The 131,696-nt window shown below is 41.8% G+C and overlaps 4 protein-coding genes and 2 long non-coding RNA genes across 12 annotated transcripts in view; 2 read left to right on the top strand and 4 right to left on the bottom strand.

Annotated features, from left to right (window-relative positions):
- Window positions 1-10,172: 10,172 nt before the first annotated feature.
- LOC307220226 lies at window positions 10,173-85,439 on the top strand. The gene is made up of 2 exons (XR_013840779.1): window positions 10,173-10,253; window positions 84,044-85,439. It is a non-coding gene; the product is annotated as an uncharacterized lncRNA (long non-coding RNA).
- PDP1 (pyruvate dehydrogenase phosphatase catalytic subunit 1) lies at window positions 15,289-24,055 on the bottom strand. 4 transcript variants are annotated; one of them, XM_079984692.1, is made up of 3 exons: window positions 23,848-24,044; window positions 20,765-20,799; window positions 15,289-19,218 (listed from the first exon to the last, which is right to left on the bottom strand). In XM_079984692.1, exons 2-3 carry the CDS (start codon window positions 20,793-20,795, stop codon window positions 17,564-17,566), a joined length of 1,686 nt encoding a protein of 561 aa, XP_079840818.1. In that variant the 5' UTR covers window positions 20,796-20,799; window positions 23,848-24,044; the 3' UTR covers window positions 15,289-17,563. The 4 variants fall into 4 exon arrangements, with proteins under 4 accessions (XP_079840818.1, XP_079840815.1, XP_079840816.1 ...); XM_079984689.1 differs by lacking the exon at window positions 23,848-24,044 and adding an exon at window positions 23,314-23,461; XM_079984690.1 differs by lacking the exon at window positions 20,765-20,799 and having other exon boundaries at window positions 23,848-24,055.
- On the bottom strand, window positions 37,692-70,696 carry TMEM67 (transmembrane protein 67). Of its 3 annotated transcripts, none has more exons than XM_079983905.1 (28): window positions 70,669-70,696; window positions 67,974-68,062; window positions 67,766-67,859; window positions 67,082-67,181; window positions 65,135-65,204; window positions 64,362-64,436; window positions 63,205-63,267; window positions 62,747-62,901; window positions 62,517-62,625; window positions 61,068-61,154; window positions 60,204-60,269; window positions 58,545-58,704; window positions 57,002-57,125; window positions 56,172-56,277; window positions 54,269-54,325; window positions 54,061-54,159; window positions 52,138-52,236; window positions 51,663-51,749; window positions 49,925-50,024; window positions 48,880-49,019; window positions 47,604-47,744; window positions 46,115-46,195; window positions 45,224-45,340; window positions 44,488-44,604; window positions 42,723-42,827; window positions 42,080-42,182; window positions 40,389-40,531; window positions 37,692-37,907 (listed from the first exon to the last, which is right to left on the bottom strand). In XM_079983905.1, the coding sequence occupies exons 1-28, from the start codon at window positions 70,679-70,681 to the stop codon at window positions 37,827-37,829; spliced, it is 2,781 nt and encodes a 926-aa protein (XP_079840031.1). In that variant the 5' UTR covers window positions 70,682-70,696; the 3' UTR covers window positions 37,692-37,826. The 3 variants fall into 3 exon arrangements, with proteins under 3 accessions (XP_079840031.1, XP_079840030.1, XP_079840032.1); XM_079983904.1 differs by lacking the exon at window positions 70,669-70,696 and adding an exon at window positions 69,373-69,568; XM_079983906.1 differs by lacking the exons at window positions 37,692-37,907; window positions 70,669-70,696 and adding an exon at window positions 69,373-69,568 and having other exon boundaries at window positions 40,411-40,550.
- RBM12B (RNA binding motif protein 12B) lies at window positions 70,829-82,246 on the top strand. 2 transcript variants are annotated; one of them, XM_079983908.1, is made up of 5 exons: window positions 70,829-71,181; window positions 73,796-73,844; window positions 74,363-78,314; window positions 79,085-79,234; window positions 82,110-82,246. In XM_079983908.1, exon 3 carries the CDS (start codon window positions 74,391-74,393, stop codon window positions 76,641-76,643), a length of 2,253 nt encoding a protein of 750 aa, XP_079840034.1. In that variant the 5' UTR covers window positions 70,829-71,181; window positions 73,796-73,844; window positions 74,363-74,390; the 3' UTR covers window positions 76,644-78,314; window positions 79,085-79,234; window positions 82,110-82,246. The 2 variants fall into 2 exon arrangements, with proteins under 2 accessions (XP_079840034.1, XP_079840035.1); XM_079983909.1 differs by lacking the exon at window positions 70,829-71,181 and having other exon boundaries at window positions 71,205-73,844; window positions 74,363-75,301; window positions 75,341-78,314.
- CIBAR1 (CBY1 interacting BAR domain containing 1) lies at window positions 81,187-94,393 on the bottom strand. Its single transcript, XM_079983921.1, has 8 exons — window positions 94,249-94,393; window positions 92,456-92,690; window positions 90,781-90,849; window positions 89,100-89,201; window positions 85,631-85,735; window positions 83,697-83,810; window positions 82,096-82,215; window positions 81,187-81,400 (listed from the first exon to the last, which is right to left on the bottom strand). The coding sequence occupies exons 1-8, from the start codon at window positions 94,278-94,280 to the stop codon at window positions 81,326-81,328; spliced, it is 852 nt and encodes a 283-aa protein (XP_079840047.1). The 5' UTR covers window positions 94,281-94,393; the 3' UTR covers window positions 81,187-81,325.
- A 31,003-nt stretch (window positions 94,394-125,396) lies between these two features.
- The window catches only part of LOC307219779, a 22,157-nt gene continuing 15,857 nt past the window's right edge, over window positions 125,397-131,696 (bottom strand). Inside the window, exons 3-5 of the long non-coding RNA XR_013840549.1 lie at window positions 128,004-128,082; window positions 127,089-127,193; window positions 125,397-125,868 (exon numbers count right to left, since the gene is read on the bottom strand). This is a non-coding gene — a long non-coding RNA (uncharacterized lncRNA). The remainder of the gene's footprint in view (window positions 125,869-127,088; window positions 127,194-128,003; window positions 128,083-131,696) is intronic.

Here is a 131,696-nt window from a genome sequence, read left to right as displayed (position 1 = left end):
GTGGGGCCCTAAGCTATAGTTTGTTTAGCTTATACGTAAATCCGGCACTGGTCTCTTCCAACATGAGTGTGCACTCAGTTGTGATGATTTGTATAACGCCAGGTTTAGGATTTCAGTGTTCAGGGATGTAAGCTGAGAGGGGGAGTTCCCGGTGGGCTGTGGGTGGTGACATTGTCTGAAGGAAAAATTGTGGCATTTTAAAAACACAGTTTGGAAAGGGTGGGCATAACACCATTTTGGCACTGGCTGGAGGAGGCTGCCCCGAGAGATTGGGAGCCATGACTGACTGCTGCTTTGGCCCAAGTTTGCTGGAGCTATGGGAGGGGCAATGAGAGACACTATTGGGGTATAATGTTCTGCACCCCCTCCATTACAGACTTCCAGGTGTAAATATGCATTAATAAACCATATTTCTTAAAGACACTAGCCCCTGCTGTGACTTGATCTTCCCAATAGAAATAAGGTAAATATAAAGGGACCCCTGACCATTAGGTCCAGTCGTGACCGACTCTGGGGTTGCGGCGCTCATCTCGCTTTATTGGCCGAGGGAGCCGGCTTACAGCTTCTGGGTCATGTGGCCAGCATGACTAAGCCGTTTCTGGCGAACCAGAGCAGTGCACGGAAACACCGTTTACCTTCCTGCCAGAGCAGTACCTATTTATTTACTTGCACTTTGACGTGCTTTCGAACTGTTAGGTTGGCAGGAGCAGGGACTGAGCAACGGGAGCTCACCCCATTGCAGGGATTCGAACAGCCGACCTTCTGATCGGCAAGCCCTAGGCTCTGTGGTTTAACCCACAGCACCACCCGCGTCCCTTCCCCCAATGGAAATACAACCCTGGAAAATGCTTGGAACTCGCTGGAAGTTCGTGCATCGCTTGGTAGAGATTGGCGTGCAACCTTCATAACAGTATTGCTAGCTCTGCCATCCAGGATTTCAGACAAGCGTCTCTCCCAGTCGTACCCGGAGACGCTGCAGGATAGAACCTGGTGCCTTTTGCCTGCAAAGCAGGTGCTTTAGCACCGAGTCATGAAAGTGAAAGGCAAGAAGTTTAAGAGGTCATCCCCAAAGAAATATGAAACATCATGGCACAAAGGGGATAAATGGCGGCTCTGCTGCAGGCTGGGGGATGAGCTCTGTGTGCCTCATGAACAGGGAAGCAGCAGGAATGTTATGCTGGAGTGGAAACCTCTGGCAGGAAATACAGGCTTAAGCCACTTGCATAGTTGCAGCAAACATGGCGAACAAACTGGCTCTCTCAGTGCTTCCTCCACACAATTCTGGGAGGAATAGTGGAGACGAGAGACCACAAAGTGGTGGTCAGTATCTGTGTTTAAACTGGCCCTCGAACATTATGCTCTCATTTCCCCCTTGATACTCTTTCTCTAACCACTTTTTTTCCACCAGAGGGAGCCATATATGCAAAATGAATAAAAAAATCAGTATTGTTTTCAATGGTACCATCCTATTTAGGATGATCTGTGCACTGAGCATGCATCCTGATTTGTTTGCAAGGAGATTAGATGAGGTGGACTATTTAATGAGCATCCAGTCTGATTTGTTTTCGGAGAGGTTAGAATGCTAAATAATGTTGCATCAAAGGAAGCACCATCCCACCTTTTCCACTGCATCTCCCCGTCACTTTCCTTAGCACAAGAAGTCCAGCCTTTCAGGGAAGCAGGTTTCTTGTGCAAGGCCTCCCAATCACACGTAATCACGCAGCCTGAATTTGCCCATACCTGCCTGAATTCCACCTGAAAATAGTGACAGTTTGGAAGTGCTCTTAATTACAGCAAACACACATTTTCTAAGCGTGGATCCTTACATAGTAAGAATGCTGCTATCCATTCAAAGAAGGGAGGAGCCCTGTCCCCCCAAAAAAACTCGCAACAATTCAGTGAGAACTGCTCAGTCGTCCTGGAATGTGGACTTTTTTGAGGCAAGGAAGCATGGAAAAGCGGGCAGGGGGAGTGGAATGTAATGTAATGTAATGTAATGGCGTATCCTGGAAAAAGGTTTGGCTGGCTGGTTGGCTCAAACTATGAACACTGTGACAGTCTGTTGCAGATCCCACTCATATTTATCAGAATGCACATGAATAAATTGCCATTGTGCTGCCTGAGTTGTTGTTATTTTTAAACCAGCTAAATCCTTTGTTTTCTAAAGATGTGTTTCTTCCTTACATTATCTCAATTTTCTAATTATGTAGAGAACAGATGTTTTATGAGCAGAAATAAGCACAATGGAGAAGGGGGCATCAAAGCCGAACCAGCTTTTATCAAGAATCAAAATGAAATGAAGAAACCAGCAAATTAAGCAAGGCAATTATTATAATATTGCCTGCCTGGTCTTCGTCTTCAACTCAATTAACTGTTTTGCCTATCACATTTGCTGACATTGGCCAGAAATCAAGATGAAATTAGCTGTGTTTGGCTCTTCTTGTTGCTGCAGCATAAACACTGAAGGAGACCAGCAGAGATCAGTTAGAAAACCTTAAAAGTCTAACCGCCCTTTCCTCTGTGCAGTAGACCCTAGTATAAATACATCATAATACCTCTCCCTCTAAATTTCAATACTTGCTTTGCAGCCCTTCACACGCAGTTACCTGGAATTAAGTCCTGTTAAGCAAAGTGGGATTTACTTCCCAATAAACATACATAGCATTGCACTGCACAACTGCACTCTTAGGCATGCTCACTCAGGAGTAAACCCCATTGAATTTAGCAGGATTTGCTTCTGAGTAAATGTGCATAAGGCGCCATCTGCACTATGCATTTAAAGCAGCATGAAACCACTTTAAATAGTTGTGGCTTCCCCCAGAGAATCCTGGGAACTGTAGTTCCTTCAGGGCACTGAGAGTTGTTATGAGACCCCTTCTCCCCTCACAGAGCTACAATTTCCAGAGTAGTTTAAAAATCAGTCCCTCTTCTCAGGGAACTCTGGAGACTGTAGCTCTGTGAGGGGAAAAGGAGTCTCTTTAACAACTCTCAGAACCCTTAACAAATGCCCTGCAAGCAAATTGGGATGAATGCTCATCATCATCATCATAAAAGCAGAGTGAAAATTCTACAGGACGTGCACATATTGAAAACAAAGCAGTACATCCTCCCTAAAACATTTGCAGGTGCAAAACGTATTGCAAGCGATATCGTCAGGAGGGACCCATAGTTTTGTAGGCTTTGTAGGAGGAAAGCAGGATGAATGCTGAATAAACTGTTGACATTATTTATTTGGAAGAGTTTGTGCGAAAGTGCTGATAGTTCCGTATGGAACAGGACTCTATCAAGCTAGGTTACTTCCTCAGAGCAAAACTTCGGCAAGTAAGCAGCCACGACCATTGTCTCTGCCAGAGGGGTTTGCTTCAGGGTAACCTGGATAGATATATCAGCAGTAGATGACTACATTCACCAGTCTAGATTGATTTGCATTGTAAAAATGAAGGAAATATTTCCCCAGGAAGTAATTATCACTGGTGTTTTCCCAATAACACTGTGTAGCAAAGATTGTTTTTCCCACCAACATAGTGGACATTTCGTAATGAGCCCTGCAAACGTGCCAGCCAGCTAAGAGAAGTTTGGCCTTTTTTTTGTTTTGCTCCCTATACTGTTGTCACCTTGAGGGCTCACATTTGCTCCGCTCTGGTCACAAAACGGGTTTTGCTTCCTCTGAGGGGTTTGTTTTCTGCCACTGAACCCACTTGCCCTCTCTGGTATGTACTGCAATGTACAATTATTTTCCCCTCAGAGGGAGAGAAGCACTTTCTCCCAATCCCTGCTATTTTCAGAGCTTGTTAAGTTTTAGCTTTTTTTATTGCATTTCTAGAATACGTTTTTCTATGAAGAGCTGGAAGTGGGGACACATGGTTGCCCCCCACCTCATTCACCACCACCACCCCACAACATTCCTGTGAGGTAGGTTAGGTTGAGAGAACGTGGCTGGCCCAAGGTCAACCGGTGAGCTTCATGGCTGAGTGGGGATTTGAACCCATGGCCTCCCAGGTCTTAGTCCACCACTCTAACCCAGTGGTTCTCAAAGGGTGTGGCATGTCACACTGGTGTGGAAGGGGAGGATCACAAATAAGGTGAGAATATTCAAGGACAATCAAAGCAATATTTAAACCTTTCAGCATAGCATAGTATAGTATGAAAATAATTTATTTTGGATATACAACCAGAAACAGTACCCACACCTCTCTTCAAGAGCATTGGCTATTACAGTATTCTACAGTTCTCCACAACATTTCACCTCTGAGAAATATGAAAGGTCAGAAATGAGAAAGGCTTCTTTGTGTTGATGAGGAGATGAGAGTTTGACTCAGACCTAAAATAAATGAGATTACTTGACAAAAGTACGTGAGGCCCTCTGAGTTTGTATACAGTGGTACCTTGGGTTACATATGCTTCAGGTTACATACGCTTCAGGTTACACACTCCACTAAGCCAGAAATAGTGCTTCAGGTTAAGAACTTTGCTTCAGGATAAGAACAGAATTCGGGCTCCGGCAGCAGGAGGCCTCATTAGCTAAAGTGGTGCTTCAGGTTAAGAACAGTTTCAGGTTAAGAAGAGACCTCCAGAACAAATTAAGTACTTAACCCGAGGTATCACTGTACATACTTTAAGCTATACAGTTGTACGCTGGAAGTCAAACGGAATCCGTTCCAAAAGTCCGTTCGACTTCTGAAAACATTTGAAAACCAAGGCACTGCTTCCAATTCGCTGCAGAAAGTTCCTGCAGCTAATCAGAAGCTGTGTCGGACATTCGGGTTCCAAAGAATATTTGCAAATTGAAACACTCACTTCTGAGTTTGCGGCGTTCGGGAGCCAAAATGTTTGACTCGCAAGGTGTTTTACTTCCGAGGTATGACTGTATATGGAAGAGGCTTGTTTATCATTATATTATGATTCATGTTCGTATGTAGCTGCATTGTTTTATGCTTTCTGGGGGTCCCATGATTATATTACAAAAGCAGTTGTGTTCTGTGTTCTAACTCAAGCACTGCTAGGAGCTGCTGATTTTTTCTTTCCAATGTATTTCTTATCAATAAAACATTTCATGTGGCGTGAGCAAATTTTTATTCTGAAAGTGTGACCCAGAGGAAACAAGTTTCAGAACCATTGAGCTAACTACTACACCACACTGGTTCTCCATGAAAGGCGAAGGAGCCTTCTGCAGTCCTTTGCATCTGAACACCACACCCAGTGAAGTGCTGTATTCGAAGGGAGAGGTTCTGCCCTTTGAGCTTGCCAGCAGGCCCAGTATCAGCGCCCTGCCAACAGGGCTGTGCCAATGCCAAGGCCAATAGGACCCACTGGTCCTGACACCACTGGTTGGCATCCCCCTTTCCTTTTAAGCATCTCGATGAGGGCTGTGAAGAGCCAGTCAAGGCTACAACAGCTCACCACCTTCATTTCCTGTGCCATGGAAGCCAACCCCAACTGATTTATGCATGTATTATTTTTATACCCTGAATTCCTCCAAGGCGCTCTGGGCAGTGTGCATGGATCTCCATTTTACCCTTACAACAACCGTGTGAGAAAAGGTAGGCCTGAGAGATAGTAATTAGCCCAAATTGCTCAGTGAGCATCATGGCTTAGGAGGGCTTTAAATCTGAATTTCTCTGGTTCCAGCCTTAATGAATACACCACATCTAATCCCAGATTGCGAAATGGTTGAGCTCATTGATGGAAGAGCGCATTGTACATGCTCAGGGGAGCCCTTCTTTATACCGTATTTTTCGCTCCATAAGTCGCACTGGACCATAAGGCGTACCTAGTTTTTAGAAGGGGAAATCAAGGGGGGGGAGCCTGTCTGCTTCTCCCAGAGCTTCTCGGGGCTGCCGGGGGAAGCCCAGGTTTTCCCCCTCCCAGCCCCAAAAAGCAAAGAAGCCAAGACAGCCAGCGGGATCCATTCCACTGGGCACCCTTTAGGGAATGCACGGCTCCTGCGGGCTTTTCTAAGAGGAGGGAGAAGGGACTGACTGGCCGCGTCAGTCCCTTCTCCTTTCTGCGGAAAAGCCCGCAAGAGCCGCAAGGAGCTTGTGTGCGGCTCTTGGGGGCTTTCCCCACCTGCCTCCCCCTGCATTCGCTCCATAAGATGCACACACATTCCCCCTTACTTTTTAGGAGGGAAAAAGTGTGTCTTATGGAGCGAAAAATACGGGAATTACATCAATTATTTTTTGGACTGAGCACAGCCTATTCAATGCCAGGGGGTGTGGGGACAAGCTCCTCTTCCAGACAAGAACCCCGGCAGCAGTTCCTCCATTGCTAGACCCCTGGGGTGAGTTGACTGACAGGCAGTTTTCACATCCTTTGAGTGCCTTATTTTATTACCATCAGTCAAAATACATGAGCTCCCCAAGGGCTAACTTCTGTTTGTTGGTAACAGAGCTGGGGGGGGGGGACTTTGGAGCTGGAAGGAAGCAGATGGGCTCCCTTCCAAGCAACTGACAATGTCACACAACCGCCAAAGACAACAGGAAATGAGAAGAAACAAGCTTGTTTACTGCAGGGCAAATGAAATAGGTTTTTTTATTTGTTAATCAGGAGGGAAGGGGAATTTTTCCAGCAGCAGGAAATTAAAACTGAAACAGCATCACACTCCCTGAAATCCTGGCTAGCCAATCAGTGCAGACAAGACTAAGCTAGATAGACCAATGGTCAGGCTCAGTATATAAGGCATTTTACTGTGTTTCCCAGCACACTTTCTTAGCTCATGACATCAAAGCCAACATTTTATCTCTGTTTCTTATACTGTAGTTTTGTTTTTTTTAATGTTTTATACTGTTGTATACCACTTAGTAATGCTTAAAATATTGAGCAGTTTAGAAATACTTTTAAATAAATTTGGATAAAATATTTAGGGATGGGGATGTAAAATGTGACATATTTTGTTATTTCACTTTCAGAGCCAGAGCACTAACATGCAGGGCAAAATTTACCTCCTCCCCATGCAAAAAAACCCGAACTTGGCCCCTTCTTGGCTCCCAACTCCCACCCCAAATATTTATTCTGGTGCCACCACTGGATCACAGGCAGGATTTGGGCTGAGTCTTGGCAAAATGGTAAAATGACAGTTGTTTTGTGGTTTATGTCTCCTCAGCCATTTTAAATGCCTACAAAACTTATAAAAAAAATTATATGCACTAGATACGCCATCAGTTTTTGCATATATTCCTTATTTATGCTATTTCAAGGGCAGCTGCTTTGGGTACATGAGGTCTCCAGATACTTACACAATAGCCTTGCCTAACTTGTTAACCAGGACCATCTGGTTCACTTGCACTGTTAATCTACGCCATGTTCATCACAAACCTTGGCCTCCAATGACATCATCAGCGCAAGCAGAGGCTCCGTGCTCTGTGTCTCTGATGAACAAACATATATATTAATATGCCACACAGATCCAAAAGGAGACTCTCTCACATAATGAAAACTTGCCTGTGTCAGATAAGTGCCAGGATTAAATATTTGTTTGTGCCTCTGTGCTGGGAAAGAGAGGTCACCTTTTAATCTAATGACTAAAACTTAAATCAAAACTGATTTAGAGGGGAAACCTTAATTACACCAAATTGCTACTGACTGAAGAACACTAGCTCTAACCCTTTTGTTCTGGTCCTGTGCATAAATCTCAGATGTCTTAAACTGAAGTTACTGCAGGAGGAATAGGAAGAACAACTTTCAAGCAAAAAAAAAGCTTTTATGTGTAAGGGGGAAATGACTGAAAGGCATTATTGATGCAGCTGGGCTGTAGACACAGAAAATATACACACTCCATTCCTCAAATGCTGAAACACACTATAGAAGTTACCTGCATTTATAAAAACTTGCTTTTAGTAAAGCTGAGATACCCTAAATTCTATACCTGTTGTCCATTCTGCCAGATTCTGGAAACTTACTGCCCAGGAAAATTACTAGGACATGGTGCTTGTTTGCTATTCTGATTTTGTTGTTTGCTGAAAGATAACCATCTTGAATATCAAGCCTCCACCAGGTGAAAAGGTTATGCTTTTAAGGCTGAAATATGGAGCCTCCAGATGGTGGCTTAACACTGTCAGATGGGTCTCCAGATGGTGGCTTAACACTGTCAGATGGGTCTCTTAACACTGTCAGATGGGTCTCCAGATGGTGGCTTAACACTGTCAGATGGGTCTTTGGTAAAACAAAAAAACTTCTCAGATTTCCCCCAGAAAAGGTAAATCAAGATCAAATGATGTTGGTGCCCACAATATTGTGTGGATACTGTGGGGAAAAACCTGCATGCATGTAGAGCATCCATCCCACAATTAACACCCTTTGTATGTGTGTGAAATCAATCTGTAAAATATCTATCACCTTTTCTGTACCTGGCCTTTGAGGTTATACAGGAATGCTGGGACCTACCTTGCACTGAGATGGAGCATACCAACCTTTCCTAACCTGGTGCCCTTCACATGTTTTGGACTATCATCCTTGACCATTGGCCATGTTGGCTGAGGCTGATGAAAGCTGCTGTCCAACATATCTGGAGGACACCAGATTGGGGAAAGCTGGCCCAGTTCTCCTCCAGGGTTTCTGGCAGGAGTCTTTCTTCACTCTGCCTGGAGAGATGTCAGTGATTGAATTTAGGAGCTTTTGCATCTGGTCTATCACTGATATACATACAGTCTTCCCTTTTAAGAACACAGAAATCTGCCTTATACTGACTGAGATAGACCATTTGTCTACCTTGTGCATTATTGCCTCCAGAACATCGGGCAGGAGACTCTAGCAACCCTACTGGGACATGCCAGGAACTGAACCAGGGACCTTTGCATACAAAGCAGATGTTCTACCCCTGAGCTATGGCTCTTACCCTTAATGTCCCCCTTTCACATATCTACAGAGCATCCATAGAAGGTATGCCGTAGAAGTGCCATGCTTAGAGCTGCAGATTTGCATGCTGTTTACATCCTGAAAGATGCCACTTCTGGGAAGCCACCATCCAGTTTAACAAGCAGACTGTTTCTTCAGCAGCAGGAACTTTGCTAAGTGTTTTTGTCCCAAATGTGCATAGCCTTTCTTTGAACCTGGGCAGGGCCAGCCCAATACATTCTGGCACCTGAGGTGAACCATGAAATGGCTCTGCTGCCTCTGGGCTAGGGCAGAAGGGGTGAGTGAAGGTCTACATCACAAACAAGGGTGGGAGGAGACCAGCAGCGCCTTGTTTTTGCCAATAGGCTGCTTTAGAGGAGACACAGGGGAGGGGACTGCTGAGAAGATGGCAGATCCAGTCTCTAAGGAGCACAGCACAGATGTTTCTGCCACCACGACAGCAGCAGCAGGTGATGCATTCCTTAGAGGCTGGATTTGCAGCTCCTGTAGATCCTATGGTCACCTCAGCTTGCCTCATGGATGGGCCCGCCCTGAATCTGGCTTTATGTCAATATCTTTTTTAAAAAACCACCTTAAGACTAACACATTTTTTATGGTATGGTATGGTATGGTAAGATTTCATGGGATAGGTTCGCGGTTGGCGCTGTGGGTTAAACCACAGAGCCTAGGACTTGCCGATCAGAAGATCAGCGGTTCGAATCCCCACAATGGGGTGAGCTCCCGTTGCTTGGTTCCTTGCTCCTGCCAACCTAGCAGTTCGAAAGCATGTCAAAGTGCAAGTAGATATATAAGTACCGCTCCGGCAGGAAGGTAAACGCCGTTTCTGCGCGCTGCTCTGGTTTGCCAGAAGCGGCTTAGTCATGCTGGCCACATGACCCAGAAGCTGTACGCCGGCTCCCTCGGCCAATAAAGTGAGATGAGCGCTGCAACCCCAGTCGGCCACAATTGGACCTAATGGTCAGGGGTCCCTTTACCTTTACCTTAAGATTTCATGGACTATATCCTACTTCATCAGGCACACAAAGCGTTATCCTGAGTTGCAGAAAGATATACACATGGTTGGATGGGGGGGGGGGGGAATTGTAAAAAAAAAAAAGAGGTCACAGGGAATCAAAATACAGAAAAACACAGTGATAATTACGGTATTTTTCACTCTATAAGATGCACCAGACCACAAGACGCACCTAGTTTTTGGAGGAGGAAAACAATAATAAAAAAAAATTCTGAATCTCAGAAGCCAGAACAGCAAGAGGGGTCACTGCGCAGTGAAAGCAGCAATCCCTCCTGCTGTTCCGGCTTCTGGGATAGCTGTGCAGCCTGCATTCGCTCCATAAGAGACACACACATTTCCCCTTACTTTTTAGGAGGGAAAAAGTGAGTCTTATAGAGCAAAAAATACGGTATGTACTTAACAATGGTAACTCACAAACCCCTTCAGCATTTCATTTCACTCACTTTTTACAATCTCCCAAGCTGTATGCCTATGTGCAACTGAAGATAACACTTAGTGCATCAGCTGAAGTGGACTGCAGCCCATAAACATTTATGCCACCATAAATTTGCTGGTTTTTACAGTGTCACAAGACTCTGCTGTATTTGCTATAAAAGCTCTTCTTCTGGAAATACAAAGTGTCAGCTTTAATCTCTGGGTTTCATCTACTCATTAATAACTTGGTTCTTCACTGGAAAACTGTAGGCAGATTGCTTGTTACTGGTGATCTGTTCCACCAGAATCATCATATCATTGTAGATCAAAGGAGCCTTTATACATTCTAAGGCAACAGAGTTACCAAGCTGGGGGTGATGAGTTTATTCGTGTCCCAAATCCTTGTTTCCAGAAACAGCACATGATTATTATTTTTTTTTTTAAGAAGAGCAATTGAATAATTGGCAGTAACTGCCTACATCTGAACTGGCAAGGTTGTGCATGGACACGATTTTAAGACTGATGCAAATTTAATTCAGGGTTTGAATTAAATCATGAATGCTGTAGATGTGCAGGGAAAAAAAATACGAAGGCACAGACCACAAAAGACCAAACAACCGCCAGAGCAATTTTATGAATTGACTGGGATGAGCCTCTGACAATTCTGAGATGTTAAGAGTGAGGGAACTACAAAAAAAGGACAGTGTCAGTCAGCTCCTTGCCAGGATCCATGAAAAAGAAAACATCTGTCAACTGTGTGTCACTCACAGTGCCTGCTCCAGGGCCCTTGGACAAGGCATCTCTCAGCAAGCCTAGCTCCTTTACTGCCAGCATCACCCGCTGCTCCAATTTTGTCATACCATTGTTTGTAGTTGCTTTCCAGGCAACCAAGCAGGTTGTGATGGTAAGGCAAAGGGGCATGTACAGGGAGCGTTTGTCAGTGGGATGTGGGTTTAGATCTCAATTATTAAAGAGATGAGGCTATGCAGACAGTGGCAGGCAAACTCCTATCAATCCCAGCCGGCATGGCCAATGGCCAGGGAAGATGAGAGCTGTGATCCAGCAACATGGTTCCTCATCCCTGCTGCCTGGGGGAATGGAGGGCCCAGTCCCAGCATCTGAAAAAGTGGTTAGCACATATCATCCATCAACTGTCAGAACCTATCATCCCTTACCACTGTGTGAAGCCCACCTAGCTTAGGCTGAAGGTTTACGGGTCCACCATGTGGAAAATCTACTTCGAGCTGCAGGGTTCCATTCTGTCAAATTGCGGAGAGGGCGCTTTGAAAGACACAGCACTGGAGAACGCAGTCAGGAAATGCAGAAAGGTGAGCTGTACAACTTGTCACCAACTATCAGATTATGGGTTTGTACCCACCATAAACCACAGGGCAGTATGAACCAGCACCAGATAAGCAACTGCTTCTTCTGCATTAGCTGGAGGGGATATGGTGACTTTTTTTATGTACAGTGGTACCTCGGGTTACATACACTTCAGGTTACAGACTCCGCTAGCCCAGAAATAGTACCTCAGGTTAAGAACTTTGCTTCAGGATGAGAACAGAAATCGTGCTCCGGCGGCGCAGCAGCAGTGGGAGGCCCCATTAGCTAAAGTGGTGCTTCAGGTTAAGAACAGTTTCAGGTTAAAAACGGACCTCCGGAACGAATTAAGTACTTAACCCGAGGTACCACTGTACTAGGTTTTTTGTAAACAGTTGTAAACTGCAGTTATGCGCAATAACTGATGCAGCGGGGGGGTCCCAAGGGATCATTAACATGCCTGGAAATGTGAGAGTTCAGCTGAATGCAGACAAAAGAACTGGCAGCAACTAATCCATCACTTGAGTGGATCTCAAAACATACAGAAGTAACACAGGGATGCCAATACCAGATCCCCATCCAAGGCATAAATAGAGCTATTCAGAGAGTTTGGCACCGACACCAAACTTAGAAGCACTTCGTTGGCGAGCTACCAGTGTGCCCATCATCCTCTCGTTCTTGGCATTCAGTGAGCCAGCATGTCACATGACAATAAACAGAGCAAAACCAAATTAAGTGTGTTACTTAAATTGCAAAATGCCAAATACATTGTCAGTGCTAGGAAGTGTAGCTCTGCTTCTTTTAACTGCAACTGAAAAATGCAGCGGAAAGGACAAGAACTCCAGCCATCTAAAGCTGAGAAGTGTGGGCAAATCCATTTTTGTGTAGACTGCCTGAGTAGCCTTTGAGAAGCAAAGGTTGCTTATTGAGAAAGTAGGAAGGAAGATGGAGTATCTCTGAGATTCTGGAATCAACAGTTTTGCTTCTGCCAGATAGGGAATTTGCCAGGGAGCTGGCCACTCAGAAATAAAAAGCACAACAATGTGAGTGAGTGTTATGTATTTTATATATAGACACACACATGGGCAGAAGAGTATTGCTTGCCTTCTTAATGTATTCCTGCATTGCAGGGAACGGTTGGACTAGATGACCCCCCTTCCAACTCTACAATTCTATGATTAATTCTTCACACCCTCTAGTTAAGCTGCTATTTGGGAGCTGAAGCAATTCTCCCAAGGGGAAGATTTGGGGTTCTTTTAAGTTTAGGAAAGCAGCAAGCAAGGGGAACGTGGTAAGAGAAATATAAAATGATTGCATAGTGTGGATTCAGTAAATCTGCATGGGATATCCTGGGTAGACATAAGTACTTTTTCACCCAGCGGTGAGTCACCAACTTAGATTGCTCTAAAAGGAGATTAAATGAATTTGTGATGGAGGGTAAGGCTTTCAATGCCTTTCAATGCCTACTAGTCAGGATGGCTAAATATGCCTTCTTGAGAATCATCATGTCCTGAATGCCATTTGCTAGAGAAGAGCAGTGGGAGAGGGCTATTGCTCTCCTGCTTTTTGACTTCTCGTAGATATCTAGTTAAGACCTTCAGAAACAGGATGCTGGACTAAATAGGCCCTTGGTCTGATCCAACTTTCCAATGTGAGCCATGTCTGTTTTGAGTGGAACGTGGAAATTAAGACTGTGGTAAGCAGCTGAAACATTTCTGAGGGGCTAGAACAATCTTGCAGCACAGGCCTCCTCGCATACAGATATTAGAATTCCATTCTATAAATATGGTTATAAGTGGTTAGAAATTTAATTCAGAACTTTGCCCACATTTTTGAAATTATACTAGATCAAAGGATGGTGGGTATCTCTAGGGATCTACTGTGGGTAAATAAAAAGCAAACCTCCCCCCATGTTTTAATATGTAAAAAGAGTAAAATAATTTTATGTAAGCTAGTTCTTCTTAATACATAGAGCCGTGCACAGGAAAGTGTTTTCTGGCCAACAGTTATTTTGTTCTGAACATAATGTTCTTCCCATCAATATGGTACATTCAGACAGAAATACACCCAAAGGTGTTAAACCATTTTCTCCATAACTTTATTTTTTTAGCATTGCTTAGAGAGAACTAGCCTCTAGTAAAGTTTAGCTTATGTAAAACAGTAATTAAATTACTGGATGTTATAACAGATTGCAGTTAGTCAATAATGCTACACTAAGCCTTCGTGCCATCAGATGGACTTGCTGAAGGTTAGGAGAAAAGGGGGGAAAACCTCTGCATAAGTTATATTTAGTTGAGATATATAACTGAAGTGGATTATCCAAGGAATCATGACAGACCAGGCTATAGCAGCCGTGCAAACGTCATGTGGAGGAAGGAAAAATTCCTGAATACAACAGGCCTAATGTAAAAGCCAGTTTTCAGAAGGCAAGCAACCTTTAAAAGTATCTCTTGAAGAATAATGAGAAGTCAGGAAGCAAGGCAAAACGTCTTTAGCATTCACTATTTTACTTCAGCCAGAAACACAATGTATGGTCTTAAATTCCTGTTAGAAATCCTAAGAACATAATTGAAAAATATACCCAAAGTATTTTACCAATTAAGGATCCTAAGAACATTTACTAAGTAACCATGCTTATTATCAATGCACCTTACAACATATGTGTACTTTTTTATTGGAAATATCTAGGGAACGATTTGGAAATTTGTTCGATGAAGTAGGACAAGTTTAGCAGACATATAAAAAGCCATGAAATGGAGACTTCAGTAAAATAATGACTTCTGGCATTTATATGGGTACCCAGCAGCTTTCCAGCAAATTCACCAATGAATGGCTAATTTCACTATTCCCATTTCCCCTTTGGAAAGTCAATAGGGAAGTTAAACGGGTTTTAAACAGGGTTACTTAACATGTACCCTACATTAGAATCATTTAGCTCAAGGGAAGGCACCATTTACACACAGAATGCCCCCCCCCACATAAGATATGCCAGGCTTCCTCAACCTTGGCCCTCCAGATGTTTTGAGACTACAATTTCCATCATCCCTGACCTCTGGTCCTGCTAACTAGGGATCATGGGAGTTGTAGGCCAAAAACATCTGGAGGGCTGAGGTTGAGGAAGCCTGAGATATGCTATCAGAGCATAACTGAAATGAGACTTGTTTTCCTACTAAAGGGAATGACCAGAAAACAATCACATGGGAGGGAATAGCAGGGCTCTTAGTTTGTTTCACAAAGCTACACCTTGCTTGAGTTTTATTGTGAAACTACTGAAGTCCAATTTCTTTATTCACTACTATATATTTTTAAGTTTGCTTTTCCTTAAAGCCAGTATCTGAACAACATCGTGCCCCCATTGCCTCAGCTGTTTCCCAAAATGCAGCCCAAAGCCACATATTCCACCTACTGTGAATTTGGGGCAACAAAATAAAATGGAGGAAACTAAATCAGTGCACAAGGCAAAGGAAAAAAGCAAAACTAGTTCTATTCTAACTCATATACCAGCTATTTATTCCAATTGTAGGTTGTCTTGAGACAGGACAGCTTTATTGTGTGCATCTTCATAATACCACACATTAATTCTGCTATTTTAGATATAAATCCACTGATCAAATCTGACACTTTACACCATCTCAGAAAGGCAAACCAATAGTTCAATGAATCCTAATAACAACTCTAATGCATTGATATTCATATAATAATTTTATTGAAGTCTACTAAAAGATATTTGTTCTTAAGATCTTATCACGTGATGTTCAGAAAGCCACAATGCTGTTTCAGTTCATTGCATACATATTTTGGGAGTCTTCAGTTAAATCTTGTTCACCTTGCATTTTACAAAGTTGCCCCCACACCAAGTGCTAAACATACAGGATGAGGGTTCAATTTGTTAAGACTAGTACCAAACCAAAATAAGACATTTACACGTACTGTACATTTCACAAGTAACATAAGGAAGTCTGGATAATGTAACAGTTTAGAATTATTTTGTAGCCAACACATAAAATAAAAGAAATTGACCTAGCCAATGATATTTAGTCATATTGCATGTACAAAGGCAATGAAGATTATAAGCTGCTTGGTTTTGTCATTAGCACAATAAAAACATTCAGGTTAGGGTCTGGAAAAATAGGATAACTTAATTACTTTTTTTGCACACAAAGGGAGAACAACAATTTGTCAAAGCTATGGACAGGACTTCGAATGTGTAGGTTACTTCATAAGCATATGAAGTAAGAATATCTTCTGACACTTGCATTTTCAAACCTGTTACTTTATAAGCAAGTATGTCCTTCAGTACACAGAAAAAAGAAAAGGGAACATTACTGCTAAGGAACTTAAGTGCTGCAATAAAGTATTTTGTAACAGGAATACTCTGGAAGCACTATTCCTTGACTCTCTTTTTAAGCATCCACATGGTCAAGAACACCAACATTCTTCAGAATGTGTCAGCTCAATAGCTACGTGAAGAGGAAGATTTAAAATAGAATGCTTATTAGCTATTTAGAGAAGCACAAAGAATGTTAATTTTATCTACAAGTGCTTCATATTTAGGCAATAGCTAGTCAAAGTAATGTTTGCATAATGCTTTCTATCATAGCTATACTACAGTTTAATAATAGCAAAAAAAGCAATTTATTTTGTTTTTATATTGGGAGAAGTCTTAAATATTACACTGTGCTTCAGAACATAAAACTTGTGGTTGCCAAAAATGCTTTTTATCTGACAATTCATAAGCATTCTATGCGACAGTGGCACAAAGCTTTGTGATGAAACATGCACTTTTAGGAGTTTTTTGGATGCAATCAAATGTGCACAACTAACAATGATATTTTGAAAGGTGTTACAATTAATGTGGGAATGCCAGTAGGAGGAGCATGCAGCTGTTTCCCCATTACTTGACCTATTTACAAATCTTATCACAATGCTTTCTTCAAAAGCCGACGTGAGAACCATGTTATATGGATATGCTTTTGCGTCGTGATACTTAAAATATCCAAAACACCAACCAAACTGTCACTCAAACTACAACATATGTGACTACACTAGTTTACAAAGTCACTACTGATTGCCTAGGTTCAAACACAAGACCAGGGACTTATGACTGGAAATAGGTTTGGTACAAGTCAAGACTGTTGCTTGCCATGTTTTGCAAGACAGCCCTATTGAAAATTAGCTCAAGTTTCAGAAAACGTAGAATCATAGTTTCATAATGCAAAGTCAAAGTTGTTTTGCATGTCCCCCATAGTTAACCCATTTTCTCATCGTCATTTATTGCCCATTGAACTGTGCAAAATATAATCTTCTCAAAGTAAGTCATCTGGTGCAAAATTTTATTCCACTAGTATGTTTGGACAGGCTTAAGGTATTTATGGCTTAGACTTACTCTTTTTAACAGTGGTATTCTAGGCATGTGTTTCAAATGATATATCATTACTCAAGACCAAGAGGATAGCTTCTATCAAGACATTTGCCGACCAGTTAAAAAGTTCTCTTCCTTTCCTAAAGGGAAGACACCATAGCTACTTTGTAAATAAAAAAGTCATCAGCCCTATTTAAATTCAAATTTACAACCAAGTTACCCTCCAATGTACTGTATAGTTACTGGAGATACCTACCTATACAGATATTTACATGTGACAAAACACACAATATTTTTTTTTGCCTTGCAAGACATTGCACTGATGCATACAAAGACTTTACTTCTCCAAGAAATCCCAAATTACAAGCCACTGTTCAAGCAGATAGGCTGAATAGTGCAAAGTTGTCCCAAGTTGTTCTGCTCTCCTGTTAGCTTAATTTGAAAACCCTTTGACCATTGCTCGATTTGTGCAAATTATACTTGCTTCAACTGTAATTCTGATGGCCAGAGATTAATCAAATAAGTTTCATTATCATGTCATACAGTCAGTACTGGCCATTTTGTTCTGTGAAAACTTTGGTTCACACGTTTCAGTTTAAAATTTAAAACTCTTCATTTTGACATGCACCTATAACATGGGAATTAAATTGCACCACTATAATTGTGATATCATCCCGGTACATCCGAGCCAACTCTTCTGGAAGACTGAGCATCTTTGACAGCCGTTCATGATCAACGGTACCAAACTCATTATTTCCAACCGCATGGCGTATCAAGTGAGTTGCTGCATTTTGGTCTTCAAAGGCTGAAGAGACCCGTGCTCTCCTTTCTGTTAGAAGACCATGCATCTGTCCCAGAGTTACCTTATAACCTCCAACAGCTATTGGTTCTTCATGATGAACACCTGTCAGATACTCACCTACAATTCTAACCACATCCTGCCTGTGCATGGTTTCCCACAAGCCATCTGTTGCCAGTATCAGGAATTTGTCCTGAGGTCTTAATTTGTGATGTATTATCTCTGGCTCAGCTGTGAGGTATGGAGGAGTATGGTAGTTTGGTGGGATGAACTTTGTATATTCGTTATCATTGAGCTGATCTGGGCCCGTCTCTATCACTCTCTTCTGAAGGTCAATGCTCCATTTAAATTTGACATCTCCAAAAGCTCTGAAAGGCATCAGTAGGCCCAACAGTCTATCTTGTTTCACAACACTCTTTTCTTCAGACTTTGGGTGCTCCACTTTGAGTCGTGCAATCTCACTTTCGTTCTGTGCATTATGATCATAAGACAGAGCAACAGCAGACCAAGATCCATCCTCTTCTTGGACACCAAGCATGGCCCTGCTGTCACCAGTATTAGCAACATGTAAATCAACTCCATCAACATGCGCCACACAAGCAGTTGCACCAGAGAAGGCTACACGTAGTACCAAATAATTGAGAAAAGAATTTGGATCGCCTACTTGAGCTTCTAAAGAAATGTCATTGTCAAGCCTTTTAAAGGCATTAATTAAAGCCTCTTTTACATCAGTTGTCTCCCCAGTGTTAAGGTCTATGAGTTCCTGCCAGTAAGTTCGTAAGCTGTTAAAATACAATTTGGAGGCTTCTTTACTGAAATAATCATTGGGGTGCTTGTGCCACTGTAAGATGGGCAACAGGGCCCTACCACTCTCAACAGCATTTTCAATTTCAAGTAAAGTCTCATGGGGTAACAGAGAAACAGCTATGTAATAAAACAGTCTTTCACTGACAGCTTGTGCACAGGCACATCCTGCATGGCCATCAAACACACCAAGAAGCATTCCTCTTGTTTGCAAGCAAGTGGCTGCACTTCTTCTGTCTTCTATTGGTGCATTGGCAGGAAGCTGGTTGCTATCAAAGCCAAGCACAGAACTTAAGTTTTTGCCATCAAACTCTGGCACTTTGAAACTGTATTCATTTGCCTTCAGGATGCTGTTGACTTGCGGAGGTGTGAGGTAAAACCTCTGTGGTGTGGATACATAGTTTCTTGCATGAATAAACTGACTGAAATTCTCCTTCGGCCTACTGAGTGTTGCAAACTTCTTCGGAGGAACATACCTCAAATGATTGTGAGTTAAGTGAGGTGACAAGCAACACAGATGTTTATGATGACAGTAGCATGCGGTGTTGTATATCTTGCCAATCTCACAACTTCGAATTAATGGGAGCAATAGCTGAGTTGGTGCTGGCATGGCATCAGAGAACAATGGCAACCTGGGGTTTCTGACTGGAATTGCTGCGGGGGGGGGGGACACAAGCAATAAGTAAGCTTAGAAATAATTTTAAAGGAAACAATACACATCAACTACTTTATTCTAAATGACAATTTAATATGCACAATTAATTAACAACAATTAACTGACAAAAACAGCAACACATTTAATGAAAGTTTAATAGACTAATCTAAGGCTAAATTTCCTCAAGGAGAACATATCTCAGTTCACACTGTTATACTTGTGTAGAACTATAAACAGAGTGACCTATTTTTACAGCTGTACTAACTTAACCAGAACTTTATATTGGGAGTGTGAAAAGTCAACTAAAGGTTAAAGTATGAAGAACAGAGTAGACAGATTCAAGACTTCTTCTTGAAGACAGTCTCCATTTCTGAACTGGCAGTGAGGAGAAGTAAAGTTTATCCAGCCCAAGATTTTATTTATTTATATTGTTACTTATGTTAATTTTTCCAACACCTCCCTCAGTTTTTACAAATTTAAGGTCAAGTGTGTACAAACAATACATATATGTGCATTTGTTTAATCAAAAGGTAAGTCATACTTGGTTTAATGGGACTTAGTTCCAAACAAGCATAGCATTACAGTCTGAATATCCTATAATAAATTTGCTGCACCCCATCAGCTATCTTTTTGAAGTTTTATAACTACTAGATATTTAGGAGCTACAAAACTTCATTCAAGGCTTCTAAACCCTTGTTTGTTTGTTGCTTTAACAAATTTGATAAATAATAATAAATCTTTACTCTGACCTCAGTCAATTATTGCTGTGGATTGCATGCAATACCATCTTTTCTACTAAGCTATGCATTCATATAGAACACATATTCAAATGACACCCTACCTACCACTTCCAATCTAAGGCCAGCCCAAATTTATGAACCACAACTGGGGTTCAATGAGGAGGTGGTGAAGCTACCAACAGCCGCCTCTGAAAGAAACCACATATATTATCTACTAAGTATAATCAGGCTTAATAGTTTCCCTTTTCATCCAGAAGATATTTGCTCAATTGTGCATAGCTTACTATAGGACCTACTGTTTTGTTTTGTTTTTTAAAAAACTTTGTTTAAAGACTCACTAATTCAAGTGAGTTTATTTGTTTTGTATAAAGTTTAGATCCAGCCTTCCAATAGAAGCTTCTGAAAGCTGGTTTAAGAAAGTTATGGTGCACAATATTACTATTATTATAATATTTATTCATATACCTTCTTTCCCCCAGTCAGGGACTCATAGGTTATTATGCATAACATCCTGCTAATTTTTCACATTTGAACAAATCAACATTATGCACAAATGTGATACTTTTGTGAAGATGACACTATTTTTTCTCTCTGTACTGCTTCACATTCACAACCCTTATTTGTAAAGATTCAAATCCTAGGAGCATGAACTACTCAGCTTAGGAGGCAACACAAATTTAAAGTAACCTTCAAAGTACTATAACTTGCAATAACATATATTCATTATATAGTCTTCTAACCCCACTACCATCCCTCCAAATTCCTATTACAGTACTCAGAAAATAGGAGCACAAAAAATACATACCAATCCGCCTGGGCCCAGGACACACACACATTCTCCTGTCACAACAAGAAGCCGCCAACATCCACAAAGCAGTAGCCCAGGAAAAGCAAGGCAGAGAGTTTATTAAAGAAGGAGGAAGAGGTCTCCAACATTAAAGGGGGACAGAAAGACAAACAGTTTGTTTGTAGTGACAAGCATTAAGAAGCAGCAACTGCAGCACAGCCATCTCTCAGCAGCATTGTCTAATCCTACTGCAGCCCCAACTCACTGCTCGTCATCCCTCTTGCTGAACAACATAGCACTCAGTTCACGCATGATTCATCTGTCAGCCCAACCTAAAGAGCAACAAGCACACTCATCCTTTTAAAACAGGGCTGGAGAACTTTTTTTTTTTTTTTAAAAAAAAGCTAAGCACCAACTTTAGTTGATTAGAGCCACAATCAAAATTATAGGTACCAGCTCTGCATGGGACAATGTAAAATTCCTCCTTAGTTGCTACAAACTAAGGTGCTCAATATTATTCCAGCTCTGTTGGCCTAACAAACATTAGTAAACATATTAGACTCCTGCTCTGTGGAATTTAAAACCACACATATATGCCACATTAAATATGCTCATGGGTAATCTGAAAAAGGTGCACATCATTAACAGAGAGAGGGAAGGAGCCTCCCTCTACAAAGCAACTTATCCAATAGTGCCTTCCTTTTTTCCTCCTATAACCCTAACTTGTTGAGGGTTTTATATACATGTACATATTTATTAGGGAAAGCTTATCTGGGATATTGGCGGTGCTAAAACTATGCACAGATGATGTCTGCAACCCATATATACAGAGGGGTTCATTATAATGAATATTCAACTCAGCTACAAGGAATCAAACTGGTCCATAGCCAGTTCAAGTGGAAGACAGGCACAACTGCAAGACCACTAGTATCTCATCAGCTATTCTATCTGCAAGGATAACTTCTTACTCAGTATGGTGGTATCTTGACAACAAATTAAAAGAGCTTCTCATTTCCAGGAAGCCTGTGCATCCAATCATACACCACAAGGCCTGGGAACAATTGTTGTGCTGATGAGGTCTTATTCACTGCTTAGGTTTCAAGGCAGGAGGAAATATTATCAAAACTGCGATGATCAATTGGTTGGACTGATTTTTTTTAATCAGTTAATGTAATAGAAATGTCCCTGAACAGCTTCTTTTAAAATATAAATACATGCATATTTTAAATAGTACTTAATGTGAACTGAAGCAGTACTGTACTCTCTTCAAAATGCGGGAATGCCTCTTCTAAGATAATGGGAAGTATGCAATGCCCTTGTTCCACTGGCCCAAGGATTTATACTTGTGCAGTGGGACTTTCCTCTAGCAATCCCAAATTCTGCTCTGAAGGGTTGTGGGAACCCTCGGAACAGATTTAGAGGGTGCACAAGGGGAAGGAAAGGTGCAATGGTAAATATTTGTCCTAACAGAACAAGAGACTTAAGCTTTGGACTACTTTGGATACAAGCCAATGCCTGCTCTGATACCAATCTAAAGATAAACAATGTCTGCTTCTTACTTCCGAACTATAATTCTTTACATCTCAATTAAATTTGCATATGGGCCATCAGCCAGGATTTAGCAATGGCTCTAGTTGCAACATCTAGAAGCACATCAAGTGAGACCCTTTGCCTATCTTCCTCAATACAGCGAAAGAACAGCAACAGTCCTCCAAGGTTTCGGGAAAAAAGAAGCCTTCCCCAACCCTACCTGCAGACTAAGCCTTCCACATGTAAAGAATGTGCTCCATTGCTAAACCTCCCTCCCTTGTGTCTTGTGCGCAGATCACGATTTAAGAGACCACAGATGCTTCCATCAACAAGACGACCCCAGTGCAGCTTCTTTCTTCTTTAGCAATTTGAAAGGGACACACTGGTTGGGGAACATGCAGCTCTCTGGATGTTGCCAGGAATTCCCACTCCCGGCCAACCAAGGCCATGAGAAGAAGGCAGACAGGGATTTCAGCCTTGCAAGTATCTTGAGGGCCGCAGTTCCCCTGCCTTAGCTGAAAAGGGTGTACCTCGCCTCGTCTGCCCATTGCGCCTTTCTGGCCAGCCGGGAAGTGCAGCCTGGATTATACACGTGGGAAGGGAGATAACGGGTTAACTTCGGGTTGTTGTTTTTCAAAAACCTAGAGTTTGATTACATATTGGTGGGAAATTGGGCTGTCTCTCCCCGCCCCCCCCCAAAAAAAAATCAAAATAAACCTCAGCACCAGCAAGGAATCTCGGCCTCCCTCCCTCCCTCCCGGGCATCCTTTTCAGTATCTGGGCGGCACCTGCCACAAGAGCAGCCTCACAGCCACCACAAGCACCTCCTCCTCACCTCCACCTACTCGGCGGCCCCAGGCATCGCCTCAGGCAAGAGCTGACACCTAACCCTCCCCGGGTCTTTCCTTCATTCTCTCACACACCCACCGGCAGACAAACGCTCCGCTCCGCCCCAGGGCCTGTGTCAAGACCACAGTCAAGACAGACACACAGACACACACACACACACGCAACACACCCTCCTCAGAGAGACTGACCTGGTCAGCTTTAGGGTCGGGGCCCCGCTCGGGCAGCGGGAAATGGAGAGAGCGGGGAAGTTTGACACCCACCCCGCCGCTTGTCTGTCAGGCCCCCTCAGCGACGGCCGCGCGCCAGGTGGAACTCGCCGCCGCCGCCGCCCTTCCTCCACCCACCCCCTTTTTTTTCCTTTATCCCGCCGCCGGCAAGCGAGAGCGCGCCCCCGCGTGCGCGCGCCCCCCGCGTTCCCTCAGCAGCAGCAGCAACGGCGGCAGCGCCGAACGCCCAGCCCGCCGCGTGACAGCTTCCCTTGTGTCGTGGGCGGGTTTTTTCCCCCCTTTCTCCTTTTTTGTGACGAGCCGCGGCTTATAAAAGCCTCCGTTCGGCCGGGCTCCGAAGCTCCTATTGGCTGAAGGGCGACTCTCACGTGAGCCTCTCCCGTTCAGCTTCCCCCGCCCCGCCCCTCCTCGCCCCGCCCCCTCCTCTATCTTACAACCCCCCCCTCTTTTTTTTTTTCTCTCTCTCCTTTTTTCTTATATCAACGGTTTCCTTACCGGCGGAAGGATTTCACATTCTCGTCTTCTTCGGCCTGCTTTGTTCCATTGGTGGGTAAAGATCTTGCCGAAGCCGCCTCCGCGGATGAGTTCCTCCTCGTTCTTCTTAGCGCATTTCTCCTGGCTCTGTTAGACGCAAAGAGGCTGTGAGGAGAGAAAAAGGGCGGGCTCGCAAGAAGAGGCTGCGCTTTGCCGGAGGAGGGGGGGGGAGTTTCTCCGAGCCGGGCCCGCCTTTCCTTCCTCCTGGCCTATCGGAGCTCTTGGCGGAGGAAGGGCGTGGCCCGCATTCCTCCTGAGAAAGGGCGCGGGAGGGGGCTGTTAAAAAACCTCGCCTGGGCGAAATAAACGGTCGCATTTCCTTCTTCCGCCGCCTGTTTCCTAGCGCCAAGCAAGGTCACTTTCAAACCTTTCGTTCCCCGTTCTGTATACATACATTGGAAAAGGTGGTCATAAAGATGAGCGCCAACAGTGCCCGTATTCTAAAGTGCCTTTCCTTGGAAGAAATCATCACCGACTGCGGGTACAAATCCTCATTTCTTTTAGTTTTAAGGGTGCTAACTTGGAATAAAATATTCTGGGGGTGGGCAGGTAAGCCCCGTCCCGCATAATCGATCGCAAGACATGGCACATGTGCAGCATTGGAATGACAGTGCCCATCAACTTTTTTTGGGGGGGGGTCCTGACCCCCTCAAATATTTTATTGGGAGGGAGCGAAGGGACCTCGGCCCCTAGGAATTGACTCCTGTGTGTTAGTTTGTATGCTCATCTCCAGGGAAAGGAGGGGGCTGTGTGAGGGAACACGACCCCCCTCCCCACCTTTATCTTTACAACAACCCTGTGAGGTAGGTTAGGCTGAGAGAGAGAGTGTAAAATGGGTTATGGCAGGCCGCCACTGATGGGTGGGGATGGGGTTGGAAAAAGTTCTGCTGCCCCCTGGTCCTAGCCCAGTACTAGGCAAACAGAGACAGGTCTCTGCCCGCAAAGAGCTTACATTCTAGAATAATTGAAGAGGGGAAGAAGTAAGAGGTGAATGCAACTATCCTCTCTACCGTTAGCGAACTCAACCCCATGAGCATAAAAAAATGGCACTGTCCAGCAGAAAGGTGTCAACAGACAGGTTTGCAGGTGTCCGTACAAGCTGGAGGGACCCCCTAAGGGATGGACCCCAGAACAGAATAAGGAGGGCTGAGTGTGCTCCTTGGTCACAAAATGCTTTGAGGAAATGAAATGGGAGTCTCCTGAAAGCAGGCTTGGCTAGCGCTAGCAGGCTGGATCTCTTGATAGGAGCACTCTTCACAAGTTTTGTTTGTTGCAGGTCCCCACTTGTGTGTACTGTCTTCCATTTAAAACGAATGTAGCTGATGTGTAAAAAGGACTTTATAATCTGAACATGGAGACGATGTATGTACTTCTGTAACCCAAGAAAACCTTTAATAAAAACAATTAAATAATAATCACACACACAATGAATAGACATGTGCACTTGGTGATGCTGTTCCAGAATTCAAAGTAATGTGATCCTGCCTTGACCTCATTTTCCCTCGAGGATTACCTCATTTTCCCTCGACCTACCTATCCACTTATCAGGCAAGAGGCTTTGCACCTTTTAATAACTGCATCATAAAATCAAGACATGAGGATCGATAGCTCAGACTTCTCCCACTCTATGCTGCAAAAAGTTCCCCTTGTTTGATTTCTGCCTGTTACATGGTTGTTAGAGTAGCATTACATTTTTTAAAACATCAGTCTGATCTCCATGCAGAATCAAAGTGACACCAAATTAGAGAAACGGAGGGTGAGGTGAAGACGCAATATGATTGATAGTTCTATTTATTATCCACTCTTTCAAGCAGCTCAGTCAGGGTAACTTTGGTCGCCTGACCAGACACTGCTGCTCAGAAGCAGACTCCCTTCAATTAAATTTACTCCAACAAATTAAATTTGCATGCCTTGGGAGCGATCCCTGATGACCAGTGTTTGCACCATCTGTGCACCTGTGGTGTTTTGCAAGGAACATGTTCCTACCCCACTGGACTTAATCAAAATAGATGCAGAAACAACAGAGAAAGGGGGGGGATGGCAACATGTGGAGCAAAGAAACAAATGTGTGGTTATGAAAGTATAATTAAGATAAGGCTGTAACACTTGGATTCTAAAATCACATTGATATCAGTGAAGATAACTTTTCGAGTTACATCATACAACAGCCTTTATGAAAGTTTTAAAATGTGTTTTGCAACTGCAATGAGCATGTTTTAGTTAGCAGTCATTTAGAAGTCCAATCAAGACTCCTGCTGAGCCTAATTAGGATTGGAAGTTCTCGACCCCTGCTCTAGACCATTGATCTTCAACTGGGGGAGGGGGTCAAGACTCATACTGGGTTGGCATGACAGTCTGAGGTCAGTAACCACAGTGGCATTCCCACGAATTTATTATGTTTGTTTAAGAGGGGCAGGGTGTGTGTGATGAGGTAAAGGAGGATAGATCACTTGTATCTTTGATAGTTGTGTATAAAAGGGAAATTTCAGCGCTTGCAGCTTCTCACCATTTCACTGCATCTAGCAACATTCCGCCTACAATGCAACTCTGAAAGGTACAGAAGCCCTGCTCTTGCCTGTAGAAAAAGAAGGAAGGTAGATGTATATGATTAAGAAAAAACAAACAAAGTGGGTCTCATGTTGCAGGTTGTAGTTAAAAGTGGACCCTATATCTCAAACTATTGAATGCTGCTGCTTTAGAACAGTGGCTGGTGCTGTTTGTAATCTCCAATTTGTTCAGAGGGCAGAACTATTAATAGCATTAGCTACTGACTTGTGCTGCTGGTCTGCAAATAACTTGGTAAAATGAGGTGAGGGGGAGACTTTTTAAAAACAAAGTATTGTTCACCTGAGATAGCAGCCCTCTGCTTAATGTTGCCTCATTGAGTCACCATTTTTCTGTCATCCCTGAAAATTACAAGTGTCTTGACTGAGTGTAGTTTACCTTGATGTGACCTGATGGTCAGTTGGTTTGCGTTTAGTCTGCTCGTACTATGTTTAGAATGGCAGAATGCCTGTGAAAAAAAAAGCTGCGTAGGCCTTCAGTTTAGTCCACTGGGGAGTCAGCAAAATATTTTTGGTGGTTGTGGCATATTTAGGCTGCTGCTTTCAGCAATATAAAGTAGTACTGCTGCTCCTGAATTTATTTTGCAAAATTTACTTTCCCCGTGGTTGTAACTGGTCTCTGTTTGTGCTGCAGTGAAGCATTGCTATAGAATCCTTACTACACTGATATAATGGGAGCAGAAGCCGCCACCCCAACTCCCCTTGTATGACATCTAAAGGCTTTCTTGGAGGCAGGTTGAAACATGCACAAACAAGAAACAATCATTATTTCCTGGCAAAGATGGCAGACTTTGCCTTTTCCTGCATGCCCAGCGTTGGGTGAATTCATTCATTTCTCTTTGACACCTTCAAGGACAGATCCCTGTTTAATACCACTGTTACATAAATAACAAGTGCTGCAATTTGTGGCTTTGATCTTCAAGCTGCTAACCTCATCTGGAATAATTAACCCATCTAATGTGACTATTTTGGAGTAAGTCACTTAACATTGGCACAATGCTCTATATAGACCACCCTTTTTCAAAAGACCCTAGGATAGTTTACAAAAAGCAAGGCAATAAAAATACAACATCATTATATCCAATAAAACAGCAAAACATTAAACCCAACATTTCACACTTCATAGCAGCAACACAGTACTGTACCTGGTAAATCAATATAGATGGCATGGCACAAACATTAAGATATCCCAAAGACCTGGGTGAAGAAATGTGTCTTTAATTAATAACAGAAAATTCAAAGGGCTTAAGTTAATGTACTGGGGTCTCCCTCTCACTATTTTATTCTTACAACAGCCCTGTGAGGTAGGTTAGGCCGAGAGTGAGTGAGTGAGTGGCCCAAGGTCACTCAGCAAGCTTGTCCCCTCCAGATGCTGGACTGTGACTCCTAACATCCCTGGGACCTGGGACAGCTCAGTCAGTAAAGCATGGGATTTTTAATCTCAGGTTCATGGATTCAAACCCCACACTGGGCAAAGATTCCTGCATTGCACGGAAGTGGACTAGATGATTCTCATGGTTCCTTCCAACTCTATTATTCTATTATCATTTATGCTGGCTGGAGCTACTGGGAGGTAGAGTCCCACAATGTTTGGAAAACAACTAGTTCCTCACTCCTGCCTCATAAACTTACTTTCATAGTTATTAATATATCCTAAATTCAATTTTAGTAATAAAGGTAAAGGTAAAGAGACCCCTGACCATTAGGTCCAGTCGTGGCCGACTCTGGGGTTGCGGCGCTCATCTCGCTTTATTGGCCGAAGGAGCCGGTGTACAGCTTCCGGGTCATGTGGCCAACATGACTGAGCCGCTTCTGGCAAACCAGAGCAGCACACAGAAACGCTGTTTACCTTCCCGGAGTGGTACCTTTTTATCTACTTGCACTTTGACGTGCTTTCGAACTGCTAGGTTGGCAGGAGCTGGGACCAAACAACAGGAGCTCACCCCGTTGTGGGGATTTGAACCGCCAACATTCTGATCGACAAGTCCTAGGCTCTGTGGTTTAACCAACAGCACCACCTGCGTCCCTTAATATTAGTAATAGTAGCCAGTAATTAGATAATAAACCCCCTACCTACAGATTCATTATCTTAAAACAAAAAACCACTGAACAACAGCAACACAAAGCAACCTGTGGTTTTAGTAAGTAGGAAAAGCCTGTGTGCAGGGATTGGGGACCCATGGCTCTCCCAGGTGTTGTACTTCAACTGCCATCATCCCTGAACCCTGACCATTGGCTGTCAGGCTGGGTCTTCTGCAAGGTGGGCTCCAACAACAGGTTCCTCACCCCTGTCCTAGATTATGTGGAACTGAATTCGAGTTTGAGGGATTTAAACTGGCAAAGCTGCTTGGTGTCCCTAGAACTCAATGCACTCTCCATAGTTGCCTCGCTGAGTCTTTGGGGTTTCTTAATAATTGTTTGTGTGGTATAAACAGCCACCAGCTAGATCAGTGGAGCTGGCAGGGGCTGATGGGAGTTGAAGTCCAACAACATCCAGAGAACCACACAGACTCCTCTTTCCCGAGTTAAAGGCTGCCATTAAATTAAGTGAAACAACCCATAGGTCCTAATAGACAATTATTATTTTCTTTTTTGTGAATTACTAGTTCGGGCAGTCATAGGGTGGTTCGTGGGAGTTTTGCTGGGACATACTAATTTTACTTGGCCTCATTTTCTTCGGTTTGAGTTGATATTATATAATCAGAGTTATTTTAAAGCTTGCTCTCCCGAGATGCCCGGAGCTCAGTTGAGGCCACCTGTTCTAACTGTGTGCTCTGAGAACTGACTGAGCAACACGTCGATCACAGCTGCCGTTTGTCATTCTCCAGGCGCCAGAGCCATCTACGTTACTCAGTTTCAATCACACATGGGTTGGAAGCCATATAAGCAGCACTTTCTTCTACCTTTGCATTCATCTTTTTTTCTTTTTTCCCCCCTTTTTGCATAGCCTGCCTCACCTTTCAGTGCCCACAAGAGCCCACCTGAAACACAAGCACACAAGCTTGTGTGCTACAGAGGTCATGAAAATGTGTTATTTTCAAAACGTGGCCTGTTCTGGGTGCCTGCCAGGTTAGGATATATGAGACTAGCAGCAAAATATATTTGTGTTTAAGTTTTAGATGGGTTGGCACAGACCAAGGTATTCCTACTGACCTACAGCACCCAGCAGCAAGTACCTCATTAAAGGAAAAAAAAACCCCAAATGATTTACATAGAACTGATAAGCCAAAATAATTCACTGTAGATATAGTATAGTCTGTGGAAAGCTCTCCACTGGGAAGTTCATCTGGCGCCTTCATTATACACCTTTAGGCACCAGGTAAAAACGTTCTTTTTAAACAGGCCTTTGGTTGACCTAATCAACATCCCATACTCTTTTAAAATGTGGCTTTTTTGGGGGGAGGTATTATTGGGTTATTGCTTTTGTTTTTATTTTATATACTGTGATCTTTTTATGTGAGACCTCTGAGTATAGGGCGGTATATAAATTCTAATAATAATAATAATAATAATAATAATAATAATAATAATAATGGCAACTTGAACAATCGCATGTCAGTTTACCCAGAACAAAGTAGGCATTGGAGAATCTGTCAATTTTGGTTTCTCCTAGTCTCTCCCCCCCCCCCCATTTTAAGTTCAGATCTACACATTTCCACATCAGTTTGAAGTAGGTTTTTTTTTAAAAAAATTTTTTATTTAAATATGACTGTTTCAGTTCACATATTGTTTTGGAAAATACAAACTGAGTTTAATTTCTTCCTCATCCTTCCTCCTTGTGACTTGGGAAACCATGATTGTATTAACGCAGCCTAAAACCACACCAGCCTTTTCTGACGTTGCAACACACTGCTGACGAATATTTAGCTTCAGATCAACCACAGTCCTATTTTACCAATATAAGATGTAATAAGAAAAACATAATCAAGCAATGGTTAGAGAAGGAAGTTTCTGCAGATCAGCAGTGGGGACCCTGTGGCTCTCCACACAGAGGCAGCCATGCTGTGCACCCAGGGGGGGCAGGGCTAGTCCCCCACGGTGTGCCTTTTTGTCACCCCCCTCAGGGATGACACCCGGGGCGGACCGCCCTCACTGCCCCCCCTTCCTACACCCATCTCCATATATTGTTGGACTCTAATCCCTTTACAAAATGTTGTACTATTTTATTGTTGTTAGCTGCCCCGAGCCCGGCTTCGGCTGGGGAGGGCGGGATATAATTAAAATTTATTATTATTATTAGCCACAGCCAGCATGGGAAGGGTCAAACAGACTCTCTCATTTTGTTGAACTGTATCAAGTTTTTTTCTTAAAAATGAAACCAGTCAGCCCCCTATCTTTTTACATATTTGATGATAACCAACCACAGGGAAGACAATATACTTAAAATTCTGAATGCCTGGCATCTGCAAACAAGATCCCAAGCCTATTTCATGTTATCTTATTTACATTCCTGTGTCCAGACAACCCATGTTTGGGTTAGCAGGATATTGCATGCAGGATTTGAGATAGAGCTACGAGCAAAGGTTGCTTAATGTTCCTAACTATATTCTTGGCTCCAGGGCAGAAATCTTGGAAGGAAGAAACTGGAAGAAGATAAGAAGAAACTGGGTCATTGTGACTCTGTCCTGAATACAAAAAAGATAGCAAGCAGTGAAGCTACGCATTTATGTCATTAGACAAGATATGAGGCCTTTATTTTAGTACCGTTGAAATGTTAGTGTTCTTCCTCTGAACAGCAGAATGAATGCTCTGAACCTTTTCCTTCTTAAACATATTTTATATTTCCCATCAAATAATATAGAAAATATACAAAAAGTATTTCCAAGACAGGAAAACCTCTATATAAATAGAGGTTATTCGGTTGTTGTTGTTGTTTTATTTTGATTATGTACTTTGTGGTTTCATATTCTGATTTTATTCTGTGAGGCACCTGAGACCTGCAGATATAGGGCTGTATATAAATTCAATTAGTAATAATAATAAAACTTCAAATTATACATTCTCTTCCAAAATCCCACAAAAGGGGACATTTGGTCCAAGTCTTGGAGCATTGTCTGCCTTGTAAACATTGTAATCGAACACATTCTCAGCTCAGATCTCAGCCACCTTTTAAAGGAAAGAGTAGTAGGATGACATAATTTTTTTAATTGTCAACATTCTTGCTGTCATTGTTTGGTTTCAAAGTAACTCACAATGCTCTTGATACATTGAGTGGACAGTATTAAAAGAGGATATGAAGCTACCATTAGGCTTATTGTGTGCACAATTTTGCTTCTCCTTGGTAGGTGGTTCTCCAACACATGGGAAAATAAACACATTTTGAGTTTTAGATAAATTTCCTTGAGAGAAGAGGGCACGGATGGGCTCTTCCTTTATAAATACCTGCTTACTTACAAATGTACAGTCTGAGCCAGAACATAGATGCAAGCATACAAGTAGTCCCCTAAAGGCACAGCAACAAGAAGCAGGTTCAAAACTGCCTCCCAGATTTGCTACTTGATGCAGCTGTATCACATTGCCTGATGCTTAGAAAGCATCACTGCCCAAGCACCAGAAAGTCTTCATCCATTACATGTCCTTGAAGATAGTTCAGCACTTGCTGTCTTTATTTACTCAGCAAACAGCCTCTCCACTGATTTCAAAGCCAATGGGATGTTTGTTCTTTCTGTTAAAGATATATATTAGGGAAACAATTGTTTTGCAATACAGTGCTGTTTGAAAATGTATCTCAGCAGGTGAAGATTGTTAATGGTGGTTTCTACACTGTGTGGTGCCATTAAGTGTTCATGCCATGTGCTCTTCTGTTTGTGTACTAGAGACAATTTATTTGCATCCAGAGATTTAACTTCTAGAAAGAGAGCTGAATGCTGAAGAAGGAGGGTCGGAGCCAAACAATATAAATTGAAGGCATTTGCAGATGACTTAGTATTGACTTTACAAGAGCCAGACACTAGTACAAAAAGAGTCTTAGAATTAATTCAAGTTTTTGGTCAGGTGGCAGGATTTAAGTTGAATAAACAAAAAACCAAAGTTTTGGAAAAAAACTTAACAAATGTTGAAAGAGAGAGGTTTCAAAGTGAAACTGGGTTAATGGTGGCAAAGAAAGTAAAATATTTGGGGATTAATATGACATCTAAAAATGTGAATTTATTTAAAGACAATTATGACAAATGTTGGACAGAGGTAAAGAAAGACTTAGAAATATGGTCGAATTTGAAGCTTTCCTTGTTAGGCCAAATTGCAGTAATTAAAATGAATGTATTGCCAAGAATGTTATTTTTGTTTCAGACATTACAGATTGTGGATAAACTAGACTGTTTCAAGAAGTGGCAGAAAGATATATCTAAATTTGTCTGGCAGGGCAAAAAGCCCAGAATAAAATTTAAGATATTAACTGATGCGAAAGAAAGAGGGGGGTTTGCCCTGCCGGACTTAAGACTGTACTATGAATCGGCAGCTTTCTGCTGGTTGAAAGATTGGCTACTTCTTGAGAATACAGATATTTTGGACCTGGAAGGATTTGACAATAGATTTGGGTGGCATGCATATATATGGTATGAAAAGGTTAAAGTTCATAAAGGCTTTAAAAACCATATTGTTAGGAAAGCATTATACAATATTTGGATCCGATATAAGGATTTGTTGGAAAATAAAACCCCTAGGTGGTTATCACCAATGGAGGCTAAGGAGGTGAAGGAGCTTAATATGGAATCTAAATGGGCAAAATATTTTGAAATTTTAGAGCAAGAAAATGGCAAATTTAAATTACAGAGTTTTGAGAAAATAAAGTCCAAGGTACGAGATTGGCTCCATTATTATCAAATAATGGAGACATTCAAACAAGACAGGAAAATTGGCTTTCAGGTGGAGAAATCGAAATTAGAAACAGAATTGCTAGAACCCAATACTAAGAATTTATCAAGAATGTACAATTTGTTGCTGAAGTGGAATACAATAGATGAGACTGTCAAATCAGCTATGATTAAATGGGCACAGGACATAGGTCAAAATATTATGTTTGCTGACTGGGAACAGTTATGGACCACCGGTATTAAATTTACGGCATGCAATGCCTTAAGAGAAAATGTTATGAAAATGATTTACAGGTGGTACATGACCCCAGTCAAGCTTGCGAAGATTTATCATTTGCCCAATAACAAATGTTGGAAATGTAATGAGACTGAAGGGACCTTCTTTCACCTTTGGTGGACCTGCCCAAAGATTAAGGTCTTCTGGGAAATGATCTATAATGAAATTAAGAAGGTACTTAAATGTACTTTTCACAAGAAACCAGAGGCATTTCTCTTGGGCATGGTCGGCCAACTGGTGTCAAGGAGGGACAAGACTTTTTTTATGTACGCCACTACAGCAGCAAGAATTCTTCTAGCAAAGTATTGGAAGACACAAGAACTCCCCACACTGGAAGAATGGCAGACGAAAGTGATTGACTTTATGGGATTGGCAGAAATGACTGGCAGAATCCGTGACCAAGAGAAAGAGACGGTGGAGGAAGATTGGAAGAAGTTTAAATTATTTCTTAAGAACTGTTATAAAATTGAGGAGTGCTAAAATGTCAAGGGGAGGGAAGAGGCAGAATTACAGCTGAAATTGTTTGATGATTTAAGGTGAAATTGAGAAAGATAATAAGCTTAAATTTAATTGGTAAAAAGGATTGCTGAAAAAATGTAAAACAAGGATGCAAAAAGGGTGAGGTATGGGGAAGTCCGAGAAAGGAGGTTTATGAAAATGAGGTTAAGAAATTATATTTGTGTGTTTGTTTGTATTTGATGATGTTTGTGTGTTGTTGTTGTTTTAATTGGAAAATTAATAAAAAAATTATTATAAAAAAAAATGAATGCTGAAGAAGGAGAATGCCAGCACCTCACGCTAACAAAATACGGACATCTCCAAAAAACCAGTGGTTAAACCAGGAGTTAGGGACTGTTGGGCTTAATGCCTTTTGTCTAAATAGGGCATGGATTGGGGAGCCAGTGGCCCTACATGTGTTGTTGGACTCCAGCTCCCATTAGCCTTAATGGCCAATGGTTAGGGATGATGGGAGTTGTAGTCCAGGAACATCTGGAGGGGCATAGATTTCCCCATGTCTGGAACAGGGTGACCTGGTTGAAATCAAGGACAAGGCATAAAACCAAGGGTTGAAAACCCTTTGGGGCCCATGGGATAATTTCCAAACCAGAGAAAATGTTGAGGATACCTTGCACACATAAGCACACACCAACTGCAACAATGGAAGGTCACTTATCCCCCTCCTGGCAATGGCACAGGAAAGGGGGAGTGAGGTATAAACATGCAAGGAGAACAGCAGCAAGGAGAATAGCAACTAGCAGTGCTACACAGTAGATGGCTGGGTAGGGCTTGGAGGAAATTCGTGCTTGAAATCCTGGAGAGCTGCTGCCAGTGAGTGTGTACAATATTGAGTTAGGTGCACCAATGGTCTCAATCAGTATAGAGTTTCCTATGTTCCCATCATCTATCACCCTTTTTGATTACATTGTTTTAAAACGATACTATCTGACATCTGCATTGGTTTCCGTCACTTCGAGTCCAGTAGGTTCATCCTAAACCAGTTGCCATAGAAGAGAGCTAAAAGGCTTGCAAACCTTTTTTGTTGGTTCAGCCTCAAAATTAGACATAAAGAGGTGATGATGGTATCTCAAAATCGCCCTTATCCATTGCACTTGTTCCCCCCACCAGAACATGGATTTAACCGCTATGCCCTGTGCTCTTGTAAACCAGACTATTGCAATGTACTTTGATTGGGGTTGACCTTGAAGAGTGCTTGAAAGTACCAGCTGTTGCAGTATTTGGCAGCTAACTGCTAGATGGGCATGGGCTGCCAGACTTATTTAAGATTTATTTTTAAACTGCATTATTTCACTTCTGGACACTCTTCAAGAGGCTGGCTTTGACCTATAATGTTCTGGGACATGTAAATTGTAGGGAATTTCTCTTCCTGTGCAAACTGTCCTGAAACCTCTTTAGATTCACTGAGGAAGCTTTGCTTTGGGTTCACGTTTGCACCATCTCACATCTCTGAAACTTGTCAGTTTTGAGATTTTAATGAGTGAACATTTCAAGACAGGCATTTAGCGACCTGATTTGGTGGTTTCCCCCTATTATTATTTCATGGTATTGAAGCCTTCCTCACTTTGTTGCATTTTTAATTTTATGTAATTATAAGCTCAACTGATTTTATTTTAAGAAGGGCAAGCGGGGTGTGGGAGAGAAAGGAGCAGCGTTTTTTTGTTTTGTTTTCAGAGGATCTTGCTATAGTGGATTGGCACAGACAAGATCACTTACAGGTCATTTTCAAAACACTGATCCCAAGGCATAAATATACCACCCATTTCTTCTTTTTAAATAATGGTGAAAAAGTATTCAATATTTTCTAAACAATTTACAACTAAGTGTTCTTTATATGAACTTTTAAGCATATGTTGTAGTGGCATTTGCCAGAGAGATGTCCTTTTCCAAGGGCCCCAAGCCTAGTATGCATGGCATTCTGAATTTAATCTACTTGATGACTCATTGAAAGTACAAGGCACAGGCAGGAACTCTGCTGCAGTGGAAATGCTCATTTCCTCAATTACTCATAAGTAAAATATGTTGGGAGCACAGCCTAGTAAATGTATTAGGAATGTGAAGTTTACTCTGCCAGAATTATTTTAAAGAGGCACTGAACGTTTTATACTGAATGGGAAAAGGGAAAGAGCCAGTTGTTATAGTAAGCATGCACACAGAAGCAGTGTGAGGAATTGATTGAAATGCAGTCTGATGGAGGCTGCTTGCATGAAGTGCCTTTTGGTGTGCTTTCCAAAATTCTCACCTTGCTCTTGCAACGGCTTCAAGGCAGGGGGAGAAATTCAAGTGGCCATCTTCACAACTGCTAGCAAATAAAAAGCAACCCTAAATAATCTTTTTTTAAATATACAGCTTGTATAGACTAATGCATGCTCTCCTACATGACAAAAATTAAAATGGGCCGAACTCTTTGGAAACCCAATTCTGTAATCTGAACACACTGTTAATGGTGCACATGTAAATATTGCCACCATAAATTCAGTTCACCAGATTTCAATGAGTTTGCATTTTAGTGTGCATTGCTGCAGAAAGTCTGCAGAAAGTTCTGAGAGTCACTGGTTGTAATATTCTCTTTCTGTTAGGTCAGGCATGCCCTGTTTCTAGCCCTTGACTCCTGCAGTGGAGGCCTGTTTTGTTGCCCAAGCCACATCTATTGTTTAATTAGATCAGCACATTTTTATACTTGTCAGCATTTTTTCTTCTGTTGAAGGTGAAACCCTGTACTCCTTCACCTAATGGATCAGCAAAACTGTCAGCTAAAAAGCCAAAATTCCAGAATCCTTTTGCACATGAAGCCGATTGGGAAAATACACACAACATTCTTGTTTATACGAAATACAGGAACAGTAGCTAGTCAGTCATGGATATATGAACTGTGTTTTTCCACTTCAAAGCTGTTTTTAAGAGACCTCCTGATTTATTCCATCTGTGGTTCAAGCCCATACAGCAATAGCAATAAGAGAGAGAGAGTGATGAGGGCTGTCCCACACAGGATTAATTTCTTCTCTCATTAAATCCTGAAATCAGGAAGTGCTTCAAATGCTCCTCTTACAAACTGGGCAAGAGCAAGGCTTCTCTTGAACTTTATGAAATCACACCTACCTCTGAAACTCTGAAAGCACAGGAACTGTGTGTCTACATGCAGTTTGCTTCAGTGCCTCCTGTACTCAATCCAGAAAATTCATTGTACACAAGAACCTGAATCCTCTACCTTTTGATCATTTTCTCCATACACATGCAGCTCCTACCCACAAATCTTAAAACACTGCACAAGAGATGTACACATACAGTGGTACCTCGGGTTACATATGCTTCAGGTTACATACGCTTCAGGTTACAGACTCCGCTAACCCAGAAATATTACCTCGGGTTAAGAACTTTGCTTCAGGATGAGAACAGAAACCGTGCAGTGGTGGTGGTGCAGCAGCAGGAGGCCCCATTAGCTAAAGTGGTGCTTCAGGTTAAGAACAGTTTCAGGTTCAGAACAGACCTCTGGAACGAATTAAGTTCTTAACCCGAGGTAGCACTGTACACATAAAATATCTGCAAAACTAATTCATGGGTTCAGCTTTAATACTGACAGTGACATCTCTCTGTATCTTGGCATCCCTTTTAAGGCATGTGAATAATCACTATCCATTACAAGCACAAATTTATTTAATCCAAAACAGCAGTTTTCAAGTACACAATATGAAAGAAAAATTCTACACATGAATATTTACAAAGTACTGCAAGCAAATCCTTTGTGTATGTGTGTGTTCCCAGAAAGTCTTTTCATATAAGAAATCTTTCATCCACCAAAGTTTTAGATGCCAAATTCTTCTGTCCAACTGTATTACGAATGAACCTAAAAATCTGAAAAGATAAAACCAACTTCAGATGTTATGGCATAAATTGTACAAAATACTCCATGTGTAGCAGCAAATCCTTATTTGACAGGATGTTAAGCTAATGCTAGATGCTCTTTAATCTCATCTAAGGTTACTGTCTTAGATTTGTCAAGTATGATCAATCCAAGTTAAGCACCTCACATAATAAACAGTAACTGGAAAAAGCTGAAAATAAGACTTGTTGTTTGGTCACCCCAACAGTAACCTGAAAGCAAGCTGCTCTTCATAGTGAGGGAGCTGTTTACAATTTATTTCCAGACCACTCTTATAAAAAAGAAACCACAAATTTAGTATAACAGAGCTTGTTATCAATTTCAAAACTGTGCTGTCAACTTCAAACATCTTTATTACTGGAAGATCTTCATAATAATTGTCCAGTTAATGTTACAATAGAGATGTGCGACAAAAACCAACCAACCAGCCAACCAACCAACCAACCAACCAACCAACCAACCAACCAGTGTTTCTATGGTTTTATTGTTACTTTGGTGTTCGTTGTCAAGGGAGCCTAGAAGAGATGCATCAAAGTGGGGCTATTCTTTGGCCTGGTCTGAGGGTCCAGCTGGTGCAAAACATTGCGACTAGACTGTTGATGGGGACAGAATATGGTCAGTGCATAATTCCAGTTCTCAAAAGCTTGCACTTGTTGCCCATAAGCTAGTGGTTGAGTTCAAAGTTCGTGCATTAATTCACAAGGCCCTGAACAACTTGGGTCCAGAATACCTACTCCCTTATACAGTGGAACCTCTACTCACGACCACATTCCGTTCCAGAGGCCCATCCTTATGGCAAAACGGGTCGCTGGGAGAGGCGCCGATGTGCGCATGCACGGGCAGTGATTGCCCGTTCTTGCTCATGTGCGAATGGTGGCAAACCTGCTGGTTACTCCTGGGTTTGCCCTGGTCGCAACTTGGAACGTCTGCAAGTGGAGGTGGTTGAAAGTAGAGGTTCTACTATATCCATATTTAATCACAGAGGTCTTCAGGGGAGTCACTGTTAGTGGTTCCTCTACAGCTCAGATGCATGGTTCGTATTCAAGAGGAATGGTGTGTTCAGTATTGGTGGCCCAATTTTGTGGAACTCCCTTCTGGTTGAGGTCAGACAGCCCCCCCCCCATTGAACTTCTTAACGTTTCTGTTTTTAAATTCCAGTGGGCATTTTAATTGAAACCTGATTTTATAATTTTATTGATTTTTACATTTTCTGTATTGTATTGCTTATACACACCATTTAGAGGTTGTCATAGCTAAACAGTATAAATGAAGGGGGAAAAACCCCAGCTTTATGACTGACCATTGTGCAGTATGTACTGTATGCCCCAGTGGTAGATGATGGGGGCCTCAGCATGATCTCCTCACCAGAAATGAAGAGAAACAGCCCCCAATCGTAGCAAATGCTCCCTTTCATTTGAGTTTGCCTGCAGGCAGTATGCAAGAGGCCTGCCAAGGCTAGAACTGGTTGCAGTGCCAGCACTGAATTGTGTTCTCGTACTGAGATTCGGGCTCTGTTTTATAAACTGTTTTGTCTAGGTCAGGCTAATGGGCCTGATATCCTTTCGAAATTTGGAAACTAACAAGTTTAGGAATCAAAGTTTTGAAAATCCTAGAAGCCATGTGGTAAAGCATTTTAAGAGTCGGTAGGAACTACAGCAGTCGTGCACCTTTGTTGTTTGAACAATGCGGATTTTATTGGAAAGTGGGGCAGTACTAGACAGTTCTGCACTAATTGCCAGTTTGCACTAATTGACGAGCAGAGGGTGATGTTTGCAAAAGCCTAACTGAACTTACAATATCTGCTAGCACAGTACTTGAAGCAAGAAGTGGAATGATGAGATTCTAAAAATATCCTTCCTTGGGAGAGATAAATTAGCTGGGATGATAGGCCTGATACACACATACGTTCTATCTTGCATATATTAGTCTTCAATGGTAAAAGTCATTAAATTTTACCATAGATCCTTTTCCTATCTTTTCCAATGTATTTTGGGTTGGATGCAGGTTGGCAGTGAGTAGAGTTCTGTTTACATGAAATTCCACTGGAGGGGGAGAGATGATTTTTGCTCATTTCTCCTTTCCCCTATATACCCTGAAAAGCAGCTCTGGAGGGTTGGGAGATATTTGGGAGCAGCTTGGGAGGTGGTGCTGGTGTGTGTGTATGTGGGGGGGGGGGGACAGTAAAAAACATCTCTCCTACACTGCCTCCAGTAGAAACTTCCACAGCATTGGAGTCCTGTTTTGTTCCAACATGCAGTGTTTACTCTTAGGACTGCAAGTCTGCAGCACCTGTTTTGTTTTTTTAACAGTGCCTAGCAATCTTAGGAATAAATAAACAAACAATTATCTGTTATGCCTAATAATACATTTTGTAGATAACCGAGAATACAAACTACTATATGCTATCATTTAAAAAAAAACATTCTCTACTCCATTCCAATAAAGAGGTTTACCTCTTGTTGCAAATACGTCAGGACAGCTGCTAAAACAAAACTTTGGCTGGCCATATCTACGATGGTGAAAAACAGCATGTCGAAGATGAGAAGTGTGGCTTCATTGCCATAATACAGCACATCACTGAAAGAATGTCCTTCATCTGCAAATAAGGAAACAATCTGTTGAAAAACATGTATAATATCTGCATCAAAAAAGCTGTACAATGGGAGAAAAGCTTCTAGAGAATGGATAAAAACAACAAAAGTAAAACAAGTAAACTGAAACAAAAAGTTAGTCTATCTGCAATAGATACAGTTATTTCATTCCTTTACCGTGAGAGCTGTAACAACTTAATTTTATAAAATGGCTTTGTATTGTATGACATCCCGTTGTGCACAGATGTCCATTAAGTGCTTACTGTTTAAAAATCAGAAGCAGATTACCAAGACTCATTCTGAACAAGAGGCACATTCTTACTGATCTCTCTGAGTATATTTTATTATATAACTTAGAACAACAAAAAAACAACTCCACCTCAAAATCATATGTTTTAAAGATACCAAATCCAGCATGACTAAATCATGAGCTATGCACATAAATTTCAAAATTATAGGACTAAGAATTTAGCAACCAATAAATGCCATCTAAACTTTATGGTGTCATTATCAACTACTGTTATCTGGTAACCCTTAGTTATCTGGCCAGTGTAACTGTCTCAGGAACTTCTACCAGAACATTGCAGAGATTCAAGACCTTTCTGAAAATCAGTATCTATAAAAATACAGTTTGGAGCATCTGGTTTCCATTGCTTTGATAGACTTTATGGACAAAAGTATAGTAGTCCAACCACTCCGGACATCAGCTTTAGCTGCAGCAGAACAAGTACTGAAACTAATGGCTAACACTATGACAAGTGAAACTTCTTTTGTTATGCCTGTCAAGTGCAGTGTTGGAAGGACTACAAAGTTCAAGATGAAACAGGTTCTGTCTAATCAAACACTGTGGGATAAGTCACCTTTGACATCTAAGCGGAAATTTCAAGTCCTGACATCAAGTTGAGAGAGAAGGCTGGGAATGCTGTGGACATAGTGTATTTTGATCTCAGCCATCTTGATCTTGATCTCAGCCAAGGCTGTGACAAAGTCCTCCATTATATTCTTGCAGAAAAGCTAGTAAAATGTGGGCTGAGCGAGGTTACCGTTAGGTGGATTTGTAGCTGGTTGACTGATTGAGCCCAAAGAGTGCTTATTAATAGTTCCTCAAAAGTGACAAGTGGGCTGCTGCAGGATTCTGTCCTGGGCTCCTTGTTGTTCAATGTCTTTATAAATGACTTGGATGAAGGAATGAGGGGATGTGCATCAAATTTGCAGAGGACACCAAATTGGGACTAGATGAGCCACTGGCCTTATCCAGCAGACTCATATATTCTTAGTGAAGCTTTTCTTACATGGATGAATAACGATGTTTTTTCCTATTTCAGATATACCTTCGCTTCTCCTACTATTATGTGGTTCATTTATTTCATTTCTCCTAGGTACTGGAGAATTTAAACTCCATATCGCTTGCTGCATTCGTGGCATGCTTCAGTAGCATTCAAGTGCTTGGTCAAAAAATAAACCACAGAAATTGCTGGGACTCTTGTAGACACAAGCCATTAGGATTCATCTGCTCACCTAACATAAAAATTTAACATCTAGATTGATAATACCATTGTAAAAGATGCTCTTTTCCATTGGTTCCATGAACTCCATTCCAAGGATTTTCTCCAGCAGCAATTTGTCCTTTACAATGTAATCCATCTCCTTATGAACCTATAAGTGGAAAAAAAACCCCAACATTTCATTATAAAAGCACTTCTAAGACACAAACGAAGAAAAGCATTATTTTATTTATTTAGGGATTTATAACTCACCTTTGCACTTCAGAACAAAGAACTAAAGACGGCTAATGTAACAAATTTAAAGCAAACAACAAGAATATAGCAACTTTAGAAATACAACACACATCGAAAGCAGCGGAATAGAAAACTACAAAAAGAAAAAACATTTCAGGGAGAAAGTAAAAAAGAAAAATAAAATAAAAAGGATCAGGCAAAAGACTTTCCAAAAGCAAAGAAACAAAATTTATCAAAAGGCACTGGAAAATCAACAGAGAATAACTAAGGTGATCTTGTATCAACTTGTTTTACAAGTGATCAACTTCTGTGGTGTTGACTGCAGGGCAGTGTACCAGCATCTGCACAGCACAATCTCTACTCTACAGGACCACATGAAAACAGAGGCTAAATCACAACCCCTTAATATCAAAAACATTATTCAATCTTTTTATTAAATGTTAATTGTGATACTTACATGATCAATAAATGAGCCTAGAAATTTATTCATGGTATGATATGCTTTGGTACTCTGCTCAAATGTAGTCGCAGATGAATTCAAAAGTCTAACAGGACCCTGTTTCTGGGGAGAAAAAGAAATACAAATGATTTTAAAATGCACACAGGGTCTCATTTGACATAATGGATGTGTAAAATAGCTGGAAATATCCGACTGCATTCACGCTCAAAGACACTTATGGCTTGCAGCAAAATACTTGATTGAAAGATACCCTTAAGGTTATAGCCCTCTTCAGGTGCTTGATATTTGTGTTAATTTAAAACGCAAGACATACTAGTTCCAGTTGCCATCATGATCAGCCTGCACAAGTTTAAGGACAATCTTTGGAAGCAGTGAACTTCCTGTTCTTCTAGAGGTTTCCCATGTGTTTTGGAATCCTAGAAAATCCAGGCTCGAAAACTCACAGGAGGTCTCTGTGAATACAGGAGGCTCCCTGCTTCAGAAAATTGCCCTTAACATCATATAAGAGTGCACAAAATTCTAAACCATGCACTGTACCCAATAATCCACTGCACCAGAAGATGGTCCTAGTAGAAGAAATTCACAGAAACACACAGCTGAAAATACAGGAAGTACTATCAAAGTCCAGTTGTGATCTCATTTTTTAATGACTGGTGGTATGAATACTTGTTGACTGATTTAAAACATTTCTGTACAACGTTTCATCAAAACTGATTCCTTGATGGAATATAGATAATATTTTTTATAAAACCTAATAAAAGGTAAAGGTAAAGGGACCCCTGACCATTAGGACCAGTCGTGGCCGACTCTGGGGTTGCGGTGCTCATCTCGCTTTACTGGCCGAGGGAGCCGGCGTACAGCTTCCGGGTCATGTGGCCAGCAGGACTAAGCCGCTTCTGGTGAACCAGAGCAGCGCACGGAAACACCGTTTATCTTCCCACCAGAGCGGTACCTATTTATCTACTTGCACTTTGACGTGCTTTCAAACTTCTAGGTTGGCAGGAGTAGGGACCGAGCAATGGGAGCTCACCCCGTCGCGGGGATTCGAACCCGCCGACCTTCTGATCGGCAAGCCCTAGGCTCTGTGGTTTAACCCACAGTGCTACCCGCGTCCCTATAAAACCTAATACAATATAGTAAAACATTCACACTAGAAATTATAATAAAAGACAGCAGATACAATTATAATACAGACTAAGGGGTTGTACAAATTAAAATTCATGGGTAAATAAACTGTAGTTCTGAGGAGGACAACACTTAAGACCAGGAGCTTAGCCAAAAATGTTAAGACATAGGCAGGCTGGTATGTGAAGAGATGACCCCTAAGGTAGTTTGGGCACAAGTCAAGAAAGGCTTTAAAGGTATGTACTAGCACTAGAACAGCATTCTACACCATGTGTCATATCTTCAATTTCAGTTTTTGGTCATCAAGGTTCTGCCACACTTAAAGGACCCAAACACAAAACGATACTCATAGACAAAAGGCTCTGCTGTCCTGGGAGGCCACAGTTCACATGCAAGCATTCCACATACAGATGCACAATGTAAACTTCACTCATATCGTCTATTTTTGTCTGTGTGTGAATGATCCATATGCACAATGCATGGTCAGAAGAATGAAGATGCACTGGCAGTAAAGGATATATAAGATTAAGAAAAATAGATGTGGAAGATTCTATGTCTTCTTGAACTAGAATCCATCTGGACAAGGACATTTTAAACACAGAGGACAGCACAGCAAGTCTGCCAATAATATACATACCCTTGTTAATGTTTCGTGGATCCTGTCATACTGCTGCCTCATCTTGCTTGAAATGGAAATCTGAAAAGTCTGACCATCTGTGTTTGGTAACAAGCCTCTTTGACTACACAGATTTTCCTAAGGAGATGACATAAAGCAGAATTGCTGGAACAACTTGAACAAGGAATGAACTCAAGAATTTATTATCCATTCCGCTGAACCTGAGCAACATCTGCTTTTACCCTTTTGTACTGATAGTTAAGTTATAATAATAATTATTACTGCTGTTCTGCACTAGAAATGCTAATTACAAGCCAGAGAAAAAAGAGAAGAAAAAAGTGAAAAAAGACAAACTTAAAAAAATTAGGGCAAGGATACAAAGGACAAATAAGTTGGGTGTGTAAAAGGGTGGTTTCTATTTGTTTCTCTGAAACATCAATACCCCATTCTGGTGTGATAGATTGTTTATAAAATGAAGAGGAGTTTCAGATGCAGTTGTTGATAAAGCATGGGAGTCAGTTCAAAATTATAAGCAAGAAAAAAATATGAGGGTGTAAAAAGGATTCTAGAAAATGCAACCAATTTTATTGCTTGACCTACTTTTAAATCTCTCTCATCCCCGCCCCCCAAGAGTGGCAACAGTTAAGCACATATTGAAGTACTGTACAATGAAATACAAAATAACTAAAGTTATTGTGCATGGATTCCTGATATATAAGTGAGTTTTGGGATTCCCCTTCCTAGCTGTTTTACATACCGCTTCCCTCTTTAGGTTCATATTCATCTCTTCCATATTGGTATCTGAATGCCCATGCACAGACCGACCGTGAATATAATACCCAAAGCATCTGTGTGACAACAGAAAGACTGAAATCTACAAGGTAAGAAAAATAAAATTTAGCATCTTAAAAGATACAGATTCAAATAGTAATATAACTTTACAGTGTTTCTTTTCAATGGATATGAAGATTCTTTACACAAGAAAGCAAAATTCTGGACAACTAATCTATTTTGCAGTTACTGTTTATGAGTTACGTTCCACCATGATGCAGTTAGTGAGATAAAATATATTTTGAAACTGGGCATATCTTTATTCTAGGCATCTATAAACCCGTGTGTGTACATCTGTGAGAAAGAGGATGTGCTTGTAGATCGTTCACCGCCCCCATTCCTCACTTGACTGGTGGAGTGAGGATGAGAGGTCTGGGTTGATTCTCAAATAACTGTTTAGAATCTGTTGAGCCCTGAGTGTACTAAACTATATATAGTATTGTCTTCTCCTTGTTATACAAGTGAGGAAAACATCAAACCCTGTTGAGATTTCGGCAAAGAACTGGTGGAATAAAGAGCAGCAACTCTGGTTTATTTATTGCTATACTACAGAGGACAAGATGGTTAGACAGCGTTCTCAAAGCTACAAACATGAGTCTGACCAAACTGCGGGAGGCAGAGGAAGATAGGAGTGCCTGGCGTGCTCTGGTCCATGGAGTCACAAAGAGTCGGACATGACTAAATGACTAAACAACAACAACAAATACTATGCTAACTGTTAGAGCAAAACTAACTACATCTTTATAGCATTCTAAAGCGTTAACATACTTCACAGAGAAAGGCACTAATTGGAAGCATAAAATGATCGAATACTTACATTGCTCATACAGCACAAGTCAACAAACTGCCTTATCTTATCTTCTATAAATCTTTCATAGAAGACAGAAAAGTATATCACCTGTAATAAATCAGATTTACTAATGAGTTAAGGACATGCAACTTCAATTTTTCTGCTTTAGGAGCCAGTTTTAAACAGAGTCATAAGAGTACAGTGGTGCCCCGCAAGACGAATGCCTCGCAAGACGGAAAACTTGCTAGACGAAAGGGTTTTCCGTTTTGGAGGTGCTTCGCAAAACGAATTTCCTATGGGCTTGCTTCGCAAGACGAAAATGTCTTGCGAGTTCCTGCGGTTTTTTTTTCCTTCCCCCCCTTTTTCTAAGCTGCTAAGCCGCTTATCTGCTTATCCGATAAGCCGCTAATAGCGCTAATCCGCCAAGCCGTCAATGGGCTTGCTTCGCAAGACGAAAAAACTGCTAGACGAAGAGACTCGCGGAACGGATTAATTTCGTCTTGCGAGGCACCACTGTATAAGCCACGAGCTGCCTGTTATGCCACTGTTTTATAAAGTCCAAGGCATTCTGCCTCCTCCAAAGAAGATGGGGGTAATTTAGAAAAGAAGCAAAAGCTGGGATATAGTGGGTTGATCTCAAATTACTTCAGCCTGGGATGCTGGGCAGTTGTATATGTTTTGTCTGCCCCTATGTTGTTGACCAGGCATAGGCAAACTCGGCCCTCCAGATGTTTTGGGACTACAACTCCCATCATCCCTAGCTAAGAGGGTCAGTGGTCAGGGATGAGGGGAATTGTAGTATCAAAACATTTGGAGGGCAGAGTTTGCCTATGCCTGTTGTTGACTAATGACCTAGAGGTGACTTAGCAATTCTGTTTTTTTGTGCGTTTTTTCCTTTCTTGAGAAATCTGGAAGCTGCACTCTCAGTTGAGCATTCCTGCTGCTGCTCCTTGCCTCCTTTGTTTTTATTCTCTTTCAACTATGTGTGAAAACTGCAAGGAGAGGCCCATTCTTTGTTTTGTCTTCAATAATCTTCCCTTATCTGCAGATTCTGTATGAACTATTTCCAATAGCACATGTATTTCAAATTGCAATTAGATATTTTAAACCACTTTTTTCAAGTATCTTTTGAATTTTCCAACGTTCAAATCCACCAATAGAATTCCAGTGGAAAGTTGATTTTCCACTGTATGTTCATAGGTATGTCACACAGCATGTATGCTCTTTGTACACACACGTGTACAAACAAGTTTTGTTAGAGCAGATCACTAACACCAATTGAGATCTTTTATGCTAATAATTGATGGATGTCAACTTCCACGTTCTTCCCAATGAAAATAGATCTCCAAATAATCACCTCTAAAGAAAAATATAGAAACACACAAATACTTAGTTTGTGCCTTTCCAATGACATCCAATACAACCAGAATTATAATCTTTTAACAACAACAAAATCAACAAAAAATCTGTATAACTTGAAGACAGTTAAATATATAGTGGCAATGGAAAGGTCTACCTGTATTATGGCAATCACTAGCCAAAGGGCAGCAGACACGCCAAATCTCAGAATACGACTCCAAGGAGCTATGTAACTTTCTGGGCTCCTTTTAAGACTGGAAGAAGAATCCATTAAGGCCAGATTTGAAAACCCCACAACCTGAAAGCGTAATTTTGAAAATACCAAAAGATATCTCATTAGTAATCTGCATTAACAAAGATCTTCTAAATTGCTGGACTTACTGTGTTCTGTTATTTTAGTGTATATCTTTGACCATGAGGTATTATTTTATTGATCTATACTTTTATTCAAATAAAAATAATAATTCTACACTTATGGTACAGAAAGACTTGCAATGATGATGCAGATGTAGTGGATTATGCTGGATAAAACCGGAAGAGGATTCTATAAAATCAAAATATAACAATTTCATGAGCTGTACTTTCAGCTCCCTTCCAAAGCCAGCTGAGCCATTGTTAGTTAAGACTTAGCAAAAATTAAAACTAGAACAGGATAATTTTAGCTCCGGAACTTCAAGATTTGACCATTCCAATGAATGAACATTGATTGTAATTCTGCTTTATGATGTCAAGTATTTAGCTGAGCAGCTTGCTTCACTTCCTGCATCATAAATATCACTTGGCAGCCAAGAACCGAATCTACAAAGTATTGTTATGGAAAAGCGAGTCTAAAATGAAGGCAATACTAGTAATAGCTCTGCAGGTTGCACAGAAACAGCATTAACAGAGCTCGTCCTGTTCACGAATAATATATGCACAAGACAATTAGTCCTCACCTGCCTTCTCATTATGTGTGCAGGAGAAAGCATTTGCTAACCATTTAATTCAGCTGGAACAAGTATTTCAGCTGATGCTGCATGATGAATAGATTAAAACTGATGCCTAGTTGTGCCATGCTATTTGTTTTTAAGATACAACTTCTGTGGCTCACATATATACACTAAGTACATAGATAACAGAACTAAACCTGAACTATGGGAGCTCATAATAAAAACAGAAGAAGCACAACAGCACACAATATAACCATTGGGTTGTATCCAACCAAGTTGCCCTGTTAACACACATACTTCCTATAAATCTGCTTGGGAAAGGTTGGGGAACCCCCAGAACAGTTGGGGGATTGTACAGAAAGAGCAGAGGGGAAGTCCTGCTGTGCAGGCAGAAGTCCCTGCACAAATGGGATGACTTCATTGGTTACATCCCATCAGCTTACCCAACTGCTTTAGTTAGAAAGATCAAAAATCAAATGAATGATAATGAAATCTGAAAGTCACCTCTAAGAAGAAGAGAATAGCAAGCACTTGGAAGAGAGGATTTATTTTCCTGATGGTTTGAATTTCATTCCACTCATTTGCTATGAAATACGTTCTCCATATGCTGACAGGTGCAGAAATACTTCTTACGCCATTTTCTCCTGTGGAGAAGCATAGTTCAAACTGTAAAGATCTTAAATGTTATTTCTTTATATCCTGCTTTTCCAGCTTAAATAGCTTCCACATAGCAGCTTGCATCTATTAAAATACATTTTAACACAATATAATAAACAGTAATCTCAAAAGCAAGCTATAATATAAAAATAAATTAAGACAGGAAAACTTAAGGCAGAATAATTAAAAAATATCCCAATCCAAATAATGTAAAAGACCGAGAAAGAAACCGTAAAAAACTTCAAACCATTATCAGTAATTAAAAGCAGATAGGAATAAAAAGGTATTTAATGCCTGCTTGAAAGCAATTAAAAATAGAAGGCCAAACATATATCCCATGGGAGGGGGACACAATAGTGTGTCTGTGAGCAGGGCTTCTGGAGCCAATCTTAGGGCCCCAGCCAGTTTATATAGGTCGTAAATCATTTAGTGCTTTAAAAGGAAGTCATAAGCACAGGAACATGGCCAGTTATTATCGGCAGCACAAGGGGTGGTATCCAATGCAAAAGTTCTTTTAGCACAGGGACTTCAGACTCTGTAAGGAAACTCTCCATTTTCTCCATACACCCCCTAAATGTCTTCTGCAGAGGATGCCAGGGGCACAGGGGCACACTGGGAGAGGAGGCGGGGGGGGGGGGAGAGTTCTGTTGCACAGGTGGAAATCCTTGCGTCAACAGCGCTACTTCGTTAGATGTTGCCCACATTCAAATAAAACAGTATCTTAACTGACTACAGCTGGGACATGGAAATGTTCCTACTTTCTTGGGGCTATTCCACACATTCACGTAGAAAAGGGATGGTAAGCCTGTGGCTATCTGGATATTGCAACTCCCATCACCCCTGGCCACTAACAATGCTGGCTAGGGCTGACAGAAGTTGTAGGAACACATACCTTCAACTGCTTTAAGAACTTTTCCTTTAGGACGCTCCCAGTCAATGAAAAAGATATCTACTGTAAGTTGGGAAACAAGCAGATGCAAAAACTGCAGTGCCTGAGGAAACCATTTAATGAAACAAAAATAAACCTAAATTAGCATTTAGGACAGGAAGACAACTAATTAAAAACAGGAAGTCGGCATTCAGAATTGTACAATTTCTGTTGCAATCCAGAAAACCTGGCTGCAGAAATAGGATAAAAATTCATTCCTGATTAATATTTCCACTTCTTATATCCATCAACAGGAGCTGGCTGCATTAGGATTGGTGGGGGCAACTCAAGATCATGGGTAGTATATTAAAGTGTAGTTTCACTTGAAAAACCTGCTGCTAGTTTGGCAATTTAACTCATCCCTGCTCTGAAACTATCACAAGTTTGTAAACAGGGTCAGTTAAAAATTAGGAACGCTTAACTTCCAAAGGTTGCTGTGAAAGAACATGTGCTTACACCTGTCCCGCTGAAATCTATGGGACTGTCACTGTGCAAATCCTACTCACATGGAGATGCAAGTTCCACTGAGTTCCGTGGGACATAAGATCATTAGAAGACCACTACTGGATCTGACCAAAGGCCTCCTTAGTTCAACATCCCCTAGCTCCAAGGGGCTAACCTGATGCCCATAGTTTGCAGTATAGCTGTGGTTAGACAGTGGCAGTTCTCCCTCTGCAAAAACAGACTGGATATTGGGTTGCATCCAATGTTCTTCCTCTACTCTTCCTGTGCCCTTAAAACATCTGGAGCAGATTTTGAGAGAGCATGGGGTGCTGAAGGGAAGAGGAGAGGAGCCTTTTGTTGCCCAAGTGGAAATCTGCTGCATTAGTGGGACAGCAATGTTGGATACGAAACATTCTATTCCAACTCAAGTTTTATTTCATTTGGAAAAAACATTTTTGTTTAGCTTTAAAACACTGAAAGACAAATGTGCCCTGGCAGTGTCAATAACCCATTATTTCTATATTGTAAGGCAGCAGCTGGGGTGGGGGTATGAATGGGAGAGTGTGGCTTGCAACAGTCCTCCAATGTAGTCCATTGTAAATACTACAGTTTAGAGGCGGGGCTGAGTCTGGCTTGGATTTCTAGTCAAAATTCTGCATACAAGTCCCCTCTCAGGTTCTAGCAAAGGCCAGTCTACTTAATTTGTTTGTATCTGCTGTTAGGTCTCTCTTTTTTAAATCTTTTGCTATTGGAAGACAAATAAAAAAGTGATACCTTACCACTGAAACCATTTTTCTTTTTCCAGAAAACAGCAGAACTGGAGCTTGTGCTAAAAATGCTAACCCTGATATGATTTCTCATTTAGAAGACAAAACTAACCGCAGTATCAGATGGGCAACTTAATTATTAGGGCTCTGCACAAGGCTCCCCCTACCCTTGAGATTTGGGTGACCCTCCGAGGGATAACCTGAGAGACACTCACCCCACCATGGATCCAGTTCCAACATAGTTTGGGGGCAAGGCTTATGTTTAATTAGTTAAAAAAAACCTAATAAAACATTCCTCTTCCAACTGACGAGGGAAGGGATCTGCAGAGAATTTGCTTGCAAAAGAGTTCCCTTTATCAGGAAGTATTGGTACCTCTGCTTAACAGCAAGAGGCTTCTCTGTATCCGACTCATCTGATGCCTGAGTCCCTCTGAACAAGCCGGTTTCTGCTCAGGGCTCAGACAAATCCAGAGCATGGCCCTACTGCTTACCTTAAGAGCAAAAGCACATCCAATGTAAGAAACAAAATTGTCTTCTTGACTTGGTAATGGTAAGAGAACAGAGACATACTGCTGTGCCTGTGGAGTGAAGGGTCTTCATTAAATCAAATAAGCTGTAACTACATGTATGTTGAATCATATCATACAATTTCTACAACTGAATTTAAAATAATGGTTGCTTTTGCTGAAGTTACCAGAGCTTGATGAAAATTAGGATTTGGAGCATTTTTTTTTTTAAAAAAACTAGCTCTATTTACTACTGCATGCACATTTAAAGTTAGAGGAAAAGGTAAAGTATAAAGGACAAATACAGAGAATATTTTACAGGTACAACTTGCCTCAATGGTCTGGTGAGAAAAGCAAAAAAGGAAAACAAAACACACAAACATTTAGATGTCATATCTAACATTTATATGTGCACAATTGTTTATTCATCTTTAAAGAAACACAATACAATGAAACTTACTTTGAAAAATATAAGCCAATATATCCCTGTTCCCACTGAGATGATGAAGAAAACATTTGCAAGGTCGCCAGAGTAGAACAGCAAGAACTTCAGAACTGTCTACAACATCAGAGTACAAATGTGTTAGGTGCAATGACAGAAAGGTGTCCCAACAGAGACAGACAGAAATGCTATTCTTACACAGCGTCGCTACACCTGTATCTAGTAACTTTATGCAGTGATTCAGAAAATGGGGAGGCACTTGACTTTGGAACTGTGTTTAGACAACAGTTACCAACACTTTTTACTGGAGCTTTTGTGCAATGAGCCAATGTGATGCACAGTTATATACTGCTACACTGGCCATGTGGATTTCATCACCTGCAGTAATCCTTCAGTGAACTGAGTCACACCGGCAACTTGCAGGGACAGGCAGAGGTGCTGCTTCAAAAAAAGTTGTCCAGACATGTTCTTAGGTAACAGAACATGGTTATTAACAGAAGAGCTAACTTAAATTTGCTGTGCTCTATCAGTTGATAATTAATCTTCAATTGGAAAATGTTGTTAGCTATAGCCTTAAAAATGAAATAAAAAATCACTCCCTGAAAGACTCTGCATAGTCTCTTTTTATAAAAGCAACCACTATCAAATAAAAAGAGGAGCGGCTAAAGAATAATACAATTATTCTTCATTTGTTTTGAATTCCAAGGATGATCTGCAGCCATCACTTCATTGTTATAACAGTAAGACAAAGAAAGTCAGGATTTTCCATGTCATCCTGATATGTGTAAGCATCATGAACAAGTAGTATGGATCCAGTGCCCAACTATTTATTTCCATAAGCCACCAATATAGCAGATCTTCATTAGCAGAGGACTCAACCTTCCCTGACCCACCGGACCTACTTGGTTATCCCTGACTGAACCCTTCTACTATTACGATTATGATTTTAATTTATTACCTGCACGTCACCCTACAGATCCAGGGCAGATTACAACAATTTATAATACAACATTAAAAACAGTTTAGAACAGCTTACAATCACAAAAAGACTAGAAGGTAAAAGCTTGAAGGTCGGGTTCAGTGTTTTTGGCTCAGGCTCCCATTTTGTGCTTCTTAGCTTTTCTTTCCTCCTAGCCTACCTCTAGCCTGGGGGAGCTCCGGAAGTCAAACTGCATGCAGAAAGCCCCAGAATTTATTCCCTCCGGGTAAGACTGGGAAAGACTCTGGTCTCAAACCCTGGGAAGCTGCTGCCATTTAGAATAACAATATTGACCAAGAGGGACTGATTTGACAAAAGACAGATTTCTGTGGTCCATTACTCCCCACTTGTCAGTCTCTGCTTCCTTAGACTATCTGCAACTTTGGCTTCATTGATCTCTGGCTCTCCTTCATACAACTTACTATGATGTGACCATCTTTCTGGTTCACAACCCTGGCTTTTTCTGGCAATAAACTGTTTCCTAGTGGGTCTCCTTCCACATTTCACCAAAACCCTCCATGATCATGATCTGTAAAGATTCTCAGGGGTTCAAACCAGATACTCGGGCCGTATAACAGCCATATTCTCCCAACATCTCCCTAGATCTATTTACCCAAGTTAAACCCCAGTATCTACTCTGATGCTTTTCTCAACATGAGACATGAAAGGCACAGAAGAAGACCTACGATCGGAAACATATATCCAGCAACAGTTGATATGGTGTAGTATAGTGGTTAAGTGTGTGTACTACTTAAGTCCTCAGTCATTAACACCCTAGGATTTAATTAACCTTTGCCCTCCCCATCCACTATATAGGAATAATAATAATGACCAATTTACAAAAATTGTAAAGATTACTGGGGTTATGTACATGAAGAACTTTGGATACCTCCAAACTGATATAAAGCTGTAAATATTATGTGTAAAAAGTATTATCTGCTAGGATTCCCGATCGTTCATACCTGTAGGTCAATCATGGGGCTCCCTATACGCCTCTTCCAGCCAGCTGTCTTGAGAAGGGACCATAGAACTGCCAAGCCACCCAAAACACCTAGAGCTATCTGCAGGAAAAGATAAATAAATCAAGAGTTATGCTTCTGCTGCATTTTGTACAGAAATCGGCAAGCATACAATAAAGGAATTAACATTTGATGAGGAGAGAAAACTTACATCAGTCTGAATGCGAGCCTCCGACTGGTTCATTTCATAGTTGACTGAGAAGGAAACCTGAAGAGTGAAACAATTCCATTAACACTGCAATAAATCATTCTATCCTGAATGCCACATTTCATGCTGCATTAAATTACAATACATAAAAAATAAATAAGTAAAACAGAATGTTAAGTTAAGGGTCGCTAATTCAATGTGTTGAGCACTTTTAAAAGTTTTGGCACAAGAATTTGATGGCATAAAATCATGAAAAGAGGGAGAATTGCATTAAGAAAAGCTGTGGTTGCATAGCTTTTCCAGTAGAAACCATGAATTTTACTGAAGGGAATGAATAACACAGTCATCGACAACAGAGATACTAGCTTTGCATGAAAATTGCCTGCAATTGTATGAAATTCTTTTTAACCAAGGAATGAATATAGCGTTGGAAATACCTGCCAATATCTACGGTCTACATACAGAATTTTATCTGGGATCTGGAAGATACTACAACAGATCACTTATGCCAATACTCAGTAAGTGAACTTTGCAAAACCTGTAGCTAGTTTGGTTTGCGAATTATGGAGTTAATTTGCTTCCTAATGCCAACATTAACTGGCAGGTATTCACTTCAGGAGGCATTAAAAGTATGGATTTCAGGTAGTCTGACTTGCAGAGGGAATTAAGATTGAAGTGTATTTTCTTGATGTTTGGTTTGTTTGTGGATTGGGATATAAGAAACAGGGTAGCCTAGAGAGATAGAGAGGTGGCTCCCAGGAAGATCTGAAGAATTTCAAGCTCTCTACCAGAATTTTAGCCAGCAGGAAACCTATTAGATAAAATTAGCTTGATGTGTTCATCTTGTTTTAATTATCCTTTTGCTCTTTTGGGATTGATTTGTGTGCTTGCAACCATTCAGAAGATAATTTTTTTACCTAAGAATAATCTTCTTGTTAAGTAAGCTTTTAAATTTGGTTCATAAAGCCATGTGGTCTCTGTGTGTCTATGATGCCACGCTACCTAAAGATGATGTCGTCAAGACCCAGGAAAGCTTTGGGCTGTTTGGTAGAGGCAGCCACTGGTAGCAGTGAAACCAGGGTGTAGCTGGGGACATGTGACACCACTGCTCAAGTCTATCTAGCAATCACTGCTCCTGCAATGAGTAACTGCTGGTTGCAATTATATGGCTGAGCTTTTATTATTATTTTTGGCAGTTTTTAACCTATTTGGGGGGAAATAAAACAAAAAACAAAAATACACAACACTTCCGATATAGGCTGCCATACAACTGGGTTTCCCTGGACATTTCAAGTGATTTTCGAAAATTCCACCCAGATGCCATTTTTGAAGGGTGAATCCCAGCTATGTCCAGGAAATTCTGGATGCAGCCCTATTTAGGAACCAAGAAGTAAGAGGAGGAGAGGACATGCACATGAGAATGTAAGAAAAACCTCCTGAATCAGGCCAAATATAGTCATGCAGCCGGTCCTCACAGGCCAATCAGATGCCCATGGGAAGCCCAAATGCAGGACGTGAGTATAACAGCACTCTCCCAACCTGTGGTTCACAGCAAGTGGTATCCCGTCGCGGGGATTCGAACTGCCGACCTTCTGATTGGCAAGTCCTGGGCTCTGTGGTTTAACCCACAGCGCCACCCGCGTCCCTAGGGTACAAGAAGGAAGGGCTTATTTTTATTCAGTATATTCTTACACTTTTAAAAACATGCCCGATTTTGCTGTTAATTTAAAATGTGAAATCTGTACCGTTATGGCCCTTTTATTTTTGCTAGTTTGTAAATAGTGTTCATTATTCGATTCCTTGGCATTATGTACCTCACCTATACCATTTTTGATTGATTGACCGAGTTACTGTTGAATGATGCCAGGGAAATTCAAGTAATTGCTGGAGCTACATAGGAACTCACCACCACATTCTCAGCACCGGGATTCTGAACCAGAACATCACTGTACGCAATTGTAATCAGAGGGGGATAAATGGCTCCTCTCTGAGTGTTAGGCACAAGACGAATACTGCAGAAATATACACAACACAATGTTAACAAGGAAATAAAAGGAGATGAGAAATTAGACACTAAACAAAAACCCAGATCTCTGATCAATAAAACTTTATTTTAACAATGGTTATAATAATCAACTGTGATGTACATAGACAAAGTCAAAATTTAAATTAATTTTAGTCTGCCTTACTGTAAAAGAACTGTTGATTTTCTGCAATGAACCATATACAGTACAGTGGTACCTCAGGTTACATACGCTTCAGGATACATACGCTTCAGGTTACAGACTCTACTAATACAGAAATATTACCTCGGGTTAAGAACTTTGCTTCAGGATGAGAACAGAAATCGTGCTCTGGTGGCGCGGCAGCAGCAGGAGGCCCCATTAGTTAAAGTGGTGCTTCAGGTTAAGAACAGTTTCAGGTTAAGAACGGACCTTCAGAACGAATTAAGTATTTAACCCGAGGTACCACTGTACACAGAATGGGTTTTCTTTTAAATTGTCTTCCACTCCCAAAGCGGCAAGATGCCATTAAATTTTAAAAGTACATTAGTTCTGAGCCAACACATGCAGGATTGCATTGTTAGTATGCTAAGTGCCTTGCAAAATTTATTAAATCTTTTCTCACAACAAATAAGGTAAACAATGATAACAAGTAAATTATAAGTAAATCATGGTAATGTCAAATTTATAATTGGGACGCTATAGCTGGTAGTATTTTGTCATATGATCTCACCTTATTGTTATTTCACTAGCAATTCTGATTATTCTTGGCTGGTTTCCTAAGTCATTTTCTTGTCCACTTAAAGTATCCACCAGAAACATTCGACGTGTCAAAAGCCAATTGTTCATATTGCTACCTTTTTAAAAAACAACAACGTAAAATTAAATTTTCAAAGTAAAAAACTTAAATATAGAACAGTAGCAGTGTAATGAAGAAAAAATGAAACATGCTTTAAAAAATATTAACATGTGAAAATGATAAGTAGTAAAGAAACTAGGGCAAGTAAATTTTCAGAGAGAAATGAACATTTCTTTGTTTTCAGATGCAGGTTTACTATGTCATGCTTCTAACTCAACAGGGAAAGCTATAATAAGAATGATCTAAAATTCTGACTCTCATTTCAAAATCAACAACCTCTTCATATAAACTACATTTCAAATTCTCCTTGAAATCAATGAACTTGTTTGGACATAACACTAAACTATGGTGTAACATTATGTGAATGAGCCTTAGGATTGTGTGCCTCCCCCCATTCTTCCTCTGGTGAGGCCATGAGAAAATTAGACAAACTGTGGTTAGCTTTAACTATGGTTTACTGAAACTATCAATTTAAAGCAGTGGTTCATGAAGCTGGCTTCTTTAAAAAAGTAGTTTAGAGTTCACATGCAACAGTAAATTGCAGTTACCGTATTTTTCGCTCCATAAGACGCACTTTTTCCCTCCTAAAAAGTAAGGGGAAATGTGTGTGCGTCTTATGGAGCGAATGCAGGGGGGAGGCAGGCAGGAAAAGCCCCCAAGAGCCGCACACAAGTTCTGCGCGGCTCTTGCGGGCTTTTCCCCAGGAGGGAGAAGGGACTGACGCGGCCAGTCAGTCCCTTCTCCCTCCACGCAGCCAGCCAGTCCCTTCTCCCTACTCCTGCACAAGGCTTCTTTAGCCTTGCACAGCCTCTCCGTCTGGAGGGGTTGCACACGGCTAAAGAGGAAGCCAAGACAGCGAGTGGGATGGATCCGGGCTTCCCCTGGCAGCCCCGAGAAGCTCTGGGAGAATATTTTTTTTCTTGATTTCCCCCTCTAAAAACTAGGTGCGCCTTATGGTCCGGTGCACCTTATGGAGCGAAAAATACTGTAACTCAGAAGTGAAAGCTTATTTTTAGTGCTGCACTGGAAGAGAGGGGAACCTGAGGATTCTTCATGTAATACTAAAGTTAAGATTATTGCCACCCAGCACTCACTCTCTCTTTCGTTAGATCACCACCACCACACTTCCTTTTGTAAGATTATGGGGAGCAACAAAGAATGTTGCTTGGCTCTGGTATCACCAATTGTCAACATGCATTACAATGAACTGCAGTCCTCAGGAGAAAAAGGGTTTGTGACTTTGCCACATTATGTTCAAACAAGGTGACGGTTTACAAAAGAAGACTTGTGTGATATTACATCACAAATATAATTACAGACACAGTGAAACAATATGTTGCCAAAAAACTAGAATTATTGTATGTAACAGAATGTATATAATCTAAACTCACTGAAACTAGAGACTGAATGTTCTTACCTCGGTTCACAAACATTTCATTATACTGAAGATTTAAGTTTAACACTGGCACTGCCCAAAGGTACTGTTGTCCATCTTCTTCATCATAATATTCAAGGAACACATCATAAAATATAGGATTAGAATAATCCTTTAGAATTTTGGAAACCGATATTGTGCACTGTAGAAAAAGATCATAAAGGTAAAATGAACTAGAATAAAATATGTATCTTCACTGTTCCAATAAAATCCCTGAAAAACTCAGAAGCTGCAAATTGGTCCCCTGAAATTCTTAATAAAGTCTACCCTTTCACAGAATGAAAAGTATACATATGCAATTGCTTTCTAGTGACCGTACAGAGAAATGATTCAATCTGCATCAAAATTTATGTTTCAGAGCAGAGTATCAGACTTGAAAAGTAGCTGCATTTCTCCTCTTAAGAATGTAAGAAGAGCGCTGCTGGGTTAAACTGATGATTTAACTAGGGCAGTATATTGTTTCCCCACAGTGGCCAATAAGATTTCCATGAGGTGCCCACAAGCTGGGCTTGAGGGTAAATAGCCCTCTGTTGCTTTTATTCCCCAGCAACCAGTATTCACAGAAAAGCTGCCTCTGAGCCTGGAGGTATGATATGTCCATCCTAACTAGTAATCACTAAAAGCTTTCTTCTCAAAGAATTTGCCTAATCCCCTTTTAAAGTCTTCCAGGTTGGGAGCCATCACTACATCTCGCAGTAATGCATTTAATAGTTTAATAGTTTCACTGTTGCTGGAGGAGACTCTTGAGAGTCCCATGGACTGCAAGAAGAACAAACCTATCCATTCTTAAGGAAATCAGCCCTGAGTGCTCACTGGAAGGACAGATTGTGAAGCTGAGGCTCCAATACTTTGGCCACTTCATGAGAAGAGAGGACTCCCTAGAAAAGACCCTGATGTTGGGAAAGATGGAGGGCACAAGGAGAAGGGGACGACAGATGACGAGATGGTTGGATGGTGTTCTTGAAGCTATCAGCATGAGTTTGACCAAACTGCGGGTGGCAGTGGAAGACAGGAGTGCCTGGCATGCTCTGGTCCATGGGGTCACGAAGAGTCGGACACGACTAAACAACAACACAGTTTCACTATGGGCTCTGCGAAGTACTTTCTTTTTACCTGTCTGGAATTTCCCAACATTCAACTTCATTAGGTGACCCATGATTCTAGTATATGAGAGTAAGAGAAAAGCTTCTATCTACTTTCTCGATACAGTGCATTCTTTCATGAGCCTTGATCACGTTCCTCCTGCCCCTAACTGCATTGTTTTTCATTTAAAGCTCTAATGTTGTAACCTTCCCTTGCAGGGGAATGGCACCCGCCCCCAATCTTTTTGGTTGTCCTTTTCTGCACCTTCTCCAGTTTGCATGAACATACAGTGGTACCTCAGGTTAAGTACTTAATTCGTTCCGGAGGTCCGTTCTTAACCTGAAACTGTTCTTAACCTGAAGCACCACTTTAGCTAATGGGGCTTCCTGCTGCTGCCGTGCCGCCGGAGCCCGATTTCTGTTCTTATCCTGAAGCAAAGTTCTTAACCTGAAGCACTATTTCTGGGTTAGCAGAGTGTGTAACCTGAAGCATATGTAACCTGAAGCGTATGTAACCCAAGGTACCACTGTATTTAATATTGTTTTAAATTACTCTTACTTTTTGTTGATAAGTTGTCCCAAAAATGTAAGCAGCATTCAGTTTAGTTAGCGTATCTGGGCAAAGCTGCAGTTTTAAAAAAATATAATAATCAAGCATTTGACATAATTTAGTGCAGTCTTTACATACCTACTACCCCCTCGAAGAAACACAAAACACAAACTGCTGCATTTATAAATTTTTAATAAAAGGTAAACATAAGCTTTAAAAGTAACAGAATAAATATTGTGACAGTAGCTGGTCCTTTAAAACCCAACTTTGCTTCTTTCACATTCCACCAAAGCAAATTAAGCTTTCAAACATTTCAGAAATAATCTCTCAGGACAGGCAGGTCGAACTATGCCATATGTGGATGAGAAAAAAGAAATAGCCTTAGCCACCTCAGCTCCCTCTGCTAACTTAATATATAAATGATGAATAAAAGCAAACAAGTAGTGTAAAACATGAACAGAACACTTGCAGAGAATGAAAAAAATGATGATTAATAATCAAAGTGCCCTCTATTCAGTGTCTCTGGGCAGCACATGGGGCTCCAATGCATATTCAAAACTCTGTGTGAGCACGAACTGTCAAATTCACTTCAATAGCAGAGTCTATGTACACAAAGTTTCTCCAGACATTGAAGTAACAAGCCAGATCGAGCTTAGTTGGATCTCTGCATGTTCATTAGAACCATGCACACATTGGACTGAGCCATTTCCTCCCTCTTTGCTGACCAACATATTTACAAACTGTGAGGCCATAGAAAAAAGAGATATACTAAATACTAGATGCTCTGAAATGATGTGTCCATTCTTTCCCTCATTTGGTTCATGGCTCTAAATTTAATCCATGATGTATCATAAATAACAAACACAAGCTTACCTGCAAAACACCACCTTCTAAATACTGCCATTTAAGAAAATTTCCTCCTGCATCATATGAAGCAGCAATAAACTGCAATTTTATATTCTGTAAATGAAGATAAAAGTGCCTTTTAAAAACAGGTTTTATGTTTTAGACATTTCTTACACCACACATGAAACAAAATTAAAATATTATTAGCATTTCACTTCCTCTTCTACAATTTTGCCAAAGAAATTTAGATACCAAATGTAAATCTCCTGCTTTACCAGGTAGCTGCATAGCTGCATTATATAATACACACAATACTATGCAAATGTGAAAGGTTAGTTTGTTGTTCTCAAACTATTGTGGGGAACTAAGTCCATATTTTAACAAAAACTTATCAATGAAATGAAAGCTGAATTTTGTATAATAAACCAAACCCCCAAGATGTTCCTAAAGTGTATAATACAACTGCTTCTTGTTTGGTCTAGAAATTAACAATCATTTCAGAGTTACTTTATAGTTATATACAACATATAACCATCATTTGGTTATCAACCTGTCTGCAAGCCCTGCTTCCTGTTAACTACTAGCTGAGCAGCTGTGCATAAACTCAGTAATAAAGTGCTTGAAGAGAATTCAACTTATTTGGGTAAAGTAAAAGATCGGTTTGGCTGGGAAAAGAGTCAAGGAAATCAAACCTAGCAGGTATGCCAGTGTAACGTAGAATCAAACTCTCCAAAACATTAGAGCTGAAATTACATACATTTTGGTCACTTCATGTATATTGCCCTGACCCCCCAATCTTTCTGATTTTATGACTGATACTTAAAGTAGTTTATATTGCAAAAGTGCAATCATTTACATGTCTGCTCAGAATTAAGCCTCTCTGAACTAAATTGTACTTACTGCCAGATGAATGTAGCACGGGTGGGGAATGTCTCACCCATGAGCCAAATTGGGCCCACTAGGCCAGTCATTTGGGGCCATCCATGACCACCTATTGCTCACCTGATGCCATGTCCGAGTAGGTAAAGTTGTGGCTGCCAAGGAACAATCAGAAGCATACACATGTGCTTTTTACTGTTGCTTAGCAACTGGACTTGCATTTGCCACTGTTCAAATTTAGTGCTGAATGCTAGTCTCAGTGGAGCAGAACCAATCTTTGTGGGGCTTGCATTTGGCACCAAATGTATATTGTGCCAAACGCAAGTCCTTTTGCTAAGGAATGATCCAGTCATCTAGACCAATGTAGTTAATCACCCCTGGAGTAGAGCAGAGGTTGGGAATATTTTCTGGCCAGAGGCCCAGATCTTTCTTTGGTCTGCAGGTTACCCACCCTTGGAGTAGAAGACTGCAGCCTCAATTACAAGGAACGCATTAAAATTCGGAGGAAAACTGGCAACCTGTGCAATCCCATCATAACTGAATCACACGAAGAATAAACCCGACTCAAAGTATTTTTATTAAAAAATGGTAACTTACTTTGTTTGTTCCTTTAAAAGTGAAACTAGCAGGAAACTGGGTTGTGTCAAGAACCTGTGATGCTAATCCTGGCTGGTCACCATAGTATAGCCATGGAAGGTTCTGTCTCCTGCAAACAGTTATATGATGTTTGTTACAACTATTAATTTCTAGAATATCTATCTATCTATCTATCTATCTATCTATCTATCTATCTATCTATCTATAAATGAATAGCAAATGCCACATACCAAAATGATATGGAATGAACAGTACCAAGTCCAGCAGTATTTGCAAAAACATACTGAAAAAGACCACATGCATCTGTGCTGCCAGAGCTCAAACTATTCATGTTCATCACACACATATTTCCAAGTGTTTGGCAAGATGTAAGGTTGGAGTACAGCTGCAAGGAGATAAGCCAATGACAATTATTACAAGATTGTAAAGATACTTTAAAACTGAAAATATCATCTTAGAATACCATTTCTGGTATTTTTTTTTTAATGCTTTGAGAAGTTTTAAGTAACACTGGGAAGAGGCATTCTGCAGCACATTTTACACTTTTACACTGTTTCAAAGCACCAGGGAAAACTGCAACCAGGTTTCAATACACAGATTATCCATGGAATCCCAAAATAATAAACTATGTGTATTAGTAATACTTATCAATAATCCTGTTGAAAGAGGAAAAACCTTCAAAGCTTACCCAGCAAGCCGCTGCTGACGCTTGTAGGTTTTTTGAAAACCATGCTGATATCAAGGTGATGCCCTATAAATAAGACCAGAAAGTCAAACTGGTTACAGCAAATTGTTTTGGTTCAAGGTAGAAGAGCAGGTCCTCACCTCATAGTGGCTTGTGCTCTCTTTTTAATGCTACTGTTGTTGTGGGAGGATTGAACTGCCATGGATACCAGAAACTTTATTCTGCTTTTGGAGTAATATGCTGCTAGTGGGTAGTAAGTGCTTCTGTAAATATTTATAGGAGTTGTATTATTTATTTTATTGTATTTATATCCCATTGTTTTCTCCAAGGAGCTCAGTGTTGTACATGCTTCTCCCCAGTGCGTTTTTTTCTAGAAACATAAGTGCCGGTACTCACCATGAAGTTGTTACAGTAAGTGCTACACTTTTTAACACCCCCCAACACACACACCAGGTGCTGGTACAGCATACCCTTGAATACCCCCTGAAAAAAAGCACTGGTTCTCCCCCTCCTCACTTAATCCCACAGTAACCCTGTGTGGTAGGTTAGGCTGAGAGGCAGTGACTGGCCCAATGTCACCCAGTGAGCTTTAGAGAAAATGTGTGCATGGGAACCCTGGTCTTGCAGGTCCTACTCTGACATTCTAACCACTATACCACACTGGCTCTCATATATGTTTTGCAATACAAAACAGGTATCTGTTAGATAAGGAGCACAATAAAAGGGGGATAAACAATGAATAAAAAACAGCTATTTGCTTAATGCAATGAATTATATTGTTAGATTAGCCAATTTTTGGAATAATATATAAACTTGATTATTTGTTTATTTATTGCATTGCATATTGCTGTTTTGATATAAATTGTTTTATTGAATTGTTCTTTATACTAACATAGTGTGGATACATTTGGCATGCAGTAATGCTTCTGAATATCAGCTGGTGGACACCACAGGAGGGAGAATGCTCTTGTGCGCGACTCCTCCATGAGGGTTTAGTCTTATGCTCTTATATCTATGATGTACTTATATTTTTGCATTGATTGATTTATTTCTATTGTTGCTGGATGTATGTGCTCGTTTTAAGTGTAAATGTGTCACCTTGAATGTCTGCAAACGCTCTGTGACCGCATGCAAACAAAATGATTATTATTATGACTTACTAGCTTTCCAAAGCGTACTGTTGCAATTCCCTTTGGGGGGTAATTCCCAGTACTCCTGAAGCATAAACCTCCTGTCTGAAAAGATATTTTTTTAAAAAATCAAATTATGTAAATATCTACTTTTAAAGACAGAGGCTTAGAATTAGAATAGCTTTGTCACAAATGGAAAGAGGCATGAATCCAGTTAGGCAAGCAGAATCCCACTTGCACAATGGGCCTTTTCTGTGTCCTTCCCTTACTGCAGTACCATGACATAGCACCTTTTGAGGGTCAGGGGATCTGGGATGTGATGACAGGGAAGGTAGCTTACATGAGCAAACCCCCCACTGTGGGATATAACTCATACTGCTTCTCCTACATACTGTCCTATTATTTTGTTGGCATCTGTCTCAAGGAACAAGGCAGCACACCTCTGAGAGCAAAGTCAAATCACTGCAGAATCAAACCGCCCACTGTAGCTGCAGAGACTGGTAACTCTTGACTGCTGCCTCTTGCATGGTTTTTGCTGTGTTAGCAGCACCAGTGACCTCACCTGGGGTGCACGCCTGAGCAGTGAGGTGCTGGGCTGCCCAGAAAACAAGACTCCCGCTTGACCTCGTTTATGTGGTCCAAAGGAAAGCAGAGCAATGCATGTGGCACCAACCTGGCTGCAGGAGTTGCAGGAAGGAGGCATACAAGACACCATCCAACTGTCTTAGGGACCCCACTCCAGATTTGTGTAGGGGTTATTTCCTTAGCCTTTCCTTCTCCCAAAGATGTCCTATTATACTTACTAAAATATTGGGCTCAGAACAGCTACATGACTTGTTTACACTGATGAATGTTGGTTCACATCTTATACACCTAAAAAGATAAAAATAGAATGTGAAGGCATTCCTTGAAGGCATTTCATACCTTATAGTTTAGTAATCCTTTATAATGAAATAACATCACACAGGCAACACCAGAGAACAGACTTGCCGCATTTGTGAAAACCAGACTGTACCATTTGTTCTATCAGGTGGACATATCTAACAGTTCAGAGTATCCAACTCAGATATGCTTGTGAGAGATAAGTAGAGTTATGGAAGACAAAAATGCTGCAAAAAATGATATCACTGTGTCTTGTTCCTCCCATTATGAAACTCACTATGTGATGTAATAGGATCACACTATGGATTTTCTCATGCTAGCTTCATAAGCATTGGAGGCTGCTGCTGGGTAAACTAGCAGAATGATGTATTGATTTCCCTCAGTGAGTTTCACCTGATGCTACAGATGAGATGTGGCATAGATGTGGGAATGCTATTTTTGCCTGATACCTAGCATTTTCTATAATGTCTTGTTCTCCTCATAGAAATACCTTCAAGTGGCAGCTATAGGTTTACACATATTTTTCAGCACTGAAAAAGTAGCAAAAACATACTGAGGTTTTTTCAATAATGCACATGTTTAGGAGGATGTTGAGTTGAACTTTCTCTTCCACCTATACAGAAAAAACTACTGCCCTTATATTCCAGAATCAGCTTCCTTTTGCATGCTATCAGTAATTTCTTGAAAATGGATCTTTTTGGACATATCACTGCCAGCTTTCTAAACTACAATATAGAAAGCTAGGAACAAGTGTTGGGTTTGAGCCTCCTTGCTTCAGTTTTCCATTGGCTTCCTCTAGTGCTCCAGTTCTGGTATTTTCAAGCCAGTTCCCCATTATGGGACTTTCCCCCCTCTCCTCCCACTGTGCCCTCTGAAATTGGCTGGTTGGGGGTCCCTCAAGAGAACCCCTGAAATAGTGTACAGGTAAAATGCTTGTGCAGCTAGAACATTTGTCATATCACAACACTGAATTCTATCAGTTCACTAACCAAGTTTAAATCCTTTTTAGAAACCTGACATAAAACTGAGGTTCCCCATTTCAGCTGTAATGGGGAACTGTGCTTTAAAGCATTGGTCTTCAACCAATGAGTAAGAACCCACTACTGGATTGCAACCCAGCCTAAAGTGGGTAACACCAGCAGGGAAATATATGGTTAAAAAACTAATAAGCTGCTTGTGTTAAAGGCAGGTCCTAAATCTAAAAATATTGCAGGAAACTGCTATAAGGAGACAAAGACTGGAGCACCAAAGCCAACATATGTTAGAAGGAGGAAGAAGGGCAAACCACACAGACCTGACATTTAGTTAAACTATGACTTATAAAGCTGAATATGTATCCGATCTGATTCCATTTTTCTTTTAAACATGGGAGCGCTTCAGAAAGTTTGAAATTACAGGTTGTATGCAATGCTGTTCAGCTCACAGAGCAGCATTCTACTTGCACAATGGAACTTCCTCCTCCTCTCCCCTGCAGCCCCCTTCCAAGTCTGCTCCGAAAGAGTTGGTGGGCTCTGTGAAATGGATTTTGTGGTGCATGGGGAGATGAGGGTAAGACTGCATGCATGGAATGTTACTTGGGTAATATTGCATACAACCAGACTTTTTTTTCTGGGGGAATGCATTCCCCTAAACATTTTGTGAATCTAAGGTTGGCCTCATTGAGGGGCAGTATTTCAATATGAGTAGGAAAATGAGAGTACCCCTAAACATTTTTTTTAGAAAAAAAGCACTGCATACAATCGTATTCCTGCAACTTTTTGCAAATTTGTATCAATTGCACTTCCAGTTTTGTATATTTGTGCATGAATAAAAGAATAAATCAACAACCCCTTCTCCCAAAGCAAGTCTTCAATAAAAAGAATACTTACATGTTATTTAATGCATTTGAAGTAGCAAATGACTTCCCTTTCCCATCACATTGAACACATAATGCATCTGCCAACAATGCACCATTGGTGTCTCTTTCCACTAAGTAAAAAGAGAATATGAACACATATAGTAACATGGCACATAGGTTCATATAATATCTATATGTGATTTTAGTTAAGAAGCCCATAGTAGAATAGCTGCAAAAACTACCTTCAAATGCAGCATAGTATTTGATATTGGGTGGGTGAAAAGACTAATATATTTTTATTACTTTCTTAAGACAGAAATCAAACATATAGTATTGTATCCAATCTTTTCATCCCATGAATAGAAGGACCCTTTCTGAGGCTGTGTATGCATCATACATTTTAAGCATATGACTTTCCGCATCCTGAATCTTGAGAACTATAGTTTGTTAAGGGTGCTGAGAACTGTAACTTGGTGATGGGTAAACTACAGTTCCTATGATTCTTTTGGGGACATAATGTACTTTAAATGTATGGTGTGTACACAGCCTTGGTGTGCAACTCTCTTAAGTGCACAACTCTCTTTCCATGTATTGAAGCTCTTTCCATTCATGGACTTAAAATATTAGGTACAACCCACAAAAATATTCAGTACTGCTTCCTCTGCTGGAGAAATCAAATATTTTAACACAATGAACAGCTTCATAGAATTCTTACCCAATATCTCATTAACAGGGCATTTACATTTTCCTTCACTAGTTAAGCCTTTAGGACAAGTAATGCAGTCCCATCCATCTTGAGTAACTCCACTCTAAAAAAACACATATTAAAATATTTTAAATCTCACTGCATTATAACTATATAGTACATCCATACATTGTTTGCAGTAAAAACTGTTTAGATTTTATTGCAAGTATAACATTACCTTGCTTTCGGAACATTTTTCACAAGTTATAGAAGATCCACCATTATCAGAAACTAACTTGAATCCTGGTAGACAAGTGCATGATGTACCTGAAGCAAACACAATAACTTGTTATTTCAGTTGCTACAAACTGAAATCCAATTGCTCTATCAAGGTTACCTCTCTGAAATATATCCTAAAAGCCCGCATCTCCATTGGCACTTTTGTGTGGTTTGATGGCTAGTAATGGACTATGCTTGGGGAAACTTGCATTCAAAGCCTAGTCAGCTGTGAAACTTACTGACTGACCTTGGCCCTGTCACTCTTTCAACCTAATCATGCACACTGACAATGCTATACAGTGGTGCCTCGCAAGACGAAATTAATTCGTTCCGCGAGTTGCTTCGTCTTTCGATTTTTTCGTCTTGCGCAGCGCGGATTCCCCGGGTATTAACGGTTTTAAGAAAAAGGAAGCAAACTCACAAGACGTTTTCATCTTGTGAAGCAAGCCCATAGGGAAATTCGTCTTGCAAAGCACCTCAAAAAACGGAAAACCCTTTCGTCTAGTGAGTTTTTCGTCTTGCGAGGCATTCGTCTTGCAGGGCACCACTGTTTACCGTAAATAACAATATACCACGGAGTGACAGAAGCAGTCACACCTTACAGCATGGTGTCATATCAGGGTCTACTAGTAGATCACTTGGGGTTTTTTTGTACTCCCAATAGTTTTACAATAGCAACAACAAACTTTTTCTCCCCCCATCCTAATGGGACTGATGAAATGAATAAAGATTGGGGTCATGATGCGTGGATTTTTCTGTCAAAGGATAGAAAAATCAGCCGTGATTCTCAAAACAAATTCTAGAGCTCAGAGTTCTTTAGCTCTTGCGAAGATGGCAGGAAAGGCCCTCCTTACATGTCCAAAACCAAGACCAAATAGGCATTCATGAAAAAGCCTTCTCCGTAGAGAGGCATCACTTCTCTAAAATCAACTGCCCTGGAATAAATCCTATTACTTCTCACGTTGAGGAAAACCCCCATAGACCCACTTCATACACAGTTACGTTCTGTTTTAACTACATAAGATGTTTGGGTATTTTTGGGGATGGACCCTTGCGGTTTATTTCACTTGGCCTTTAACGATTTCTTCGTTGTGGCTGCATTTGAATTGAAACATTAGAGGGAGGGAGACATAGGGCAATACGCAACGTTAGCTGTACAGCAGCAGGCCCATTCAAATCAATGGGAACGCCATGGATTTCAATGGGTCGGCTGATGTACTCGGGAGTATGACTGAAGTGGAAAGAAATGAGGCTTTGATACAAGCGGGGGAAGGAGCCCTCCCGAGGCGCTGGCTCCTCGCCAGGCGGCCCTTCCCAGGGATTTCGCCTGTAAGCCGCGCTCGCCCAGCTCGCCTCACCCTGAGAACTTTTCCTCTGCGAGGCCCCGCACTGCCCGCAACTCAGGCTGGCGATGTCAAAGTACTGCGTCCCACCGCAGCCCTGGGGCCGGTGCAGCGGGAGGAAGAAGCCCTGGCCTCCCGACAGGAGCAAGAAGAAGGCCGCGCAAACCCAAGGCCTCACCGTCGCCATGGCTACCGAGGCCTCGGCCGCGGCAGCCTGCCCTCAGCGGCGCAGCCAATAGGCTCCCGCGTCTCGGAGGGGCCGCTACGGGACGCCAGACAGACCAAAAATATCAGAGTGCGCAAATCATAACCATTCCCCAGTAGGTACCCTATTGAATTCAACGGGGTTTGCTCCCATGGTACAGTAATTGGGGTTAGGATTACAGCTTTAGTTGACCGAATACTCGGATCTGTCTAAAATTTTCTCGACAAATATAAAGGGGGGAGATTGGCCTTTCGCAAGTCAGTTTTTTCCTGTTTTGTGGTCATCCTTACATCACGTCAACAAACGGGTTTTCTACGGGGAAAGACTAAGCATGTCTACGCAGAAGAAATCTGCCCCAAATTCAGTAGGGTTTTTTTCTCAGTTAAAGCGCAGGGTTGCAAATTTCAGATCAAGGAAGATGGGTGTTTCGTTCATACCGGGGAATAAGTGCATTTATTTGGTAGTGAAGTTGCTTTGAGATTACTGTGTAGGTGCCACATAAAGCACAGATTAATTATAAGGCTGCTGTTAGGAGCTACTGCCAATGGTGATGATAGAACCCGAAAAATTTAGACAAGCACCAATTTTTTTTTTGACAAACACTAAGAAACCGGAATAGCCAACCCCAGCTCCTATTTTCCATTCGATTTCAGACAGGAAAAAACTGCGCGAAGTTTATATCTTAGCTGCAGTTAAAAAAAAATTGGCAGGAGACAAAAAGGGCACACAGATTGATTTCTGAACTAGAGGTAGAATCATAGAATCATAGAGTTGGAAGAGACCACAAGGGCCATCGAGTCCAACCCCCTGCCAAGCAGGAAAAAACCTTCAGAGCACTCCTGCTTAAAGACCTCCAAAGAAGGAGACTCCACCACACTCCTTGGCAGCAAATTCCACTTTCGAACAGCTCTTACTGTCAGGAAGTTCTTCCTAATGTTTAGGTGGAATCTTCTTTCTTGTAGTTTGGATCCATTGCTCCGTGTCCACTTCTCTGGAGCAGCAGGTGGGAATGAAGACACGTAAAAAATCAGCTGCTGTATTTCCACACTCGAATTCCTTTTCATCGAAACAACACTGTGCGCAAGAACTTGGATTTCCCCACTTACTTCTTCTGCGCATGTGCCATACTAACAGGAAGCGATACGACGAGGCAAAATGATTGGTGAAGCCTCGAGTTTCCTGCACAGCAACAGACGCATGCGTACTGGTTGCCGGGTGGCTTCCGGGGGACTATTTGTGCGCGTGCGCAGCAGAACCATTTCCGCCCCCTCCCTGCGCACGTCCTAACCGTTCTCTGAGGGAGACGGAGAGGAAGGCGGCTGCCATTTTGTCCCTTGCAGTTGGGCCTCTCCCTCTGTGAGGCAGAGCGAGGGCAGAGTAGCGTTGTTGCTGTTGGAGGCGAGAGAGTACCGCGCGTGTTTCAGCTGGTGTAGCCGGGCGGGCCGCGACGAGGCGCGCTTGCGGACGTGGCGAGGCCGTACGGAAGAGGCCGCGCCGTTGGGTCTGGCGAGTTTTCCCGCAGTAGCAAAAGCAAAGCGGTTGCGCAGTTTCCTTCCGTCCGTTGAGGGAAGTCGCGGAGCCTGGGCGCTCTCCGGGTCCATTCGCCCCACACGGGCCTGGTTAGTAGCGCTAAAGGGTGTCGTGTGTGTGTGTGTATATGTGTGTACACGCGTGTGCGTGCACGTGTGTATGTGTACACGCGTGTTTGTTGGTTGGCACGCGGGTAAGCTGCCTGGCTGCTCTCGGTAGTGAGTCTCTTAAACTGCAGAAACACATCCTGCCCCGTACTGTACTTCTCTCCCTTGTGGTAAAAGGGGCCGAGCGATACCCCGGTGGGTGATAACTTAAAGGTATTCAATGGTGCGCGGGCAGCCGGTGACGAGGCGAGCCTGGTGGCTGCTTGTAGGGGGAGGCCGCGCCTATGTCTTCCCTACTCCGGCGTAGTAGGTGCGGTGACAGAATAATGCTGCCTTCAAACGAACACAGTTCTTTTGTGTGGACGGAAGTCATTCCGGCGTGGGGACCAATTACAGCTCTGACTTAGGAGTGGCTGATCCGGTTGGTGATTCCAGTTCATGCCCGGTGACGGTCATCATGGCTTTTGGTTTTTCTTTTTCTTTTTCGTCCTCCTAGCCACAGAATTTATTGTTCTCCCACGCGTACTCGGATGGTTGGTTAATAGCAATCCCTTGGAACCCACTGGACCTTTCTGCCGCTGGCATCCCTGGGAGTGCATTGGAATGTACATGAACTGGTATGGGAGAACCACGGAGGACTAAGGAGATGCCGACCGCATTCACAGCTTGTTTTAACAAATGGTTCTTGATGGCTGACCAAGAAATGTTCTGTGGTGGTGTGATTTCTCCTAGCCAGCATTTACGTGGAGAAAAAGGAGGAATGCTAGTTGCTCAGGATGACGTGCCTTCTCTGCACTTCACATACTCTGTACAAAGTATATTTTTGCTCTGTCAGGATATCCCTGAGTTCTATCATGCACCAATCCCTGGGAAGAAATAGCGTAGACACTACAGTACTCCAGTAACATCATTATCATGAACAGTTAAGGATAGGAGTTAGAAGTGCCTGTTTTAGTAGGAATCTATATTCTTGTTTTGTGTTAGCTTCTTTCTCAGCAAGGACTGCATAGGAGTAAAGTACACTTACGGGTTTTTTTAATTGGGAATAACTATTTTGTGGATCTAAATTCTATTTACTCATCTAAATCTTTATATGCTTTGTCCACACCTGATAGCCAAGAGTTGCTACAGTAAATTGTTAATATTTGTTTCATTTTTTGTTATTGTTGGGGGATGGGGCTCTAGAAGTAAAAGCTTGCCTTGCGGTGAAGACTTGTCTACTTGCTTTGGAGGTCTCTGCTGGGACTGAAAAAGAATTTATAGTTGTCTTTTTTAAAAAACCGCAAAAACATGGTGGATTTTATCCATGGTGTTGGTGTAAGATCTTGAGTTACCTAGGAGTATTTAGAACAGTTTTACCTGGTTTTCTAGCATTGTTAGAGTGCTATTACACTGATGCCCTGCTTGCAAGGACATCTGGTTGGCCACTGTGAGAACAGGATGCTGGACGAGATGGGCTACTGGCCTGATTCAGTAGGCTATTCTTATGTTCTTGTTCTTGCTTTCCAACAACAACAACATATAAGAAGAATGTTTGATATTAGCCTTTTGAGTAATGAGATGTTATTAATCCCTATTGATTAGAATACTGCCATTGATTTCAGTATGATATTGATAGTGCTTTTAGAGAACTATTCAGGCTTCTCAAAAAGCCCTTGTTAGAAACTTCCAGATTGGTGGTCTATGATCTTTGCAGAGGGGGTGAAAGAAAGTAGGCCTTTTCTATGTACTTTACTGAAATCAAGTTTAAAGTAAATAAGATTTCATAGTTTGCTTTCTTGGTCGTGTGGATCAGTTATAGATGAATTGGGTTCTTGCACCGTTCCTATATATGCTAGATAATTCGGACATTTATTTTTGAGTAGGTTTCATTGAACTCAGTTGAACCTCCGGTTTTGGGCTACCCAGTTTCTGTTGCTTCATATTTATGTATTTTATGGAATTTGTGAAAAGATTGGCTTGGAAAGCGCCATGAAAATGTTTTATGAATGTAGTCAGTATATTTGAGTACCTTAACTTTTGTGATGTTTTAGTGCTCTAAAGAGATATCATAGAATATATTGTATTCTGGATTTGTGGTTGAATGACAAGCATTCGTGGTGAAATTGGAATGGGCATAAGCAGTATATTTTCCTGAATTTACTTGATTTTTGGATTTTTCTTCCAATGTGGTCATCTTTACAACAACGAATTAAACTACAGGCGAACATATTGCCACCCTCTTCTGAAAAGAATTCAAGAACAACTGCCGACTCCTATTTTTGTGTGGGACTTCAGTTTTCTATAACTACAGGCAGTGAAATGTTTGGGTTCTTCCACCCAACTGTCTGTGGATCTTTTGAAGACTGATTTCAAACTATTTTCTTCACTTGTTGCAATCTGTTTTAAATGGATACACTGGCATAAACATTGTTCACTTGAGATTGGTTATTTTTGATTTTTGTGCCTCTCTGGACCGGGAAATAATTTTAACACAAGAATACCAATCTTGATTTCTTACTAATGTTGACCATGATTATGAATATACCACAGTAACACAGCATAGTATGTAAACCTGCTTCTTGACCATTAATAATGTTTCATTTTCTTTCCACAGTTAAATTGATTTCACAGACTTTATCAAGTCTTCTAAAGGGAAAAAAAAGGTAAGCTTCAAAGCTTAATGCTTCTTTTGTCTGAGATGATGGTTTTTTCTCCCAGGCTTGTGACTGGAAAAGATGTACAATTCAATATCCTGATCATGGGGCAAGGATGACTGAAATTTGATTCATTATGAGGTGGGCAGTTCTACTGATAGAACATAAATGTCTGAAAATCTAAGATTTCTGTGTAAGTTGCTAGAGAGTTGTGAGACATTTTTGATTACAGATCTTTCTTGGCTTTTGCTGTTGGATGGCAAGAACATGGGACCACAGTTGTCTAGAATATATTCTGTGAAAGGTTTGCTATGTCTTATTATAGATTGTAAGAAGAGTTTGATATTGTTGCTTTTAAAATGGGGAATGCTGTTGCAACAGTGCAGAATTTCAGATTGAATAGTGTATAAACTTTCACACTAAAATAGGTTTGTTATTCCAGATGAAGGAATTATTTTTTATTTTGTAGCGCTTAACTTCCCCAGTGTACTAAAGGCTTGCTATCACATATACCTTTTTGTCCACAGGTGATTATTGCTGTGGGCTGAGCTCAGAATGGCGGTAGTCATCCGTTTACAGGGGCTTCCTGTTGTTGCGGGTTCTGCAGATATTCGCCGCTTCTTCTCAGGATTGAATATTCCTGATGGAGGTGTACATATCATTGGAGGAGAAAAGGGGGAAGCTTTCATTATATTTGCAACAGACGAAGATGCACGACAAGCAATGAGCTATTCTGGAGGATTTATCAAGGATTCACGTATAGAGTTCTTTCTTAGCAGCAAGACAGAAATGCAGACTATAATAGAAATTAGTAGGAGAAGACGGGCAGGTTCCATTAACTCAGGCGCATCTGGAATTGGCAATCTTTCAAATTTAGTTGCAGCCATTAATAAAGGAATGCATCAATCTAGCTGTAGTTCCATGGATCCGTTGGGGAATGAGTTCCGTTCAAATGGATCTCGAAACAGTGATACAGATATGTTGGAACCAAACTATCATCAGCCATTTCCAAGTGTGTACCTATTTATACGTGGTATGCCTTATTCTGCAACAGAAGATGATGTGCGCAATTTCTTCTCTGGATTGCAAGTGGAGGGAATAGCCATGAGAAAAATTAATGGTAAAAATAATGGAGACGCCGTGGTAAAATTTGCAACATTAAGCGATGCCACGGAAGGGCTTCAACGTGATCGAGAGTATATGGGTTCAAGATTTATTATCGTACGAACCTCTGGTAAAGGAACATGGATTAAGTTTGGTGGAAAGATTGGCAGTCCTGTCAATACCAAACATTTCAGTCATCATTTGAATAAGGAAACATTTTCTTCAAGCAGAGAGCATTCACGAAGAGAGCCAGACTATTTGTCCCCAAGAAAACGCACCTGTTCAAGGTCTCCAGAGAGGGTTATGGCACGCACTCGTTCAAGGTCTCCTGCAGGGAGGATTACATCACGTGCCCATTCAAGGTCTCCTGTGGGGAGGGGTTTGTCACGTGCCCATTCAAGGTCTCCAGGGAGGGTTAAGGCACACCATCGGTCAAGGTCACCACGGAGGGTAAGGACACGCACCCGGTCAAGGTCACCACGGAGGGTAAGGACACACACCCGGTCAAGGTCACCACCACAGAGGGTTATGGCACACACCCAGTCAAGGTCACCACCACGGAGGATTGTGGCATGCACCCGGTCAAGGTCTCCACAACAGAGGTTTACGACACAGTCTCGTTCTCAACACAGAGAATATTATATACTCATTAAAAATATCCCACCTACTGTTGAGAAGAAAGATTTGATAAAGTTCTTTGGGCATCCAGGTGTGACTGCCAGTCCTATTATATTTTTAAAGCCAGAAGGTGAAGCAAAGACGAAAGATGCAATTCTGCTGTGTGACACATTGAAGGTGTATGAGTTTGTATTGACCTTTCACAAGGATAAATTGCTTGGCCAGCCGATTTTCATCTTTCCCATTTCAAAAGAAAAGCTGTTGTTCTTAACTGGATCTTCTGAAGCAAAAATACAACCAGAAAGACAGCACCATGCAAATGAAAGAAGTGATAGAGATGAATATTCTGGCTTAAAGACCTGCGTATATGTGAGAAACTTTCCATTTGATGTGACAAATGTTGAAGTACAGAAGTTCTTTGCAGGATTTAATATTGATAACAGTGACATTTATTTGCTTTATGATGACAAAGGAATTGGACTTGGGGAAGCATTGGTCAACTTCAGAACTGAAGAACAAGCCCGCAAAGCTGAAAGCTTAAATCGCCGGCGGTTTTTGGGAACAGAGGTACTCCTAAGATGCATTTCTGAGGAACAAATGCAAGAGTTTGGTATTAATATTTCATCAACATCAAATGAAAAGATACAGGCTCTCCATACATATGAAAGAAGTGAACATTTTTACCCCAGTGGTTCACAAGGATCCTCTTTGCATGGGAACTTAAAGCACCTGTCTAATTATAGACACCCATCTGATGATTTTATCTGCTCATCTGATCTTTTTAGAGGGCCTCCTGGTCAAGAAGGGAACTTTAGGCCTGACTATAATTCTAGTGGTGCCTCTGATCGTGTCACATTGATTAAATTAAAGAATTTACCGTTTCAAGCTTCTCCTAATGAAATTCTGGATTTCTTCCACGGTTATAAAATCATACCAGAATCTCTTTCTATTCTGCGCAATGAATATGGAATGTCTTCTGGTGAAGCTATTCTTGCCATGATGAATTATAATGAGGCAGTGGCTGCTATTAATGAATTAAATGACAGGCCAATTGGCAATCGCAAAGTTAGTTTAACTTTTGGGTAGATGTGAAAATGCCTAGGAGGCAAAGTGAAGATGTTTGCAGTATTAATAGAATAAAACTAGATTTGTGTTTTTGTTATTTGGAAAGTGATGACAAAACATCCATCTATTTGTAAATAGTTAATTGCTTTAAAATGAAAGCTGTTTGATGCAGTGCAGTTGCATCTGTTAGAAAGCATAGGTTGTTAGTTACTTTTGAATATAAATAAGTTGTATGCAAGTTTTGGATTCTTGTCTGTAACATTCAATGGCATATTGAATGTTTTTTTATTAATTTCAGCTTAGCATTTCTTTTAAAATAAATGTACCTAAATGAAATATGTGGATGGCTAATTTGTATATTGCTTTTTTACACCCATTAGCATATGACAGCCCTAATAAGAACCAGTCTTGTAGTTTGGCAGTGTCTTCCTCTATAAATTGTACAAATTATAGGCTATACAGGAAATATATTGGTACTACTAGAAGATAGTCGAATCTTTTGAAGTTCTAGGGCTGTTGGTTAAACAACCCAAGATGCATATTTTCATGTCCACTTGGCTTTTCCCAAATTTTTGAATAATGGTACAGTGGTAACCTCGGGTTACATACGCTTCAGGTTACAGACGCTTCAGGTTGCTGACTCCGCTAACCCAGAAGTATTACCTCGGGTTAAGAACTTTGCTTCAGGATGAGAACAGAAATCATGCTCTGGTGGCAGTGGGAGGCCCCATTAGCTAAAGTGCTGCTTCAGGTTAAGAACAGTTTCAGGTTAAGAACGGACCTCCGGAACAAATTAAGTTCTTAAACTGAGGTACCACTGTAATTGGGTGTCCTCATACTACTGATTTATGGAGTTTTAAAAAAAAAATCCAGGGAAGAAGAAATGGTCCGTTGAATGAAAAGGCTGCTTGGATGAATATGTAAAAGCAAGAGTTTAAAGGGAAGTTGTATTATCCCCAAACTTCAACTCCCATGATGTTGGTATCAGCGAGCTTCCTGATTGATTTTTTTGAAAAAAGGAAATGTAGCCATTTTCTATTCCATATCTCTCTGCACAACACTTTTGTTTGGGTCTTCTTCAAACTGCAGTCTTTTGTGATATTTAGTGCAGACTACTTTCAACTGCACACCTACAATGAAAATTGAGGAAGCACTACTAGATGGAGTTTTTCAAGGTTATAATGCATTTTCAATATTAAAATGCAGGGGTCATCAATCTGACATTTGCAAAGGATTGTGTGTGTCTCCGGGCAAGTGTCCCCCAGAGTCTTAGCTTTCATTTTCAGAAAAAAGCAGGTCTCTAGCCCTCCCAGAAAGAAAGTTATGTGGCAGAATGTACAGTACCTTCTAAATTACCTTGAGGTAATTTTAGTATTACCTCAAGGTAATTTACCTCTGTTTTAATATTTAAACTTTTTATGTTTTAAAGTATGGTTGTGAATTTTCCTTGATTTCCTCATTTTATATTTTTGTAAACCACTTTGAGATTTGTTTTTTAATCAAGCAGTGTATAAATTTTATGAAATAAATAAGTGATTTCTGTGAGATGAGAGTGAGTGTGGTGTGGCCACCTTGTATAGTTTTCTTGGTATTGAGCTGTGCTCCCTATTAGACAGCAACAACATCAGTGTATATTCAGTATTGTGGTGATCTTCACAATCAGGACCAGCAGGGCATAGCTGACTTCTTGTGGTAAGCCTAAGGTTGATGGGGTTTCTAGTCTAATTTTGTGTTATGCCATGTCCCCAATGGCAGCCATTTTGTGACTGGTTCCCACAGCACACTCTCAAAATTCAAAATGTGTTCACTGGTATGAAAAGCTTGGCAAACCTCTGGCGAATTGCTATTGTGCTGGTTTATTCCTCTCTTTGGATATTTGCCAATTTCTGCACTATTTGTGATGTTGTATTGACTAAAGGTAAAGGTAAAGGTACCCCTGCCCGTACGGGCCAGTCTTGACAGACTCTGGGGTTGTGCGCCCATCTCACTTAAGAGGCCAGGGGCCAGCGCTGTCCGGAGACACTTCCGGGTCACGTGGCCAGCGTGACATCGCTGCTCTGGCCAGAGCCAGAGCCGCACATGGAAACGCCGTTTACCTTCCCGCTGGTAAGCGGTCCCTATTTATCTACTTGCACCCGGAGGTGCTTTCGAACTGCTAGGTTGGCAGGCGCTGGGACCGAGCAGCGGGAGCGCACCCCGCCGCAGGGATTCGAACCGCCGACCTTTCGATCGGCAAGCCCTAGGCGCTGAGGCTTTAACCCACAGCGCCACCTGCGTCCCGTTGTATTGACTAGCCGGTAGCAAATCCCTATGTACTTTGTAAAACCGGTTGGACTCTTAACTCCTATCAGCCTCAGCCTGTATGGCTAAAGTTAAGGGTTGGTTGTAGTTCAACATCATCTAGAAGGCCCTTCTTTGCTTTTTTATATTGCATGCCATTGTTTTGGTTTGTTTTTCTTTAGACAACCATTTTCTTCAGACAACTCATCTTATTTCACATTGAAGCCACCATGGGGATGGATGCTTGAAAAGCTGGTGAATTACACATCACATACAAATTTTGACAGTATTCAACATTTGGGGGCCAGAGGACACCTTTAAATTTTTACCTAGTAAGAGATTTTTTAAAAACACACAAACTATTAAAGTATATTGGTTCTGGCTATGTTAATCTAAATTCCCCTTGGGCTATCCAGGAACAGTACCCCCAGAATGCCTAGGTGTAAGTGGGCTGCTACTAATGGAACAGGTATAATCTATAATCTCATAGTTCTAACATGCAGATTCCAATTTCATGCATGTATTAGGTTTGATTACATTACATCTAAGAAAGCAGTGTTTGGAAGTTTGAACTATGAGAGTGTTAGCCTTTCCATCAGGTCAAGGACAATTTGGAGCAGAAGCCTTACTCTTGGGGTCCAGCTGACCCTTGCAGTGCTTTGTAGGGGTGTGTGTGTGTATAAGTAAAACTTGGAAAAGAATGGAACCTAATTAATTTTACTTACCCATTCAGTAAGAGCAAAATAGACTTGATAACTTCACTTAGTGTGGGGTTTTTGTTTTAAATTGAAAGGGGTAGGGGGAAGATAGATCACTTCAAGACAACTGAACACATTAACTGTTGAGGATGGAGTATAAATTGCTTCGTTTGTTCAAAAAATATTTCTAATGGTTGTTAAGGGTGTACAGCAACCCCAGTGGTTTTGGAGGGTTAACAATCGTCCCTACACTCCACTGTAATACACTACATAACCATAGTATGCTACGAATGAGTGAGAGGTGAGTATTGCTGCTTGGTTGTCCTGCATATGACTGAGATGGTTGTAATGTTCACTATGGTTCCTTTACAGGCGAGTTTTACATTTGGCACCTTCAGAAAAGTCTTCCAGCTTTACCCTCTTAATTGTATCATTCCAAGTCCATCTCTGTTCTGCAGGCTACAGTTAAGAATTACTGACAGAAGAAAAATGCTATTTTGTGAAAAATACAAGTATTTATTTATTGTAATTATTCCCAGTGGCTTAGATAATGCCATAATATAGTTGTATTTAAAGTCAATGACAGAACTGAAATTCATGCAGAAAGACTAGACTTTATAATACTGATAATAAAAAATTAATGTAGAAATGCTGCTATGAAGAAAAATCGGCAGGTGTGGGGAAATTTTGGCCTTTGAGACATTGCTGAACTGCAGTTCCCACCAGCCCTAGCAAGCGTAGCCAGTAGAAGCAACATTTGGAAGGCCAAGGTTCCTCACACCTGAAATAAAAAGAAAATAAATCACCCCAAATAATCAGCTGACTTGCATTTTGTATCCCTATAGCAATTACAAGGAAAATAAAATTAAATGTAAATTAGAAGTTCTGTAATACTGAAGGCACTTTCACAAAGAATACTGAAGCAGCTTAACTGCTGCATTGATGCAGATTTTATGCCATCATCTGTATCGATGCAGCAATAACTAAATTAAAGATTATGGGGCAGGATGTTAGGAAAAACCTCAAGTAAGAATAGGCACATAAACCTGTATGCTAGCCACCCAATTTAACACTCCATGAATATGGTAAGTCGGAGAATGAAAATTTTGGAATGTTCTGTGACACCTTTATGAGAACACTAGATTATAAAGTGAACTGAACAAATCAGTGCTGTCTATTTTCACCAGCTGCTTAATTTGCTTCCATGCTTTAGCATATACCGGGAAACGGAAGAGTAACTTGGTTGCTAGGGATTGGGGCTATCTTTTCTAAGAAGGTAGTTTATGAAAAGTCAAAATGTATTCTGAAATAGAATCATAGAATTGAAAGGAACCCTGAGGATCATCTAGTCCAACCCCCGGCAGTACAGGAATATGCAGCTTTCCCATATGGGGATAGAACCTGCAACTTCGGCGTTATGAGCACCATGCTCTAACCAATTGAGCTATCCAGGTCTTCCATAATTATGGAACTCTGAATCCCTTGAAACACAACTAAACTCACTGACACAACTTTAATATTGCTGAATCTACTTTTAGTGGACCATTAAATTTCATACCATTAAAAAAATCATAATTGTCAGGTAACAGTGTTCAGTTCTTTCTTTACTGTAGTTTAAAGTCTTAATTGTGTCCATCACCGAGCAGCAACACAATGAAAAATAACAATTTGCAGGGGAAACGCTTTCTAGTCTCAAAGGTGCTCTCTTCCTTGGTGGTTTTAATGCTAATCTTCATATTCATCCTCATTGTCATACTCTTCATCTTCCTCCTCCTTTTTCAGTGGATTTCTGGAAATCTGCTACACAGAATATGACAAATCAGAATTTTAAAATTCAGTATAAAATATCAGTATAAAATTCAGGATATTCAGTATCTTGTTTTTAAAAATATATTTTTGTATACAGTATGGGTGTATGCTTGCCAGGTGATCATATAAGGCTCAAACAGGATCCAGTAGGTGTGGAGTAACATGCAGGTGAGCTTTTCTGTAAAAGTCTAACCGAAGGCAGGCCAACTTTCATACCAAATGAGCAAGAGTAATTTGATACAGACCCTGCAGGCCGCACACTGCCTTGGCACGCGTGTGTGGGGTGGGAGCGAGCTTTATATTTTGACTCCCCCGCCAGCTTCCATGCTGCTTTCCTAAAGCTGGGTAAGCGAGACACTGGCCTTTGGGAAGGTGGTGTGAGAGGTGGGTGGATGGGGTCAAAAGTTGCTGGTCTAAACAGCTCCTCCCTTGGCTGCCCTGCTTTGTTGCAGTACCATAGACCTTTGGTTGAACAAATGTTAGCACCAGGAATTGCTTGCATAGTGAGTAAAAGTAGCAGTGACAAAAATTCAGGAGGGAAGAAAGAAAGGAAGGTCTTCCTACTCTGAGGAGAAAGGGTCAGAGAAGATGTTGATGGAAATCAAAAAGTGAGGAAATTTAATTCATTAATTTAATAATATTTCACGGAATGTAGCTAAGGAAAGCATTCAAGCTTTCTAACCAACCTGAACTATTCCAGGACAAGATTTGGATGAAGCAGTCCTCTGGAGGGGAGACTCTGAATTTGCACGGACAATATCCAAACGAGACTGATGTTCTGTTTGATAAAGCGAACTCCGAAACATCTGTTAAATAAATGTTGGTGTTCAGAATACACAGGAGACCAGGGGTTTTCAAATCTACCTGCTGTGAACCTTTTCTATATCAGTTTGTTACCCAAGGAAACAAACGTGGGTGCATGTCTGGCCCACAGCCTCAGCACCTTGCAAATGATTCTGAAGCGTGCTGTCTAAGAGTATACATAGTTCATATGGGACACTGGCCAGTCCTGTTAAGCTTTGCAGTTTGTCCAATTATAAAGCTCCTCAAGAACCAGGTATGGTGCAGCACGGGTGCCTAGAGCAGAGGCCTGATCCGGCAGACAAGAAAATTTTTCTGTCCTCCGCAAGATGCTGATTGTGGCGGCAGCAATTTTTATTTATTAAAAGAATAAAAGATTCAGCATGTGGGAGGCAGTGGATGGTGCCCAGTGCCCTAATGGGGATGCAGATTACTCCTTGGTCATCCGATCAATCATTTGATAAGAAAAGGGGGTAATAAGCCCTCTCCTCACCTCATCTGCATGAATTAGTGGCTGTGTGTATCTGCAAGAGTGTGACGGGGCCAAACTCACATGTAGCTTCCAGAGGGTTGGCCAAGGATGACTGCAGCTTGGAGCCAAAAAATGGTTAGCTTGCCCTGCTGTATAGAGCCCACAGGATTTTTCTAGCATACATTCAAACTAGAAAACAGGTGTGCTACTGCCTTATGGCTAACAGATACTGGCATAAATTGTAGTAGTTCTACTTAGCTTGCTGGAGTGGATGTCTGAGGCAAGGTTGCAGGGATAAAATACAGCTAAATGTTGTTTGCCTCTACAGCTCCAAACTTGTCTTCATTTTTTCTTTTTTGAACTATGCCTTAGCATGAAGTGAAATGGTAGCCTAAGGGAGAATAGACCAAGCCTTGCAGCTGATCACTACAGGGGCTGGCATGTGAGATTTCCCTTTAGAAATATTCCACCTTAATAAGTTAAGATCTAAAATTGCTCTTAAATCTTGTCACTAGCACAGGATTCATTTGGTTCATTATGGCTGAACACATTGTTAAGGATTTTCAGTTATCTGAAGTTCACTGAAGCGTTGCCAGTGGCACAAGGACTAGATTTTTATTTTTATTTTAATGAAAGTTATACATTGCTTGATTGTAAAAACCTCAAAGCGATTTACAAAAGATAAAATTGTGAAATCAATAAAAAATTACCCTACTTTAAAACATAAAAAGTTAAAATACTAAAACACATTAAAAATTTTAAGCATCTGGGCAAGTTTGTCTAAACGAATGTTTTTATCAGGTGCCAAAAAGAGTACAGTGAAGGCACTGCCACACTATGTGCCAATTCCACTGATCTAAGAGGTCAAATGGGTGCATATTGGGTAAGGTGCTCTTAAAGGTAAACTGGTCCAAAGATATGCCTCAATAACATTAAATATTGTGTAAATTGTGTAGGGAAAACAAAAACGCAACAACCCTGCACAGCAGTACATTAGAAGTTCACGTTTCTTACCTCTAGGTCTTCATTCTCATCAATATTTTGTATAGTTTGGTAGGCAGCAGTGTAAATTTCTAAGGCTTTCCCATGGAATAGCATTTCAATTGTTACAAATTCTGAAAAGATATTCTAAAAACAAATGAAGGGAGAAAGTGTTACAGTAACTGCTCTTTATTTATAATAAAGGCAGACTAACTGGGCTGTCACTGAAGACTGGTAGCCTGATAAACTCTATATAAAAAGAATATGGATCATTACATAGCAGCCCTTTGTGGTTGTAATGGCAGCCTCTCGTAGGCCGAGGCTTTTCTTGTATTGGCCTATATGAGGTCAACGAAGTCCCAGCTAACTTCTGCATAGAGCCAAGTACTTTGTCTTTAGATACTTTTACCTCACCCCACCCCTTGCCATTCTGGCTAGAAGCCTTCCACTGTTTTAGCATTTCCCACCTGAACCTAGCTGCACTTTCCCTTCTGCTGTTCAGGGAGCTGCTGCATGGTAAGAATTACTTACCTGTTTAATCACCCACAACGTTACTTGTTCCTTACAATTAATAAACAGCATGTTAGTGCTAGGAACCTGACCAAATTCTTAACTAAACAAGAAGTACACTGCTCTGGTCCCTCGATTTTTTAAGTTCTGTACAAGACTGGAACAGCTTTTCCTATTTTTATAACAAGTAGAAACTAGCTGTGAGTGGGCTGTGATACTACACTGCAGCATGTATTATCTAAAAATACAATTTTTACAGTTTTTACACTTTCCTTTAGCATTCTAGTACAAGCTGACACCTCATTTTACCCACCAGCTGGGGCAAACTAGTACCCCACTGGGGTTCCTGTGAATTCCAGCAGCTGCTTGAAATATTTCTTAAATTTAAAATTAGCCAATATGAGCTACTTCATAGTTCTCCACAGTTATGGGGTCAGTCCTGTGATGTTTCATCATCATTTCCATTTCTGAAACTAAACAATCAGAGGTCTCAATTTATCTCTATTGAAATGAATGGGAAAGTAAATCTGCCAAAGGCCTAAGCTAAACGAGTCCATTCTATCCCCAGCAATGTCTCAAAATTGGGTAGTTGAAAAAAGTTAGCATTTTGCTTGTAACTGTAATTCCATTTTTTGTAAGTATACCACTTCAAGAGCAGCGGAGTGAATTTTCTGTTTAGTTTATTTTTTTGTACATTCCTCCGTGTGCAAGCACACACAAAACCCTTAAAAAGCACCACAGCAGTCTATTGACTCCTGGAGTAAATTTTGCACTAGGGAGTTAATTCTGCTTCAGATTCTGCTTCAGATTGGCATTATCTTGACACAGGAGTAAACACTCTTATAAGTGCAAACTTGCAACACTAGTTTCTTATTTGTAATGGGTTGTCTTCAACATTGTGCAAGCAGACTTGTGGAACGGGACTTACCCTTCTCTTCCCCCCCTGCAGCCCCCAAACCTGCTCCTGAGGATATGCTATATTCCTTCTGTTATATACTATCTGTTATATACTATATAGACATTTTTGGGCTTCTTTTTTGTACTGCTTTCTTCTCTAGTGCTATCTTCCTGATAGCACAAGGAAGATTGTCTACTTGGTGGTTTATAGCTTTGCTCCAATTGTGTCACAAAAGAAATAATGCTCTCTGTACATTTTTTTTAAGGGAACAACATGGGGTCCAATGTACCCCAATAGTTTGTGTGCTTTATTGATATACCAATGAAAACTTTAAAATGAGATATAAAGTAAATTTTATTATGTGAAACAAGTCATTTTGAAATTATAATTGTATTTATTTCTAGCTAGGACAAGGGGACCCATTGGTCCCCAATAGCAGATTAATGTTTGTTAAAATAAATGGTGAAGGAATATTAAATAGACACTCTAAATGGCTGTTTCCCTGAGCCATTTTTTAGTTTGTTGATTTATATTAGAGTATACACACTCACTCACACACCTTTATATCTCTTATTTTTTGTTTTTCAAAGTTGTCAATGGTTTCTTCCAAGTACCGACTTGTCCGTGTGGCATCCAATGAAGCTCTTTGTAATTCACTTTCAGCCTTTAAATATAAATGATAAATAGATGTTATTCCTATAATTTTGAACAGACACTATTAATTAGAATGCCCTGGAAATATGAACCACTATAGTGGTAGCTCTCAGAACAAAGCTATTAATCTGTGTACCACTGTATTTCATAAGAAGAGCTCCCCTGGATCAGACCATAGCCCAGTCCCTGTTCTAGTCCAGTCTCCTGTTCTCAGTGACCAACCAAATGCCCATTGAAGGCCTGCAAAGAGGATATGAGCAGGACAGCACTCTTTGTACTTGGGCTCCCTAGCAACTGGTATTCAGAGAAACATTACCTCCGATACTGGACATCACAGCTAGCCTTATCCTCCATGAATTTGTGTAAACCCCTTGTAAAGCTGGCTGGGTTGGTGTCTGTTGCAACAGCTTGTGATAGCAAATTCCATGGTTAAATTATGTGCTGTATGAAGAAATACTTCCCCTTGTTTTTCTTTAATCTTCCTCCATTCAGCTTTATTGGATGACCCTGGGTTCTAGTACTGAGAGGAGAAAACCATCTCCATCTACTTTTTTCCACATCATCACCATCATATCTATTTATATACCTCATGCATGACTGTATACACATTGGTCATGCCAATTCACTGCCTTGATTTTCTTCATTCTAAAGACGCACATTTGCAACCTTTCCTCATAGGGAGTTATTTCAGCCCAATGACTATTTGGCTTAGTTTTTCTGAACTTTTAAGGTTCTAAAATACCCTAATTGAGAGGAGGTGATCAGAACTGTATACATGATCCCCAAGTGCAGTTGCACCATATATTTGTTTAATGTCATTCTGATACAGTGGTGCCCCGCAAGACGAACGCCTCGCAAGACGGAAAACCCGCTAGACGAAAGGGTTTTCCGTTTTGGAGGTGCTTCGCAAAACGAATTTCCCTATGGGCTTGCTTCGCAAGACGAAAATGTCTTGCGAGTTCCTGCGGGTTCACCCCCCCTTTTTCTAAGCCCTAAGCCGCTTATCAGCTGATCCGCTAAAAGCCGCTAAACCGCTAATAGCGCTAATCCGCTAAGCTGTCAATGGGCTTGCTTCGCAAGACGAAAAAACCGCTATACGAAGAGCCTCACGGAACGGATTAATTGCGTCTTGCGAGGCACCACTGTATTAGCAGTTTTATTTTCAAACCCTTTCCTAATGATCCCTAACAGGAAACTCGCCCTTTTCACAGTTCTGAGTTATCGAAGATCTCTTTATTGATCAGTAACTGTCAGTTCAGACCTCCAAAGCAGATAATGCGTTACACTGCATCACAGCTACCATTTCCACGGTTTGGAAAATAACTGGTCTTATGGCTCACATGCAAAAATGCTGCTAATACCAATAAAGGATTATTATTTTTAAAAATTGCTTTAAGATGATCATAAACTCTGGGTGGAATACAACTTGGGGTTACAGTGCTGATGGAAGACATCCAACAATTGGAACAGTTAAACAGTTTGAAATCATTTCTCTTTACAGCCCCTGCAAATCTCCAAAGGCTTGGAGTCTGAAGGAGATTTTGTGGTACAAAAGGGGGAGGAGGAATCTCCAGAAATTGATTCCCTCCCCTTCTGATGGATGTCTTTCATCAGTGGAATAACACCAATTGTAGTCTGCCCTCTATGTAAGGCAATAGTGTGGGAAATGCTGTAGCGATCAAAGTAATGGTAAAGGTTTCTGTTGAGTGAATGAACAACTTTAAAAAGCACCTAACCAAGTCTGAGCTGAATTTCAGGGCACTTTAACCTGGTACTGTCTCAAAGACCTTTGCTATACTACAGTCTCCTGCTCCAGAAAGGAAGTTAACGTCTCTTATAATTGAATTTCTAGCATTTTTGCCTTTCTCTAAGAATTTTTTTGAAGCCAAAACAAGCTGACCACCACATGCATGTTTTTTTTAAGCAATAGAATAATGTAATAAACATTACATTATACTACTTCATCTACTTTTTCAAGCTGCTATTTTACCAGAAAAGAACATGATTTGTCAAACTCAGAGCCTTGGAGCAGCTGATGACATCTGGTGTTTATTGGCTTCACCATGATTGTAAAAAAGATACAGTAACTTGTACAGCTGGGATGCTGATATACAAATAACTGATGAAACATAATTATCAATAGTAGAATTTAATCTGATATTTCATCCAAAAAAGAAGACCTACCTGTGACTGAAGTTTGCAGTAAATGAAATATTTGAAGTTATGGAAAGTGCTAACACCGTGGTATTCTACAGACATAAAAGCATATTTATATACAAATAACTCAGTTAGCTCCCAGTGTCTCTTAGGCATTGAAATGAATTTATGATGGATTTTAAAAAAGAAAATCTAGAACCTATAACAAAACAGGGAGCTAAGAAAGAAGATTATCTTCCTCTCAGGAGCTTCATTGGTAGACAACTCCTTTTTAATAATGTTATCTGCTGATGTTGCTATTAATCAGCCAGAATACTTTAGGGCAGAGGTTTGCAACCTTTTTGAGTCCACGGCTCCCTTGACCAACTAAATTCTTTCTGCAGCTCCCCTGTGGAGCCCAGGAGTCCAGTTATGTCACCCCTTGCCTGCAGAGCTGGCAGCCTCTCACCCCTTTTCAAACACCCTCCCTTGCGGGGTGTTCCCTTGGCCTCCTCTCCCCTCTTACTGGAACCCCTCCGGGCAGTCAGTGCTGCCACCCCTGGTCTCTAAGCTGCACCCTCCTGCCCCAAAGACAGCTGCCTCCTCACACTGCCTCACAGGGGCCTGGGAAAAGGATGCCCCCAATCTTAGTAGCCCAACAGAGACTGGTCAAAGGTGAACATGAGGCTATCACCTTACCTTAGGAGGCAGCAGTGGATGCTGCTGGGCCTGCATGGCAGAAGGGCTCCCCTTCAGCACCAGTCACTCAGCTCCCAGGCAGGCCATGCACACAGCAAGCACAAGAAAGGCCAGTGCCAGCCTGCCCAGTCTTCCACTTGTCTGCCCATTCCCAACAGCAAGGACTGTCGGACTGGCTGGCTCAGCTCCCTTGCTTACTCCAAGGCTGCCTCAGCTCCTGGCAACTAGCATCCCTGGCCAGCCCCAGAGACACTATTCGCTTGGGGAGTTTGTAGCCAGGGCCACTGCAACAAACAGCTGTGCAAGCCTTTAGGAAGCAGAGATGTGAGAGGGCATCAGAAGGAGGGAAGGAAAGAGGGATAGAGGCCAGCGTTGCCTGCCGCACCCCTGACCATCGTTCAAGGTAAAACCACTGCTCTAGGGACATACTAGGTGGAAGAAATTCCACTGGAGAGGCATATCTCTCACATAAATTTTGCAACAGTCATCTAGTAAAGCACATATTTGAAAGCTGCTGAACACTTGTTTGCAAAGGATACAATAATGTGCCGGTCTGATGGATTTCGTTGACGCGTCTTTTCAAGCTGAGAGAGCTGTTTCGCTTCTCGATTCTTTGCTGATAAAGTTGCTTTGAGATCCTCCTGAAATCATATATAGGGACACACTCAAAGTCTAGAAGATTTTACAGAAAAGATTTCTGTTCATTTGAGTTCCTGATAACTAGCCTTCAAGTCAAAGCAGTTTTACCACACTAGCTATTCATTTTGTGCAATACCAGGTCTTGGAAGTTAAGACTACTAATCGAGATGGGATTATGAACTGGAAACTGCTTTTAATGACAGGGCTGGTGTTGTGCTTTTATTGAAATGATCTGTATGCTACTAGATTACATATATAGTTTTGATTCTATTAATGTTGGTTTTTTAAATGATTTTTTTCTGTCCTTAGAAATTCCTATTTTATTTATAAGCCGTCTTGTGCCCCTGTTGGGTAGTAAAGCAGGATACAAATGAATACATAATAAAAATAATCAGAGATGGGATTTTCTAAAGAAAAGGTTCTCTAATCTTCAAGAAATGCTGTGGGTATCCATGTAATACTAGGATTAATACAAGACAATCAGATATCACATGACAAAGTTCAATATACACAGAATATATGCAATTGCCAAATAAAAGATAATAAAGTAAAAGAAAACAAGAAAAAAAAACTTGATTCTTCTTATAACTGGCAACGAAAAGTTGAAAACAGAACTCCCATTTCCCCCCATTCTTAATGGCAATATTTGCACTATCTTTCCATAAAATATCATCTTAAATGCATGGGAGGCAATCCTAAATAGGTGGTAATTTCCCACTTCCAAGCCTATAGCTTTTCAATATTTCCTATGGATACACTTCTAATGAGGGATTTGTGTGCTCTTTCCCATGTCTCCATGGTTTCTTCCTGAAATTGCTGCAGCCAATTAGAAAAAGAGATACAAAGCAAAAAACTGATTTGTACGATCTCTCTTGTTCCCTAATTTATCTGCTTTTTCTTGCTCTTTGATTTGTCTGATCTCATTCCCCCTCCCTCTCTCCATGGTTTCTGCCCCAAAAATGGGAACGGCTGAGTAGCAAACCCCCAAATATGAGTAAGGAAGTCAGCTGCTGTTCAGATAAGTGTATCTGCCAAGCATATAGCAAGGTTTGGGCATAAGTGTGGATAAGTGAATTTTGGTATAAAGAACATCCAGATAGCGGGACCTGTGTGTATTCTGAATTTCAGTCTCATAAGCGCAAGAGCTGCCTCTGTGGTGGTGCATTTTGAATAGGATTCTGAAACTGCATTAGTTCAGAATGTAGTTGCTAGATTACTAACTGATTCACACCATTCTTGTGCTGTCCTAAAAGCATGACATGAGGTCAACAGAACAGCCTTTTCCTGCTGTGGTTTCCAATCAATATTAAGAAGCATACTGTGTTTGATCCTTCGGGTAGCATAGCCATTGACAACCATATCCTCCATGAAGCTGTCTAATTCTACTTCACTGGATGACCTTAGGTTCTAGTGTTATGTTAAGTTTAATTATTGATATGACATTTTCTTGCTGAATTTACCAACAATTGATTACTGAAATACTAATTTATGAGATCAGAAGCATCAGTTGAACTTGCTTAGTTATTTACCTTCCTTGAAAAGAAAATAAACATGCAATGGAAAACAAAATCCATCACCTACTCTCTTAAGTTTTATGATGGTCCCATAACATTTCAGAGGTTCAACAACTTTTGCTTCAAGTCTTTCTACCTGTAAAGAGGAGCAATGAAGTATTATTTTAACTTTAAATTTTGGCTATCAGTCTTAAAACTAGTTTTGAGGAAATTCAAACACACAACTAAGGAAGAGGAAAAACATACTATAGTTCTACAGTAAGAAAATTCAGTTTTCTTTTTAGTATCTCACAAATTACACCTGCATTTTTACTTTAAAATACAGTTGATTAATTATCTGCCTTTTAGCTGAAAGAATAAATTGAAATACAAATGACATCTCTCAAAACACTCACTACACTTGTTTTTTTGAAATATTGAAAAAAATAAGCAGGGTAGGAAAGAAAACATTTAATACTGTTCCCCTCATTCCCATTTACAGTAATAAAGCAGGACCAAAGTAAACACAGGTAAATAAATGTGTCATTAAATTTCAGCACCATCTGGTAAAATTTGCCCCCATCATCTGAAGATTTAGTTATTCAATTTGATTAAAGTTTCTAAATGAGTTTTTTTTCAAACACGGGGTATTTCTGCAAGGAACGGTTTGCTGGATGATACGAGGGGGGAAAGCAGAAAATGGCATGGCGATTTGTGTAACTATTAAACATGACCATTTTGAGAAATGCAAGACAGCAAGGTTGTCTCCATCCACCTTCATAGACTAGCTGCAATTTGGATCTTCTACCACAGTGGCTATTATGTGAAATCATGATGTGACACATGCTATCTGAACGCTTGTCTCTTTTTGTGTTTATTAGATTTGAAGCCAATAAGGCAGGCACTTTTCTTGCTCTTTTGCTTAGTAGTGTTATAAGAACCTTATAAATTACGATGATCAAAAATAAAACAGGAAGAAACGGCTGTCATGAGACTAGCATTAGATCTATGCAAGATATTAACATTTATTATTTTGATTACTGGAAACATTTCCAAGTCATGTCAGCTTTGCAATCTGTCTTTGCCTTTCCAAGCCTAAGAACCCAACTAGCAACTGTATCATTCTTTAAGGGGAAAATGTGCAGGGTGTGCACTCATCTCAACCGTGTTGAACACAGGTCAGAGTTCAGAAAAGAGCACATAAGAACAGAATAATCATTTTAAAATGGCAAGATGGAAGAGCAGTGGTGTAACGGGGGGGGGGGGGGGAGGAAGCAGCAATGGGGAAAAGAGCAGTATCAGCTTAGTATGCAGAACCTGTTTTTGAGCCTACACCTGACAATGCCTTTTTTTCCAAAAGTTTTTTACCATCATGGCAGGAGTTTATTTTATTTAAAATACTTATATACCACAATTCATGAAAATAGATTCAAGGTGGTCATGAGTACATTGCAGCTACAGTTTCAAAAATGGCCATGGTCATTTGCAAGGGGTAGTAGTGCTAATTCCCCAGTGTTTATATTGTTAGCTGATCAGTGGATTCTGTGGTTTCCTTGGGCTGCATCAGAGCAAGAAAAGATGCACTTGAATCCCCATGAAATCAATGTGAAAAAGTTAAGACTAACTTGTCTCATAGGACCTTAGCACAACTAACATACTCTGGATCCAACCTCTTATTCTTACGTGCATAAAGTCAAGTGCAAATAAAAGTAATAGCTTATAATTTAAAATACAAACTTTCCACCATGAAGTGCATTGTATACCTCTGCGTGGCGATAATCTTGAAGTTTGGAAAACTCATTTGCAAAGTTTTTCAATCCATTCCTTAAACTTGGTGTTTCTGTAGCTGCATAAGCATGAATCTCATTTACTAGAAGATCTGCTTTGTCTCGCAGTCTGGCAGTTTTTCGTACATATGCTGCAAATATTTGGCACAATTCACCAAAATGTTTTTCCACTTTTGACACAGATTCTCGTACTTGACGAGTCTGGTTGTCCCTAGACAAAGAAGTTAAAGCATTATGGTCAGGCAACATTAACAACAGCCTAAACAACTCTGGTAATACTACAACAATTATTTTGATCTCAGTTCATTTGAAGAGAAGAAAACAACAATCCACTCTATTGGTAAGTGTTTAGGGTGAATATCATTGATTCATAGAATTCTAGAGTTGGAAGTGACCATAAGGATCATGTAGTTCAACCCCCTGCAATGAAGGAATCTTTTCCCCCAACGTGGGGCTCATAACTAAGCTATTGCTGCTGTTAATCTTCTGTAGCTTTCTCAAGTACACTGCCCTCTCCATCAAGTTTGAACAGCATATAGGAATATAAGTGTTCCAAGGTTCCCCAGCTCCTGGGATTCTCCAAATGCCACATCTGATTATCTGCTGGAAGTAATAAAAACATTCCTGGGAGCTCAGGGCAAGTCTTCAGTTACCTGTATAAACATGCCCAAGTATTTCAGGCATCAATAACCTAAGGGGCAGTTTTCTCAACGGTGGCCCCACACCTTTGGAACTGCCTCCCCGCATTCCACTAAGTGGTGTATGCCCTTTTCAATGCTGGCTATTAATATATAAAAACACATTTATTCAAGTCTGCATTTGCTAAACCATGCTGCTATTGGTGTGTGCGTGTACTTTGCAAATGTATATTCAGATGGTACCATATGAGGGCTGTGTGCCCTGAAAGATGGGTTAAAAACCTTTCCATGGGCGTAGCCAGGATTTTTGTTGGGTGGGAGCAGAACCAAAGTTAGTTAAGTACAGTATATTTATTGTTCTACTTGATGGGGAGGGGGAGCTGCCCCCCTGCGCCCCCTTGGCTATAGACGCAGACCTTTCAAATACATATTAGAGCTGCATTGCAAAAACGGTATAGCTCATTTTCTAAAACCCAGAAGGATTACATATTCCTTAGTATCTAAAACGTGTGTGTGGATTGGAGAAAAGAATGAGTCATTACATCTTCCGAGGGCGATTTCGAAGCGGTCGCAGGGACAGCGAAGTTGGGGTGGGTGCTTCTAGCGACGGGGCGCCCGAGACTGGGGCCCGGCTTCGTTTCCCTTCCAAGCTTTCCATTGCGCTCGGATTTGCGCAAGGAGAACTTGCTGCAGAGCTTTGGATCTAGCTCCTCGGCCCCTTAGGTTCAGCGGGACCTCCCAAATACGCGCCCCCAAAGATTTCAGCGCCGAGCTCTAAAATACGCCTAGGGTTCCTGAGCGCGTGCAGAGTGCCTTTCCCCCCGCGGCCGAGCCACACTCGGGGATGAAGAGAAGGGGGTGGGCTACTTGCTTCTTAGGATGCAAACTCGGGGACCCATTGGATGGGTGTGGTGGGGGGGGGGATCCCCGAGTCAGTCAAACCTACCCCCTCCCCGAAACCCCCAACTAGGGGGAGGGCGCGGCCATCGCGCGTCCCCCCGTCCAGCCCAAGGCGAGCATCCTTGTTCGCCGTGCCTCCCCCCGACCCCGGTCGGCGAAGATCCCTCGCTTTGCGGCCAGCAGCCAAGGCGGAGGGGAGCTTGTCCCTCTGCCTCTCCGCAGAGCCGTTACCTGGCGTCCAGCCCGCGGCCCAGCATCAACATGGCGGCGGCAGCGGCAGAAGCCGCAGCGGCGACGACAACAGCGGCAGTTAGCGGAAGGAGCCCCGGGCGCGCGCGCTCGCTCGCGGCTTCCAGCCGGTTCCCTTGGAAACCGAGGACCGCCCACCCACCCAGCCGGCTGCGCGGCCTAGCCTCGCCCACCCGAAAAAGCCGGCCTGAGGGGAGAGAGGCGGCGTAAGGAGCTCGCCTCCCTTTCGCTCCTCGGGAGGGCAGGGCTCGCGTCTCTTCCCTTCAGTTCGGGGGGGAAATGACCGCCGTTATTTTAAAAGGGAGCCCTTTCCGGCAGTACTTTTAGAGCAGGGGTGTGTGGGGAGAGCATTTCCAAGATGATGATGGACTCCAACTCCCATCAGCCCCGGATAAGGTGGCGAGATGTGAGGAATGATGGGAGCTGTAGTCCCAACAGCGCCTGGAGTACCACAGACCACAGTGAGCCCTCTTTCCTCAGTCATAGAATCATAGAACTGTAGAGTTCCCTGTGGATCATCTAGTCCAACCCCCTGCTGTGCAGGAATATGCAGCTGCCCCTGCAGGGAACAAACCTGCAACCTTGGCATTGTCAGCACCATGCGCTGCATAACCAACTGAGCTGTCGTGAACGCAGTTGTTTATTTGTCACTGTCTTTATGTCGCCCATGGCAATCCAAAGCGACCTGCAAACACTCCAGCCAGCTACATGAGCCCCTCACCTCGAACAGGACAGACAAGAGGACGAATGAAGGAGGGAAGGGGGCTCTTTGCAATCTCTGCAGCATCTACTGTGTCTTTGGACAGTGCAGAGCGATCCTCAATTATTTAGCCACCTGGAGCAAGAAGGCAGGTGACCCAGGGAGTGGAGGGCACTGTGGCTGTATGGCTCTTCCTCCTCTCATTTTTTCATCTGGGCTGGTGTAGTACAGGCATAGGCAAACTTGGCCCTCCAAATGTTTTGAGACTATAATTCCTATCATCCCTGACCACTGGTCCTGTTAGCTAGGGATGATGGGAATTGTAGTCCCAAAACATCTGGAGGGCCAAATCTGGGGCTGCCTGGAACTTTAGATGGTCTTTGGGTGGCTAGGGAGAGTGATAGCAGCACAAGACAACTAGTGGTGGTGTGAACGGTTTCTCACTATTAAAGCCACCGATTCCTCTCACTTGCTCACCCAGCCCTTCTCCCCAGCCTAATGGCGTGACAGACAGAAGGGGTGGGGGTAAACAGAGCAGAAACCACCATATTTTCCAATATGATCTTATTTCTGTTACCTATTTTTATTTTAACACAATACATATACACTGCTTGATTGTGAGAAAATCTCTAAGTGGCTTAGCTATGCAGCAGAACCTCAAAGTTAATCAGCACAAAGCTGATCTGAACGTCAAGAAAAGTGCATGGTGCAGTCTTCATTGTACTCTGAAACTTCAGAATTCAGGTGTGTCTGCACATAAGCAGAAAGCCCCTTCATGCAAAATACTTCCAACACATGACTCATTCTCACTCTTTTAATAGTTTTTCATGTGCAGTGACTTTCAGGGGGACCCTAGAAAGGCTTTAAAAGGAGATAAGACCATGCAGGAGATGGTTATTTGCCCATAATAGCTGAGTGGGACCTCCCTATTCAGAGGTGATGTGTTGCTGAATACTATTTGTTGGGGAGCAACAGCAGGAGAAGAATCATAGAATCATAGAGTTGGAATAAACCCCCTTCATGGATTACTGCCTTGCCTTGGTGAAGGGGCTTGAATAACTCAGAGAAGCTATGAGCTATGCCTTGCAGGGCCACCCAAGATGGACAGGTCATAGCCGAGAGTTTAGACTAAATATGATCCACCTGGAGAAGGAACTGGCAAACCACTCCAGTATTTTGCCAAGAAAACTCCACGGACATAAAAAAGGAGATGCTTTGAGAAGAAAGTGAGAGTTTCCAAGGCATGCTCTGGTTCCTGGGGTCACGGAGAGTCGACCATGACTCAGACGACTAAACAACCACAACAAGAGAATTGACAGATACAAGGATATCAAAGCAAACTAATGTTTGTTTTGTTAGTGAAGTTCAGTCTATGGAGGCTGCCATTTTTTTGGGGAGCAGTAGTGGAGGAGGGAACATTTAACCTTTCCCCTCACAATCCTTTCCTGATAAAAAGTGTCCTTTCCCTATTTGCTCTGTGTCTCCCTTTCCATGGGACAAACAGAGGTCTTGATTGGGAGATTAACCCTTCTGCACCACTGCTCCAAAGAAACAGTCTGCTCCCCAAAGCTGCTTTGCAGAAAACATTGGGAGATGCAGTCATCACAGATCTCCCAAAGAATATGTACTTTGGTTCTTAGTGTCCTTGAACTAAAATTTGGACAGTGCACACCTGTTACCAGACACAGGACGAAGTTTGCAACAAAGCACTACAAATGTTGCATTTTGAGCATTTGTGGCAGCATACAAACCTTGAATGGTGGCAAACATCCATGTCCAACTCACATGGGTTGGGAGCCACCATACACAGGGTTTGTAATCTCTTTTCCTGCTGTTCCAGATTCCCAGTGCTTGTATGAATAGGGCTACTGCGGGCCCTACAGCAATAGAACTCTCTTCCTCTAAAAACCTGCCAAAAGTTGAACCTGAACATTTTCTTGAAGTCTTGGAAGGCAGTTTTGTTTGGATTAGTTGCTTATTGCTGTGGATAAGCAAACAGTAGGTGGTTTTTAATTTGGTAGAATTTGCATTTTTACAGTATGGCTTTCTTTACAATAACTTTAATTTGTTTTATGGTGTTTTTAATAATCTTGATTGCTTGGGGCTGAGTGAGCATAAAATCCACATGGGCGAATAAATGGTAAGAGAAATTACACCACTTTCTGCCCGCTCTAAACTCAAATGGGAATCAGACCCAAGAGTTTTCAGTGCCTAGTCCCAAGCCCAGATGGCAAGTGCTTTGCTCACAAATTTTTGAGATATTGCTTTTAATTTACTGACCTGAGCATTTTCTTTTTCGAAAATGCATATTAGCTTAAAAAATATAGTCTTAATTTTATTCTTAATTATCAGAATATATCATTTCAGTATCTAAAATTGTAGAGATGAAAATGGTAGCTTTAAGCAAGTGACTCAATTTGAAAGTTGTGAATAAATTGGAACCATTAAATGATAACTCACATTTTAGGTGTGTGTGTGTGTGTGTGTGTGTGTGTATGTATTCCAGGTATTCTGTACAGGAATTCCATTTTGCTATCATACATCCATGTGGTTCTGGCAGTGCTGATGTCTTGATTCATGGTTACTGTTATTTCACCTGCCTTCTGAAAAGGCAAGGCTTCACAGCAAGATTTTCATCAGTGAGTCCTTGCTTAAGATGACAGGCTGCATGTAAAGGTGGTGTTTCCCCTTCGCATCAACACTCCAGCACAGTCAGCATTGGTATTTGCAGTCTTTATTGCATATACAGTGGTTCCTCGGGTTACAGACGCTTCAGGTTACAGACTCCGCTAACCCAGAAATAGTACCTCGGGTTAAGAACCTTGCTTCAGGATGAGAACAGAAATTGTGCGGCGGCAGCACGGTAGTAGCAGGAGGCCCCATTAGCTAAAGTGGTGCTTCAGGTTAAGAACAGTTTCAGGTTAAGAACGGACCTCCAAAACAAATTAAGTTCTTAACCCAAGGTACCACTGTATACAAGAAACAGCTAAAGTTCAGAATTACGCATCCGAACCCGTTGAGTCAGATTCGGGGAGTGGCTTCCTACGATTCCCGCGCCAACAAAGTAGGCATGGGAATCACACGAGACGTCTTTGATCCTTACATTTCATTTCCCTCCTTATCTGTGCTGATTTGAAAGCCCCCTCCTTTCCTGAGTTTGAGCTTCCATCCTGAGCCTCTGGGTGGTTGCAGGGCTCTTCAACATCTCCAAGCTCCTATTCCGCCTCTTCTGTCCATTGCTTGTCCGAATCCTCCTTGACACTGCATAATTGCATCCTATAAAATCTGGGACATATGAGAAGTTTCAAGTAGCAGATGAACTTGGTACTATTGTTTATTAGGTAAGGCCAAGGGACAAAACCTGAAGGTTTTATTTTGGAGACCTTTCAAAACTTGAGTGGTTGAAACTGGTCATTCTCTGTAGCAATAATTGGCATGCATTGAGTTGATATCTATCAAGCCATAGTTTATTAACAATACTTTTGAGTTTGTACTATTACCATAATACACCCTTGCCCGTCCTGGAAAAGCTATGCCTATTGAATCCAAAAATGGCATTTGCCTTCTTTGGCAGTTGTATCACAAAGACATTGGCCAAAAGTTTCAAGCCTCCCTTTCCTAAAATATGAGTTGCCACATTTGGAGGAAGAATGCTGGAAGACAGTGGTAATGTTGCATAGTAGCATTGCATATTTTCATATAAAGTTAAAGGGACCCCTGACCATTAGGTCCAGTCGTGGCCGACTCTGGGGTTGCGGCGCTCATCTCGCTTTATTGGCCAAGGGTACAGCTTCTGGGTCATGTGGCCAGCATGACTAAGCCGCTTCTGGTGAACCAGAGCAGTGCACAGAAACACCGTTTACCTTCCCGCTGGAGCGGTACCTATTTATCTACTTGCACTTCGTGCTTTCACACTGCTAGGTTGGCAGGAGCAGGGACTGATCAACGGGAGCTCACCCCGTCGCGGGGATTCAAACCACCGACCTTCTGATCGGCAAGTCCTAGGCTCTGTGGTTTAACCCACAGTGCCACCCGTGTCTCACATTTCATATATGAGACGTAAATTATGCTGAAACTTCCCTTGTGATAGATGGGATGGGGAACCTGTGACCCTCTAGATGTTCTTAGACTGTAAGTCCCATCAGCCTCAACCAGCCTGATCAGTGGTAAGGGTTAATTGGAGGCGTAGTCCAAGAGCAATTGGAACAATTGGAAAAAAATTGGGGGTGAGCATTGTAATTCAAATGAGCATTCTGGGCAGTGTAGGTTTTCCTTTCACTTACCTGCTCTGAAATGTACAAATTCACAAGGATGGCCACTAATCTCAGTCTTACCCCTGTATGTGCAAAATGAGAATGGTAACTCTGGTCTACCTTGACTATAAGATTGCCTAAGGATTGCTGACATAATATATGAGCAGCAGTTTTGAACATCTGAAATGTGCTACACAAATGCTAGCTTTTAATTTCATATCACTTTTTAAATCACAGGAACAGTACCAAAGTCAAAGAGCAACAGGAGAAGCTTTTATTTCCACAAAATGTAGACAGTTGCCAGGCTAGGATATATTACGCTACAATATTTGACATAGCTCCAGATTAGCAATTAGATAACAATTTCAATCTTGTTTAACAGTGTTCTATCCGATGGGTCTCCATGACAGGAAAATATTATTGATTGGACCATTTTGGTCATAGTAAACAGAGTTGTCTTGAAGGTGATGGACTTACCCTGGTCAGTCAATAAATAATATATCTTTCCACAGTCTGGTATTGCTCTAGTCTTTTACATCAGTGTTGGGCAGATATGATGTTTTGGGAATTGGCTTTTTTATATTAGAACCTCAAACTTTATCACTAGGGTTCAATTTCAAATCTAGGTGAATAGATTATTGTCAGGCCACGAAGCAACATTATTTAATTTTTCTAGATGTAGTGAGTTTTGTGAGTTTTTTTTTGAACCCTCAGATCCAATCTGAGGCTGTGTACACATTTTACCTTTCCAGCACATTCAAAGCACATTCTTTCCCCCAAATAATTTTGTGTACCATGCTTTGTTAAGGTTTGCCAAGTATTGTGAGGGGTAAATACAGTGCCCAGAATTATTTGAGGGAAAGAATGGGCTTTAAAGGCATGGTATGTATGCAGCCTGCTTTTCAAGTATGTACAAAACCTTTAGAATCAGCAGGAGTCGTGTAGCTATGCATGTATGTAGAAACTTGTCCCACAATCTACCCTCTTGTTCACTTGTAAGGAAAACTGCAGTATTATCAAGTTTTAGAAGCTCAAGAAGGCTCATCTGTCTGTATTTTTTGGTTTGTGCATGTGAATATCCTTTGTGTGTGAGTGTATAGAAATCGTTATCCTGCATTCCCATCAAATTTTCTGGGTGATTCAGCCAGGCATTTCTTACATTCTTCCTGCATTGGAGGTTAGGTCTCCAACAACATCTGCCCCAGCTAGCACGGCCAATGCTGAAAAATGATGACCTGCTGCTTCCATTTCATATCCAAGATGCATCAATAGAAGTATGTTAGCTTACATGGAAAATTTTGAAAATACAGTTCCTATTCTTAGCATGCTCTCACGATTTATACTCCTTAAAAATGTGTGTTAATTTAAGGGGTGAAATTGTTCGACATCAACTTTCTGTTGAATTAACTGATAGCAGGTGTCACTAGATGGTGCTGTTGGATAAGGTCTTCCAAAGGCTCCTTATTAGCTGAGCAAATAGCCAGCATTGTTTGTCCAAAGTTGAAGAGAGTGCTGGGTGGGAGGTCTTGGGAAAAGTCTGAGAGCTTGTCTTGGCTCCTGATCAGAGTAAACTTTGAGCAGCATTTGCACACGAGTATTGCTGCCGAGCTGAGTTTCCTGAAAGAAGACTGCCTGCATGCTGTTTGTTATACTCTTCTGAGTTGTGACTCTTGTCTTTTTATTTCATTTATTTGTGATTGCATTTCTATCCCAACTTTCCACTAAGGAGTTCAAGCTGGCAAATTTAGCTGTTCTTCTCCCCATGGTAGAGTGAGTCTTTGAACCCTGGTTTTCTGGGTCCTAGTCCAACACTCTAACCACGTGTATCTGTTACACCTTCAATATGTATGCCACTCTCAGCACCACAATGGTATCTTCTGTTAAGTAGAAGAGCTGCAAGACCTAGAAAGTACCATCTTTCTCCATATAAACCTGCCCAGACCACAATATTATTGTCTGAAGCTCTCCTCTTGGTGCCATCCCCAGGAAGGTCTGAAGGGTGGTGAGGAAAGAACAGGCCTTTCCTGCAGTAGTCTCCATCTATGGAGTGTTCTCACCAGTAGGTCCGCCTGGTCTCAACTCTGTCACCTATTTGGTACTAGGCAAAGATGTCCTCGTCCCCATCACTGAGTATTTGAGCTTCACCAATGACCGGATGATTTTATTCTATGTTTTTAATATATCTATGTATTTTTATTCTTGTACTTACTCTCACTGTAAATCACTGCAAGGTTTTTGTAGTGTGAAGCGACATATACATTTAATAAACCAAGTATAAACCTAACCTAGAACACCTGCTACTAGCGCAGAACGTAAAATAGAAGTCCCATGGTCTTGGATGTGATATCTGTAATGTTGGGTGTCCCCCTCTATCTGACCTTTGCCTCATTTTCTGTTAGTATAAAATGTCAATATGAGAAATGATCCTGAGTCAATAAGACCATTAGTGGAAACACCCTTCTGTGAATATATAGAACACAGGGCCTTGCATATTGATTAGCAGTGTAGCTGGAACAAACTGTATGGAACTGTATGCAAAGGTGAGTCAATGCAGACAAAACCCATCCAACTCTTCAATTCTTTGTTTCTAGCCCACATCCTTGTTTTTTCCCATTTCTTTCATTCTTTTACTGAATGCAACAGTGCAAAATGAATGCAAGGTTAGCATAAATGGCAGCATTATGATCTGCCAACGAAGCCAGTTGGACTCGCAATTCATATTTACAAAGGGTGAATATATTGCTGTGCTAGTTCACTTTCAAAACCCTTGCTATTGTGCTATTGGCATTACAAGCAGATATGCCAGGACAAATATTCAGAACACAGAAACCAGGCTGCAGCCCTAGAAACAGTTACATACACACACATCCCTTTGAAATCCGTGGATATTGTCTATCAATATACAGAACTGCATCCTTTAGGACAGGTATCTTAAAAATTTTCAGGACCCACTTAACCCAAACATTTGGGGACCATATACTGTATTTTGCTGTGTATAAGACACCCCCATGTATAAGATGACCCCTATTTTTTGAGCACCAAATTAAGAAATAAATCATTGCAACATTCCGTGTATAAGACGACCCCCAATTTTAAACTTTAAAAATCTGGGAAAAAATAGAGTCTTATACATGGAAAAATACAGTAATAATCTTTTACCATCTTAGGGACTCCTTAGAGTTTGCTCCCTAGCCTTGTTTTCTTCTGAAGATGCCCCACAAGGTAGTGAAGGTTTAGGATCAGAGTTTACCATCTAATATTTCTGTGGAATACTCAGGCAACAGAGATTCAACAGTAACCTTCTGTTTCAACTATTCAAACACCCACTGAAAACTTTTCTATAAACCCAGGCCTATGCAGGTAATTAAGAATACATCTTTCTACAATAGTTAGTTGATTTTTTTTATTTTTATTTTTTTTAAATAAATGGTTGAATGTATTATTGTTGTAAGCTACTTTGATTTTTCTAATGAAATAGTGGCATATAAATATTTTGTTATAAATGTTGCATGTTGAGATAACACTGGAGCGTGCCTCTGGGCATGAAGTCAAATTGCTGCTTTAGCAGCATTGAAATGACCTCTCCAGGACACAAGCCTGAGCAGTGTGTATGGAGGTCCTGGGCTGTCCAGATGACAAGATCCTCATCTTGGACTGATGTCGTCCAAAGGAAAACAGCAATATGTTTGACACCAGCTTGGCTGCAGGAGTTGCTGGAAGGAGGTGTACTAGGCACCATCCAACCATCTTAGGGACTCCTTAGAGTTTACTCCTTAGCATTGTCTTCTCCTGAAGATGTCCTGCAATGTAGTGGAGGATCAGCGTTTACTATCTTCTAGATGGGCTACTTTCCCAGGTTGACGAACCCCATCTGCCCCTCACTTCCCTCTACAGCATATGTAGAGATCGCCTTCTTGACCGTTGGACCCACTATTGGTCCCATCCGTTCAATCCACCGGAGCCTGTCATTGCATGCAGGAGAAGTCCCTAATTCACCAAGGGTTTGAGACCCATCAGTGACCCTCCCCTGGTTTAGCTGACCAGTCAAAGCTGTTCCCAGGATGTGGCTGCTGTCACATGCTGACAGCTTCTAAGAGTCACAGGTGAGAGCTGAGTGCAGGGTGGGGACCAAAGGTGGACAAACTATCCCAGAAGGAGTATGACATGCCCCCCACCAGAGGTACTACCCTTTCCCCTAACACTCCATGCACCCCTATATGTATAAATATATTTGCATGGTAGGAGTGCTTCTGTTGCGACCCACCTTGGATCAGATGCAGCCAGGTAGTTGGACCTAGCCCACCATTTGAAGACCAGTGCTTTAGCTCACTTAGCCTCAGCACTGCAAATTTCTCCTAAACTCAATAATCACAATTCAACACAATGTTGAAATGCACTGAAGCCCAATTCAAATTTTTTTTGGCCTAAGCATGCCTTTTTCCTCTGTGACCAACTTGTTAAAGATGTTCTGTTGGTGCAGGATGTGTTCATCAATCAACTTCTAGAGGGCAGCAGAAGACTGCATTTCAGCAGTATAAACACTGCCTATGCATAACTGTAAGCGTGGAGGTTCCTATCCTGTCCACCCAAGTACAGTAAATCAATGCATGATGTAAGGAACTCTACCATTTCCTTCTATAAGAAAAGGGCAAGTTTCTCCCCACCCTCCCCCAATTAATTCTCTTTAATTCTTTTCTCTCTCTTTAAAAAATGACCAAGTGCTCAATTGGACTTCTTTTATCAATCTTATTGTTTCTTAAATTGAGTGAAATGGACTATGCATATAAATATTATACTTCCATTTACTGTATGAGTAATGAGGGCTCAGTTGAGTTGCTAGTGGGGGGAACCCATAGAATTCATTTAGAATACATGCAAAAATAGCTTCCCCTCTCTCTTTTGTTACACACAGTAGAATACAAATAGTTTCTGTCTACACATTAAAGACCATCAGGGGCAAAGGGCAGGGGGAGTGTCCATCAGATTTTTAAAAACTGCTTGTCCTGAGTCACTATCATCCTGGAAATCAAATGCTATTTGATTGAAAACGAGAAGCCCACTTTGATTTTATAAAAAAGATGGTTGTGTGGAGAGAAAGGGCTTTGCAGCCTAGAGACTGTCTGCTTTTCCTCCCCTTTTCCCCAAAACACGAGATTTTCTTCTACCAGGTCTGACCCAGCAATACTATCAAATGCCAATCTAAATTCATAGGTAACTGTCTATATGACAACTCTAATAAATAGCTGAAGAGCTCTTGAGTTTTGTGTTTGCTACAAGGGGGGAGGGAGTGGGGGCAAGTTCCCTATCACAGCCATACCTGCAGACATGCAGTCTCACAGAAACTCTTCCTATTAAGGGTCAAAGTAAATGTGGCATTAATTGCATGACTGCAATTAGCATGCACTTCTTTTCTTCTTACGTAAACAGCAGCCTGGGAAGCCTTGTAACCATTAATGACATTTATCTTTCTTTGACCCTTGTTTTAAATGCTAAAGCTTTGTACTTTTTCTGGCTGAGCGACAGTGGGATTTTTAAAAAAGAATCGCAGGTGAATGTAGAAGTGGGACAGAATGGTATTGTGGACAGGGGAAGAGATTGCGTTTGGTGCAGATTTTAACATGAACCTATCCAATTTGCTCTTCCTGAAACAATCTGCAAACTGAAACACAACTGTACTTTGAAATTTGGCCTTCTCTGAATCTGTTGATGCAATTCTCCATCCCAAAAAATGTGAGCATGGATGCATTTATTAGAGAAAGTGTGCACAGGAATGCATATATTGGTGAAAACACACAAATGCATTGTATCTGAGAAAACTGCTTACAGAAGTGTGTAGAAATGTGCAGAAATCATCCATCCGTAATTGAGAATGAACACATGTGAAAGCAACATCGAAAGAGACTGTTCTGACCACCCCTCCTTGCTCTTAGTCCAGAGAAGAAGCCCAATTAACCTTCCCAGTGCTGTAGGGGAACACAGCCTCATTTATTTAAGCAAAGTTCATGTGCGTGGCCACCGTTCACCCCTATGATCCTACAAACAACATTTGCAAACATCTCAAAGAGCACACAGCAGGCTTTGATGCTAATTGGAATAAAAGATGAAATTCTACAAGCTCTGGTGGTTCTTGGACTCGTGTGACTTTGGGGGATGATCCGCATCAAAGGACTTGCCGAAATGAAGTTTAGCTTGGGTTGACAAAGAAAAGGCAAAATATGTATGTAAAGCCAGGAAAACAAAGTGGCTTGGAATGGCAAGCACAACACAACACACAGATGTGATGCTGATACACAGTAAATTGTGCGTTCCTGTTCCTGTCTTAGTCCCGGTTTGATTGGTGTAGCTTGCCAGAGAAAGCTTCCTTGTTCATCCGGATTTGTAATTTCTCTGTGAAAAAGTATGTCTTTGGGACCTGTAAGAAGCCAGAATGAACGAACAGCTCTGTTGCATATAAATATTGTGATGAGCATTGCTGCCCTGCTTAGTGGCTTCTTGGCCACTAACGCTGAATGCTAATTAATAGGCAATCAAGGTTAACTTGCAATTCAGGTCACGCTTACTTGGCAGGGAGTTAAGTCTGGTCTTTTTACCTGGGAGGGTGTGTGCCAAGAAGGGCACACCAGAAAGCTCTCCTTTTATATTACTGGGGCTATGAGTTGCAGAAGAGAAAGAATATATGCAGTATATGTGCAGTATATGGCACATTTCGCCCCTCGTGGCTGATAGCAACTCAGGTGGGGACAATCTGCATGTGTTAACTGTTTCCTGCCACGGCTCTGGTCCACCCCCCGCCCCATTGATTTTAGGAAAGTTAATGACCGTATAGTTAAAGCTATAGTTTTCCCAATAGTGATGTATGGAAGTGAGAGCTGGACCATAAAGAAGGTTGATCGCTGATGAATTGATGCTTTTGAATTATGGTGTTGGAGGAGACTCTTGAGAGTCCCATGGACTGCAAGAAGATCAAACCTCTCCATTCTGGAGGAAATCAGCCCTGAGTGCTCACGGGAAGGACAGATCCTGAAGCTGAGGCTCCAGTACTTTGGCCACCTCATGAGAAGAGAAGACTCCCTGGAAGAGACCCCGATGTTGGGAAAGATGGAGGGCACAAGGACAAGGGGACGACAGAGGAGGAGATGGTTGGACAGTGTTCTCGAAGCTACCAACATGAGTTTGACCAAACTGCGGGAGTCAGTGGAAGACAGGAGTGCCTGGCGTGCTCTGGTCCATGGGGTCATGAAGAGTTGGGCAAGACTAAATGACTAAACAACAACAACAACAATGACACTAGGAGAGCCAAACACAACTCTCCAGCATCACATGAAGTTTTGCCTTAACTGTAATTGGTTTAGCCAAAGCAAGACTGATCTGGGAAGGTAGCCCATCTAGGAGAAAGAAAACTCTGAGGTTTACTCTGTTGCCTTGCATCCAGGCCACTACAGAGCCAGGGGGCAGCTGGGAACCCTTGGAGGGTTAAGCCAGCCAACGGGCTCTGCCAGGAACTAGCTGGTTTTTTTTTGTTTGAGTTTATAACTTTATTCTAACAGGACTCCTGCCCTGGGCCTCAGACCAAGCTCTGCATGGACCTGCTTGTGACTATACACATTTGTGAGAAAGGTTTTGGGAGTAAATCCTGAGGAAAAACCCATACTCGCTGCCTTGAGGGACATCTTCAGGAGAAGAAAAGGCTAAGGAGGAAACCCTACAAAAATCTGGAGTGGAGGCCCTGAGATGGATGGCGTCTTGTATGCCTCCTTCCAGCAACTCCTGCAGCCCACCCGGTGCTGAATGTATTGCTCTGCTTTTCTTTGGACCGCATCAGGGCAGCCCAGGACCTCCATACATGTCAGGGAACTGCCATCGGCTGATGGGTGAGAGGGGAAAAGGCGGATGGATTACAGAGAGCCCCCAAAGATCGTGGGAAGCAGCACTTCCTCAGTGGAGGAAGGAAGCCACACCTCTAGTGGGGAGGAGATGCAGAGCTCGGAGGATGCAAGGCGGTGCCAGGACACCTTGCCTGAGCAAAGCGGGGAGGAAGGTGGTCCCCCGTTACCCAAGCCTTCCTTGCGCAGTAGGCTTCCACGCAGAGAGGGGAGGCACAGACTGGCGGTCAAGAAACTACTCTGCTGGGGAAGGTTTAAGAACTGCCCACTCTCAGATTCTGCCAGTGAATGAGCAAGACATGGAATAGAGACACTCTGCATTTAAAGGTTCCCCCCCCCCCACCAATAAGAAAGCTTTAGACCAGACTAGTGAGGCATATTGCCTGATTGCTCTCGAGCAACCACCCAATACCCCTAACAATACACACTGCCCAAGCTTGTTGCCTGGGGAGGTCAGTTCGGTGCTGCTAATGCATCAGCACAATGCGGGAGGCAGCAGTTATGAGTTATCAGTCTCTGCAGCCAAAGCAGGCGCTGTGATTCTCCAGTGGTTTTTTCCAGCATCCTCCACAAGTACAGTTGGCTACAGGTGTTTAGCCCTGTGGCGCATGGAAGGTGATGATGAAAATGTGCCGAAGAGGCTGGAGCTGCTCAGCATACCTCTCATCTCAGAACAAGTGATCCTAATCACATTAGATGATTAGAATCTGCATAGGGCTATAATTTTTGCAAACTTGGTAAATATTTGCAGCAGGTCTGCTGATTGTTTGCTAGGGAGGATCTTTTTTTTATTTTCTTTTTGTATGAGCATAATCTCTCTTGAGTTTGTGACTGATTTCATCATTGACCCTCGTTTAAAGGCATGCAAATTTGCCACCCAACAGAAATTATTATTATTTCAATCTTATTTAACTTTTTTTAAAATAATCCAATTTATTATGGACTGCAATGATGATCATTTACATTTTAGACAACTGGGAAAAAGTTCAATTTAAGTGCTTAGCAAGTATGTTAATATTATTTGTCCTACCACCAACATTTTTGTATCAGAGCTGACATGAGAAATTATGCTCTCACATTTAAAATGCATCGCTACAATTTGCCATAAATCATCAAAAATAATTTATGTCAACACCTTTGTGTTATTTAATAACTTGAAGATTTAGATGGTCCTAAAATGGCCGCTCAACCAGTCCGGTGGTGGGAGATGTTTGCGGCCCGGTGTGCTGTTTCCCTGTCCTCCTGAAGCCACGCTGTCCTGCAAGCCTTTGCTCCACTCCCCTGGCCGTTGTGGAGGCTGCTAGGTTCCCACCAAACCCGGGGGGGGGGGGGACTGCGCCTGGGCACAAAAAATCAGTTTTGCCTTAATCCTGTTTCCACTGAGTTCAGTTCCTTTTTGCCAAGGCTTTGCTTTATTCAACTGTTGCAATTTTCAGCCTCCATGAGACTGACACGAAAGCTGTCATTTTGGGTTTGAAATAATTATGCGAACAAACATTCAGTTCCATATCATTTGGCATAAGAAATAATGAAATGGGAAGGGGGGGGGGGAATTGACAGAAAGTTCCATAACACTCATTTTGGACCCTGTCTTTGGCTGTGCTGTTGCACGGAGTGTATGATGTGTTGCCTAAGCAAACTATCTCCTTGTTAAGAAATCCACAAGCTACGTTAAGCTACCAGCTGATCTTCTTAAAGAACCAAACCTAATTTCGAAGGCGGTGACATTTCTGCTGGTGTTTAGAATGAGCAGACTGATTTAACAAAGAAAATGTGCTTAAAAACCAAAAACTAAGGAGTTCATAGCAGGAAGGATTTCATAGCAGGGATACAAAATGCATTCAAGCCTTTAAAATTAGTTTTTTTGGGGGGTGGGTGAGTACACAATTGATTGCAACTTGCAAATGAATTGATGGCATGAGGAGAGGCAGCAGAGGAAGGTGATAATGATCACTTGACTAACTTTTCTAATAATCCTACTGGGGAAGATATTGCATTAATGCTGTCCAGCTGTGAGCAGGGAAGCAAAGGTTACGGAGAGTCTTCTCTTTTCAAAATCTCAGAAAAATAGAAGAGAAGAGAGATGGGGTGTAAAGTTTATGAAAATTCTAGTTCTAAGAATTAACAAATGAGAGTGAATGAGGCGCGATCCCACTTCTCAAATAACCATGGGAGGCTGCAAACATTAAGCTTTCTTTTCCAGAGCACCCCAACTGCAGAATTTTACAATAGTTGCAAACTCACCAACGCTGGCCCTCAAAAGTCAGCACCTAAAGCCTCTCCTCCTTACAGAGGGGAGGAGTTGTGAGAGGGAGCCGTTTCCCACGTTGGCAGGGGGCGTTTTGGCCCCTACCCAGCTATCCCGGCTGCCGCGCCACACCCCCGGGCAGCCAACCAATCAGGTTGAGGCTTGGGGGCGAGGTTTAGCCACTCACATGTGGCTGCGGCAGCGCTTCCTGTTCATTCTGCTGCTGGTTTTTGTTGGGGATCATGGCACGACCCCCAGTGACATCAGGGGGAGCTTTCAGTTGTATTTGCATCAACAGGCTCCTCCCACTGGTGGTTAACCCTTGATAGACTCACCCCTCCCCGAGTGGGTGGAGTCACACTGTTGTTTTATCCAGTGCCTAAGCCAATACCTCTCTCATGCTGTAATCAATAAAGCTGTGGCCTTTTTTAGCCCATTAACCTAATATAATGTGTCCATGTGTCTTTCTTATTCTCAAGCGGGTGGCGGGTCCTTGAATAACAACTGCAAATGTGGTGGACACACACTCCAACATATTCAGGAACATTTACTATCTGGATAGGCATTACCACCAGTCGCTGCTGCACACTGGGATGGAGAGGCCCAGGGGCAAGGCATCAGTGTGGTGCAACTTCCGGCTATAGAACTGGAATGTATGTAGCCATGACTCAGCCAGAGGGAGGTCAGGTAAGTGATGCAGCCCTGCCGTGCTGTCCATCACTGCATGCAAGGCCAAATTTAATGTGAATAATGTAATCTCTGGTTTGGCCCCTAATAGGAGGTGCAAAGGGACGCAGGTGGCGCTGTGGTCTAAACCACAGAGCCTAGGATTTGCCAATCAGAAGGTTAGCAGTTCGAATTCCTGTGACAGGGTGAGCTCCCGTTGCTTGGTCCCTGCTCCTGCCAACCTAGCAGTTTGAAAGCACAAAGTGCAAGTAGATAAATAGGTACCACTCCGGTGGGAAGGTAAATGGCGTTTTCTTGCACTGCATATTCACCTGAATTCTTATTTCCTTTGCAGATTTGAATCTCCCTGTCTCAAAGCTGAAAGAAGTCACTGGGGCAACAGCAGAAAAAAACACACAAATTGATTCCTTGTATTATCTTGCGCAAATCAACATAGAGGAGATGTATCTCCCCCTCATTTAATTCTGTTTTCTTTCTAAAGGTCAGCTTTTGAAATGAATGTGAATTCTTTCTCATCTGACTATAATTATTTAAGGCTTAACAACAAATCTATTCTTACAGTCTCTTTTGTCTTGGGTTTGAATTGCTTGCTGTTAAATGAATTGCTTATCAGGTTTCTTTTTTCTTATTCTGCAAATCATATGGGCACTGCTGTCAGACTCCTGTCTATTAATTGGTGGAACTGAGATCTGAATGCAGATGGTAAACCTATTAATAAATGATGGTTGGGGAAATACTTATTGATTCATACAGGAAAAATTATATATACATACTTCTGCGTCGTTTTGGATAATGTGGGATTTTAATCCTCCATTGATTTTTCTTTATTTGCAAATTAAGCTTAAAATATGTATGCTGTAATAGAAAAGAAAAAAAAGCCCTGGGTTGCAGTTGCTCAGTTTTGAGGAATAAAACATACCAACAATGTTCTCATTAAGGCAGCAAATTAAACAATAGTGAGATTGAGCACGTTTTGACTTTTGCACAGATATAGATCCAATTTGTTTATTACATTTAGACTGCGAACATACCACACACTTAAAGTTTCCCCTTGAAACCAAGGATTGTCGTTTGTTAAAGGTGTTGAGAATTGTAGCTCTATGAAAGGTAAACTGCGGTTCCCAGGATTCTTTCTCTCTCCCTCTGTCTGTGTGTATGAGAGAGAGCAACCTTTAAATGTGTTTTCAATATATGCTGTGCACACAGCCTTATACCCCTTATATTCCGTCCAATGAGCTCAAGAAGGCAGACATGCTACTTTCCCCACTCTCAGTTTTAACCACCACAGGTACTCTGTGAGGTATGTTCAACTCAGAGATGATGACTGCTCCAGGATTGCCAGATCAGTTTTATATTTGAGTGGAAATTTGAACCCTGACCTCCTCAGTCCTTATCTGACTCTCTGACCACTCTGCCACCATGAAACGTAAACATACCGGGTTGTATCCAACTAAGTTGTCCCACTAATGCAAGGACTTCGGCCTGTGCAGTGGGACTCCCTCTCTCTGTATAACCCCCATCCTAAGTCTGATAAGGAGGGTTGAGGGGAAACCCAGAAAAGATGTTTCTGGGGAGGGGTGCGCTTGTGAGTTGAAGGTGCTCTGTATGTGTGTTATTTTAATAGTAAAATAATTACACAGTAGACATGTGGGAAACCTTTCAGGCAGTCCAGCAGTTTTTCTCTGGTTTCTGGCTCTGATACTCTGAGTTAGAAATAAATAAAATAAAAGCTGCAGCAACTGAATGTGCGAAGGGTTTAAGACTCCTCTTGGTCAGTCTTTTGTATGGTTGGAATATTCCCCCTCTCATCTTGCTCTAGCCGCTCCTCAGTTTGGGTTTCTGTGACATGATACAAACTCAAGAAATAATTGGTCACAGTGCAAAACTATAGTTACTTAGGGTATTAGAATCAATACCGTTCGGCAAGTCACGGTTTGTGACTGACCAGCAAGCAGGAACTGTTATTATGGTTTGAAGTTGTTTGGTATTACAAACCAAACCATTGTTTTTGGGACCTTAAAGGCCACTTTTGGGGATAGCATCAAGTGGAAGCGGGAAACCATGGTTTGTCTGTATGCTTAAAACACAAATCATGGTTTGGTATCCACAGTTGATTCAAAGCACCAGTTTTTAATAGGTTACATTTCAGTGGGATCTGCCCAGCTATAGGTGCAGTCCTACACTGTGGAGACATAAAACATAAGATTTGTTCTGGTGAGCTACAGTTCTCTTTCAAAGAAGATTAGCTTTTCAAATAAGATTAGCGGTTTTAAGCCTGATCTCTGCCTGCAAAGTAAAGATATCATTTCTGAAGCTACATGCCTTCTGCATGAGGAATTTACACAGAATTCTCACGTTAGAAATGAAGAAGCCCTGGAAGCCGTACATGCTGAAAATAGAAATCACTGTGACCCCCCCCTCAGTAAACCTGCCCCCCAGAATGCTTTTTTGTTTTGTTTAGATTGAGCCTTATCACTCTTGAAAGTGAGCTCTGTCACTGCTAGAGACCTGCACCGATAAGGCTGCAGAGACTCTTGTGCTAAAAAAGAAATAAAGAAATCAGCACAAGAAATCTGCAGAAGGGAGATAGGCCAGGCCAGAGAGCAGATACCATCAGCTCCTGACAGAACCATCAACAGCCTGAGAGAACTGTTGGGTCAGCCCCTCTCTCTTTCCCTCTCTGGGCCTACTTACACCTGCTTACTCTGTCTCCAGTGCAAGCCAAGCATACCCTCCAACATTTCTCTGATGAAAATAGGAACGTCCTATTCCATAATCATATTAATAATAATAATTTTACTATTTATACCCTGCCCATCTGACTGGATTGCCCCAACCACTCTGGGTGGCTTCCAACATACAGTGGTACCTCGGGTTACATACACTTCAGGTTACATACGCTTCAGGTTACAGACTCCGCTAACCCAGAAATAGTGCTTCAGGTTAAGAACTTTGCTTCAGGATGAGAACAGAAATCAGGCTCCGGCGGCACGGCAGCAGCGGGAGGCCCCATTAGCTAAAGTGGTGCTTCAGGTTAAGAACAGTTTCAGGTTAAGTACGGACCTCTGGAATGAATTAAGTACTTAAACCGAGGTACCACTATATATGAAAGCCTAATAAAACATTAAGCATTAAAAAAACATGGCTGCCTTCTGATGGCTCGGGGGTTGGATAACGTCATACCCTCCAACATTTATCTGATGAAAATAGGGAAGTCCTAAGGAAAAGTGGGACATTCTGGGACCAAACCAGAAACCGGGACGGCTTCTGTAAATCCGGGACTGTCCCTGGAAATTAGCGACACTTGCAGGGTCTGCAACTGCTGATTTGGGAAGCAGTATATACACAACGTTCTTATGAAATGCTGCGTTTTGATGCATTTCCCCCCCATCTTTGATCTTGTTACCAGAAAAATCCGAGGGCTCCCTTGGACAAAAAGTAAAGACACCAACCAGAGTAAATTGGAGCAAATCAGCAGCCTGTAGGCTTGGCCTTTATTGACTGTTGCAACAGGGTGCTCCCCTCACTTGCAGGTGAGAGGAAAGACACAGAAAAATGGTGTGCAAGACCTTATAAAAACTTTTGAAATCCCCCTCCTCTAGGTCAAGCCCACCCCCAGAAACATCATGCATACATTACAGAAAGGAGGGGTTGAGGGAGGAGTTGTGGTGGTAACCTGAGTGTCCTGTCACCTGGCTGGTTCCCTTCTCTCCCCCTCCCCATGAGTCACTTCCAGGAGACAAAGGGGAGTTGGCAGTTTCCTGCCCCCAGAGGGAAGATCTGATCATTGTCCTTTGTTTCAGTCCATGCTGAATCCACTCCCATATGCAAGTTCTTTGTGATCTTGATTGTCTTCTGTCTAGGACCATCAGGGTTGGCATAGCAACTGGGCAGGGCTCCTGTGGATGTGCTGGGATGGTGAAGGGATTATGGCTGCCCTGTATCAAACCTTCCCCATTTTGTAGTCCTTCCTTCATGGAGTAAAATAAAAGTGGAACAGTGCAAAACCAATGTATGGTTGATTTTCTATGAATTTATAACAGAAGCGTAGCGTATGTAGTGTGTGAGTGTGTGTGTGTGTGTGTGTGTGTGTGTGTGTGTGTGAAGTTTGTTCAAACTGAATGATTGGGGTGGGGGGTTCCTGCTACAATCTGAACTGAGAAAAAGAACAACCTGTGTTTTAAGCCCGTAATGCGTACAAAGTCTGCATGTCTTGAGGGAAGGCAGAAGCAAGGGAGACCAGGCCAGTGGAACACGTGCTATCAAGTGGCGAATGGGAAGCAATGCTGGGCTTCTCCTACCCTTGTTCCCAGTGTAGATGTTTATTTCCACAGCCCTTGTTCCTGATGTAGATCTTCAATCACCACTTCTTCTCTGGAAGAAAAATAAATTTATGCACTTCTATCATGTTGCTTCTTATTTGCCTTTTCTCTAAATTACGAATCCCCAAATGTTGTCACCATTCCTCTCAGGGGAGTCGTTCCATCTCCTTCAGCCATTTCAAGTTCTCGGTGAAATCAGATGAACAGTAGTTACAAACCAGTAGCCATACATTGTGGGAAGGATTCAAGTTTAGGTTTGCACAGTTAAGTGAGTTAAAGTGCTCTGTTGTCCTAGCACAACAAATCCACTTTTTAAAAAAAGAATTGGTCTTTTTGCAGCTAGGAAAGTGATGGGGAAATGCATTGAAAAATGTGTAATAAACAAATCACTAACAGGAAGATGTATAAGGACCTTGCAATGAAGACCAGGTATAATCTAACCTTTGCATAATCTTTGTGTGAGCAAACCATGCTGAATAAACAGGTCTTTTTGAATGGCCCTTTGTTGCAAACTCTCCATGGACCCCTCCTTTCATACTGTCTCTTATTTAGGTGTCATAATTCTGTTGTGACTTTATCAGAGCCTCGAGTCCAAAAGAAAGGGAAATTTGTTTGGAAGACCATTACATAACTGAGTGTGGTTGGGGTATGCGTATGGGTAAAGCAGCTGGGATCTGTGACGGAACCTTTGTGATCCCGCTGTGATCATCCTCTCCTATATGGAATTTTATAATTGGAATTGTAGGAAAAACATAAATTAAAATGATGACAAATAATTTACCTCGCCTTTTATGTTGTTGCTTCCTGGAGTTTTATATCATGGCTGTGCAAAAGCTCTATTTACCAAACAGTGGGTAGCCTGTGCCCATTAAAAGTAATAATCCTATGTACTTTTTTTTTGTTTGTTTAAAAATTAATTTTCCCTCATGAAATTGGAGACCTTGCATAGTAACAATACGACCTTTTAAAATTAACCCACTTTTTCTTACGTCTTTGTTTTTTTCTTCTTTGAGTTTGCACTTTAGGATTTCTAAGGAATAAGTAATCCTAATCTTGAATCCTGGTGATGAAAACTATATTATGGAAATGTCTGAATCACTTACTGTGATATGTAGATCAAAGATTGGGCAAAGTGCTATGAATAGTGAATGCTGGAAATTACTTTGAACCTGTCACAGGCCAGCTGGCAAAAGAGAATGACCCGAATTTGTGACTGTGAGGAAAAACTGGAATTTTGAAAAGATGTACTAGAGAAACCCATTTTGGCTGGGGAAAACGGTTCCTCCCTCATCCCCAGGGCAAATGCGCTTTAACCACTGTGGGACTGGAGCAGAAATATTTAAAAGGAGATAGATAAATAGATGAAATGCTAAAACATTATGTAAGATTAATCAAAGGATCATTAGGCAAGTATCTCAACACTGAAGAAGTACTTTTACATTAAATTCTATTGCTTTAATTTTTTAAAAAAGATTGTACCATTCAGGTACAAAGGTGATTGGCTGTTTTCTCTCCATAATTACTAAATAGGTCCATTGGACATTAAGTTGCAGACTCTTGAATTTCAGCCAAAACTGCGTTTTATAATTCTTTAATGTCTACAGTGCAGCTGGATAATGTTAAGTTTACACATGCCCAGAGTCTAATGCATTTATCTGTTCCAAAATTGATTCTCATTTTTGCCATTACTCTTATTGGACTGTGTTAAATAATAAACAGCCAGGTGTCAGCAATCTGAACAATGATGCCTCTGCTAAATCTTCTGTGGATGAAGGTGCACCTGCCAGACATATTTCCAAGAAGACACAATAATTTATTCTGGTTAAATTGCTTCTGCACAAGACTAATTAGATGCATAAAGAAAAGGAAGCTGGAGTCCTTGGTGCCTGATGCAGCTCTTGGATCTGGCCTTCCAGGTAGGGATTTGTAACTGCACAAAAGCTCTTGTTGCTTTCAGCAGAGTTGTTTAAGCTCCAGGCACCACAATGGTGGCAGTTTCAGTATTACTGGTAAACTTGACTTTAAATGAGGGGTGGGAAATGTGTGCCCCCCCGCTCTTATTGGCCACAGCCAGTGTGGTCATTGGTCAGGGATGATGGGAGCTGGAGCCAAACAACATTTGGAGGGCCACAGGTTCCTGGTTTAAATAGTGTTTTTTATTTGGAATTAAGTGCCCAGTCCTCACACACAAGGGTCTCTTCTTCTTCTTTGGCGATGACTCGTAGCCGAGTAAGATTGTCTTCCATGAACACGGTTTTAACAGACTGTAAGTGACTGTGGAGGCCAGTTCTGGATCCACACATCCTTCCACAGTGGGGACGTAGGTTTCCAGGTGGGAGTTGATCACGGTGAGAGTTTGCCAAATGTGCCTTCCTCTTAGCATGTTTCTCCCTTTCGTCCTGAGTTTGAGCGTCTTCAAAGCCCATGACACCTTTGGTAAAGGCTGTTCTCCAGTTGGAGCGCTCACATGCCTGTTTTTCCCGGTTGTCGGTGTTTATACTACATTTTTAAAGATTTGCCTTGAGAGAGTCTTTAAACCTCTTTTGTTGACCACTGGCATTCCGCTTTCCATTTTTAAGTTTGGAATAGAGTAGTTGCTTTGGAAGACGATAATCAAGCATCTGCACAACATGACTAGTCGAACAAAGTTGATGTTGAAGAATCATTGCTTCAACACTGGTGATCATTGCTTCTTCTAGTACACTGGCATTAGTTTGCCTGTCTTCGCAAGTGATGTGTAAAATTTTCCAGAGACACCGTTGATGGAATCTTTCAAGGAGTTGGAGATGGCGTTTGTAAGTAGTCCATGTTTCACAAGCATACACTAAGGTTGGTAGTACAATAGCTTTGTAAACAAGCATTTTGGTTTCTCTGTGAATGTCCTAGTCCTCATGTCCTGCTCTACATGAACTGTGGCACTGCCTTGACAGTGTTTAGGTACTATGCGGCACCACACTCAATGTGACTCTTTCTGTAGTCAAATTCAAAACTGCCCCTTATTCATCTGCTCTTACAGCATACACACTATATGGCAGAAAACTGGTCTCAGACTCTACTACCAAGGCAAGTGCCCATGACTTACATTTCCAATATATGAAATACTGATGATCCGCTTAATGAGCCATTGATGAACATTGTGAACAACTGAGCCATGGCAATGCTACAGAGAGAGCTCCTTTGCCTGTAATTTCATATCAGTTTCTTAGGAATGTTCCTCTGGAATGGAAGGCTGAATCTAAGATGCACTGAAAGTAAAAAGGTCATTGCCTTGAGTCCTGTGTGTATATCCCTATAAATGTATGAAATCTTGAGAGTTTCAAGTTAAGTGGGCTTAAGAGACTTCTCCATTACAAGTTAATGCTTTCTGTCATAATTGTAGCCTAGAGACTGGACTTTTCCAGAAAGACCTTAGGCTGGAATGGTAGAAACATTAATAGTGACTGCAACTGGATGGAGGGAAGTGCCCTGGCTTGAGATGTTTCGGGCTAGAAGAAAGGATCAAGATGGTTGAAGTTGAGGAACAGCGTAGCCCAAGGTCTTACATGCTTTAGAAGCGGGAAGGGGGTCTTCAGACCCACTGCCTAAGGCAATCTGGGATCGCTTCCCTATGCATCTCAGAAACGTCCTTTGCCCCTTCCAAGCAGGGAAGTGAAATCATGGCCCAGCAGTCAGAAGGAATAAGAGTGGAACAACACGGGATAGGGAGTCTGCCAGAGGCATATGTTTGAATCCTTTCTTATGGGCACAATTGATTGGAAAATAATAATGCTTCCTTTCTTGGCCTCCTCTGCTTGCCTCTGTGCTGAAAAGGACATAGATGAAAGGTGACAGAGGAAGGCACAAACAATATGAGAAGCCTCAGACTAGTCCTTAAACAATATGGAAATGAATGGAAGATAACAGCATTGAAATCCCGAGGCAGTCACAAACTGTGGACTTAGCAAAGTACAGAGGTTGCCTATGCATTTTAACATACCAGAAATCCTTGGCTGGTTTCCAGAGTATGGTAGTAGTCACCAAGGACATTTTTATGATTGACATAGTGTTATCCTACACTGTTAAAGCCATCAGATTGTGGTAGGAGTTTTAACTATGGCAAGTTTTAACTCTGCCAAGTGGCATAAAGCAAAATAAGCAACTATCTCCCAAGTTGTTGTTTTACTTCCTGGTTGGTTGTCATGGAAACCTTAGCAATGGCCTACTTGCCAAGGGAGGAAAGGGGAGGCCTGCAATCACATTTCTGAGTTTTAGAGCACCAGGCGGGTCTGTTGAACCTCCCTCGTGTCCTCTGAAGAATTCTGTTGGGAGTGCAATCCTATGCATACTTACCTAGAAGATGGGCCCCACTGAATGTCATAGGACTTACACTGGAGTAGACCAGCATAGGACTGCAGTGTTGGATGCTTAGCTGGCCAAGGTTGCTGTGTTTTGACAGCGGCAGGCAGGCCAGGACTTGTCTCCTGAGATCAGTATAGCTAATTTGACAAATCTGCCTTTAATAAACAATCAAGGATATGGCGAACGGGCAAAGTTTCAGAAGAATGGGCTGGAAGAGCACTGTCAATTTGGCTTTTAGCCATTGTGAGAAAGGAAGGTGTGTGTGTGTGTGTGTGTGTGTGTGAGAGAGAGAGAGAGAGAGAGAGAGAGAAATGTCCTTCCAGCTTTCTCCCCCCGCCATATGTATCAGCATTTGACCTACCTGTGACCTCAGGTCCACGTGCTTCAGCCCCCCCCCCCCAAAGCCAAATGAAGCGATAACTGTAGCTGGTCAATAATCCCGGATTTAACTGGCCCATGAGACACCAGCATTTGTGTCCTGTGGGTGATATCTAAATTAGATGGCAGTCAGGTATGTGTACACTGGCGCGGTCATTAGAGTGGGCAGATGTGCACAGCTAATGGCTTACCGAGAGGATTGCTACAGGGGGAATTCCTTGAGAAGCTGCAGCAAAAGTCGCACTTACAGTCAGAAAAGGTCCTTTTTTTCTCTCCAAAGCATCATTTAACCGCAACGAAACACATGGTTGAATAAACAAAAACAAAACAGAAACCTTGCACCACAGGGTTCATTTTAGATGTGGTTTTTAATCTTTATATGTGCTTCTTGGGTTGTAAGGTCATCCAAAAACTAGCGGGGCGTTTTTCCTCTCCCTTTCTTCTACACCAGCAAATACCGAGGACTTAAACCACAAGATTTGGATAATACTGCGGGGTCCTATTCACGGCTGCACTCACACTTTACACATGTAAGCAGAAATGCCCACAATCTCATTAGACCACTAAAAACTCGCCACAGTTACAAAGAAAACTAAATGCGCTTCTGACCTGCGTGCCAGTATCTATGCAAATCTGAAGCAGAAGCTGAGATTTATATATGCTTTACATACCCCCGAGGAAATACCTATTTTATAGCACTGATGGAGCAGATGTAGTTTTCTCTGTGAAATGTGAGTGGAATCTAATCAGGGTCGGTGGTGGTGGGGGAGAGAGAAGCACTCTATGTATTCAAAACAAGCAAATGCCTACGCCACCCCTTAAACCTGCTGGCACATCGGAATGGATAGAAATGCCATCTCTGAACTAATTAGGCGCTTTATTGTATACCACGGCTATACATTTGCATGCCTGCCTTAGCAGAATCTTATTCCCTTCCAGCTGCACTGAAGAGACAAAAATAAATCTTACATTTTGATGGTATAATTGACAGCATGACAAAGTTTCCAGCACGAGACGGCACAGTCCCTTTGGAAAATGGAGGTCCGGTAATTTCTCCCCCCCCCAAAAAAAAAAAACAATTCTATTTTACAGCTATGCAAGTTTTTAAAAAAGGTGTGGGGAAAAACAAGCATGCAAGATGGCTTTGGGGGAAAAAAACCCCATCCCTAATAGAGCCAGTTACAGCAATCAACAGTCTGCTATTGCTGAGATACATCTGTGCGTTTTGCAATTGGAAAGTGATTATTATGCTTCAGACACTGAACTCATGGACTTCTGTTTAACTGTTTTATTGTCGTGCCATCAAAAATCCTCCATACCTGGCACGGTTAACATCTGAGCAATCCTAAACATTCTAAAATTAGATGTATATTCAGAAGGTGTTTGAATAGCTCCTGGAGCACAGGCAGGGGCAATTATGTACAGATCCATGAATAAAACATCTTTTTGAGGGCATGAACAGAGCAGAGGCATCAGTGGAAAAGAATAGAACATATGCAACGATGAATCAAGAAGGAAATTTGTCCTTAATTTACACCCCACACAGGATCACTGTACTTGGAGAGAAGTAGAATTATTCACAGCAACACCCAGCGAAATGCACACAAAGTTACAGTGCAGAGATTTTAATCCATAGATTTCTATGCCACCTGCAAGTGGGAGCGGGGAAGAATGGCAAACTACCACTGATCCTTCAACGAATGGATCCAAGGAGACAGATGGCCGAGGGGTTATGCTGACAATCAGTCCAAAGAGCACCACAATGGTCAGGGCCAGCTTAGGATTGGAAGGTCCTGGGCAAAGTGCCTTCTAATAAGCCACCACTTAAATTAATGGGTCCCAGTTGGAACAGTACTCCAAGATTGGCTGGGAGCCACCATTTTAACTCCTCACAACACATAAAATTGCTCAGTCTCTATCATCTATCTATCTATCTATCATCTATCTATATCTATCTATCATCTATCTATCTATCTATCTATCTATCTATCTATCTATCTATCATCTATCTATCTATCTATCTATCTATCTATCTATCATCTATCTATCTATCTATCTATCATCTATCTATCATCTGTCTATCTATCTCTATCATCTATCTATCTATGCATGCAGTAGTGTCACTCCAGAGCATTGTGGGAAATTGAAAGGCTGGCATACCCAGCTGCCCAGTGTGGAGGGCCTGGTGAAGGTGCTAGGATGCCAGGTTCTGATGCTGAGACTGACTTTGGCATTTTAGTCCCCCCTCATCCTGCTTCGTCTAGATGCTCATCAGTTTCCTGAGAGTATCTTTCTCTTTGCAGGCTGAGAACTAGTGTCACAACATGGCACAAGACTTGAGAGGGAATGTCACCCTTTCTTATTGGGAGAAGAGCCACAGCTTAGTGCTAGTGGATTTTCTTTTCATGTAGTGAGTCTGTGGTTCGATCCCCAGCATCCCCACACAGGAGACCCTTGTACAGTGGTGGAACTTCATGCTCCGGCACCGGGGGGCGGAGAGCAGGAGGGGGCGGGGCTGGTGCATGTCCCGGGGGTGGGGCACTCCACCCGCAGGGGTGTGGCGCGTGTCCTGGGGGCATGATGCCTGTGGGGGCATGGCACCCAGCACGGGGGGGGGGGCAGCCACGATGGCATCTCACTGGGATCCTGTTGCCGGGGGTGGTGCGCTCCCCCTGCACTCCTCTTCCTCTGCCAGTGCCCTTGTATGAAACCTTGGAATATCACTGCCAGTCAGCGCAGACAAAACCCTGGGCTGATGATCTTATTTAGAATAAGGCATATTCCTATTGGAGAGTACAGAATAAACAATACAACTCTTTCACTGAAATATGAGACTTCAGTCTCAGAGTATTACTTAGAAGAATACACAGAAAAAGGCATCTTAAACAAAACCACTGAAGTTACATAGTAACAAATAATAATAATAATAATAATAATAATAATAATAAGAATTCCAATGCATAACCAATGAGACAATTCTATAAACAATAACTTCATAATTATGAAACATATTGAGCCCCGTTCTTAGTTATTTAGTCCATGACAAAAAGAAAGTTTACTATAGCAAAATTGCCTTGCTGCACAATTGAAGTGTGGACTTCTCTTGCGACTGACCTCCAGATCTGTGCCTCGTTTCTTGCAGAACAGAGGTGGGTGTAGCACCCTGGATAGCTCCATGAATAGCTGAAACACAAACTCAGTTGATGATGCTTCCTTCTCAAGCAAACTCAGGCTGAGCCTTAAATAGAGCTACAATGCTTTCTTGGTAGCCAGCTCCACTCGCATTACACAAAGCGTCTTCAGTTAAAGGGACCTAGCCTGCTTTAACAGTTGTTCATCCTGACAGCACAGGGGAGAGTATGTTCTACTGGGACTTCTGGGCTTGAGGCCTTGGAATCAGAAGACAGCAACATAAAACATAATATCCTCAGGCCAGAGAGGTGCATGCCAAAGAGCACCTCTCGTGCTGGGGGATGTGAATGTCTGGGACTGGTTCTGAGAGTGATTCTCTCTCACCTTCTGATGTTCTTCCTTGGTCCATGGCCTTATCCTTTAAATATGGCTGATGGTGGAACATGCAATTCTGTCAAGGTCCTGGTAAGAATGAAGTTTGTCTGGCTACCATGATTTGTTGGTCCCTGGTAAAGGTAAAGAACCCCTGGACGGCTAAGTCCAGTCAAAGGTGACTATGGGGTGTGGCACTCATCTCACTTTCAGGCTGAGGAAGCCAGCATTTGTCCACAGACAGCTTTCCGGGTCATGTGGCCAGCATGACTAAACCGATTCTGGTGCAACGGGACATTGTGACGGAAGCCAGAGCACATGGAAATGCCATTTACCTTTCCGCCACAGTGGTACCTATTTATCTACTTGCACTGGCATGCTTTCGAACTGCTAGGTTGGCAGGAACTGGGACAGAGCAACAGGAGCTCACCCCATCATGGGGATTCGAACTGCTGACCTTCCAATTGGCAAGCCCAAGAGGCTCAGTGGTTTAGAGCACAGCACCACCGCGTCCTACACTGAGCACACTGCTGCCACAGTTCCAACCCCACTTTCCATATGTTCCACATGCTCCATAGGTGGTCACCTGAACAGACTTAAAGTTTGGTAAACATTGCAGCAGTGTGCAGAAATAAAGAGCCTGGTAAGACTGCTGGCCAAAAGAATAAAAGAAAGTTAAAGTTAACAAAGCCATTCTGAGCACAAGCTCACATATGCCCATTATGGAGTCATGAGGTCAAGAGAACAAAGGAGTCCTAACAAGAGGGCGAAGAAAGAAAGACTGGCTGGAGAAGGAGGAGAAAGGAAGGAACACAATCTACATGATAACAAGTAGTTATTAAAGAAGGAACCAACAGGAGAAAGAAAAGGTTGCTTTTTTGGTCTGTTGCTCACCACTGATTCAAGAAACTGACTACAAGTCACTACAAGGATGAACAGCTATCTTTAAATCAGGGGTGCCCAACTTTTTTCAAAGGGGGCCAGATTTGATGAAGTGAACGTGCATGAGGGCCAACCAAAGTTGCTGAGCTTTTTTAGGATTTTACCCAGGATGTACTGCCAGCAGCGTAGCGTGGGTTGTCAGCACCCGGGGCAAGGCAAGTAATTTGTGCCCCCTAACCCAGGGCAAGGCAAGTAATTTGCACCCCTAACCCCTAACCCCTAACCCCTAACCTGCCGCCACTGCCAGCTTCTTCTTGCTGCTGCCTGGGCTGGGGTATTTACGGTAAGGTAGCCACGGCAGCTGCGGCGGGTCTGTGTCAGGTGATCTGAGGCGAGTTGCCGCTGGTGCTGCTGCCCAAACGACGCCGCTTGCCCGGAGGAGGAGGAGGGCAGAGAGGCGAGGAAAATGCAACATGGCCCAGCAGCTGCAGCAGCAGCGGCAGTGGCGGGGCTGTGAGGAGGGGTTGCCTGGCGCGCCCTTCGCGGCCCTGACGCGCGGGGACCGCGGTGAGCGCTGAGAGCCGCTGCCTGCCGGACGCCTTCAGCCCGGACGCGCGCACAGCTCGTCGGTTCCGCGAGACATGGCTCTGCTACAGCCTGCGCCCGAGGCTCTTTGGTGACTCCGGAGGCGGCGAGCACGCCCCCCCAGATGTTGCGCCTGGTGCGCCCGGCCCCCCCTGCACCCCCCACGCCACGCCACTGTGTACTGCCACAGGGGCTAGATTAAATCGACCAGCGGATCGGATTAGGCCCCTGAAATGAACTTTGGACATGCCTGCTTTAAATAGAGAAAAGTATTTTAAATTATTATTTATTAGATAAAAGAAATTATTTGTTATGTCTTGAGCAATCTCTCTCTGTCTTTTTTAACCCCCCCATAACTTTCTAAATAACAAATGTATTTCTCTTTGTTTACAAGCACTGAAAAATCCCTCAAAATTTGAACTTTTAATACTGAGTCATAGCATGGGCCCTTCTTTTCCCCCAAATTTCCCAAGAATTTGGGAACTTTTCAAAGGAATCAAGCACATTCTTCAACATTTTGCTAGAGGCTGTATTGAATATCAGTGCAGGCATCTGAGATGAAGGATGCACATTCATGGCTTAGACTCCTCTGTTCTTCCTGTACTCCTACTGAAAAAAACACAACAGAACTGAGGCAGCAGCCTCCTCTTTATTTTCCATATAATTAATCTCACTGCGAGGTACACTAGCTTTGTGCACTAAAAAATAATAATACTGAGTGCAGATAATCTCTCTGCGTATAGTGTTGCAAATGTTGCTCTGGAACAGAGGAGCAGAGGAAGAAATCAGCTTTTGCACATAGCATCCATAGAAATGTGTTCTTGAGTATAATTTATACTTGATTGGACAGAACATTTATTTAAAAACTTGGAATCGATAAAGTCAGATCTGTATCTCTTGTTTGGAGAAACTTCTTAAAGTCTACTTGGAAAATGTTGGCTCTTTAAGAAAGAAACTAGAGACATGAAAATCTTCTAATCTTTGAAATCACAAGGCTGCCTGACTTAGCTGTGTGTGTGTGTGTGTGTGTGTGTGTGTGTGTGTATGTATGTGTGAAGGAACCTTCCATCAAACAATATTTTGTTAAAAGTTCTTGTTTGGTAACATATAGCTGCTAGGCAGAGAAATAAAAAACCTCATGAGTGTTCAGACTGCAATGCTTATTTCAGGGTGGGTTCCAAGCCATAAAATTACAAACAACACATCAGTAATCAAATCAACACTCCTCTTAAAAGCTAAAATTCGGGTTACATAAGCACAATACATACAATTGCAGTTTACATCCCACAAATGATTATGTGAATAGCCAGGTCTTAAGTTGTCAGAAGAATGAGACCAGTGATGGAGCCACTGAACAGAGGGCATTCCACAGCCAGGATGAGAAAGCACAGAAGACCTTCCCCCATGTCTCCACATAATATACAGCTCCCACAGATGGAACATAGAAGAAAGCATCCCTCCAAATGATTTGAATAGGCAGGCAAGAGACTAAAGTGTGAAGTGCCTACTGAAGTATTGGGGGCCCAAGCCATTGTAGCTTTAAACATAATCACAGGCACCTTGAAATTGGACCAGAAATGTTTAACAGCCCATGGCCAGCTCTTCAGATAGAGGATGCATTCAGTTAGGTGCTTGCCCTCTGTAAAGTAGGGCACTGGACCACCCATAAAGGACAGCTAGTGTTTTGTAAGGGATAGTGTGTCAGACTTGGCATGGGGGACCTGCATTCAATTTCCCACTTGGCTATGACCTCGGGCCAGTCATTATATATCAGTCTAGCGAAGATAAAAATGGGAGCAGCCCCATATACTGCCTTGATCTCCTAGGAGGAAAAGCAAGATAAATACGTCATAAATAAACACATTATTACTGAGAACATCTCAAGCGCTAGCCATGTCAGTCTGCTGCAGCAAAAACAACAAAAGAGGTTGTTTTGGCACCTTCAAACTGATTTATTGTAGCCTATGCAGGTGGCGCTGTGGGTTAAAGCCTCAGCGCCTAGGACTTGCCGATCGAAAGGTCGGCGGTTCGAATCCCTGCGGCGGAGTGCGCTCCCGCTGCTCGGTCCCAGCGCCTGCCAACCTAGCAGTTCGAAAGCACCTCTGGGTTCAAGTAGATAAATAGGGACCGCTTACCAGCGGGAAGGTAAACGGCGTTTCCATGTGCGGCTCTGGCTCGCCAGAGCAGCGATGTCACGCTGGCCACGTGACCCGGAAGTGTCTCCGGACAGCGCTGGCCCCTGGCCTCTTGAGTGAGATGGGCGCACAACCCCAGAGTCTGTCAAGACTGGCCCGTATGGGCAGGGGTACCTTTACCTTTACCTTTAAGCTTTTGTGGTCCAGAGGCCACTTCATCATATTTTCTGACAGTCCCCTCGGCTGAAAAAATAAATAAATTTCTGACAGTCCCCTGGGCCAGGATCCAAAAGCTCTAGTACTGAGTATGTTTGTTTTTTTTTTTTTAAAAAGATACCCATTGCCAACTGAGTTCCTCTTAAAGGGTGATAATAACTTATGCTTCACTCAGTAGCCCTTACATTGTAACATTTTTCAAATTCTACAAAGCTCGGATAGCAATCTACTGATGAAAGGCATTATGTTCTTTAACAATCTCTCAAACCACTCTGTCCTCCATTTGCAAAAGATTTTCAGTAAAACATTATTTGCCTAAATAATATAAAAAAGGAATGAAGTAGAATTACACTGTCATTTGAAGTTTCATTACAATGCTATTTTCTTGAGCAGCATTGATTGACCCAATGACGGCTTTGTCTAATTTCTGCAGAGTTGTTATTAGAGCAATTTATTAAAATTGCATGCATTGATTGGAGCCACAAATGATTTCTTGCTAATTATGCAGATGATGTACGAAGCTCATTTCAAATTCCTTTTTGAACTTCAGTGAACAAAAAATGTCAAAACTAACATATGGTTGTACTGTCAAAGGCAGAAGTAGGCTACATGCTAGTGACATGCCTTTGGCCTGCCAAAAGGAAATTTAAACACACACACACACACACACACACACACACACACACACCACCTTCCACTTCATGGGTTCCTTGAACCGTTTTAACATAATGTCTTGGGTATGTTTATGTAAGTTGGTTGTCTTCATAAATTCTGTCCTTTTGGAATGGAGATTTGCCTTAGGAAAACAGAGTGAATCAGGGAAAGAATCTGAAAACTTCAGGTTTTATCAACCTTAATTTCATATTAATACGTGTAAAGAAAGTAGATTCAAATATTTTTGAAGAGCAACGAATGAGAGTGGAACCATATATTATGACATAGAGATGTCTCCTCCGAACAGCAACCCCTAATAGCTTAAATTTATTGATTAAAACAACTTGATCTACTAAAAAGGTGCAGATTAACCAAAGACAGAAATTAATTTTTAAAAATGTCATAGTCAAGATACAGTTATAAATACTGCAGATGAGAAACACTTTCTTAAAACAGGAGCACTAAAACTATTGTTTCAGTACTGCTACAGAACTGATCTTTGTCTCCAGTAGATGTGAGATGGTTAAAGTTTACATCATTCAGTTGCTGGACAACTGTTGGTTCAACTCATTAGCTCTGGGAGCTGGAATCATATAAATTGGTATGAAATGAAAGCTGTGTCTGGTGTCTTGGTTGGTGATGTCATGAAAGACACCAAAGACTTAATATTTAGCCAATCTCTGTATATTTTTCTTACCTCTAGTTTGTTCCGAAGGTAACTGAGGGCAGGGAATAATAGGTCACAGAGGGGGGAAATCTAGCATAGAATTTCTCCTCATCATCACTAAATATCTCACCCAAAATGGTGAAAATGGTTCATGTGTAGAAGGCAGATGGAGGCACTTGCTTGTTTGCTCATTCACAGATGTGTGGAGTATTATATTGATGCTGATGCTGATTCTCTACACTGAATAACACAAAGTCTTAGGTGGCAACCTTTATATACACTTACTTGGGAATAAGTCTCATTGAACTCCATCGGCTTGGATTAAAATTCCAGTTCAGCCACATACTCAAACATTATAGCCAAGCTAAATGTGTCAAATTTTATAAGAAGATCTCAGTCAAGGTTGGAAATCACATTATATTTATTTGTACCCTGAACCTTCAACCTGGTAGTGTTCTCAGGACAGCTTGTACTAAAATATGGATATAGAAACTAGAATATAACAGAAACTAAACATCCGTAACTTAAAACAGTAACAAAACACAGTAGTTCAAATTCAAGATGTGTAACTAGAATAATACTACTTCCAGGTAAGAAGAATGGGAAAAGTAAGAAGGTATTCACCTGGCACCAAAATGAGATCAGAATAGGTATCAGTTGGCCTTCCTGTGAAAAGGCTATTATGCTCGTGTTTTGCTTATGCTCATAGACATCTGGTTATCCAATTTGAAAACAGAATGCTGGCCTAGATGGGGTTTTTGCAGACGCCTTTTTGTTATGAGAGATTCCAAAGGCAGAGTGCCACCATCAAGAAAGCTCTCTTTCTTCAACCACCATTGCATGCTCTTTCATGGCACCATCAGCCAAAGCACCAGACCCATCTTTGAACTCATACTTCCCACTCACAGCTCTAACGTGTTGAACCAACCACTACGCCAGAGGCACTCACACAAGAGCTTCAGATGATGACCTCAGTGAATGAACATACATATGGGAGAAGCTGGTCCAGCAGACATCTGGGTCCCAAGCCATGCAGAGATCTCAAACACCAACACTTTGAACTGAGCTCAGAAATGGACCAAGAGCTCAATCTTCACTATGGAAGCCCAGATTTGTATGCCGGCTGGTTCTACGGCAGGAATGTCAGAAGGTTTTCCATTCTACCCTGCATTTGTGACATGCATTTGTTTGTATGCCATTACAGTTCAACTTCCACCAAAAGCTACATTATTCATCTAGTTGTCCTGTGTGGCAAAAATTATGTGACACACAAAATTAATTATGTAAATTATGTTGTCATTACTTTATTCCACCTCATTCATTTCAGTGCAAAGGAAACACCATGCAAATAGGGGGGAAACCCACAATCAATTGTTTGCAGACTGAAAGCAACAGCAAATACCAATAAAGGTAGTTGGATAGATTTCCGTTCCATTCAAAGGACAAATAAGTGAACATTGACCATTTCTGCTCCCATTTCCAGTGAAATTCGCTACTCTTCCTACTCTAGGGCCTAGAATTGTTCTAATGACTGTTGCAGCTCATCTGTGATGCAATAAAAGGAGAATGTGCCGCTGGAACACAGGCAGAGAGAATTCCTTTTGCTCATCACATAAAGTGATGAAAATGGTTCCATGTTCCAGAGTTGAACTCTGCCACTGAAAACAGGCTTTGAGGTAAAAGCCCAGTAAATCTTTACTCTAAGGAACCATTGGCCACAGTTCCTCACATGTAAGTGAAGCAGGAATAATAAGAATGAGAATAAGAATATCAGTAAGAATATCGATAACAATAATCCCCCACCTCTGAGGATTTTACCAGACATAAGACAGAAAGACATAAAAGAAACACACAATAGAAATGATCAAGAATTTTACAATGAAAGTCGGCGCTCCCAGAATAGCGTATATTCTCCTTGGTGTCTGAGGTACCAGAGTGAAGCACTAAATTACCAAGTCCAATGAATTCCTAAAATAAGAAGAGGCAATTCAGAAACACACACACACACACACACACACACACACACACACGGAGACGATGTACCTAAAGTGGCAGGAGCTCTTGCAGAGTCACACATTCCTGCTTCTCATTAAGCTTCTTCCTATGTCCTTTTGTAAATCTGGCAGAACTACAGAAAGGTGCGAAGGGGTTAATCGCTTGGTTTTGCTTAAAAATTCCAAACCAGGATGAAAACATTTTAGCACCTAAGAGCAGAGATTGTGGGTGAAGAAGGAAGAAGAAAAAAAAGCCAAAGATACATGATTTATCACTCCCCTCACAAATAAAATTTATTCATTGCATCCACCAGCCATCACACAGATGGTCAGAAAATTGGCTTTGTGTAGAGATGTGGATTCAGGCATGAATATTAATATGAGACAGATGTAAACGCATATTAATATGCACTTGCTTTGCATGGACTGACATTACAATATTTTCATTAAAGAAACCGCATTTGAAATGGAAAGTGAGGGTCACCTTTTTATAAAACATAAAATGGTATGTAGCACAATGTATTTACTATCTCCTGAAATGGCAACAGAAAACAAACAAAAGAAAAAGTAGCTGCCACAATTTAGTGAAGGCTGCACAAAAACGGATAGAACAGAAAGCTCTTGATTTGTACTTAAATTCTATTTCGTGCTTTTATAATAATTACTGCTCAAGGAATGTGTTCTGTATAGAATCTATGCGGAGTCTGTTTCTTAAGCAGTAAGAAACACAATAGAGCTCATACATAGGAATGTCACTTGAATACGCACCACCTATGCCTGAACTTGTACAACCCTCTAAGATGGTAGAGGGTCATCAGATTTCACTGTGTGTGTGTATTTGTGTGTGTGCACAGACACATGCACAGAAATTAAACAGCGAGGAGGAGCAAGATTCAGGAATGTCCAAAGGCCCACTCTTGAATGTTTTCATGACTGAATTAGAAAACAAACCGTTGCATTTGAAAAGCATTATTGTGGCTCTTGGGATGCCAGTGGCGCTGTGGGTTAAACCACAGAGCCTAGGACTTGCCGATCAGAAGGTTGGCGGTTCAAATCCCTGTGACGGGGTGAGCTCCCATTGTTCGGTCCCTGCTCCTGCCAACCTAGCAGTTTGAAAGCATGTCAAAAGTGCAAGTAGATAAATAGGTACCACTCTGGTGGGAAGGTAAATGGCGTTTCCGTGCGCTACTCTGGTTCGCCAGAAGCGGCTTAGTCATGCTGGCCACATGACCCGGAAGCTGTACGCCGGCTCCCTCGGCCAATAAAGCGAGATGAGTGTCGCAACCCCAGAGTTGGTCACGACTGGACCTAATGGTCAGGGGTCCCTTTACCTTTACCTTTATTGTGGCTCTTATCCCTTACATATCATTATAGCAGTGTGAGCGGCATAGTAGTGGTGTGACTTTGTTATACTGAGGAGGGCAATCCCAAGGCATTTTTCAGCCGGAATTCACCAAGACTCAGTTCTGGCACCTCTCAGCTGGGCGCTATTGCCATTATAAGAGAACATTGGAGGTGTTTTTTCCTTTTCCCCCTTTGTTTCCTAGAAAAATAGCACTGGGCCATCCTAAGCCAAAATCTGCCAGGGTGAGTAAGTTAGGATGTGGCAAGTCTCTAGCTCTGGCTCAAGTCCCTAACTCCAGCTCTGCTGAAGATACACTGGCACATCTTGGCTCAGCTTGGGGCTCAGTCATTGAGCAGAAGTCTCAGCAACAGGGGTGTTTCAGGGATGGTAACCGAATGCTCCATGACTTATCTGTCAGCACTCACTAGCAGAGTGCTATTGAATAACTAATACAGGGGATGATTTCTTCACTCCTTAAAGTTCTGTTGAGTGGTGGACCAAAGCACTTGTTTACATTAAATTGCATTTGCCATTTTACTGCCCATTCACTTAGTTTGGAGAGGTCCTTTCGGAGCTCTTCACAATCCTATTTGTGTTCTAACAACCCTGAACAATTTAGTGTCATCAGCAAATTTCCTC

Source organism: Podarcis cretensis, assembly GCF_951804945.1.
Source record: "Podarcis cretensis genome assembly, chromosome: 7".
Classification (NCBI taxonomy): Eukaryota; Metazoa; Chordata; class Lepidosauria; order Squamata; family Lacertidae; genus Podarcis; species Podarcis cretensis.
The sequence above is the reverse complement of the archived record's forward strand: the minus strand, read 5'-3'. Positions and strand labels throughout refer to the sequence as shown.

What these genes read in the sequence shown, in the direction of transcription:
- RBM12B (XM_079983908.1), top strand. Translation starts at nt 74,391, where the DNA reads ATGGCGGTAGTCATCCGTTTACAGGGGCTTCCTGTTGTTGCGGGTTCT.
- TMEM67 (XM_079983904.1), bottom strand. Translation starts at nt 69,544, where the DNA reads ATGGCGACGGTGAGGCCTTGGGTTTGCGCGGCCTTCTTCTTGCTCCTG. An exon ending in CGTCAGCAGCGGCTTGCTGG is followed by an intron (nt 62,902 to 63,204) that starts GTAAGCTTTGAA and finishes ATCTCCTTGCAG; the next exon opens with CTGTACTCCAACCTTACATC. An exon ending in GTTCATTCCATATCATTTTG is followed by an intron (nt 62,626 to 62,746) that starts GTATGTGGCATT and finishes AACTGTTTGCAG; the next exon opens with GAGACAGAACCTTCCATGGC.
- CIBAR1 (XM_079983921.1), bottom strand. Translation starts at nt 94,280, where the DNA reads ATGTTGATGCTGGGCCGCGGGCTGGACGCCAG. An exon ending in AAGATTATCGCCACGCAGAG is followed by an intron (nt 90,850 to 92,455) that starts GTATACAATGCA and finishes TCCTCTTTACAG; the next exon opens with GTAGAAAGACTTGAAGCAAA. An exon ending in CCATCATAAAACTTAAGAGA is followed by an intron (nt 89,202 to 90,780) that starts GTAGGTGATGGA and finishes ATATGATTTCAG; the next exon opens with GAGGATCTCAAAGCAACTTT.
- PDP1 (XM_079984692.1), bottom strand. Translation starts at nt 20,795, where the DNA reads ATGTGTGTGTGTCCTGGGCCCAGGCGGATTG. An exon ending in TCCTGGGCCCAGGCGGATTG is followed by an intron (nt 19,219 to 20,764) that starts GTATGTATTTTT and finishes CCCCCCCCGCAG; the next exon opens with CAATTCCAGTCAGAAACCCC.